The 142,828-nt window shown below is 46.4% G+C and overlaps 4 protein-coding genes across 7 annotated transcripts in view; 3 read left to right on the top strand and 1 right to left on the bottom strand.

Moving 5' to 3' along the window:
* Window positions 1-4,112, top strand: part of LOC142013263 (aquaporin-3) — a 15,877-nt gene extending 11,765 nt beyond the window's left edge. Inside the window, exons 5-6 of the mRNA XM_074994422.1 lie at window positions 700-917; window positions 1,662-4,112. Coding sequence (XP_074850523.1) covers window positions 700-917; window positions 1,662-1,830 — 387 coding nt within the window. The 3' untranslated portion in view covers window positions 1,831-4,112. The remainder of the gene's footprint in view (window positions 1-699; window positions 918-1,661) is intronic.
* Window positions 4,113-47,324: 43,212 nt separating this feature from the next.
* Window positions 47,325-93,127, top strand: LOC142013262 (aquaporin-7-like). Of its 4 annotated transcripts, XM_074994419.1 has the most exons (7): window positions 47,325-47,405; window positions 71,385-71,511; window positions 74,326-74,463; window positions 76,229-76,347; window positions 77,220-77,437; window positions 86,500-86,627; window positions 93,049-93,127. In XM_074994419.1, the coding sequence occupies exons 1-7, from the start codon at window positions 47,376-47,378 to the stop codon at window positions 93,075-93,077; spliced, it is 789 nt and encodes a 262-aa protein (XP_074850520.1). In that variant the 5' UTR covers window positions 47,325-47,375; the 3' UTR covers window positions 93,078-93,127. The 4 variants fall into 4 exon arrangements, with proteins under 4 accessions (XP_074850520.1, XP_074850519.1, XP_074850522.1 ...); XM_074994418.1 differs by lacking the exons at window positions 86,500-86,627; window positions 93,049-93,127 and adding an exon at window positions 78,753-79,058; XM_074994420.1 differs by lacking the exons at window positions 47,325-47,405; window positions 86,500-86,627; window positions 93,049-93,127 and adding exons at window positions 47,953-47,978; window positions 78,753-79,058.
* Window positions 81,499-104,816, bottom strand: TPGS2 (tubulin polyglutamylase complex subunit 2). The gene is made up of 7 exons (XM_074994417.1): window positions 104,671-104,816; window positions 98,035-98,114; window positions 90,331-90,418; window positions 88,734-88,865; window positions 86,706-86,819; window positions 84,053-84,213; window positions 81,499-82,067 (listed from the first exon to the last, which is right to left on the bottom strand). The coding sequence occupies exons 1-7, from the start codon at window positions 104,741-104,743 to the stop codon at window positions 81,825-81,827; spliced, it is 891 nt and encodes a 296-aa protein (XP_074850518.1). The 5' UTR covers window positions 104,744-104,816; the 3' UTR covers window positions 81,499-81,824.
* A 237-nt stretch (window positions 104,817-105,053) lies between these two features.
* Window positions 105,054-142,427, top strand: LOC142013947 (protein hinderin-like). The gene is made up of 5 exons (XM_074995968.1): window positions 105,054-105,196; window positions 108,383-108,418; window positions 110,552-110,691; window positions 123,794-123,888; window positions 142,289-142,427. The coding sequence occupies exons 1-5, from the start codon at window positions 105,145-105,147 to the stop codon at window positions 142,425-142,427; spliced, it is 462 nt and encodes a 153-aa protein (XP_074852069.1). The 5' UTR covers window positions 105,054-105,144.
* The last annotated feature ends 401 nt before the right edge of the window (window positions 142,428-142,828 follow it).

Below are 142,828 nucleotides of genomic sequence, written 5' to 3'. Positions count from 1 at the left end.
GCCAAATGTGGCCTTCACATGGAAATAGCCTAAATTTTGGCCAGGACACAAGGGCTAAGAGCACTACCCTAGTAAAAGTGACAGAGGAATCTTTAATGATCACAAGCAGGTGGAACCCTGGTTGTATGTCTCTCCAGAAAAATGGTGTCTTCCAACTCAGAGTGCCACCCAAGGTCATGTGCGGCATATACTACAGAAGGTATAGTCACATGAAGAGAGTCATGAAGATGGATTCCTGTAGCACATTGGTTCCCCTCTAACAGCCACCCCACACTGACCTCATTTAGCTTTGTGAGTGCCTGGCCTGAGCTGGTATCGCTGCAGGCTGATAGAGGACTAATTAATGCAGTATCTTGTGTCCTGCTGATGGTGCTAAGAATGCATCGTGATGCTCATAGGAAATCAAAGCTCTCTATTCCTGAGTAGCCTTGCTGAGAAAGAGATACACTCTGCTCCACATGTTTCTAGTCTTGCTAAGGGTGGGTTCTTTTCTGGACTTGTTCCCTATGCCATTGCCTTTGTAGCTTCTTTGGTGTTCCCTGCACCGCTGCCTAGTTAGTGGTGAGTTCGCATTCTTCACTGTCACTCCAGAGGATAAGTTCTAACCATGAAGCATTTAATCCAGTAGCCAGGTGACTTTGTTCGATGCCTGATGAAATGTCAAACCTCAACCAGATCTCTCCCTCCTTCTCCCACTAGTTCATCGGCACCGCGGCCTTGATTGTTTGCGTCTTGGCTATTGTGGATCCCTACAACAACCCTATCCCTCAGGGCCTAGAGGCGTTCACTGTTGGCTTCGTGGTCCTGGTCATTGGGACGTCCATGGGCTTCAACTCTGGATACGCCGTCAACCCTGCCAGGGACTTTGGGCCTCGTCTTTTCACTGCCCTGGCCGGCTGGGGCACGGAAGTGTTCACGTAAGTGTTTTCTCCAATGAGGAGCTTCCCTAGCTCTGGTGGGACCAAGGCACATGGTGGCTGAAAAAGGAATTCTGGAAGTGGCCATCAGAACGGGACCCCTAAGTGGTCTTTGCATCTCGAGGTGCCTTTGGGTCAGGTTAACAGTCCTAAAAGGCATCAATCTCCCTGGAGATTTCTGGGCAACGAGAAGCAGCAGGAGCAGAGCCCTTTCCATAGAGCAGAACTTCTGCCCTGGCATTGCTATCAAGTAGTAGGCCTAGCAATAAGAGTGGGAAGGGCAGCTGTTCCCTGGACATATTTTCTTTTGGAGACTTTCATGGCTCTTGCCAAATGGGGAAATAACAAAGCTGGGGGAAAGGCCTCTCCATACTGACATGGTGTGTGTATGCAGGGTGAGGCGGGGTGGGCAGGGTGCATGGACAACTCTCTAAAAGGCTGCATTCATGCTCCCTATTAGTCAAGCACTGGTCTCTGACAGGACGACTGCAGAGTCAAAGATAGTCCCAATGCCTCCAAAAAGTTCTTCGGGTCATCCAAGCTCAGGGGTGACAATTTTCAAAAGTACTTAGCAGATTTAGGCATGTGAGTCCCATTTTCAAAAGTGCCTCAGGCTCTTAGGAGCCTCCATCTGATTGAAAATCCTTGGGACTATTCTGAGATGACCAGAGTTGGGTTATTCTGGTTCCAAGTGCAGATGGCCAAGTGTGCATTCCTCACCTCTTGTTTTGGTGTGTCTTTCAGAACGGGCAAGCACTGGTGGTGGGTCCCGGTCCTGGCCCCTTTCCTTGGGGCAATTGCTGGAGTGTTGGTGTACCAGCTGATGATTGGCTGTCATGAAAAGCCGACTCCACCCTCCAATGAGGAGGAAAATGTCCAGCTGGCCAATGTGAAGCACAAGGAAAGGGTCTGAGAAAGGTGCTATCCCCGGCTGGCAGATACGGACACTTTTCAGTGTACTGCAGGAACCCAAGAAGAGAATGCAAAGGAGAACAATGATTCAAGAACAAGAGACTCTAATTCTTGAGATATTCTGACCTAGTTTCTTTGTACACCATGATGCATTTGTTTTAGAAATTTGCCCTTGACTCTTTGGCAAAGGCACCGTATAGTCTCATTTTGATAAGCAGGGGTGGGGGTGGGCAGTGCAGTCAAGTGGTTAAAGTGCAGCCCTGACAGAGGCAATTTGAGTTCTCTGTCCTTGCTTCTCCATTGGTAGGGTGGGAATGAGGTCCCAGATTTAAGTCTGCCTGCCAGCAGTTACACTCACATGAACCTTTACAGAGGGTATTGAGAGCAACGAACAAAACAATTGAAGTGCAGAAAAGAAGCAGTCAATGGCAGTCAGCTGTTGAACTCATTCCTGGTGTAACTCTATTGAAAGTCGGTGGTGTTACACAAGGGATGACCATGGCCCATTCTCTATCTGCGTCATTAATAGCATACCATTAAGAGTCATATTGATCAGGCTTTGACTAGGTGTAAAGGTATGAGAGAGAGAAAGCAATAATGCACTCGGCTTGAATTCTGTATTGGGCCAAAACGTTTACCTGCCCACTTTACCGGGATATCTGATCCTCAGCATTTCCCCCTCACTGTGTCATTGAAGACGATGTTTAGGAAAACACGGATCCAGAGGCTTATGCAGGAATCCAAGTTTTGTATATATTGTGCAAGTAATGGAGATGACGGTCATGTTTAATTGAAAATATGGTGCTTGATTCTTGGCGAGGTTGTATTTGTTCATGTAAATTTCACATTAACTTTATGCATATAATGCCAGGACAGGGAAGAGGTAATTCCAGTGTGACATAAGGGACCTGTCTGCTCAATGACTGGCTTTGCAATATCATAGAACCATAGAATCCTAGAAATGGAAGGGACCTGGGGAGGTCATAAAGTCCAGTCCCTGGCCCTGACTGCTGGACCAAGTACCACCAAGATCATCCCTGACAGATGCTTTATCATGTTGCATTTTTAAAGTAGGAAAGTCATGTTGGCTGAGAAGCTCCAATATGCATGTTATTAGAACAACTTTAACACCCTCAGCCCCATGGTGTCAAAGCATCTTAAGTCCTATGGTGCCAGGGTATTGGAGTATCTCTAAATATTCATGGCATCATGTTTTGAAATCAGCTTTGATACCCATAATACCACCTTGGCAGAGAATCTCTAGTTCCTGGGGTGCTGTGTTACTATACCATCTTTAACAGCAAACATGTCCAAAAATCTCTAGCTCCCACCATGCCATTTGATCTCCTTTTCTACCAGTGATGTCATGTTGTCAAAGAATATCTGGTCCGCACGGCACCATGTTATTAGAGACCCCTTTGATTCCTGTTCCTTTGAAGCATGAGTCCCTTTATATAAGTTTCTCCTGTCCCTGCATATTTACGGTATGTAAAATGTTGTATTCTTTCATGCTTTGCATGTGTGTCAATACTGAGATTGTAAAATGGGTCTTTCAGTTTTGTTCTATTTTATTTGTTTTTAAACTATTTCCAGTAAATGTTGACACTTGGCAAGTCATCTGTGACAGTAGCCTGCCTGTAAAGGTCTCTCAGCCCTTTTTTCCTTTGTAAAAGGAAAGGGTAATCTATTTATTGGGCAAAGTGGATGACTGAGGCCTTCTTGATGTATCCCCTTCCTTCTGAATTGTAATTTGCAGTGCTGAGATGAGGCTAGGCAAAGATAAGATGTGTGGGAGGGACCCACTGCGGAGGTAGAATCATCCCCCTAATCTTGTAAACACAAAAAACCCAAGAAGCCAGCCCCCTAGTGTGCAATGGGAATTGGTGCGCTGAAAGACATGGGAAAGCCACAGGCTGAGCTGAATCCATATAGGCTTTGAACACCCTTTAGAAATGAAAAAAAACAAAAACAAAAACAAAACAAAAACCCATCATCTAAGGATATCTCCCCATGTTCTTGCTTATAGCAGGGGATCAGTTAAAGCAGAGGAAATGAACAGAGCTTGCTTAGCTCAGATCATTTCAGTCTGATCTGGAAGAAATTAACCCTATTCTAGGGTCATACACAGATTCAACATCAAGAGAGGTCTGCTCCATATGCAACCAATATCTCTATTGGGGGCCCTGTAGGAATGACAGATGAGAGAGTGTTTTAGGCTGCTTAATATCTTAGAATCTTATCTGAGAACTATCACTAAACTAAAGAGGAAAAGGAAGTCGCAATGTTACAATCAGATGGCGCCTTGAGCAGCAGCTGACAATCCTACCAAGCTGTGGTCCTGTTTGCATTCATGTTGTGTACCTGAAAAAATTGTTGTGAAAGCTCTTCTTTCAGTCTGTGCCTTACTGCTAAAAACAGAGTCCTCCTTCCGTCTTTCCTATTTAAACGTCAAACCAATGAGTTCTCATGAGGATACCTCGTCAGCAGTTTGTTCACCTGTAAATGTCCTTAAGCTTTTTGTAATAAATTTATTTTGAAATAAGAACAAAATCTACTCTTTAAAGCACACTTTGCAACAGGCAGGGGAATTAACCATGGGCACAGACTGCCAATTTTTGTTGTGGATTTGCAATCATTTCAGGCTTAGTCAAGACTGGATGTCTTTCTTAAAGAGATGGTCTAGTTAAGAGTAGAATCCACCACTGAGATGTAGCTGCTTCTGGTGAGTAGCTCAGCAGCAGTTCCACTGCACACTGTGAAGCTGTACATCGGTTGATTTTAGGGGCTGGAAGTGACAAAGACTATTGCATCTAACTGAATCTGGGAGAAGAGCATGGGGGAGGTTCAGGGACACTGGTTGCAGCCATGTGGCCAAACCAGGAAGTCTGGGGCTTGATTATATGATCAGCTGTCCTCATGACCTTGACATTGTCTTAGGTTGTCTTCAAATCAATTCCAATCTGAAAACGATCCAGGAATCCACAAGCTCTCCCTCGGGGCAGGAGCACACATCTGAAATACTGAGCCAGGCCCAGTTTCTTGCAGCAGGTGTGGTCTGGCTTAGTACTTCCGATGTTACGCTCTCTTTAATGGGCTACCTGGTGTGTTTTCCTGAGCAGCGTCCAGCAGGCACATCCCCTGGGAGCACTTGCAGCGGCCAACAACAAATTGAAACATCGGCAGTGGAAACGTGCCCCGGAGGAGCTTTTTTAACAGGCGGCTGGACTCACAGGCATTGCAGCAGAGGGTCGTGCGGCTAAGCCAGACAGATACAGCGGTGACGGCACAGGTGATGCAGCTGGGCTGGTGGAGGACTGAAATCCTGGCAGATGGAGGCTAAAGTGATATCCACACCAGTGGTTCCCAGCCTGTTCACAGACACAGCACGCTTCTATGAGACAAACAATTCCTGGGCACACCCCACTTTTTTCAGCTGAATCCGTTGCTCAGAACGTCAATAGAGAGGTTTGCAGCAGAATAGTGCATACAACAAGCCAAACAAGGATCAAAGGCATTCGTGTTGCCAATCCATCACAGAATACACCGGCTTAGTGGACACAGACACATTTTCAAAATCTGCTCAATGCCACGCTAGGGACGTTGAGCAAAGCAGTAACCCCTGAAAGCAGCTCCCCACCCCACCAGCCTGTTGAAGCGAGGACTCGGCATTTAACCTGTGTCCCAGCTCCAACAGGCTCCATCCCTCCTTCTCCCACACCCCCTTGCCACAACAGGGACTGGGGTGGGCTCCCTGCCAGTTCGTTTGGGACAGGAAGCAGCATTTCAGCTGCCTCCCAGCATGAACGGTAGGTATCCTGTGGGGCATGGGAGAAGGGGGGAAACTGACCAACCCTGCGCCAGCTGGGACTCAGGCAGTTTTGCTATTTAGCCCCATCTGGCACCAGGCTGTCAATTTCCCTCTGCCTGGTTGTGCAAAGAGCCGCGGTGAGGGGAAATTGGTGAAATTTCATGGCAGACTTGGACACTTCTCACAGCACACAGGCGTGTTGCAGCAAACTGGCTGCAAGCCACTGATCTCCACTGCCAACAGCAAGGCCTGGTTTGCCCAACTCAGGCTTGTGCTAAGAGGCTAAAAAAATAGCCTAAACATCCCCGCTTGGGCTCTGAAACCCAGCGCAGTGGGTGGGGCTCAGATACCAAGCGGGAAGATTGCTATGTGTAGGCTGAACGCTGCTAGAGCGCTCAGTTGACCCAGCTCCTGAGACTTGCTGCCGCAAGGGGTTTGGGGAGTAGAATTGATGGCCCTGAAGTGGTTAGAGGGCCACAAGGTCCTTCTCTGCTGCCTGGTCCTGCTGCAGCTGCTCTCTGCCCTTAGGGTATGAGGAGCAAATCTAAGGAGAGGCAGGAAATATTTAGTTGGTTCGATGCTCACCGCTAACTGGGCGGTGAGCAAGTGATGTGTGAGGAGCCCTGGGGTGTGCAGGGCTGGTGAGGGGCTGGGATATGGAACTAAGGGCTTGTTGCCGCTCATAAATTATTTGGGATTCATTTGTGGCTTTTCAAGCTTTTCAGCCTTTTGGCTGTGCACATTTTTTCCCCGCTCCCCAAATTATCTGGCCTCTCATTCCACATTAGTTAAACCTCTCTGGGACTGCACTAACTCAAACGTGGAGCGAGGTATTCGGTTATAAGGTAGGTGGACCCGCAGACCCTTTTTGAATTAATTATTTGGCTTCAGACAGACCTCCCACTGCTATCCCACACTGCATTGGTCACTGCCTCTCTGTCCACCTTGCATGCCCTCTACTGCTCCAGGGTCATCTCGGCCAGTTCTCACCTCCCCATTTATATGTTGATGTATGACCAAGTGCACGCCACTACTACTGCAGCTTGCGGTGAGGGCACAGACCCAGGTCACATACCCATTACAGAACCTGTGTTCTGTACTTCCTTATCTTCCGGGGACAGGAGAGAGTCCAACCCTACCTTAACAACCCAGACTTATGTAAGAACATGAGAATGGCCATGCCACAGTCAGACTTAGCCCCATATCCTGCTTTCCGACAGTGGCCAATGACAGGGATGCATGAGGGCTAGCAGGGCCCATACATATACCGAGCAGATAAATTGTCCCACTTCAAAGGTCACCTCTGAGCACTCAGCCAGCAGGACTGAAGCAGTAGCTGGGTCCTATACTGGAGCATATATATATATATATATGTATATATATATATATATATAGAGAGAGAGAGAGAGAGAGAGAGAGAGAGAAACTGAGATGCAGCCACTTCTGGGGATTTCTGCTCCAGTATAGGACCCAGCTGATGCTCCAGTCCCGCTGGCTGACTGCTCAGAGGTGGCCTTTGAAGTGGGACAATTTACCTGCTCGGCAGGGAGGAGTTGGCAGGAGCCGGTGGGCAGCGTGGGGGGAAGGTGGGAGGGAAACAGTGGGGTGGCTGGGGGGATGGCAAGGGTTGTCTTCTCCTACTGTTGTTCTGTCCCCGCCTCCCCTTTGCCTGTGCCCAGCTCCTGCTCCCGACGAAGGGCTCTGCTGTCTGGCACCCAGCTGTAAATGCCATCTGGTTCTGGGTCCAACTCTGTCCCAGGCTCCTGTGTCTCTGTCGCATCTGGGCTGCAGTGTCCCCAGCTCTCTCTGGGTGCTGACCAACTCCAGAGCGCCCCCCGCCACAGACCAGCACGGCCAGCTCAGAAGATGCACAGCGCACAGGGTGGAAAAAGGGCTGCCTGCCCTGTGACCAGCTACTGCCCTAGGGACACCCCTGCAAAGCTTGTAGCTGGGGAAAGTTTGTTTCTCTGGCCTCAGCCCCCTAGGGTCCCAGGGTTGCAGCTCAGCAATGGTCAGGGAGGGAGGAAGCCCTGGATTCACTACCAAAGTCCCAGGCTGCAGTGACTTTACAGAGTCTCCTGGCCAGCCTGCTGGTACACTCTACCTTTTAGAGCACACCAGCAAGGTTTACTTAAGGTGGTTAGCGCACAACATGTCAGAGCTCTCTGCAATCATCTCGGCCTGTGGCTTGGCAGTGAATCCATTGCCTCCCATGCCATTAGACATTTCCAAGGCTTTGCCTCCTGCCCAGCTTCTCTAACCATTCCTGTGCATGTTCCACAGGAGCCATGGAGAATGGTACACTCTAAGTTTGCTGTGTTTGTCAGAGTGGTGAGGCTCACGCATGGGTGTGTGCTTGCTCAAAGCTCTCCCTAGAACAGCTACCACTGTGGAGAGCACAAGAGGTTGGCCAGCAGGAAGGGTAGGGCCTGAAGGACTTTGGTGTAGGGTGTATGGGAGAAACAGAATGAAGAATCCTGAGCAGTCATCCTGATACCTGGCAGTTGCTAAACATGCTTTAATTGCTGTCAGTTGCCATTAAGCTGGGGCAAGCAATAAAATCTGAGGAAACTGTTTCATGCCAAGAAGCCGGGGGCTGATTGTACAGTGAAAGATTTTTATCAGAGTATAAACATTTTATATGTACATATAAAAAAAAAGCCAGTTATAAATTCAAAGGTCATTGGCATAGAAGTAAGAAACTATAGAAAGAATTAATCATTTAAAAGAGCAATGCCGTTCTGCTCAAGATGCATCTGAGAGTCTCTGACAGGAGAGTGTTTCAAGACATAGTTGTGTTTATGGCCTACAGACAAAGATGTTAGCTTAAAAATATTGAATTAGTTTTTTTCTGGAAAATTGCACTGTGATCTTACCCTATTTCTTAGAATGCAGAACCTCAACACGCAAAACCCAGAGACAGAGAGTGACAAAAGAGGCTGCTCCCTGAAGCAGAGAGGCAGGGAGCTGACCATAGGCTGTCTGTAGGCTTACCCCTTAGGACACAGATTGCATGCTTCCCTACAGAATATTCTAGCCTGCAGGAAATCTCTTTACATTTTAAGCAACAGTATATTATTGTTACATAGTTTTCAATACATCACAGCAGTATCAAATTAGAAATAGAGAAGGATTAAAAAATACAACCAGGGAGTGTACTGCTTAGACTGTCCAGTCAATTGGGAGATTCAGCAAGACAGAGTAGCAGCCTGAAGAAAGAAAGAAAGAAAAGGAGAAGCTTTCCTATTTAAATACTCTGATGGCTAGGAAAGGATTTTAATTCTGCCTTAATTAAAATGTTTATTTTTAAATTAAATTAGTTTTTTCCAAAAGCATTCTTGGCACAAAGTGGCCCATTTCACATAAAGCAGTGTAGCTCTGCCGCTAGCAGTAAGGGCGCAGTGAGTAAGGTATACCGCAAACGGCTGGAGTAAATGGATGCTGTGATCAGCTTGTGTCAAATAAATTGGAAAATTGGGGCCCGAAAGGTACATGCTGCCTTACAAAACCCACACTCCTAACCTTTGCATGCTCTTTCGTGAAAGCCCCTAGTCACTCTGATGGGCCTAATAGCTTCAGATAGCCATATAGTTCTCGTATCGGTTAGGTACATGCCATGTTATCTGTGATTGCATGTAGGAACAGACACATGCCCTGCGCAGTGGGGGAATAGGCTCTCTGACACCCCTGACACATTACTGTATGAAATTTGTCAGATTCTAAAATCCAGTAAAACCGCTGCTCAGAAAAAGTGGCATAAACCCCGACCGGTGCAGCGAGGGATGTGGGCGATACGCTCCTTTTCAGAAAAGCATTCTGAGACCCAGCGATTATTTCCTCATTTGGTGATTTATCAGTTTTTTGGCAATCAACGCCATGACTGGGTAACTGCCTTGGCCTTTGTGTAAGACAAGTGAACCTGGGTTGTTGGCAGGAGGGAATCAACCTGCCACCTGGGGAGCTAAAGCCATGTGCCTCTCCTGCTTGAGCTGAAAGCCAGCTGCCTCTCAGGTCAGGCTGTAGAGCAGGGCCTTCGCTCTCCCTTATCAAAGGTCTCAGTGCCTCTGGAGTTCCGTACTTCCCTCAGCTGAGGAAGCTTGCGAGCTCCTGAGCCCTTCCAGCAGCTCATTGCAGATGAGCCCCTGTTTGTAACATCAACAGACCGGGACTGTTTGAAGGAGGAAAAGAACCCGCAACCGTAGGGACTAAGCCATGTGCGCTCCCTCATGAGCTAAAAGCTGCTGCCCCTCATCTGTGCAGAGCGAAGGTAACAGAGCACCTTTCCAAGTGGGTCGATTTCTATCGACCTCCTCGGCAGAGTGACCACGGGATAATTCAGACCCAGCGCTACATTGCTCTGGCCTGTGACAATGTCATGCTCTAAGCACTGTGGTTAGGTCGAACCAATCCGCAGTGTAGAGGTGGCCCAGTCACCCGAAGGGTTCTTCTGTCAGCATAGAAATGAGTTACCCGCATGGACAAAACCCCTCCTGTCAACACAGGCAGTGTGAACACCACGGCACTACAGAGGCACAACTGCAGTGGGTGGTGTAGCCCTGCCCTCAGGCTCCTAAATCACCAAAAGGAGCTGTAGAGCTGGCCCTGGGCTCAGAGGGCAGTGAGCAGAGCTTCCACAGTCACCTCTGCACCCGGGGCTGCAGGGACACGCCGTCCACTTGCCGCGGGTCCTGGGACAGGTTGGGAGGAGTCCTGGCTCCACACCCTGGAAGGGGCAGGGCCAAGGGTGGAAGGCAAGGGGCCTAGGGCAGTCGGCCCTCAGCACTGCCTGGACTGCAGCGCTGCCCCCTGCTCCCCAGCCATGCACAGCGGTGGAGCAGCGCTGCCGTGGCACTTCAAAGGGAACTGGGGCAACTGACCCCTTCAAAGGGGCCTGGCCACTTCTGGGAGCGGCCCAGAGCCAGGGCAGACAGCGGCCCTGCCTCAGCTTTGCTTCACTTGTAACAGCCCAGTCACCTTTCCACCGGCGGTGTCAGTCAAAAACCAGATGCCCGGCAGCCTGATTTGAGCACGCGGCCTCCGGGGAAGACGTCACAGACCTTACAAGTGTCCTGTGTTGTCTGTGGACCGAAGAGATTCATCTGATCTCTGCAACCAAAGAGTGTGTTATGCTTTATTTTCATCCCAATGGCGCCAAAACTGTGGCTCAGGCCCCCATCGTGCTGTGTGTAAGACCACTGAACAAGGGCTGTTTGACCCCACAACCTAGGGTGACTTGGCGATATGGCTCAGGGCTGTGAAAACGTTCGTGACCTGCGCAATGTAGTTCTGCTGAGCTAACACCCTCGCAGATGAAGCTAGGTCAGCAGAAGGCTCCTTGCACTCCGTGTAGCTGTTGTGCAGCCGTCATGCACAACGTGGTGCAAGGGAAGGAAAGCCCCGTCTAGCCTGTTACATAAAATTGTCCTGAAAGGCAACAGTGGGACATGCTGGATTGTTTAGGTTAAAGAACTGAGGAAGGGGGTCTGCCAGGTGCTTGGAAATGTCATGGGCTGGCCTGATGAGAAGCTGAATGAGCCTGGAAGTGGGAGGGAATCTTTACAGTTGCCTGTTCTTGGGATGACAGGGACAAGTGGCTTAAAAGAAAGGAGCCTTTTCTCTTTATGGCTGTCACCCCGTCATCTCCTGCAGCCCCAGCATCCATCATGACTCTGCCCTTTGTCATCATGACCGTGGACTGCATCCTGACCCTCATGGGCCATGGGCGAAGCTGATGCTTGGGGATGCAGGCTCCCCAGCCTGTGGGAGCATAGAAATGAGCTACCCGCATGGACAAATGAGTTACCCGCATACTCCACCCCTGCTTTGCATAGGCTCCGCTCTTCCTCACTGTCACTCTCTTCTTGTCCCTTCCCCTCTCTGCTCATCCATTCAAGCCAAATCCCTAAACCTAAGTGTAGTAAATGACATTTGGAAACAAACCCACTCTTCTAAAATTTCTTCTTAAAGAAAGTGGAGCATGTTTTCCACTGCATGGCAGATTGCGAAGGAAGACTGCACATGCAGAAGGCCCAGTCTTTAATTTAACTTAATTTAAAGCATTGCATTTGGGAATAATAATGCCAGTCACAGGCTGTTTGGTATACCCTGAAGTTTGTCAGAGGTGTATTTGCAAAAACTTTGTAGTAAGAGCAAATCAGTTATCCTGCAGAATACAACATCAAACATTATGGAACACGTGATGCAGCCCTCCTCTGCTTCACATTTTTCTTCATCAGTATTTCTAAGCTGATTTTATATCTTAAATATACTATTAAGCCTTCATAAAGTAATCATTCCAGATTACTACATATTTAAACTCACTGAAAAAAAAGACATTTTAAGTTCAGCAGTCGGAGTGGTTTACTGTGGTCATAATAAAGTTCTTGGCTTTTAGAAAAAGGGACCATTAATTTCTTTTGTGTGATTTTCCTAACAAGGTTAATGAAATTTCACCATATGTTTCCAAAGATTTTTGGCAAAAAGGGAACGTATCTCTTAGCAATGTACTGATTTTGGTGGAGGAGTCTCACGAAACTAGATCATCAAATAGTCAAAAGTAAAAGAGAAACTCTTTTATCCAGCTAACTGGAAGAAAGGGAATGTCGTCTCTTTTAGGGCCCTTTTCAATAGGGGAGTGAAAGGAGATTAGGGATGGATAGAAAGAACAGGAAGACTTTGGAAACAAGTTTTTGTACTATACTAATTAAAATTAAAATATGTATATTAGATAAGGTGGCTTTTGGAAGAATTTATTAAAAAGCTGAGCCTTAAATGTTTGCATTGTCATACATAAAGCTGAATACTCACATTTTGCATCTAAATAGCTATGCAAGAATTTTTTAGAGATGTGATTTTATAATCTTCAGCAACAAACTAATGAAATATTTCAAGCAAATTTTACACTAAGGTCCTGTAGACGTAGTAATGCACAACTGGTTTTGTCAGTAAATTCAGGGTTGGCATGTGCCCCTTAAATGGTTTCATTAGCACTTAATGGTTCTCTCACAGGTTCAGTGTTATGCTAATAGGTCCGGCAAGCTGCAAAGCTTTCCATGTTTAAGTCAATTGCTACTCTTTGGGAGACAGGTCATCAGTTTGCAACACCTTGGCTACATCTACACTAACATTCCTCTTTTGAAAGAGGCATGCAAATGAAGAGAATCGAAAATGCAAATGAGGCACAAATTTACATATCTGGCAACTCATTTGCATATTCTTCTTTTGGAAGAGCTTCTTTCAAAAGAGGAAAAGCAGTGTAGACGCACTTCTTTTGAAAGTAGTCCCCATCTTCGAAAAATCCCTTCTTCCTATTTTTTTTAGGAAAAAGGGTTCTTTTGAAGATGGGGATTACTTTAGAAAGAACCGCATCTACATTGCTTTTCTTCTTTCGAAAGAAGAATATGCAAACGAGGTGCCAGATATGTAAATCTGTGCCTCATTTGCATTTTTGATTTCCTTCCTTTGCATGCCTCTTTTGAAAGAGGAATGAGAGTGTAGATGTAGCCGTTGCTGTGGGAGGCTGCAGGAATGGACAAGGGATAGGAAGAAGGGAGATGCTGAGCACTAAGACCCATGCGGGGTACTATCTCCCTTTGCCTCTTAGACGTACCACCTGTCCTGAGGGTCCTAGCAAGTGACCTGCACCCCACAGTGCAGAGTAAGATGAAGTCTGTCCCACCCGGTTCTCGCCAATCTGACTGGGGAAAAAGTCCTCCCCAGCTCCAAACCTGGCAAATCAGTTGGACTCTGAGTGTAGGAAGAAGGTGCCCCAGCCAGGCCCTGAAGAAACAGGATTTGCTGTGTCCCCTCAAAGCTTCTGGCTGTGCGCCCCCATTCTGTGTCCTGTCCCAGGAAGGTGATAAACCCCGAGTGAAGAACATCAATTTCAATGGCTCTGACTTGCTCGGCACCAGCTGGGGCTCTAAGAAAAAGAAAAGCAAAAACACTCTCCTTTTCCCAGCTCCACAAATAGCAAATGGAAGCTACGTCATAGGCCAAACTTTTCATAAGCGACGTATGGTTTTTGGGCCCTTCAAATTTGAAGGCGGGGGTGGTGGCGGATATCAAATACGGGGCCCTGGCGGGCAGTGGACGTCAGCAGCAGCTGCAGGAGGTCCCTTCCTGTAGCCTCCCCAGCAATACCAGTGCCCACTGGAGCAGGAAAGGGGTGGGGCCAACAGCTTGCGGGAGTGTGTGCATGGGGCCCTGTGGCCCATTGAGTGTGTCGGGGGGGTTGCAACACTCACACCCCCACTGTGTATGGGCCTGCTGTGTTTGCCAGAAGCTGGGAATGAACGACAAGGAGAGGGGACATGATCACAGCTCTGAAGTACCTAAAAGACTGTTACAAGTAGGAGGGAGAAAAGTTATTCTGCTTAACCTCTGAGGCTAGAACAAGAAGCAATGGGCTTAAACTGCAGCAAGGGTGAGTGGTAGATTGGACATGGAAACACTTCCTCACTGTCAGGGTGGTTAAACACTGGAGTAAATTGCCTGGGGAGCTTGTGGAATCTCCATCACTGGAGATATTTAAGAGCGGGTTGGATAGACACCTGTCAGGGATGGTCTGGTTGGCACTGGGTCCTGCTATGAGGGCAGGGGACTGGATCTGATGCCCTCTCGAGTGATTACCCTCTAATCTTTTCCATCCATGTGCAGACATTTTTCTATCCATGTGCAGAATAAATGTTGTTATCTGCACCAAGGCAGGTGCCACAGTGCACCACCAGCAGAAACACAGCCCTCGCTGTGGGCTAATCAGCTGGGCGGCAGTTTAAGCTCTCCTGAGCAGCCACACAAGCATACTCTGTAGAGAGAATACTGTTCTCAAGGCTTCTTCTGGTTCTACAATTCTACGAACGGATCACTTGACGATTCCCTGTTCAGTTCGCTCCCTCTGGGGCACTGTCAGCGGACAGCACACTGAGCTAGATGGACCTTTGGTCTGACCCAGGGTGGCAGTTCTTATATTCTTGTGTAACCCTAATCCATGCCAAAGGGGAGGAGAACTGATATTTCAGAAATAGAGCTTTTAACCTGGCAGTTACCCTTTAAAACCAGGTACGCTCACGTACACGTACATTCGCGTATGTGTCTGCAAAACTGAGGAGAGGAGTGGGATCCCATCCTTTGGCTGGATTTTTCCAGTTCACATCCAGTTGAAACCATTGCTCATTTTCTTGTGCTCACATTGTTCCGCTCTTCAGGGGTGTTCTGTTGAAATGTTCCCAGCCTGCGCCTTTTTGCTAGGGTGTGTTAACAATGCACCTGGCAAGCTGAGGCAGCTCCCCCTGGCAAGCCAAAAGGAGTCTGCCTCTGGCAGATGAAGAAAATTCAGAAGACTGAAGGAAGGGGAAAGATCAAAGCAAGAGCACGAGGGCTGGTTTCTTTCAGTTCTGTGCACAAGATGTTAAGTAACCTCTTAAAGTAGTGATTCACCTCAGCTCCACCTCGGGAAAGAGCCGGGCTAGTTAAGTCTTGCAAACACGCCCTAGGCTGGAGTTGGGACAACAACATCTGCAGTCTTGTCAGGAGTGTATTTTGTGAGGGAAGACCCATCCTTTCGAGTGGGAAGGAAGGCTGAGCCTGGGTGGGTTGCAGGGGGGCACTGTGGGTTTTTGAAGCCACTGGGACAATGGCACAGAAGAAGCAAATGGTCTGGGTGTAACTGTAAGGTTTCATAGCAAGCACTGCATAAGATAGCGTTGCCTAGCAGGCAATTTCTGCGGGCAGAGGAGGCTACAGCCAGCTTCAGGCTTGGCATGTTGAGAGAAAGCACGAGAGAGCAAGCGAGCAGGAGAAAAACTCTTTATTCAATTACATTAATCAGTCAACCATTCCCTGTGGTGTCAGTAAGGAGTTGAGGATTAAGACCTGGCTGGGAAGCCAAGGACTCTTCAGCTCGTCTCAGATTCTCTGTTGCCTTTCTTCTCCTATTGGAGAGCAGTCACTCTCAGCGACCAGGCATGCGATCGTCTGCTTTATTTTTATATGGTCACCTTGGTACATTTTTCATAATAAGGCATAAGAAAGTTGGAGGCTTCTGAATAGGCTACAGTCCCTTTTGTCTCGTGGTGTCAGCCTCAATCTGACCTAGGTTGGTAGAGAGTGCTGAGGTGCCCCCTGCAAAAGGAGTCGGTGTATCTTAGCCTAGTTCATTGTAAACATCCGTCCACATTCCAAAAGAGCCACCTGGGACCCCTGCTAGTAGTTCCAGCCAAGGACTCAGTGATGGACACTGAACGTCCTTCTCAGCCTTTACAGGTTGTCATCTGGTGCTCAGGCAGCAGGTGTGCAGAGGGGATAACTTGTAGTGTCCCTACGCATGCAGTTGGATGGATATGTAGAGGGTTTTGGTTTCCTGGGCTGTCTGCCCAGCTCTGTCAGGAGCACAGCAGTGAGATGACAGCCCCATCTAAGAGCAACAGCTTATTTCCTGGCACAGGCCAAAAAGCAGGTCAGCACCTGTACTACTTCTGCCATTTCTTACCTGTTCTGTAAAGGCAGGTCCAAGTCAGTACACAAATACAGAACGTAGGCCCCGTACTATTCATGTAGCAACATGTGCGGCATAACAGCAGACACTGAAAGGCTTCAGCCGAAAGCCGTTGGATAGGTGCTGCAGGAGACAGACTGGTAGGTGGTCCTTCTAGTACTCATTGCACAGAGTTACCCCACTGTGTGTCCAGGTTCTCCTACGCCATTTGCTGATCTCTAAGAGTAGGTCTGCACAGCAAAGTTATTTTGAAATAACTATCATAGGATCTGTACAATGCAATGCTTATTAAAATGTGGTAAACCTCATTCTACAAGGAATAGCGTCGATTCTGAAATAGATATTCTGGAATAGGGGCTGTGTAGACTGGGATTAGGGTTATTTCGAAATAAACTATTCCTGAATATTTTATTCTGAACTAAAGCTGCTGTATAGACATAGTATTTTGGATCAGAGTCCCTAGAAGCAGTGCTTCCAGGGGCACTAATCCAAAATCGTCTCTATTGTGTGTGGACACACGATTTCAGAATAAGTTTTGCTTAATTTGGGGCTTCCCTGTAGAGTAAACCTGTTATTCTGGAACAGTTTATTTTGGAATAATAACGCTGTAATAAACTATTCTGGAATACTATTCTGGAATAACTCTGTAGCGTAGACATACCCTTGGAGTCCTCAGCATAGGGCTGGATGTTGGAGAAATAAGAGCAGCTTCTCTATTCACGGCCTTCTTCTGGCTGGCGTTTCTACACATGCCACTTTCTTCGAATAAATAATAAACAGCCCAAAATATGATAATGAGGCACGGATGCAAATTCCCCACGTCTCATTAGCATAAGGTCACCTGATTTGGAGTCCAGAAGATGTTCTTCCGGACTCCAAAACGCCATTTAGAAGAGCGGCCCCTGGGACGGTCTTCCAGAAGGAAGTCCTTCTTCCGGAGCCCCCTACTTCCTGAAAAGTTTTGGGAAGAAGGGGCCTCTGGAAGAAGGACTTCCTTCCAGAAGACCCCTGGGGCCCGCACTTCTAAGTGGTGTTCTGGAGTCTGGAAGAACATTTTCCGGACTCCAGATCAGGTGACCTTATGCTAATGAGATGTGGGGAATTTGCATCTGCACCTCATTAGCATATTTAGGGCTGTTTTTGTTAGAAACAGCCGCTGAGTCTAGCTGCAGAAAGAAAGGCCCAGTCACTGATCCAACTAACTGAGCTGGATTAGTAGCTAGTTCTCAGGTCTGGACATTTTGCTGGGTACTCCCTTGAAGACTAACCCACAAGTATTTAACATCCCATCCATATCTGGGATCTGCCAAAGTTGCTTGAGCTGGAATTTACTTTATTGGCTTCATGGCTTCCTACGGCTTTATTATAGTCAGGCAGGAGTGCCACCATAGTTATGGGTGAGACTTGCGTACTGTTTACTAGGTGGTTTTCCTAAGTGCTCTAAAATCTACATGCTTAGTCAGATTGGCTTGAAAACTATTTTGCCTTGGGGGTTTGGGATAGGGCTGTTAGCCCACATTTTAAAGTCATTACAAATAAAAAAGATATTCTCAAGATACAGCTCTCCTAAAAACCAGGCAATATAGTACACAGGGTTATGTGACCATATGCAATCTGTAGGTTCTCCATACATGGGTATGTCTCCCAGCAAGCGAGTCCATCTCTTACTAGACTTGGGCCACATCTGGCTAAGCGTGTGAACGTCTTGTCAAGAGGAATCCATGCTTCTTTTTTCACTGTCTGGTTTCCAAGACTAGCAAACCCTGTGAACCTATGGGGCTGTTATTTCAGCCCAAACTAAAGAATGAGGAAACAGAACAAGGTTGAATCTATGATGTACGACTGCATTTCTCCTTGGTTTTTCACCAATCCCACCTCTGGTGCTCTTGTGTTAGGTACTCAGAACAATTTTCAGTGACTAATGTAGCTCCTTTCCTCTCTACCCAAAGGGTGGGTGAGAAATAATTTATTTGATCGTTGTCTTCTCCAATCTTGCATAACCTCTGTATCTGGTTTCAAGGAGTGGTGAGGCTTTCTAGGAACAGGTTAGGGACAAGGAATGTGGATCTCATGCTCCCAATCCCTAACAGGTTGCACATGGGACTTCAACACTCATTTTGTTACACTTTTTGCATTTTTTCAGGCTTCGGCTCCCCTCCTGGAGTCAGGTAATAATTTTTGTTGTTAAAAGAGGGTCATAAGAACAGCCATACAGGGTCAGACCAAAGGTCCATCTAGCCCATTATCCTGTCTTCAGACAGTGGCCAATGCTAGGTGGTCCAGAAGGAACAAACAGAACAAATAATCACGAGGTGATCCATACCCTATTCCCCATTCCCAGCTTCTGACAAACAGAGGCGAGGGACACCATTAGACCTATCCTCCATGTATTTATCCAGTTCTATTTTGAACCCTGTTAACGTCCTGGTCTTCACATCCTCTGGCAAGGAGTTCCACAGGTTGACTGTACATTATGCGAAGACAAACTTCCTTTTGTTGGTGTTCAACCTGTTATCTATTAATTTCATTTGGTGGTCCCTAGTTCTTGTGTTATGGGAACAAGAGATAACTTTTCCTTATTTATTTTCTCAACATAGTCATGATTTTATAGACCTCTTTCATATCCCCTGTTAGTCTCCTCTTTTCTAAGATGAAAAGTTCCAGTCTTTTTAATCTCTCCTCATACGGCAACTCTTCGAAACCGCTAATCATTTTTGTTGCTCTTTTCTGAACGTTTTCCAATTCCAGCATTTTTTTTGAGACAAAGTGACCACATCTACATGTAGCATTCAAGATGTGGGTGTACCATAGGATTATATAGTGACAATAAAATATTATCTGTCCTATTCTCTATCCCTTTTTTAATGATTCTGTTTGCTTTTTCTGACTGGATGTTTTCAGAGAACTATTCACAATGACTCCAAGCTCTCGCTCTTGAGTGGTAATACCTAATTTAGTCCCCATCATTTTATGTGTAGAGTTGAGATTAGTTTTTCCAATGTGCATTATTCTACTTGTCAACATTACAATTCATCTGCCACCTTCTTGCCCAGTCACCTTGTTTTGTGAAAGCCTCTTGGAACTCTTCACAGTCTGCTTTGGACTTTACAATCCTGGGTAGTTTAGCTTCATCTGCAAATGTTGTCATGGTGCATTGATGTTTGTAAACCTGTGCTCCAGAGTGGTCTGTCATTGCTGCAGATCTGACGAAGGGGGTCTTTGCTTACCAAAGTTTATGCTCCAAAATATATCTGTTAGTCTATAAAATGCCACAGGGCTTCTCGTTGTTTTTCCAGATACAGACTAATTAGGGTACCTCTCTGATACTCTGCAGATCAGGCCACTTATCTGGATTTAAGTTGCCTGGTTTTTGGGCCCTCCAACTTTGAACACTCCTGCCCACAAAGTCACCCAGCAAGTGTGCATTCAGGTCAGGAACAGAAGCCAGCAGTACCTGATTCCCAGGGTTGTGCAAGACACACACGTATTCGCACTCACACTTTTCTGGCTGTGTCCATCTCGGGACATTGGGTGGAGTAAGTAGAAGCTTGTTGGGTGTTACTATACAGTGCAGGAGGATGTCACTGTCCTAAAGCACCTTGGCCCTGAAGAGGACCTCCCCCAGGGTTCTGTCCTGTGCTCTGGCTCTTTCCAACCTTCCGGCAGTGGAGGAATTTTGTAACTCTTTCCCCGAGCTAGCACTAGGTTTCACTCTGTCTGTTTGACAGCACTGCTCATGAGCCTGACAAGTTTCTGCAGGGGGCCCTTTAGCAAGAACCCCACCCCGTAGCAGACATAATTAAAGCTCATTTAAATTACTGCCTAATATACGGGAACAAAAACGGTAGCAAGGCATGAGCTCACCAGTGGGCTGGTGCCAAGAGCTGGCTCGCTTGCCCTGTGCTTTTCATTATAAGCTTGTCATGTGCTAGTGCTCCTTGTGGCATGTTGTCAAATGCCCTGTTGCCTCTGCTTGCTAAACATCCCCTCCATGGGGTGCTAATAAATACATTTGTGACTCATTAAGGTGCTTCAAGAAAGCTTGGGTTTTTTTTGTGAGGATAAGCGGATAAGCCCACAGGATAAGCAGGATCTACTGCTCTGTGGAACAGGCTCTGAAGGGCTGGGCACTCAGTAATGAGCTTTTGTTGGTGAGGTAAGTGGGGCATGGAGTCCCTCCAGTAGTCTTTGCTGCAGGCACCCCATCTGGAAGTGGGGGAACCCCAGCAGCCCCATGGGTGGGAGCCAGTTGGGGCGCAGAACCCCACTGACAGACCTGCAGCTGTGGGGACCTCTGCTGGAACTGTGGGGGGGAGGAAACCTGGCAGCCCTGGTGGGGAACCCTGTAGGAGTGGTGGGGAGCCCTCCTGGCAGTCAGACTAACCTCCCCTTGTCCCAGCAAATCCCCTTGTCTAGGACCACTCAAGTCCCAAGGGTGCTGGACAAAGGAGGCACTTGCACCATTGAAAACGAAAGGTCACAAGAGGCATTTTGTCCATCTGAGTCCATGAGATACATTTGTCCATCTCTGAGTTCATATCTCACTTTCCACAAAGCAAGGGAAGCCCCTGTCACACTGTGGATGTATATAAAAGCAGTATGATAGTTTGTGTTTTATCATCTAATCCTTTTCTAATGCTTCCCAATATTCTGTCAGCTGCTGTGAGGGCCACTGAACGTGGAATCACACAACTGGATCGCATGGTCCTCAAGCCCAGCCTCTGGCCCCCAGAGCAGGACCAAGCACCCTCTACATTGAGCTGATGTCTGCAATGATTGCGAGATCTCTTCCTTGAGTGCTAACAGCTAATTTAGACCCCATCATTTTGCATGCATGGTGAGGACTATACTTTGCCATGTGCATTACGTTGCATTTATCAACACTAAATTCCATCTGCCATTGTATTGTCCAATCACCCAGATTCGTGAACTCCTTCCGTAACTCTCTGCATTCAGCTTTGGACTTAACTAGGTGGAGTAATTTTGCATCATATGCAGATTTTGCCCCTTCTTTGCTACACCCTCTTCTTAGGTCATCACCTACAGCCCCCAGCTCAAACCACTGCAACGAATTATTAAAGACCTACAACCTATCCTTAATCAGGATGCCACAGTCCAGAAGGCCCTAGGTGACAGGCCTGTTCTCTCCTACAGACAACCTCCCAACCTTATAAGGATCCTCAAGAACAGCAACAGTCTATACCCCAGGAACACCAGTCCTGGAACCTTTCCCTGCAACAAAGCCCGCTGCCAGCTTTGTCCACATATCTTCTCTGGAAATACCATCACTGGACCTAACCAGGTTATTCACAGAATCACGGGCACTTTCTCATGCTCCTCTACTAACATCATATATGCCATCATGTGCCAACAATGCCCAGATACTTTGTATATTGGACAGACTTCTAACTCCCTAAGACAAAGGGTAAATGGGCACAAAACAGACATCAAAACACCGCAGATCCACAAACCAGTTAGTCAACATTTTAATGGAATGGGGCATTCTGTTAATGACTTAAGAGTATGTATGTTACTGAAAAAAAAATGTTGCACTGCTATTCAAAGAGAAGCAGCCGAGCTGTCTTTTATATTCATATTCGGTACATTAACACGTGGTTTGAACCGGGATGGGAACTTTCTGAGTCCCTATAGGGGCTCGTCTGCATACTTGGCTTAATCTAATTCTTCACCTTCCCCCCTCACCCCTCCACCCTCTGATTTGCTCACCTTGATCATTTTTTTCTGATTTGTCCTCCTTGATCACTGTTTTTGGTTCTCTGTGTCTTAAATATTGAGTCTGTTCTGGTCTGGCTATGGTCTGAAGAAGTGGGTCTGTCCCACAAAAGCTCACCTAATCAACTATTCTGCGCATCTTTAAAGTGCTACTTGACTGCTTTTTGTTTTGATAGTGTATAGACTAGCACGGCTCCCCCTCTGTTACCATTTATGAATAAGTTTAACTGTACTAGTCCCAATACAGGCTCCTGGAGCACACCACTAATGGCTGCTCTCCACTCGCACCATTTATTCCATTTGTTACCTGTCTTTTATGTGGAATCCCTGGCAATGTTCTCACATCATCCTTCACTTAATTTAATGACAAGCCCTTTGTTGCCTTAATCACCTAGCCTCTCTCCATTTATAAACAGACTCCCTGCCCCAAAGCTGGGAGCAGCACAAGCTCTGTCACAGGTAGGAGTGCACCTCTGGTTTGGACATGTATTTTAAGCAGACCTCGGGTATGAAATTCAGGGCTCAAACTTCAGGGGAGGCTAGAGGCCACCCGCCTTTCCTAAATGGCAGCCCTGCAGAGTGATGCAGAACCTGAAGAGCTCTGTTTCAGATTATTCCCCCCAGATGTATATTCCACATTGCATCCTGCCCCTAGTTCTCATTTTTCCAACTCCCTAGAAGTTTTCTGGTCTCCCCTGTACCTGCTAGTCTGCATCATTTATTCCTTGTCACTGGCTCACTTGCTCTGTGTGCTTATCATCACAATCAGAGATCACGAGCCCCTGTGTGCTACTGCTCCCTGTGGTGCATTGTCAAGCGTATCACCCCTGCTTGCTTTTACCTTCCTTGTCTTGATCATAAATGGATTAAAGAGGAAGGGCGTAATGCAGATTTCTGGAGGTGCATGGGTTACTTGTAATTGACTAGGGCGAGGCAGTCATGCTGCTCCGGGTGGGGGGAATCCCCCCGTACTAATTAATTTAACGGGAAACAGAGAATTAAACCAATCTGTATATCTAGAGTCCTGATCAGATAACTGTGACTTACTTCAGCAGGTTCCGTTGCAGGTTGTTATGAATTGCTCTCATATGCTTGTGGGCTATGCTACATTTCTCTGATTTAGCTCCAGTGATGTTTGATGTCTGATCAACTGCCCAGCGGTGGCTGAAAGTTTGCACCCAGCTCCTTGGCGTATTCGCCGAGCGATAAAAACAAATGCAAGCTGAGTGTATAGATCTCCCTAGGATAGGGCTGTCCTGAGCAGGGCCTGGGGCAACACCCCCCATCATGCCATAAGCTTGGGGCCCCAGGCAACCTCCCAATGGCTGCCCCTTCCCTGTTCCATTCCCTACCCTGCTCTCTGACCTTTCCCCAGACAGCAGCAGATGCAGGGCATCACTGACCCTCCCTTTCACCATGAGCAGCAGCTTGCTCCACTCAACCACATCCTCCCATGCCATGGATCCCTGCTTCTCTGCCAGCAGCTGGGAGCAGCGGCTGCTCTGCCCTGACAGCCTTCTGATGTACTGGAAGAAGTTATTCTTTTAGCTGGAATTGGTATCAGGGATCCCTGGGGTCTCTGCACATGGTAAGTGACCACCCAGAAGGGATTGCAGTCAAGGCCAGACAACAGGTGGTGGAGGAAAGGGATACCACACCCCAAGCAGAAGACTGGGCATAACAAGGAGAGTGAGGGTTCTGCCTACTGTCACGCCGCAGAACCAGAACTAGAAGTTAGTGCCTCTGAGTTTCAGAGCAGCACAACAACACCAGGGAGAATCATTCCTTGCCAAGTTCTTCTGCTCAGTTCAGGGCCCCAGCATCCCCCCCAGTGAGTAGGTTTCACTCTCAGGAGAGTTGTCCCAGCACCATGGATGTGCAAGAATTCCTGCATCTGCAGCTTAGCCGGCTGCGCTCAGCTCGCATCCCTGGCGTGTCCTTGTGCAAAGTGTTGTACAAGACATACCATAAGGTAGGATCCCTGCTCCAAAGGGCCAATGGAGTAACCCCAGATGAAGTTGCGAGTGTGGTGTAGGACAGAGGTCTCCTGGCAGCTGTGTGCCACCCAGGGGACTCCCTTATGCTTGGGGAATTCCCTGTGGGCAGCTGACTGCTCCTTCGCACTGCAGGAGCGAGGCAGGGGATGAAGACCCAGGCATTGTTAATTACCATCATGGCTGTAGTTTGACTTCCATATTGGGTGGGGAGGGGCGGTTCCAGTCAGGCCAACCTGGACTCCTGTGTGGGGAGGGGGAGGAAATTTCACACCTGCCTGAGGCCTGCAACTGTTGACCCCCAAACTACACCCGTGATTGTGGCTAAGATTTAGCACAGTGACGGTCAAGGAGACAGGCAGGGCATGTGGTATTTGCTGAAATGGACTACATGGGCCAACAGTCACTATCTGACATTAAACAGTGTTTAATCCTGGTTTGCAGATAGGTATACAGAGATCACTGCCTGCTTAGGGCAGGGGAGCAGACTTGATGACCTCCTGAGGTCCCTTCCGGTTCTATGAGATGTGTATCTCCATATATTTCGCTCCCTGGCAAACAACCCTTTCAATGTCTGTTTTCACCTTCTATTAGTGTGCAAGAAAAGAAGGAAACAGGGCTAAAGCCTTTGACCTGTGAAGTCAGGCTCTCATTTCAACAGCCTCCTTTCTTCCCTTTCCTGCTAGTTGGGCAGTCTCTGGAATGGAACAGCCTCCTGGTTTGACACTCATACCTGGTATCAGAGACGGTATTAATTTCCTGGGTGTGAGGGGGAGAGGGGAGAAATTAGTTCAAATAGGCTGGAGGGAGCTGTTGTTATATTCCCATCCCAGTTCATCCCACGTGGGGTTGGGGATTCATCTGGAGCTGGTAGAAGTGGTGATGTTGCTCGGGCCCCCCCTTTGGCCCAGTTTCTCAGGATATCTCTCAATATTAGGAGGAAGGCCTGGGGTCCCGGGGTGGGGGCGGAGGTGGGGTGAGGTGTGTGGAACAGCCATGCTGGGGAAGCTCACTCGAATAGCCAATTTTTTTTCCTCCTCAAAGTTTCTTTGTCTAAAGGCCTCATGAGGGGAGTGATGAGTGGAACAGCTCAGCCCTTTATTTCTTCCACCAGTTAGACCTGGTTTCTAATGCACCAAATTTGGTTCGTTAATTTCTAGACCCACAGTTTCTTGTTTCCCAGGCAAGATGTTAGCACTGTCCTTGGGTTATGGCACTTGGCCTTCTGGTTTGGACTCACTCGGGCTGTCACCCTTTCTCTACCAGTATTTGCTGTTTAGGTCATTGTGACATTTTATGAACCTTCACGTCCCTGGGCCTACCTCAACCCGCCTCTCCCCAGCCAAAGCCCTTCCACCCCAGCCCTACTGCAGAGCCTGCACTCTCAGCCACAGCTTTCACTCCCCTGAACCCCAACTCTCAGCCCTAGGTCTGCGCCCCCTGCCGCTCCCAGAACCCCTTGACCCCACTCCCACCACATGAATTTTATTATGTGCACCAATATTTAGGTGATGCGTCAACCATCACCTCCCTGTTACACCTCACCTCCACGTTGGTGCACGTAGCAAAATTCATTCCATTCAGTGAGGGGAAAAAACATTAGAGCTGAGCACTTGGGCAGCCATCCAAGAGAGATTCAAATGCCACCCAGATTAGCGGAGAGCTCACCGCTAGCAGTGCGTGTGCCCAGTGGTGGTGGGCAGCCGCACAATGCCTTGGCGTCCATGGTTGAAAAAAATTAGGGGAATGTTGCTCATGAGCCATTTTTAATGGGGTCATCCGGCTGGTGTTAAATTTGCTGTAGCCCAGGGCTGATGCCAAAGCGCAAGATCCACCAGTTGGGGGTCACAGCTGAACCAAGAGGGAGTCCAAGCTGGGCAGCAGGGCTCAGGTTACAGGCCCCCTGCTTGGGGCTGAAGCTCTCGAGGTTCATCTTTGTCCCCTGCCCCAGAGGGGTGGAGCTCAAGCTTTGCCCCTCCTATCCCCAGGTGGTGGGGCTTGGGCAGGTTCTGGCTTTGGTCATCAGAGGGAGTCATGGTGAAATGAAGGAGCTTGGGAAAAAAGGGCGGAATGGGGACGGGGCATGAGATGGGCCTAAAGAGGCCCTACCCTTCCACTCATGGTCTTGGGAGGCAGAGTGTGGCCTCACCAGGAGTACTTCTGTTGATTGTACTGTCTGCGTGGGGCACCGTGGGATGGCTCCTGAAAGCCAGTAACGGTCAGCATAAAATAACCGACACTGCATCAACCTAATTCCATGGACCGTGACTCTGTGCTGCTGGGAGAGGTGGATTTACAGAACTGGCATATACAGGAGCTTATGTTAGTAGGAGCTAAATTTAAATGAAGGTACATACACAGCTACATCAATGCAGTGTAGCTTATGTTGACCTACTCTTACAGCATGAGCCCCCCATGCAGCAAGTGCTAGGCTGACAGAGAAATTTGTCTGTTGACCTAGGAACTGCCTTGCAAAGAGGTGGCTGCCAATGCCAAAAGGAGAACCCTGTCCCTTTGGCCTATTCTGATGCACTCCAAGGACCCAGCTGCGCTGCTGTCATGTTTGAAGGGTAGACTTGAAGTGTAGACTTTGCTCAATGAAATGAGGCTTTTGCTCAGAGCTGAGTGCCCAGAATGCTCACTACCACTCTGCACATGTGCCCCAGCGACTGGAGGGAGAAGCACATGGCAGCACGAGGTCAGCCACGAGGGGCAGGGTGAGCCACGAGGTGAGCCACAAGGGGGCAGGAGCTGGGGCTGCGGCTGGGGCTGGGAATGCCTGGCTCTCAGAGAGGGGGAAGGCATTGAGCCACATAGATATATATTTATATAAAAATATACGTGGCTCTTTGCACTCTATCTACAGCTGTTTTGGCTCTGGTTGGCCACTCCTGAATTAATGTGTCACCAAGAATATGGACATATACATTTCCTAATGTAAGTGAAAACAAATCAAATGTATGGTATTTCTTTCAGACACCATTCATAGACAGATTTCTGGAGGTTTTTCTGTTACCCAAATGTCTCTGAAAAGTTAAAGGTGAGCAATAGATTGGAGTTAATTTGCATTGTGGTTCCGCATTTTAGAATGGTTGCAGTGAAGGCTCTTAACCTAATTATTTTTTTCTAGCTGCACCCAGATACGAGGTGTGATAAAGCTGCATGCATATGGGTATTCGCTCTCTTGCTCTCTTTCTCTCTAGTGAGGCAAGTAAATCCTTTTTCTGACATTAACAGAGCTACACAAAGATGATCCTACTTCATGCACTTTCTGTGCTAGGATTGTATCAATATCAAGTGCACCTTATTTTCTTTTTTGGGAAGAGCTCTTGGCAGTAATAGTTACAAATCATTAAGAGGAAGAAAGGGTCTGTCTGAAGCAAAGAAGGAAGGGAGGAAAAATGATGGAGATTTCACATGATATAGTATTGGTGGAGTTAATAGCTGGACCAGGGGCCAAATCCACCTGACACTTTTGAATGGGCAGGGAAATCCTTCTCGTTACTACCTCTTATCATTATTGCAGCAAGAAAAACATTCCTTTGCAGCCTGAATCTTGACTGGACCTTGACCAAGAAATTTGGACTCTGATAAGAATAATTGATTGCCCCCAGCACCCCTTCTTATAGATTAACAATCATTATATTTGAGTCCTTGTGTTTCTGATCAACCTTTATCATCAGAGGCTTGCAAGCAAGACACAAAGGGAGCATGGTGGGGGAGAACACCAGGTTTGGGCAGTTCTCTGATTACCCCAGCAAGTTTTAATTGAAATTAAAAATCAGCTTTTGCCTCTTATGGCTGCAAAGAAAAACCTGATGTGACGTGAAGTTGTGTCGGGTTACTGAGGCCTAGTCTACACTAGGGAATTAAGCTGGTATAACTACGTTGCTCCAGGGTGTGACGAATCCGTGCCCCGGAATGACGCAGTTAAGTTGACCTAACCCCTGCTGTCAGCAACTGTCCTAGATGAAATTGTCCCATCGACTGAGCTACTGCAACTTGCCAGAGTATAGGACTTCCTCTTTCCCTCTGCTGTTCTTGTTAATGTAATTAATACACTGCAGGCTGCACTGAGGGCCAGCTGCTTTCTTCTGCCCTTGGCCCTGTCTTCCCAGGAGCCCAAAGCTGGGCTCCGCCCTCCACGTTGCCCAGTGGCCTAAAGAGACTGTTAGCTCTGCTTGTCGGGAGTCTCCCCTATTGGGGTGTGATCTCCCAGAAGCTACTGCAGTCAGTCTGGGAGATTTTAGGCTGCTAAATGTCTGAGGCACAGAGGGGCTAAGACATATCTGGCTCCTAGGCACAAGAGTTCCTCCACGTGTTGCCTGCAGCCTGAACGCTGATTCTGCAGCTCCCCATTGACTGGAACCTGTGGCCAATGGGAGCGACGGGAGTGCTGCTTGCCTAGCTTGTGGAGCTGTTTGGCTGCTCCTTAGCCTAGGAGTTGTCCACCTCTGGGAGCTGCCCGGGATAAATGCCACCTGCCAGAGCCTGTGCCCCTTCCTAACCCAACTTCCTGCTCCAAATATGGTAACCTTGTTATAGGGGCACCAAAGAGGGAGTACAAGTGCCCCTTTGGGTGTGTTCTGTCAGGGGAATACATTGATACTCCAGCAACTCATGGATTCAGCATGTTTCCAGATTTGATAACATCTTGGATTAAAAGCAACTCTCCTATCTGTGCAAGCATTTTTTATTCTTAAGCGTATCTCCTGCACATTCATGCATAGCGTAGTATTTCTGTACGTCACATCACTGGCCATAGATCTCTATCCACTGTTTCTAACTTTGACCGTACTCTGCCTTCAGCCATCCCACCGTGGCTTGCGATCTTATCAGGTTTCAAAAGCTCAGCAGGGCTGGTCATGCCTGACTGGTGCTTGCATGGGAAACCTCACGCAACACTGCGGGTGCTATAGCAAATGAAGCTAGAGATGCTGGAGGGGGCAGCCTTCCTTTCGGGTGAGTGATGGACCAATGCCATGTCTTAGGGATTAGTTAATACTTAAACCCAATGCTAAGAGCCTGGGTAAGAAGCAAGAGGAAATTCTCCGTGACAAGAAGGACTTTGATGGATCTGGCATCACTGCATCCCATAGGGGTGGTTCACATGATCTGAATGTTAAAATCACTGGTTACAGCGTGGAGAGGAAGACAGAGTGAGCGAAAGTAGGGTGGCATTCCACATTGGACATCGGCAGCCGTTTGAGAACTATTGATAACCCAGGACCACAATATCTCATCTTAGAAATGTAGGTTGGAAGGGAGCTGGAGAGGCTATCGCATTCAGCCCTCAGTGTGAAATAGGACCGAATAAACCTAGACCATGCTTGGAAGGTGTTTGTCTAATTTGTTCATAAAACCTCCATAGGAAGCTATTCCCGAGTTTAACCACCTTTAGCGTTCCAAAGAGCTTCCTAATATCTAACCACCTCAATCTCCCTGGCTGCAGATTAACCCTGTTATCAATTGTCTTGCCTTCAGTGGGCACAGAGGACAGTTGATCACTGTCATAACATATTTGAAAACTTTTCCCAAGTCCTTTCCTTCCCCAGTTCTCTTTGGCCAGGATCCTGCTCAGGTCTCTGTTGGCACCTACACCTGACGTTTGGTGTACATGCCTTGCTTCCGGTAGCATTGTTCCAGATGGAGCTGGAAGGACGAGCACAAAGGGATAAGCAGAGCATGCACAGGGATTGCACAGGAGGCCACATGCACTCCTTCCGCTAGCATTGGCCTTCCCTCTGTAATGCTTCTGTGGGCCTTCTCTGGAGCTGCACAGCCTGAGAGCAATGCACACTTCCTAGCTTGTGCTACTCCTAGGCTGCGCCACTCTGGGGTGGGGAGGCGGGGCCTGCCCTGCATGCACTGGAAGTGGTGGGCGGGGCAGGGGTGGCCATGGGAGGGGCATGGGCAGGGAAGGGGTTGAGAAGGACATGTGGCCAGTGCCCCTCTTAGAATCGCCTCTGAGATCCCTGGAGCATCGTGTAGCTGAGCCAGGGTGCACTCTCAGGGTCATAGACCATTGCTGTCTGGCTCAGGTGGCTCAGACGCTGCTCTCTCGCTCACAGAAGTTGGTTCACTACAAGTGGAGGTGACTTGTGCCGTGATTCCGGGGAAGGGCACTGGTCATTTGCCCTGCCCATGCTCCACCTCCTCCCGCCCGTGTCCCACCCATGCCCCTTCCCGCCTGCTCTGCCTCCCACTTCCCACGGAATCACCGCACTGCTTCTGGTGAGGGCGGAGCAATCTCTTCCCCTCCCCCAGAGCAGTGCGAATTAAGACTTACATGATTCAATACAGGACTTAGCTTAGCGGGAAGATTGTTCATGGTAGACCCATAATTCTAGGTGTTTAAAGGGGTTTGGCAGATTCCTTGGTAACACTGTCTGCCTCGGCTATGCCTCCCCTCCCCGACAAGGAGCAGCAGCGGGCACTCCAATGCATCATCCTGCACAAAGAAATCAGCCAATTTTAAAATGGCATTGATGCTGTGCCTGGCCTAGCCTGGCCCTCCCGTCGCAAGCCAGAGAGCAGCTCATTCAGTTGTGCTGTCCCTCTAGGGAGCACTGTAACAGGGCCCTCGATGTTCTCAGCGTGGGGCAAAACCACACATCCTCCCTCTGAGGATGTACAGGAGGCCTTGTTTTACAAACACCAGTGCTCAGTTTGAGTGACACGAGAGCACAGAGATCCGGATAACACACACCGTGAATGAGACACATGCAGCCTCCTGTAAACTCTCTCAGATTAGGTCCTTTGTACAACACGGCCCTGTGTTCTCTAATTGGTGGCAGAGCAAGAGCTCTCTGAGGTCTTATCAGGAGATCGACACTGCAGAGATCGATCCCTTGGGGCCGTGTGTGTCAATTCAAGGGGCTCTTAAAGGCTCAACAAATCAACCACTGATTGTGCTCCCTTTGATGCTGGTACTGCACAGGAGCACGAAGAGTAAGGGAGAAACTCTCCTGTTGACCCCTTGCAGCAGGAATGCTGTGGTAACTTAAACTAAGGTACATGGACTCCAATGACACTATTCATGTAGCGGAGTTGTGCACCTTAGTTTGACATCCCCTCCCAGTGTAGACTGAGTTTAACTTAATTTCTCAAGCCACAATAGCAGGTGTTAAGGGAGAGCAAATGTCCTTGGAAGGAGAGCAAGGATCTTCTTCTGTATCAAAGCAGAGCCTCGTGGGTAAAATCAGAACCTAATAAAAGGTATTAGCATTCTCTACCCCTTGGCACCCAGTGTAGAAGTTCCTTAGTTTGACACTGGGGACCAGAGAGGGTGATGAATGGCTGGTCAAAGCCAACATTTCATGTGGACTCCTGTTTATCCAGAAGGGTTGGAGTTTTAATTTAGCTAGAGGGAGAAATTAAATTGTGCAAGCACTTGAGCAGCAGAGGGAAACAGCACCACAGGAGAAGTGAGATAATGGCCAATTTCTGATGCTGAAGATGTAGGATATCCATGAGGGCACTCTATAAAGATGAGCACAGCCACCACTCTGCACATCTGGATCCAAACTACCCTGTGGGCAGAGGTTTCCCAGATCCACAACTTTCTGTGCAGGTCCACCCTGAGCCCCTGAGAAGAGTACTGCCTGCAGGTCTACTAACACCACTTTCTGAAGCTCTCAGGCTTACCTGCAAGTCTCCCATCCAACCATTGGCAGGGCCAACACTGCTTAGCATCTCAAATCTCATCTGACCCTAGAGTTCCAAGGTTATACTTCTGAGGGGGTAGCAAAGGATGACAAAAACTTACTGTGAGACCTCCTGCTGTCACCATTTTAACGTCAACTACATTGGGGTGCCCCTTGGAAGAATTGCTCAGCTTCCTGGGGAACGACAGGAGGTAGATAGAAATACTAGGAATGAAGTGCTGTCTAACCCCATTACAGCTGTTTACCAAGTGTGCCAGGAGGTCAGTGATGCTTTGGTGCAGGGGCAGTTGAGATGAAAGCAGAATAGGAAGATTCACTGAAGAGAAGTGGAGTAAGAGGTTTCCAGTCATAGATGACCCTAGGCCCGTTATTAGCACTCTTAAACAGCTTCACAAGCCAAATCAGCTCCAGAGTTTCCTATCGCTGCTGAACAAAGGCTAAGAATAATTGTGTAATTTAAGCTCCTCCCTCCCACAGTTTCCTGCTGTGCTGTAAAAATATTTTTCCCCCAGAACAAAAAGAGCATGGGGCCAATAAACAGGCCAAAGAAGGATGGGGAGGACAGGGAGCTGCTGTTGATGGTAGTCTTTTCTTAATGGAGCTATTTAAGAATCGAGCCTGCTTTTTTGGAGAACATTGGGGGAATTGACAGCTGAGCAAAGAACAGGAGTCAGAGAGGGAGAAGTAATAAAAACTGGAATCAAACCCAGGACACCATTTCATCCTCTCTTAAGATTCAATTTGTTCATGGCTTACAAAGGGCTAATTCAGTGGAACCCCGATTATCTGACCTAAACAGGACTGAAGGATGGTCATATAACGGAAATGTTGGGTAATACGAAACACTAATGAAAAAACAGGTACAAATATCTATAAACTCAGTTTATTACTAATTCCAATGAAAACACAATACAATCATTCTTAAAAATTCTTATATTCATCGTGTCGGATAACATGGAATGCCAGATAATTGAAGGTTGGGTAATCAGGGTTCTCCTGTACATGATTAGTAAATGCTGCAAGTAGGTTAACTCCTCTATGAAGCCTCTAGGGGTTCCATGCCAGTCCCAAGCCTGGATGGAGGAGGAGAGTTGGTCAGATGAGTGACAAGACACTGACTGTGAAACAACAATACGAATGAAATCTGACACCAATACAACTAACTGATAAAAGATGCTGGCTCAGATGTCTCCCGGATAAACAAGGTCCACGACACCAATCGAGCAATTAGGGTTGGGTCGATGAGTTGGCTACCGAAAGAAAATGACAGCTAGCACATATACTATCAGTTGGACACCTATTCGGGAATATTTGCTGAATGAATAACAAATGGCAAATCAAGACCCTGGTATTCGGCATAACGGATGGGATGGTTTGAATAGGAGAGGCAGACCCCACAGAGAATGGGTAGATGATATAGTAGATTGGTGCACAGCTAGTCTACAGAAACTAAGCCACTCTGCACTGGACAGGGAAAGACGGAAGGAAATAGTGAGAGAGGCTTCAGACACCAACGGGCACTGAGCCCATGGTTGTTTATGGTGATGGTGATTGTGATGATGATGATGATGCTATCAGGTTGCAGCCATGAGCAGTACGTGTGACAGGTGGAAAAGGTTGGAGATTTTCTAAGCAACGGCCATAAGTAGGGCTGGTTAAAAATTTGGAATGAACTATTTTAACGTCAAAAATTAGGTTTTCCTCAAAATGAGCATTGTGTATTGCAGGGGAGGGTCAGTTTTGTAGACTTTTCTGTCAGAAAAATTCAAACTGAGTATTTTATTTTGCATTTGAACTGTGGCAGTTCCCCACGGGAGCTGAAGTTCCAAAACCTTTATGCCCCCATTCTCCTGTCTAAACTGTTTTTTTCTGGTTGGACCACATCTCCCATGATGCACTGCGGGTTCTCTGTGCCACGGAGCAGTTGTGGAGTGTTATGAGGCTCCCGTAATATTTACGAGGCTTCTCATTTCAGTGCAGCCTGAGCACCTTGCAAATAGTGTATCGCAACAAGGAGTTAGGAGAGATCGCAAGCAATAAACAGCTGCAGACAATATGCTGCCATTGTAATATGCTTCCCCACTACCCCAGAATTCCCAGCCCTTGTCAGAGAGGCTTTCCAGTTGCACAAGAGCCTTTTTTGCTCAGTTAATTCAGTAAAAAACCAGTCCAGAGCTGGACTGATTTCACAGGGAACATATGTAATTATCCTGTGCGTTACCCCAGGCTGCAGATGTTCCCTCTCACGGACCATTTAAATTCACAGATATGTCAGGCGAGCAAAAATGTGCAAAACAGATGAGATAAAGGGCTAGGGAATTTGGACAAATCAAGGGCTGAATTCAGACTCTTATAGCCAGACCGGGGTGTGCTAAGTGCAGTTCAGTGGCTAAGGGAAGGAGGTAAACCTATGTAAAGCAATGGCCAGCAAAGGACTAGCAAGGAGTTCTAGCAGGAGCATGTGCAACAGCTGTCTTTATTACTACTTTATGTAAGGGAAGAGTGTGTTTGTCCCCAGTGCTGTCTTTCCAATCTAACGGCTGTGTAGTTGGGTGTGGAGCCCTGGACACACCCACCAAACCCTGGGACCTTATCATGTGCTTGCTTCAATAGCAGTCTGCCATGTGCTAGGACTTTCAGCAGCAGCCTGCTGCAATTGGGGTGAGGGTGCTGGGAAAGGGGCTTGTTGCATCTCATTTGGGCAACCAGAATTAAACCTGAGTTGAAGAAAAGTTCTCAGCAAGCGTTGCTTGTCTGGCTTACTTGCCTGTTGCGTGTGGCCCAAAGGCAGTCTTACACCCAGCCTTCCACAGGTTGGCTCTGGGTGTGAGAGTGACAGAGGTGCTTGTGGGGCGCATGGCGTTCGGGGCTCACAAGGCTGTGGGCAGAGCAGTTGTGTCAGCTGCAGGAGGTGTTGCTGTGTGCTGTGGGTGCTGGATGCAGGGTTGCACACAGGGGCCGGGCCCTATGGTTGGGCTGAGATCCATGTGGGAAGGAGGTAGGCCCAGACCGGTGCATATTTGTTATCTAGCTAGAGGGGGCTTCTGGAGGCTGAGTGTGTTGCCCGTACCCATGGCTCTCTGCATCCCTTCATAAACTCGTGTAGGCCAACCTCCTAACTTCCTATTTCATGGGAAGGCTGCAACTCCCCCATTCCCTACCTCATTCAAAGGCCTTGTGTCCCCCCTCCCCCTCTCCATTGTGCCTCCTTTCCCTGGTCTCTCTTCTCACCATTCGCCCCTCTGCCATATGCCAGGGGCTCTGAGTGCGGTGCCAGACCCCCATCTCCCTCTTGGCACCTGTTCTATCTTTCCCTCCCATGGCAGCAGCTCTGTGTAGTTCCCTGCACCCATTTCCCCCTCTGCCACAAGGCAGCAGCTCTGTGTATCCCCTCTTGTGTCTCCCTCCCCCCTACCATTGCCCATCATTCTCCCTCTGTGCCAGTGGCTTTGTGCGGTCTCCCTTCCCCACATACCAGATTTCACCATCCCAGGGGCTCTGTGTGTGGCCCATCAGAGGCTGTGCCAACAGCCTTTTCCTCATCCCCAAGGCAAGGGGACAGTGCTGAACCCAATTTACCTCACAGTAAAATGAAAGGGCCTGGCCTGCAGTGTTTTTACCTCAGGATAACACACGTCTTAGTGACCTCAACACAAAATGCTGCTCCCTTCAGCAGGGAGAAGAAGATGTTGTAGCCACAGGGAGCTTGTCAACTCTGCTAGTGCCCAGCAACTCTCTGCGAGTCTCTGGCTTGACTGCCTGTTTCTCTCCTGGTTTGTTTCCCTGCCCACTGAAAGCCCCAGAGACTGCAGCATCCAGTTGCTGCTTTGGGAAGTCCCCTGTTTAATTACCCCGGAAGGCCAGGAGACTCATGTCAGGTGAGTCCAGCTAGCTCACAGCTGTACCAAATAGCCCCTGGCTGCACCAATCCAGTCCGGGGGAGTTTTGCCTGAGTAAGTCAGGGGTACATTCTGTAGGAGAGAGCCTCTCCGTTGTGCAGGGAGCTGTCAACTGAACTGTGTGGTGGGAAATGAGATACATCACCTGCAGGTTAATTGCCACTGTTAAGAGGAGCTGTTTTGGGGATAGTCTCAGCACAAGCCCTCTTGATCTTGGGACATCTCACAATACAAGAGGCATCATGGTCTTGTGAAAATGGTGCTGGAGTGAGTCTCTGCTGATGAGCTGCAGTGTGACTTAGACCAGGATAGAGGATAGGAGCAGGGAATGGGGGTAGCCCAGGCCCATCCTCTATTTTGGGCTCCAGGGACCCTGTGGTAGCAGCTGCCTGCAATGTCTCAAGTCTGTTTCTTGGCAGTGATGATTCCCTGGGCCACTTCCCCCCAGCGGTCCCCAGCACCTTCTTATTGCAAGCTCATCCCTCTAACACTTGCTTGCACTTGCTCCACTCACAGACTCTCCACAGCTCCTTATCTCCTCCACTCCTCACCTTGCAATGAGCCAGCAGAGGAGAGGCCTTTTCATAACCAGTCTCATCGGGTTCTTTATTGGCACCAGCTGTCCTGATTAACCTGGCTCCCTTGAGTCTACCAGCCTCTTAATTGGCCCTAGGTTGATTGGCCGGATTGATTCTAGCAGGTTCCTGCTGGTTCTGGATCAGCCCATCTGGTTCTGGATCAGCCTTTGCTAGTTTATTCTGGGAACAGGGACCTATTTAATCTAGGGCTAATAATATCTCCCTTCTGTCACTTGTTTGTAGCCCTTTTGCCTGACCCTGTCACAATGTATATGCACAAACTCACTTAATAGAGTCCAAAACTCCATCAGGGCACCGAGCACTACTGAAATGCAGATGCTAAACAACAATAATTTAATCTCACTCTAGTAGCAAATTGTTTAATGTTAAGTTATTTTGTCTACTTTATCTTAACATCACTTTGTCTTTTGTCTCACCTCCGCCCCCATGTGTCTGTTTGCAAAAGGCCTATATCCTAGACCTGAGACAATTTACAGAGGTAATCAAATTGCTGAAGTGTCAGCAGGAGTATTTGAACTGGATATCACCCAGTACAGAACCTCTGTTGAAGTGATTGGCAAGGGTTGTGATCACTTCAGTCCCAAATGCCTTTTTTTTTTTGCCATTTACATAATTATGAAAAACATCGAAGTTGGATGTGAGTTCAAGAGTTTTCTTATTAGACAGTAGGTATTTTTTTCTGGATTCTTGAAGGCTTTTGATACGTACTTCACATAGTCTGAGTGTGTCAGACTGCATGGATCATCTCATGTCAGATAGCTGTAGTGGATGGCCACGTTAAGGTAATACACACGCAACATATTTTCTTAATTCTAGGAGCAATTCTGCCACTTCTTGTAAATGCATGTGGGAAATAATCAGAAAACATATGCAGCATTTTGGTGCAGCAGATATGGTCCGTGTAAAAGAGCAAAGAGTTCCATCATATTTATTTTAATCTCATGTAATGGTGTACTAGAACAGAGTTGTTGAAATTGTACACAAAGAGATGAATTAGCTCTCATTTAGAATATATATATACAGCTATGACTCAACCAGGATAGAATAATTCCACTGTTGTTTTTCTTAATCCAATTTTATATGACTCATTCAATGTGACTGTCTTTGATACCTTGCACTGTGGTAAAGTTTCCTCCCGACCCACCATAGATCTCACTTGTCTAAAGAATTTCGTTGCTCTAAAATGCAATCAAATAGGTGGAAATATTGAAGGGCATGGTCCAGAAAATTGAGAATAAAAATCTACCCTGTTTTAAAAGGAATTTAGTGATTGACCTGCTATCTTAATAAATAGCACTCCCATTTTTTTCTGCTCTAGTCTGGTGCTTGTATTGTGTTCATCACCATGGCATCCGAGTGCCTTTCAGCAGCGCATTAAGCAACTTGACTAACATTCGTCCTGTGTTCTCTCATCTCCTCCCTAGTGGGAGAAGTGTGTGCAGGGGAAAGCTTGCTCGTAGTATTATTTTTATAATTCTGTTTATTCATACAAACACATTGCTGTATACTTAGGTTTGAGAAGACCAGGTCAAAGAAATAGGCCTTGCACTTAAGAGTGGAAGATGGTGAGATTTGGGATGTACCTAGCTCATTCTACAGTCTGGGCAGGCTCCCAAATAAAGCTCTATCACTTGCATATCTGAGCAAATCTCATTGTTATGTAGCAAACTCTTATTGTTGAAAGTTGCATTGTGCCCTGAGCAACAAAGTTGTTGACTGTGCTCGTCATCCTAGTGTTCAGGTGATCTTTCTGACATGTGGGGTATAGGCCATTAAAGGCCCTGAAGATAAGGACTGAGACCTTGAAATTGATTCAGTATTATATGGGAAACAGTTGTAGAGAATGGAGAAAGTGTGGTGTTTTTACAATAGCCAGTACTGTGGAGAGGTGATGCAGCATTATGTACCAGTCTGAGTTTCTAAATGATGAAGGCTTCATGCTGAGGTACACCACAAGGATCATCTCACTTTGAAAGTCATAGTATGAAACCAGCCAAGAGGTGATGAAGGTCCAAGATGGGACAGAGTCTCCTGGCCAATCAGAGATGACAGCAGCACCCACATGTAATACTTTCTGGGGCTTAGTGTCAGTGAGAAAACCAAGCAATTTCTTAAGATATGGACTGAAGTGATCAGTGGTAGATACTTGCCCTCAGCCAAAGGACATTGTGCCATCGGGGCAAGCTTTTTAAAATGCTTTCCTTTGCCCACCAGAGTAACCTTCATCTTGCCCAGGTTCATCTTCTGCCAGCTGGTCTTCATCTGTGAGGTGACCTTGTCCAACCGGTAGTTTCTGGTAGTCAACAATGAGGTTCAGGAAGCTTCGCAGAGGTCCAGGAGGCTGACCATGGATATCTTCCCTCAATCCACTGACAGGAGAAGACCACCCTTTCCGTTTCAGTTTGCATACCCTGGCCTGAATCCAGATTGTGCTGGTATTGGACATTCATTTCAATTAGATGATTTTGAAGTTTGCCCTTGGGTAGCTTCTGTGTCAGCATGCTCAGGAAGAGGAGATTTGCCAATGGAAAATAGCTGGCTAGAACCAATATATCTCGGGCTGGTTTCTTTGGGAGTTTTGGTCAGAGTACTGTATGTTTTAAATGAGGAAGAGAAGAGTCTTTCCCTCAAAGCAGCATTGACTATTTTGGTCCGGAGTAGCAGCAGTTGTTCATGATTTCTACAAGCTGGAAGGAGAATGGTTAGAGTCAGAGATTTTGTGCGAACATTCTTTTATGTTGTTTATAACATCTCAATGAGTGAATATACTGAACTTTGATGATGCAGGTGGGTTATTGGTTGGTGAGTGCAGATGGGGCAGATCCACACTGTTGGGAATCCTTCCTGAACATGTGTGATGTTTTCAGCGAAGTAGGATAATAGTTCTTTGCAAGGCTTGGTACTTGGTTCCAAGGCAGGCTGAAGACACTCAGGATTGAGTAAGTGATTTGCCATTCTGGATATCCTAAACACAGTGAGGCCATTTACTAATGAGAAGGTTTCAGATATCTACAGAGGTATGCAAAAAGTACCTCTGTCCTGACTCTGCATATTTATTCAGAACATACAGCTGAGGTCATCAGAGTTCATTAAACTTCTCCAGTAACATAGAAGCTGTGCATATATACATGTGTTTGTGCATGCATAATTAAGCACCCCACCAGCTCTGATTTTAGGGAAATAGAGGTCTTTCTATCCATGCTCCAGAGCACCTCTGATCATATGCACAGAAGGTTTTCTTCAGTGCCATGTCTTGAACCCTCACTTAAGAGTTGAAGAGAATAGGAACATAGAATAGAGAAAAGACAAAACTTATTTTTGGTAAATTAGAGGCATGTTGATCATCCTTCTTTTTTCCCCCTGCACTGTAAGGAGTGTAAGAGAAGGGGACTGATACTGAAATAGAACAGGATCTCTGATACTATGGCTTCCACATGGAGGAGCATTTGCTCAGTCTTCTCACTGAATGCTATGCCTCCATGGTGCAGTATTGGAATGATGCCTACTCTTCTCTTTTGCATGCGTCTCACGTCCTAAGAAACAAGGACAGCAGATCCATCTTCCTAGCAATGGTCAGCTGTGCAGGGAGGATGCAGCCCAAGACTTGTTTGTTTCTGATAGTCGCTTGCATCATTTTTTCTGTGGCTCACTTTCACACCAGGTAGGATGGGGCCCAGAATGCGCTGGGAGTAAAATCATCATGTGTGCTTCATAAAGCCCAGAATGGTCATTGATGCTCCAGGTAAGGTAGCGGGGAAACTACTCATTGTGCACCTTCCTGGAAAACTCTACTTAGTTTTATGTTTTAGAGTGGACAGGGAGAGGATGGAATAGGATTCACATCTAGATACGGAAACAGTGGAATGAGGAAGGGTTGAACTGGCCTTTGGAGAGGTTGGATCAAATTGTAAGTCCTTGCTCTAGAGAAGAAGAGTTTGTTGACTTGAGCCTTAAGCTCAGACAACCACAGGATGAAAATACACAGGAGGGAAGCTTGCTTAGCTTGTCCACTAAATCTGAAAGTCTAGAGGATGAAGCTACATGTCTTTGGAGACTCCCCTGATTTGATTGCAGTGTTAGAGGAAGAACTGAATATTCACTGACGTGGGATGAGATTTTTGTGTTTCTGTAGTTGTCCTTGTGCCCATCAAGGTTCTGTGCTTCTTCAGCACCACCATCATTTCAGGTGGCTGGCGGGAAGCAGGTGTGCCTATTTCAGAGGACAAATCCTCTGAATGAAAGCTATACCGGTCAGTGAAGCCTTAGATCTATACAGAAGATTCTCTTTCGCTGAGGTGCTTGAACGCCTGCTGTGCTTCTCCTTAGCAACTGTTAGGGCTTTTCTTAACAGGTTGAGCTGGGTTTTTGTTTTCTCCCACAAGGCTGGAGGTGTCTCCAGTGGTCTGCAGGTGGTGTCCTCATCTGCATCATCTTCATTCCATGGTCTCTTGGGACACTGTGAGATGAATGTTGGGTCCCCCTTATGTCTTTTCCTTTAGCTATCCATGCTTAAAGGTCTGCTTCTCTGCCAGGATGGTGATGTACTCTCACCAGTTCTGGGGGGCCCTGTTGTGGTGGTGTTGTCTGACTGCTCTTTTTCCTGACTTCATGCTACTGTCCATCCTTCACCTGTGTACATAGACAGATGGACCTCCTGCATTTTATCCACAGCCTCTGATTTAGAAAAGACCCATTTTTTTTCTTCTTAAGGAGGTTATTCTGCAGTAACAAAGACATCCTGTACCTCAGCCAGGTGCAGCTGTCAGTTCTGTATCACTGATAATATCTCAGAACAAGTGGGCTCTCCTCCCATCCTGCAGTTTAATGATGCCTTGGTAAATACACAGATAAATTCCCTCCTCCCACCCTTGACTCTATTCCTTTTCTGTATAATTACAGTTTATTTAATATGTCATGTGACATTAGCCAGAGCACTCCCCTCTGTAATTCTGTTTAAATGCCAGACTACAGCTAAGGTAAATTAAGTGGAAATGCCCATCAGCGACACAAGGCTCAGAACGACACAACATATAATATGTGCCTGGACTAGAAAATGCCCAAACTTTGACCAGCTAAAGTTTCCTTTGGCTATATCTGAGGAGCTTGGAGCCCACACCTGATTAGCACAAAAGGGAGCACAATGGAAATGGAACCCACAGACCTACCAGGGTGGGTCACTGTCCCATGGAGTGGCACCTAGGCCACTTACAGAGATAAAGAATGAGGCTCCTCTACAGCCTTAGCTGAGCACCACCTGGCTTTAGTTCAACCTGTAGAGGCACCTGCATTAAACCCCAGAGACCCCACATTTGAGCCTCCCTGTCAGCAGTTGCATAAGCCCCAAGAGAGGAACAAAATGCTGCTTGATCTGGAGGAATGTCCACTGGACACTATACCCCATCCCCCACAAAAAGAAGCAGCAGGATCAAAGTGAAGCATTTCATGGTTGAATCTGTAGTCTTGACTGTACCTGTATATTAAGACCAGAGCAACTGCTGGCTGTGCTTTAATCACCAAGAATCTATATTATACAGAGAATACAGAAGAGAATCCTGGACAAGCCCCCCACTTGTAATCATTGACAGGCAGAACCAAATATGGGACCTCTGGAGCTTAGTGCATGAGGAAACTCTGCCTAAGTGCCACTACATGGGTCATAAGCTTTTGTGGGCAAAGATGCTTGGTCAGATGCATGAATGGGGCCTCCAGAGGAGGGTCTACATTTATAAATTTAAGTATAAATTGTCTTGCATAAATTTAAATATAAATTTATAAATGTATAAATTTAGACCGTCCTCTGGAACCCTCACTCATGCATCTGATGAAGCGGGCCTTTGCCCACAAAAGCTTATGCTCCAAAATATCTGTGAGTCTAGAACAGCAATTCCCAAAGTTTTCGAGACGGGTACCCATTTTGACAATTCAGGAAGACTTTGTGATGCAAGACAATTCAAAACCAGCGGGCGGGGTGAGGATCTCCCCTAGGAAAAACACACTCCCCTCCAGCTTAAAGCACTCTCAGTCCCCTTGGCCCCCATCCCCAGGCTAAAACCCCTCTCAGCACTCCCATGCCCCCACCTATCTCACATGAGTTCCACGTGCTGCCACTGCTGTCCCCCGCTGAGCCACTGCTACCTCCTCCTCTGTGCGGCTCTCCCCAGCCTTCATACTCCCTTCCCCCACCTGCAGCATGGGCAATTCCCTGCCCTGCTGTGCTGAAATGGGACTCCATTTAATTGGTTTAATGGCTGGATCCCTCCTGCTGGCCGATAAAGCAGTTAAATTGAGTTTCATTTCAGCAGGGCAGGGACTGGGAGCTGGAAGACTGAGTGGCAGTAGAGCCACAAATGGCTCCTTTAAGAGCCACATGAAGCTTGGAGCCGCCCAGCCAGCGACCCTTACCAAATCTAATGGCAACCCATGTTTGGGTCCCGACCCATAGGTTGGGAATCCCTGGTCTAGAAGGTGCCACACGACTTCTTGTTGTTTTTGAAGATACAGAGTACCCCTCTGATACCTGGGTCAGTGAATTACACCCAGTAGGTGTGTGGGTTACACCTATAACACATGTAACAATGTAAATCATTATCCTTACAGAACCGTCAGGCTATAATTAGTTCGGATCCCCATTTTAACAGACCTCACATAGTAAGAGAAAATCCTTGTCTGTGGCCTTTAACCCAGCGGAGGATCCTTCCTTCCATCTTAAGGAAGCAGATAAAAGTTTATAAGTATGTGTGAAAATCCAATAAGGTTGTAGAACTTGTGACAGCTACTCCTTCATTACGCAATGTCTCAGGCATCTGAGCGTAAACATTTATATTTGTATCTGTCTGTCTAGCTGCTCTGTGTGTATGGGCACAGACACACATATGCATAAAGTAGAGAGGAAAACAATACGCACCAAGCACACAAACTTGCTGACTACGCTTATTCAAAGAAACATTAGCAAAGCAACTTGATTCTGCCTCACTGATGGATGCAGTATTCTCACCTGTCTGGCTTCAATAGACTTTCTTGCTTTTGTGTCCAGACACAATCTGGTTCGTCTCTTGGCGACAGCATGCTTTGTCATGTGGCCTTTTGCTGGTAAACAGCTGTAACAGAATACCAAGAAAGGCCATTTCTTGTTTAAACGATATCAATAAATGAGTGGAGGGAGTGGATTTTCCAAGGCAAATGGGTGTGGCAAGGAGTTTTTCAGGTCAAGACTTAGTAGACCAGCATTTGCATGTGAGCTTGGCGTTGAACTATGCCTATAAATACACTCAGCTGGCTGCCCTGGAGATGGAGATGCATAACATTCTCCTCTGGGTATTTGGGCCAAGTGTCTCAGCACTGGGAACATGGGTGGGACATCTGTCGTTCCAGATCTACCATCGTGAAAAGCATGTCCCTTAATGTGTTAATGGGCTTTATGAAGTGTTATTTTGTGGAACCCAGGTAGCTGATAGATGTGCCCAGTCCCAGAAATAATGTCATATTTGCTTAGATACAAAGTTTATTCACAGGTGCTGCAGCATCAGCAGCACCTATCGATGAAAACTCACAAATCTGGGGAGTCAGATCCTGACCCGAGCTGTGCCAGAATTAAGCCCAGACCTCCTGACACACAGTCCCATGCCTTCACCACTAGAATCATTCTGTAAGTTTGTTACTCTTCTCCCATAAAATACATTTTAAAAAGAAGTGGACTGTTAGACAACAAAAGAGCACTCTGGGCTTGGAAAACTCTTATCTTTAAGCATATCCTGATAATTGTCTCACCAAGGTGAGAACAGAGGAAGTCAGACCTGTTGCAAATCTACAGCTCCTTTATTCACCTACCAGCCAGACTTTAAAAGAGATCTTATTAATGAGTTAGGATAAACCATCAGCATGAAAATTTCAGAGCTGTCATGTTATGCACATATCTGCTGGTCATCTTCAGGGCTGATACAGATGCTGGAAGCTGTGCAATTTTTCTGTATCACATAATATTTAAAGTATCGGAGGGGTAGCCGTGTTAGTCTGGATCTGTAACAGCAACGAAGGGTCCTGTGGCACCTTATAGACTAACAGAAAAGTTTTGAGCATGAGCTTTCGTGAGCACAGTCTGTGCTCACGAAAGCTCATGCTCAAAACTTTTCTGTTAGTCTATAAGGTGCCACAGGACCCTTCGTTGCTATAATATTTAAAGTTACTGGGAATTCAATTTGAAAAAATCATAAAGCTCCCAAAAGAACATATGACATTAGGAGAGGCTGAGGGAACTGGGTTTGTTTAGTCTACAGAAGAGAAGAGTGAGGGGGCATTTGGTAGCAGCCTTCAGCTAGGTTTCAAGAGGATAGTGAGAAGCTATTCTCAGTGGTAGCAGATGACAGAACATGGAGTAATGGTCTCAAGTTGCAGTGAGGGAGGTCTAGGTTGGATATTAAGAGAAACTATTTCAGTAGGAGGGTGGTGAAGCACTGGAATATGTTACCTAGGTGGTGGAATCTCCACATGGAGAGGTTTTTAAGTCCTGGCTTAAGTTCTGCAGTAATGGGGATTAATGGTGACAGGCTAGCTCACGTTTGACAGATGCTGTTTGATTAGTTAGGAAAACGTGGCATTTGTCTAAACTTCTTGGGATAAATGTCTGAATCCCTGATGAATGCACTGCAGCCAGGTACTCCACAACTTCTCTGTACAACATCAGTGGTAATTTCTGCATTTGTCTTTGGGAACTCTTGGCATCCCTTCCTCTCCCATGATAGTAAGAGCTGTACTCATTAAATGGCTTCCCGTTGCAATTCTCATTAAAGCCCTAGGAAGAGAAAGACTTTCTCCCACCGAGGTCCATCTCCAATCCCCACTGTTCTTGGTTTCTCCATTTCTTCTTTTTCAACCACCATCCTGCTTTCTAATCTCCAACATTATCATTGCATCCTTTCTAATCTTGGTTAAAGTATCTCCTGGCTAGTTTGGTGTGCGCTTCCTGGCTGATAGTCTTGTATGGATAGGTGACCGAACTTGACTAGGAGTATCACCTGAGCAAGGCAATTTTGAACTAAATTAACATTCTTTGATGATTTGGTAACTTCAGAATTGTTTGGCTGAACTACTGAGAGCAGTCACATCATTAAAACTAATGGGAAGTCAATCAGGCTCTGTATTTAAAGATCCATAGTTCCATGCTGTTTAAAAGCCATCATGTGCCCAGACCAGACCAGAATTTGGATGAAATGTTATCTTTATAATGAGAATGTGAAAAGACCTTGAATTAATTGAACTGACTAATTATTTCTCAAAAATTGGTACATCCCATGTTGAGTTCAGTGCAGATCTCAGCCCTGATCTAACTAGGAGGTGGAGGAGGCTTGCTATTGTCTCAGTTCCTTGCAAAACTCTCTCAACCTTCTGCTTCTCAGTGAGTGATGCTGGGGACACTTTGGAGATTCCAGCTCCTTTTTGCTGAGCCCCAGTGTGTGCATCTACTTCTCTTGGCTCACTGCACAAGTCTGCGTGTTTTATCAGCAAGAACATTTTTCTGGACTTCTAGCAATGATCAGCATCTTGAGCTGTGAGTAGTGCTGCTGTTGCATTCTCCCAGACCCTCCAGCCATCCGCAGATAGGAGCTTTTCTAAGTCAGGAAACTGGTGTTTGAAATGCTCCAAACAAGCAACCCTCAGAAAGGAATTTCCAATAACCTATTTTAATAAAGTGGGGAGAAGTGAGGCAAGGAGAATAATTTCTCTGGGTGGGAGTGGAGCTGACAGCATATATTTAATGTACTCAAAACCCCATTAAGCAACAGTTAATCATTTACACAGACGGTGCAACTATAACATATGGTTGTTGAACAAGGAATACAGGTGTCCCTTTAAGGGGTTTTTCTGTACATGGAATACATTGATACTTCCAGTGACCCCCTCATTCAGCATTTTTCCAGCCCTGATAACATCTTGAGTTCAAAGCCATTCTGGGTACACTTTTTTAATCCTTACACCTATTATGAGCGTTACCATATAAAAAAAGAGGACACCCCTGAGAGGGAGTGTATGTGTATCTACCAATTCACCTTGTATTAATGTGTTACTCTCTCTGTTGCCAGTCTCTCGATAACGAGTAGGATGTCTTCAAGTCCCCCTCCTATTTGTGAGTCTGTTGATGGCTGACCAGCCTGATTCTGAAACCACAGGTCTTATCACAGAAGGGGCAGGTGTCGGAAACTGTTGAAGGGGCACAGGGTACAGTTTGTGTTACTCTTTTCTCCTCCTCTGCTTCTCCTCTTCTGCACTGCGGTGGGACCTCTTAAACTGTGCCACTCCACACAGATTGCTGCTCTCCACTGGGGATGGTCCTGGGCAAATGCTCTCCCAAGTGTTCTTGGGCCCCCATAGTTCCTCACAGGAGCTGAGATTCCAGGCCTATAAAAGCATGAGCCAGCCGCTTTAAAGAGTAAGGGGCTCCCCGTTCCAAGATGAGGCACCTCCTAAAGAACAGGTGGTTAAGGGGGCAGCAGAGGAGGTGGTGAGAGAGGGCCCTCCACAGGTTGAAAGCCCAGCTGTTAGTTGGCTCCGGGGAAGCGGGAGGGCAGGGAGTTGGGAAAGGAGAATGTAGCCCAGCTGTGTATGTGGGGAGTGGTGTCCATGGATGGGAAGAGAAGAGCTGAGTTGCTTGGATGGAACCACACTAGGACCATTGTGCCGCTGGAGTCTCTTAATGGGAGGGAAGCGGCAGTTGTGACTCTAGGGAGCTGGACAGGAGGAGGCTTGCTGGGAAAGGCTCTCCACAGAAATCAGAAGTGCGGTAGAGCTGATCGAGCTCTCTGGCTCTGAGGTAACTGGGGGCAGGGAGGGAACCAGGAACGATAACGTCTGGGCTGAGGCTGAGATTGTAAAGCAAAGAGGGCAGGGTTTGGACCTGAAAAGGCTGCAGTTGTAGATTGTATTTCCCAGAGATTTAATAAACTGGGTAACAGGAAGGGGAGCTAAGCTAAAGTAGTCACACGATACTAGAACTGGAAGGGACCTTGAGAGGTCATCAATGTGTTAGTGGGAGGTCCAGGTGGGGGTGGCTGGCAGGGTGCCTGCATGGACATGCTTTACTGCATGGTGCTGTGCCCTAGGATGGGGCTCTGCCCTAGGGCCCTTCATGCTTATATTCCTTTATGAGCTGGACTGTATATCCCATGATGCACTGTGGTGTCTCCCTGGGGCTGAGCTGCTGCCTCTCCCAGCTTCCAGGGAAGCCTTTGCAACTGCACACCTATGGTATTGCTTTGCTCACCCAATTTTTTCAAAGAGAATGCCAGGGCTGGACTGACTGCACAGAGCACAAGAATAACTCTCATCTGTGTTGCTCCAGGCTGCAAACATTCCCTCTCATGGGCCATTTGAGATCACGGCTGCTTCAGGTGAGCAAGCACATGTCAGGCAGATCAAATTAAGGACTCAATGATTTGGACAATGATGGGCTAAATTCAGGCTCCGCCAGCCAAAGGGGGTGTGCAGGGAGCTGTTAGGGGAAGGAAATCTATGTAAGACTGTAGCAGGCAAAGGGCCAGCAGGGGATGCTGGTGGCTGGTAGGAGCATGTTCAAGAGTTGCCCTTGTGAATATCTTTACAAAGACGGAGGTGCACTCCCCCTCCCACCAGTGTTGGCCCCTGTGTACTCAGGATCGGGTGTAGTGTGGTTTGGGGCCTTGCATATGCCTATCAGCCCAGAGGCTTGACTGTGTTTCTGCTGCAATGGTTGTTTCTCCTGTGGGTTAGTGAATTATCTGCAGCCTGCTGTGCTGGATGTAAGGGGGAAAAGCTTTTGCTGCACCCTTTTCCCCTCCCATTGCATCCCATCTAGGCAAGCACCATTAAACCCCAAGTCTAAAAAAGAATCTCAGCTGATGCTCTGGCCTGCCCATCAGTGAGTGTTTGAGGAAACTTGTACTAAAGAGGACGGGGTACTCGAACACCTGGGTAAAAGAAGCCACGTAAGTACCTCGAATGGATCAGCATTGCTCCAGCATGGCTGGATAGGGGCTGAATCAGAAGCAGTTCAGTTATGCCACCAGGTGGGCAAAGAGGGCTTGTTGGCTCTCCAAAGGTGTGTCTTCTTCTGAAGAGTCTCTTGGTCTTCTGAGGCTTCTCCTGTGACTTGTTTTCCCACCAGCCTATCAACTGAAATCCTGGAGATGCTGCTCTGTCTTGCTGGTGCATTGGGAAATCCCCAAAGCCATCGGCCAGAGAGTCCAGGCAACTTGTGTCTCGTGACTCCAAACCCAACTCTGGTATGTGTGTGGAGGGAAATTCTCACCAATCCATTCCTGTAGGAGTTTTGCCTGAGTAAGTCCTGGGGGACAGCACCTTGCATGTGCTGTGCAGGTAGCTTATAGCTGGGCTCTACAGTGTAAATGCCCATATGCATCTGGTAGGTTAATTGCTGATGGAGGTAAGGGATGTTCATGGGCTACCGTCAGCACAAGACACCCTCCTTTCTGTTTTGATCCCCTTTTGTCTTGGGACATCTAGACATACGAGCCATGTTCCCGCTAATCTTTTCCACCCATGTGTGGATTTTTTTACATCTATGTGCAGAATAAATTTTGTTATGTGCACTGAGGCAGTTGCAAATGTGCACCACCAGAAGAAACACAACCAATCTGCTAATCAGCTCGGGGACATTGTTCTCTCTTTTGTGCAGCAGTATAAGTGTACAATTTACAGGGAACACTGTGTATGAGGGGCAGCATGGCCCAGTGGAAAGGGACCTAGAGTGGGACTCAGGACATGTGAGCTTTGTTCCTAATTCTGCTGGTGTATGACCCTGATCACGTCACTTCCCTGCTCTGTGCCTCAGTTTCCCCTCCCCTTGTGTCTCTTGTGTATTTAGCTTGTAAGCTCTTTAGACAGAGAATGACTGACGTGTATGGAACCAGAGCAATGGGGGGCCCTGATCCGATCTGGGGTTCTAAATGTTACTGTAATATGAAGGATGACAATTTGATCCAAAAGAGCATTCCAGACTGCAACCACTGGTCCATTGATAAGTTCTCTCAGCAGCTTTGTCCTCCAGTGTCAGAGAGGTAGCTGAGTTTGTCTGTATCTTCAAAAACAGCAAGAAGTCCTACGGCACCTTATAGATTAACGGATATTTTGGAGCATAAGCTTTCATGGGCAAAGACCTTCTTCATCAGATGCAGCTGAGGTAGCAGGTCTTTGCCCACGAAAGCTGATGCTCTAAAATATGCGGTAGTCTATAAGGCGCCACAGGACTTCTTGTTGTTTTTGTCCTCCAGCATAACTTTCCCCTGAGTATGTCTCTGACTTTGTTTTGCAGACCTAGGCTTGTGGTCCGTTTGGTGAGAAATCAATGGTGTAGTCAGATTGCTTGGACTATAAATAGGAGTATTAGAACTGAGTGGTGCCTGCCACATAGCCTCTATAGGAATGATCACCAAGGTTTGTGGTCCTTTCCCATCCACAGAGGTCCTGCCCAACAGCGTTACTGTGGAAAGCGTTAAGTTAGATAAAAGTCGGAGAGCTTCCATCTCGGTGTGTGTTCTGGATTTATGAAGGCTTTTGTTCAGTGTTCCCTTGAATTTTTTCCATCTGTGGGCAGAATCAATTTTATTATACGCACCAAGGTCTGGGTGGCCGTCCAAGTGATCAGCTTATGGGGAACACTGATTTGGATACTTAATCACAATCTTCCTAGCGTCTATGCCAGCCGTTCCCAACCTTTTTGAGATGGCAACTCATCTTGACAATTCAGGAAGACTTTGTGACCCACGGCAATTCAAAACCATCTGGCGGGAGAGGTTCTCCCTGGGAAAAAAAAAATTATAAAACTTGATTTGCCCCCACATCCCTGCTGTCCCTTGCAGCCCCAAACTGCCCCCCCACCCCCAAGCTTAGGACCCCTTATAGCCCCAAAACACCCCTCTACCTACCTCACATGAGCACTGCTGCCTCCCCTTCACTGTTCCTTCTCCTGGCCACCACCGCTTCTTCTCTGGAGATCCTCCCATCCCGGTTACTCTCTTCCCCCGACTACAGCACAGGCAGTTCTCTGACCTGCCACTCTGAAACGGGACTCAGTTTAATTGGTTTAATGGCAGGGTGCCTTCTGCCAGCCGTTCAAGCAATTAAATTGAATTCCATTTCAGCACAGCAGGGCAGGGACTGGGAGCCAGAGGAGTGAACAGCGGCAGCGGCGGGAGCTGCAAGTGGCTTCTTAAACAGCCACGTGCAGCTCGGAGCCACCCACCTGATGATCTTTAGAGAGTGTAATGGTGACCCATGTTTGGGTCCTGAACCATAGGCTGGGAATAGGCTGTGCAGACAACATCTATGGTGCCTGGGGATGCAGGCAGGACATAGTAATGCATGTTAGTGTGGAGTAAATATTTGGAAAGGTTTCCTGTTATATTTGCAATCCAGCTTTTCAGCCTGGCTCCATGCTGCAGCCCTGCTTAGCAATTTTTATGATATTCCCACGGTGCAGCTGCCTGAGCTGATTTCGCTTTTAAATGCTTCAGGTGTTACTGTGACATGGAGATTTTGCCATACTAGGTTCAATGCTGCCACCTTATGAAACTGAAAATGGTGAACAGAATCAGAACATGAATCCATTTTGGTGTGCTGGAAATGAACATATAAAAAGTATAAGACAGCCATGTACTTATTTTAAGACCTCTTCTCACCTAAACGATCTTTTAAAAAAACCCTCTTCTGTAATGTAAATCACATGCAAATTTCCCCTCTAAAGAGCCTTTCACCAGGTAGTCTCAGAATGCTTTAAAAGTTGGATCTCCCAGCTCCCTGGCTCTCCTGTGAGGCTGGGCAGTCTTGCTCTTCCCATTTTACAGATGGGGATACTGAGAAATATGAAGCTTCAGGTGATTTGCTCAAGAACATACAGGATCTGGTGCAATGGAGTTTGACTCCCTGCTGGGAGCCCTGGTCTCAGTCTGCATCCTAAACTTGACAAGAATATATCAGTAGCTGCTTCCACAGGGATCACACGTCCCTTCACAAACAGCTGTCCCCTCCCCACCCACATTTCAAAATAGCTCTCACCATTCCTGAGTTGGGGGATCTTAGGGTAATGCCTTGTTCAGGGTCCCAGAGGTAATTGGTGAGAGAACAGAGTGTCAGACCCATGTCTTCTGACTTCACCCCCAAGCCATCTAGCAACTGAAGAGAATTGTTATTAATTATGGCATTTTTCTGCTCCTGTGACCCAGTATATTGTTCACATGGATCAAATAGCTGGGGGGCCCTCCCCCCAGCTCCCCACCACAGCCCTGGTGTCAAGAGTTTTCTGGCAGTGTATGACCTGTTTTCTTATGCTCTAGCTGCTGTAAAATCAGCAACCGGTGCTGTTGAGAGACTCTTTATTTGTAATTATCCCTCTTTCACTGCCAGGCCACGGCTGAGATAAAATGAGAGGCAGTGCTCAACACATGGGATAAGGGCAGAAATGTCACCCAGGTGCATCTAGTGTGACACGGCCAGTTTTTGCCCTGCTGAGGGTTGCTTTCAAATTTAGCTACGACAGATCAGGAAAGGGATCTTGGAGTTATAGTGGATAGTTCTCTGAAGACATCCACGCAGTGTGCAGCGGCAGTTAGTAAGGCAAATAGGATGTTAGGAATTATTAAAAAAGGGATCGATAATAAGACAAAAGATATCATACTTCCCCTATATAAAACTATGGTACGCCCACATCTCGAGTACTGCGTGCAGATGTGGTCTCCTCACCTCAAAAAAGATATATTGGCATTAGAAAAGGTTCAGAAAAGGGCGACTAAGATGATTAGGGGCTTGGAAAGGGTCCCATATGGGGAGAGGCTAGAGAGACTGGGACTTTTCAGTTTGGAAAAGAGGCGATTGAGGGGCGATATGATAGAGGTATATAAAATCATGAATGGTGTGGAGAAAGTGAATATAGAAAAATTATTTACCTTTTCCCATAATACAAGAACTAGGGGACACCAAATGAAATTGATGGGTAGTAGGTTCAAAACTAATAAAAGGAAATTTTTCTTCACACAGCGCACAGTCAACCTGTGGAACTCCTTGCCCGAGGAGGCTGTGAAGGCCAGGACTCTATTAGGGTTTAAAAAAGAGCTTGATAAATTTTTGCAGGTCAGGTCCATAAATGGCTATTAGCCAGGGATAAAGTATGGTGCCCTAGCCTTCATAACAAGGGCAGGAGATGGATGGCAGGAGATAAATCACTTGTCTTCTGTTCTCCTTCTCTGGGGCACCTGGCATTGGCCACCGTCGGCAGATGGGATGCTGGGCTTGATGGACCTTTGGTCTGACCCAGTATGGCCATTCTTATGTTCTTATGTTCTTATGTTCTTATGCTTTGGCCATGTCACAGGAGCTTGGAGGCTGCAAGTGAGAGTCACATTCTGCTCCAGGTTACATGGCCCCGGAGAGGAACAAAGTGTTCGATCGGGAGGAATGGGCATGGGAGCAGCAGGAGCATTTCTTGGTGGGATCTGTAGTCCCAGCTGGCTGCATTAGTGCGTGGAAGTGAAGCCAGCCATGGCTTTAACCACCCACAGTCTGTTACCTGTATGATTATCTATTACTGTAGCCTCGCAGAACCCTAGGGATGTTGGGATTGTTCTGTCGCTATTGTAGCCCACCAAGGCTCCAGCTGGATCTGAGTGCCATTCAGTCAGGTGCTATTCCTGGGCCCTGCCCCCTAAGAGCTGCTGTTCCCTTTTTTACTGAGGAGGATGTGGGCCAGGAATCGAGTCCAGTGCTCTGAAGTCTCCAAACACTAAGTTCAGACCAAGGGTGGCCTGGTGATTTAGAGCGACCACACAGCCTGTTTGGCTGACATGGCCTGTCCTGGCCAGCCCGACTTTTCTTCCCCAAAGGAAGTATTTGTCTGACTTCTGTAGCTGAGTTGAGCAGTTGTCAAAGTGTGTGGGAGTGGGGGGGCTAGGGACCTACAACAGCACTGGGGGCAGGGGGCCATTGAGCAAGTGGCTGGGCTGTCCTGTTTTCTTCTCTGGAAGTATGGTCACCATGTCTTCATCCCTAAGGAACAACATGAGAGTCCATAGTTCTGCATGAAAATCCCCTACGGCTGGAATTTACAACCCTAAGGTGGGTCCTTTGTCATTAAGGGCCGAGAGAGTTGACAGGGTGAAGACCATAGCAGGGCTTTTGGTGTGGTTCAAGTTCTGAGCTTTGGTTCCCTTCATCCTCGCCCACACCCCTCAGAGTTTCCAGAAAAATGTTGCACTGTAAGGAAGTCTGAGAACCTCTTTCCTTAGGCTATTGCACCAGTTACTCCTTCGCCTCAGTGAGTGCGTGTATGGACACGCAGGCACCCGCATAAAGTGAAAGGAAAGCTCTGCCGGGCTTTACATGTTCCCACTTAGTCATTTAAAGACAAGGAATCAAACCAAAGCAAATTTTTCCAGAGCAGTTACAGCGGAGGACCATCAATGAGACAAGTGATCAAATTATAAATTTGATCTAAAACAAACTAGTTTGTTAAGTGGCAGGGGTGCCACTTGTTTGGGGGATGGGGGGGAATGCATGATGTAAATTTGGGCCCCCTCTCCTCTCACTGCTCATCTCTGGAATATTACTGCTTAGCTAACATTATTTTAGCCCATTTCCTCAGTGTATTAAAAGTGGTTTAAATAAGTTTGCATAGATTTAGTTGTGCCTAGTATTCAAAACACCTGAATGATGACAGTCCAAAAAAGTGATTAAGGATATGGAATGTCTGCCATGTGAGGAGAGATTAATAAGAGTGGGACTTTTTAGCCTGGAGAAAAGACGATTAAGGGGGGATATGATAGAGGTATATATAATCATGACTGGTGCGGAGAAAATAGATAAGGAATTGTTATTTACTCCTTCTCACTACACAAGAACTAGGGGTCACCAAACAAAAGTAATAGGCAGCAGGTTTAAAACAAACAAAAGGAAATATTTTTTCACACAACACACAGTTAACCTGTGGAACTCCTTTCCAGAGAATGTCGTGAAGATCAAGTCTATAGCAAGAGTTTAAAAAAGAACTAGATACATTCATGGGGGATACGTCCATCAATGGCTATTAGCCAAGATGGGCATGGACGGTGTCCCTAGCCTCTGTTTGCAAGAGGCTGCAAATGGGAGACAGGAAATTGATCCCTTGATGACTCCCTCAAAACAAAAAGGCAGTTCAGTAGCACTTTAAAGACTAACAAAATAATTTATTAAGTGTTGAGGTTTAGCGTGACAGGCTCACTTCTTCAGACCATAGCCATACCAGAACGTTCTGTTCACTCCCTCTGGGGCACCAGGCATTGGCCGCTGTTGGAAGACAGGATACTGGGCTTGATGGCCTGTGGTCGGACCCAGTATGGCTGTTCTTATGTTCTCATGTCCAGAGCAGTGTTCCCTGTACTCTGAGCACTTGAACAGCTGCCCAGGAGAGCTTCAGGTGCTGCCCAGCTGATTAGCAGAACACCAACAGCCAGGCACTGGAGGCATCATGTGTTTCTCTTAGTGGTGTACATCTGTACATGTTTTGGTGCATGTAACGTTTATTCCACCCAGGAATGGGAAAAAAAATAGAGGGAACACCGATCCACAGTGCCGGGGCTTCCAGCATACTTGAGTGATATCCCAGGTACGTAGTGGAGGCAAGATCTGCAACTTTCAGTCCTTGCTGGTTTTAAATCATGTAATTTTCTGTAAGCTTTGTTTTGTAGCAGCTGCTTGGTCTATATTAAGAATTATAAGTTAGGAAGAAATTGTTTAGTGATAGTGTAAGTTTGTCAGAAATCCTGGCTGCTCCTTTGCAAAATAAATCGCTTTCTCGGAAGTGAGTTTTCATTGTTGTGAGTGAGGAAAGAGTGGCTGCCTGGGTTCAAACCACGTGCTTGAACTTGTGTCAAACCATGTGTCAAACTTGAATATGAATGACAGTTCTGAGCATTGCAACTTTCACAACTGTTTACAGAGGGAATGCTCAGAACTGTCATTTATATTCAAATTTGACACATTAACATGTGGTTTGAACCGGGACAACACTTACCTGGCCCGTTATAAGGACCCTTTTCCATACTTTGTTTTATCTGACTCTTAACTTCCCCCCACCACACCCTCCTCCTGCCGCCCCTCTGCTCTTCTGATTTGCCAGCCTTGATAACAATTTTTCTGATTTGTCAGCCTTGATAACAATTTTTGGACCTCTGTGCTTTATATATTGAGCCTGTTCTGGTCTGGCTATGCTCTGAAGAAGTGGGTCTGTCCCACGAAAGCTCGTCACCTAATAAATTATTTTGTTAGTCTTTAAAGTGCTACTTGACTGCTTTTTTGTTTTGATAGACTACAGACTAACACAGCTATCTCAGAGCTGCATTTGACTCCATCAGCCAAGGATTGAACAGAGGATGGGAGTGGTTGGCCCATTACAAAAGCAGTTTTTCCTCTCATGATGTTCGCTACTCCACAGTAGCAACTGACAATGGGCCACATCCCCCCGACTGAACTGACTTGATTTCTTCTGTCTTGATGTTCACAACCCCACCTGTAGGGGAACACTTCAATCTCCCTGGCCACTCAGTAACAGATTTAAAAGTAGCAGTCCTACAACAAAAATTTGCAAAAATAAAATGCAGAGGGAGATTTCAGAGACGCATTTGACTCTGTCAACCAAGGCTTGAACCAGAGACTGGGAGTGGCTGACCCATTATAAAAGCAGTTTCTCCTCTCTAGATGTTCACACCTCCACATTAACTGTCGATAATGGGCCACATCCACCCTGACTGTATAGACCTTGTCAGCTCTGGCCCTTCCCTTGACTGAAACTCCCTCTTTAAACCCACCTCTGAAAACCCCTCAGTCATGCATCTGATGAAGCGGGTCTTTGCCCACAAAAGCTCATGCTCCAAAATATCTGTTAGTCTATAAGGTGCCACAGGACTTCTTGTTGTTTTTGTATAGGCAAGGTGTTTTAAAGATTCTGAAGGACCTCGCTTTCTGCTCTTGGACTGCCAGAGTGTGGGAGGATCCCTCACGAGGCCTGATCCAGGCAAGCTGAGGGCTGGCTCCAGGCTGTGGGTTCCCCACCCCATCTTACGGGCATTGTCATATTGCATCGCCCTCGTGTGGAGCTGCGGGCAGGTGGGTGGAGAGGTGCAACATGACAGTACCTGTATGGAGTGGGCTGTGGGGCGCTCAGGGCATAGGAGTTGGGAGTGGTGATCAGGAATAAGAACAGGGGGCTTGGGGGCGCTCAGGGCAGGGGATGTAGAAGAGAGTGTGGGAGAGGCAAGCCCAGGGGAGGGGCAGAGGGCTGCAGCCATCTAGACCAGCTCTCTGCTGCTGCCCAGACCAGGTCGCTGGTGCTGTTGAACTTCTAGGGAGTGAGGTAAAGTACTCAGCTTGAAATTTCCTCTGCCCCTCCCTGGGAAGCCTGGAGCGAGGGGCTGGAGCATATGCTGTGCACTTTGCCCTCACTCCCTGAGAGTCAGGAAGAGCCCTCGGGTTCTGGGGACTTGTGGCCGCAGCCCGTTCCACTGCAGGGGTCTAGGTATTGGGAACCCCAGCTGGGGGATGGGGGCCCACACCTCTAGCTGGCCCTGTTCACCTTCAGGAGAGCTCTGGGAGAAGCTGCATGCATGGCATGTCTTGTATGCCCTCTAGTTGCGCCCCTGTTCAGTGGGCATTCTGATAACCTTACACTGCACTTATATTCCTATCATATGATGTGTTCGGGGTTGACCAGTCCCTGAATGGGAAGGATGGATGTGATCCTTGATGGTGGATGGGGACAGACAACATTAGCATGCTACCCTTCCCCTAACTTTTATTAATAATGCTCCTTAATTAACATCCAAGCCCCCTTTTACCATATCCATATTTTGGCTGCCATAATTAAATGTTTTCTCTTTCCTCACTGGCTATTGAAGCATCGTCTGAATTAACGTCTGTGCAAAGACAACGACCTCAGTCCAGGGAGCATTTTCCAAAACACCAGTGCATTGAATAAAATGCTAAGGCCAAAACGCAACTTGTAGTTATGCCCAAACTTATCACAAACTTGCCTCTGAATTGTCTTACTTTTATTTTACTAAGCTCAGCTTGAATATGATCAAGTCTGTTTTGAGGAAATAGAGTTTTTTGGGCCTCTTACATTGTTACATAACAAGCTGTAGACCACACCACAAGGTATTCAGATAAACTTGTTACAGCCAACTGGTTCTGCCTCGGTCATGTCCAGATGCAGACTAGTTAATCTCTGGGTGAGGGTGGCTCTGTCATGCAACCTGGTGCTGGGAAAGTGCTGCAACAGAAGCTCTGGAACAGCGGTCCCTTGTTTTGATTACCCCAAGAGCGGGATTTTCAAAGGGAGTGCATTTTCCTAGACCAATAGCCCAATGCCTGTTGCAGCAAGTTTTCATTGCTGGACTTGCAAGAATGGCATTTTAGATTGGATTATTCTGTGTTTGTACATGAATCTGACATTCAGATACCCAAGTAAATGCGCTTAACTGGCTGCTTGGGAGATGGAGCCCAAATCCATGTATAATATAGCAGGTTTCTCTGGACACAGCTGAGAAACTGGGGCAAACTGTGTAAAACAGGGTTACTTACAGCCCAAGACTGGGGTCCTCCACTATATGGCACCAAACCAGTCACACAGGGCACTTCTGTTGCCACTCTGACCTGCAAGAAGTCACACAAGCAATTCCCTGAGACACTCCAGCTTCCCTTGTGCCACACCCAGTATTCCTCCTTACACAGATGAGAGGTTATGAAAACCAATCTCACCTCATCCACAAAGGTTTGGGACCAGCCACATTCCCTGATCAATACATACTTAGCTCTTACCCGAAAGAGCACGCTGTGCTAATCCTTTAGAATCTAACATCTAAAGCATTGCCAGCAACCACCATCATGGCTGCTAAGGGTGGCATGCAAGCCTATTTTTATCTGCACAGGAGGCAGAAGCTCAGCCTCACATTTCCTCCTCTGTCATGAAGCTGGGAGCTTGCTCAAAGTCATGCCTCTATGGATTAACAAAAGACCAGCTAATGCTACCAACCACCATCTAAACTGTAAAGCTTGGCATCTTTATTTTTTTATTAAAGAAACTGTTGTAAGTAGGACTATTAGTGACTTTAAAAAGTACCACCAGCACTCAGACCACTACACAGAGGTCAAAAGGTCAAATTTGGCACTCTGCCTCCGAAAGTTTGCTGACCCTGATGTAAACGAAGAATAGGGTGAGAGTAAAATTGTTAACACATTCAAATTATATACATGAATTATGAAGTTCTTGGTGCAGGCTTGCAACAGATGGACTAGGCTGCTGTGTTAAAAGGTCTCTGGAATATATGCTTTTTAGGATGGATTAGCAATCCTTCCAGGTTCAGTTCATAGCAGAGATGTTTCTGAAGTGATGAGCTGGATTGAAGACCTAAGACAAGATGGGGGAACTTCAGGATCCCCTTCATGCTCTTGCCCATGTGGAGGGAATTCCATTGTTCCTGCCTGTGTAGAAACACATCTGAAGTGGAGCCTGTCACATGAGCAGGTCACCTGTCTATGTTGTTTTATGGGCTTTCAGCCATTGCCAATCTTCTGGGCTATACGTCTGTGGCCAAATTCCTTAGATGTGGATTGGAACTGATTACTGCTTTACCTGGCTAGGACTTCTTTCACAGGAGGTTGCCATGCCTCCTATTGTGGTCTCTCAGAAACCAAAATTTCAACTAGAAGCACAGGGCCAATACTTACAACTCCACATATAAAAATGTTACAAACATACCAGCAGCATAAACAGATTCAGTGAATCACCAGCTTTCATTAGACACCTCACTTGGCCCACTTGGCAGAAGTTCTGCTGCAATCCTGGGGTGGTGATTGCAAGAATGTTCTCATGTTCACTTTAAAATCCAGTAGCATCACAGAATGTGTAAAGAATGTGCCAACTGGAACTCAATGCTGCTGAAGGCTGGGAGGAATGTATCTCCCAGAGATCATTAGCATGAGAATGCAAAGGTGTGCATACGTGATACCTTGCAAACAAAGCCTGATGGGTAGCAAGGAAGCAATGAGGTTTTGTCTATTGTAAACACTGTTGTAAAATCACAATTTATGCTAACACTCAGTATAAGAATTGTGAAATCTCACCAATGCTGCAAGTTGTTGTGGGGGGTGAGAGAGACAGGGCAGGTCATCATAACTGCATAAGACATGGATTACACAGGGCTCCCCTGGTTTAAAGTATTGGAAGACAGAAGGGGAGAGGTGTGGGTTGAGCTAGGTAGTTGGGTGGTTTTTCTGCTGAAGCCTTGGCTATATAGCTATAAGCCTGATTTGATTAGTTCTTTCCACCTGTTAAAAAGTAGGAGCTGGATGCTAGTGTTTGTATGTTGTATGAGTCTGTACTTTAGTAGATGTTATGAGCTGACATCACAGAGGGTGTATCTATGCTTGCACTCCTCTTTTGAAAGGGTTATGCAAATGAGGTATAAATTTGCATATTTGGCACTTCATTTGTATATTCTAATTTCAAAAGAAGAAAGCCAGTGTAGATACTGCTCTTTCAAAAGTAAACCTGTGTTTGAAGAAGCCTTCTTCCCTTTATTTAAAGGGAAGAAGGATTCTTTTGGAGATGGGGTTTACTTTCAAAAGAGTAGCATCTACACTGGCTTTCTTCTTTCAAAAGAAGCTCTTTTGAAACAAGAATATGCAAATGAGGTGTCAAATATGCAAATTTATACATAATTTGCATACCTATTTCAAAAGAGGAATGCAAGTGTAGACGTACCCAGGGTGGCAGCTAAGGTCACTAAGAGCTGAAATCACAGGGTTTTGCCTCAGACCAAACCCACAGCAGTGTGACCAGCAGCCAGACGGCAGGAGGAGCAGTGGCGGATGGACAGCGCGACTAGCAGCCGCCAGTAGGAGCAAGCGGAATGCTGGACCAGCGCAAAGGTGGCATTGTCTCAGGTTCCATGAGGGACTGCATCAGAGTGAGGTGTCAGTGCCTGCATGGACTGGACCCAGTTGTAAGTGGGGCATTTGAATTGGGGGTGTGGAGAAAGTTGGGTGTGGGAACTGGTTGTTTACAGTATTGGACTGGTGAGCCTAAGAGGCCAAGGTCATTGCTCAATGCATTTGAGCTGGGACAGTTACTTGAGGATTGGTTATGAACTCTGGGTGTGGTATTTTCCCAAACTTATGCTAATTGGCCTTTCTGCCTCTTTTATTAAAAGTTCTTTCTATACTCAGAGTCTGTGCTTGCGAGTGGGGAAGCATTGCCTCTCTGAGGCGCCTGGGGTGTGTGAAGTTCCCTGGCTACTAGGTGGGGGCTTGAGCCGGTTCTGTGTGAGATGGATAAAAAGGAACCCCTAGATATTGAACCTGGCCCCAGTTGCTGCCAACTCCGGGCAGAAGGGTTACACGTGCGAATACATTACATTCGTTTCTGGATCTCTATGGGCAAAGTACTATGAGGCTAGGGGGTTGTGTGCAATTGCTTTCAGGATCTGCCATCATGCAAGCCCTGCTTGTTAATGGATGGACATGCTCTCCATTTTAATGTGCAGCTGTATAGAGCCCAGATAACTGATTAGACCCACACCCAGAACAGATGGAGTATTGTCTAAGTTCATAGAGTGGCAGTGCTGCTTTGTGTATCTCTGGAAACTAATAGACCAGCGGGAGGCGGTGCAGGTTCTGACTTCAGGTATGCCAGAATGCTATTCAGTTCTCTTGAGTTGCAGTCCAGAACCTTAACCATGAGACCCACCCAGTAAATTTGCCAGTCTTCTTAAAAAAATTTACTGATCAAAGGAAAGCTTTCAGATAACAAAATATCTTGGCTTTTGAAGCACCTGGCCTTCAGTGATAATCTGAGAGGTGACTCATCTTGAACAGATAGAGTGTGTAGTTTATGGTAAAAACAAGATAAGTGAAAGCTGTTGCAATTTGATAGTTCCCCTGTGCTCTCCAGAGCAGAGGATCTGGAGTCATGCAACATGTTTTCTCTTGTCATTTGCCATATACTTGCAATAAAATGCTGTGAGATTAGATACAGCAAATGAGGTTTTGAAAACATAACTGATTCTGCAATGACAAGGATTAATGGTGACAGGACAGCTCAGATTTGACTAATGCTGTTTGATTGATAGAAAAACACAGCGTTTAAATGCCTGGCTGTCTGAATCCTGAAGCATGCATAGCAGCCAAGGTATTTCAGCTGCTGTAGTGTTTCTGTACAATGTCAAAGTAGTTTTCGCATTTACCTCCAGGGAACTGTTGGCATATCTCTCCCTGATGACACAAGGTGCAATTCTCATACATCTCCCGTCGCCAGTCCTTCCTCTAGGAAGAGACCGATTTGCTCCCCAAAGGGCCTTCTGGGATCCCCTGTTCCCAGCCGCTGTTTCTGGTTCCCATCTTTCCCCCACCAGTGTGCTTTCTAGTTTCCACATTGTCATCACAACACTTTCTATTCCACTGGCTTGGAGGGGACTCTCTTTCCATGCCACTCCTTAACTGGTTAGAGGGGGTGACGATAACCAATAGGAGGAACAGTTACACCAACCTTCTGTACTTCATAACAGGGAGTGCGAGACTATGTCTAGGCTGCGTCTATACTAGAGATACATTCGAATTTAATGCCTTTAGTTTGATATTAAAACGTTACTGTCTTCACTGTAAATTCCATTATCTCTATTTAGGGACCACTGATATCTATGGGATAGTATCATCTTGGACCCAGTCTGGTGAAGGTTCCTCGTCAGGTTTAACTCATCGTCTGGGTCTACACTAGGATTCCCGACAGAACCGCTGTTGACAGAAGGGCCGTGTCTACACTAGCCCAAAACTTTGAAATGGCCATTTCGAAGTTTACTAATGAAGCACTGAAATACATATTCAGTGCCTCATTAGAATGCTGGCAGCCACGGCACTTCAAAATTGCCACGGCTCGCTGCCGCACGGCTCATCCAGACGGGGGTCCTTTTCGAAAGGACCCCAGCAACTTCGAAATCCCCTTATTTATAACAGCAGATAGGAATAAGGGGCTTTTGAAGTTGCTGGGGTCCTTTTGAAAAGGACCCCTGTCTGGACGAGCCATGTGGGTTGGGTGTCGGGGGGCTGGGTGTGGGTGTGGGGGTCAGGAGTTGGAATGGGGTGTCAGTGTTTGGGTCTGGAGAGGCTGGGTTTTGATGATGTCCAGATCTGGCAGGCGGAGCGTTGGTAGGGGGAATCTGGGGATATCAGGGTCTAGGAGTATGGCCAAACTCGGTCAGACCATAGCTTGTCAGTTTAAGATCTGGCAATTCTGCCTAGCCTCGGAGGTGCTGAGTGACTGCCTCAGAAAGCTGACCTGCTGACTGGGGCCTACACCGGGGCCCAAAGCAGTTTGTGTTTGATGGGGTGAGTCAGGTTTATAGAAGCTTTAATCTACTGCTCTGTCCATGCAGCTCACTGGCCAGTGGAGTTGGAACAGTTTCTGGAGTGAGGGTACTGAATTGCACCTCCTCTTACACCTGTCCACACCCATCACTATCCCCTACAGCTGGGGCCAATAGCCGGCCAGGACCCCAGGGCCAGCTGCCAACACCCCAGGTGGCAGAGGCCTGGACCTGGGATGCCCCAAACCTGGAGGTGCTTCATCGCTGCCTCCAGACCCCACTTCTCACACCTGCATCACTGTGTGCAAGACAGGTGTTGCTGCCTGTACAATGGGCTGCACCCTGCCTGGCAAAACCCATTTTTCAAACCCAAATTAACTTTCTTTGCCATTCATTTTGACCCTCAAGTCCTAGGCAGGAGAGCAAGAGAGTTTGTACTGACGTTTGTGGAGCAGGCCTTGGCATCCTTCCCTTGTCTTCTACTTCCACCACACTCCTGCTGCCCCTCGTGTTAAGGTGAGACAGGACTCTCTTAGGATGACGGGGGAGGCTGTTTTCTCCTGCAGCCTCAGCACCTGCCCCAAGGTCAGGGCACATGAATCCCATCTCCCTAAGCCCTGCTTATCTCCTCATGCTGTGAAGCCATATTGTCTGTGTGTGGAGAGGTGAGTTTTATGCTGCCAAACAACACAGGCTAGGTACTCTTGGGGCATCAACCCTGAACACGGGAGGTCATTGTGACTGTGACTGGGTGGGGCATATCTTCTGCCAGTTCTCCCCCACCGGGAGATGTATTCTTGACTTCAGCAAGCCCAAGAGCAAGCCCAAACTGAGCACATCTACTAACATACAAAGCTTTGTGGGCATCCGCAGCAGCGGTCCTCAAGGTGCAAGTACAATGTGATGGCTAGCTGGGCCCTGAGATGTCCTGTAGTCAGCACACTGTATTGTGACTGGTGGAGGAGCTTTCCCGGCAGGCTTTTGGTGGCTAGCCAGACCATGCTGTTTTTTCTCAGGTATGTGTGTGCACTTAACTTGAGGCACCAAGGGTTGAATATTCTGCCTTAACTCCTCTTTGCTGCCTTTTCTTTCTTTGCAAACTGGAGGAAATACGGTTTGACCTCTTTTTGAAGGATGTCTTGAAATCCCCAAATGAAAAGTGAGAGAAAACTGCAAGGTTTTATTATTGTGATCTAGAAAGTAACACTCTGGATACTGAGGGGGAAGAACAGGGCTTGAGGTACAGAATACCCACAATTCACAGAGAACTGATTGTGCAACACATGTGGTGGGCACTCAGGTAAGATCGTTTTAGATATCATGTCACGATTTCCTTGCCCCGGCACGAGTCCACAAGACGCTATGGTCACTGTGAAGTTCTGCTCTTGGCTACATCAGGTTAAATCTCTAGTGCCTTGTGACAGGGTGCAACCAACCCTGCACTGGACAGGCTCATTGGGTGGACAAGGCCCCACTCCCAAGGCCCTGCTGGCCATGCGCAAGCTGCAACTCTAGTATAAAGGCCAGAGAAGCTGGTCAGTTGGGGCTGGCCACCAGCATGGAAGGAGCTCTTGCCCTAACCTAGGAGCCACACCCGAGGTGCAGCAGCTAGAGCCTGAGGGAGCAGCAGCCTGAACCCAAGCAATGTCCTGCGCAGCTGAAGAGGGGTAGGAGGTAGCCCAGGGCAGGGAGCCAGGAGGCTGCCCTGGGGAGCTCGGTGTTTTGTGGAGGGATTCCCTGTTGAGCTGGTGGTTGGGGGTACACCCACCACCAACAGGGTCCTGGCCAGCGGCCCAGAGGAGTATATGGGCCCAGGCCCTCCTACTCCCACCCCTGTGACCCCAAGAAAGGAGGAGCATGAACCATTATATGGACTAGGCCATGGGGCTGGACTGTGGAAGCGACTAGGTTACTGGGCCGGACTGCCCTCAGAGAGGGTGTTATCGTCTGCGCCGCAGGGCCGGACTGCCCCAGAGGCTGGGCTGTAGACTAAGCTGCCGAGGACAACTGGTGAGAGGAGGGTTTATGAGGTGTAACCCCTCAGAAAAGACTTGGGGCTGGAGGCCCCCACACATACCTCCACCAAAGTTGCAAATACTTGAGATAAACTGTGAGATGAAATTAACAGAGAGGGAGCCGTGCTAATCTATAGACTATCCAAACAAAAAAAGCAGTCCAGTAGCACTTTAAAGACTAACAAAATAATTTATGAGGTGACGAGCTTTCGTGGGACAGACCCACTTCTTCAGACCATAGCCATACCAGAACAGACTGCTTCTTTGTTTTTTGAGAGGAAAAAAGGAGCAGAATTTGTCTGCAGAGTGAAGATCCTTTGGGAGCTACAAGGGAATTTATAGTCACTTACGTCTCAGTAAATATGACAAGCGCTAAGAGATCTCTAATGCTCACCAATGTCCAGGACCACAGTTTTACATCTTATCTGAGAGACAGTACATGCAGAAACTTGCAGCTTCCATTACACACTGGAGCATTGTTTCCTGGAAATGTTTGCGTTGCATAGATTTCAAATATGTGGAGCTGGCTTCTGTTGTGAAGGGAACCTCGCAGGGGGTTGGCAGGGATTCAGTGGCAGTATGGTAATTAAATGGTCATTAAGAACTCAGGCAGCTTGGGAACGTATTACATATTTGGCTAAATAGTATAATGAGATTAATAAACTCTCTCCAAAGACAAGGATTTCCCTCAGTCTCTAAAAACTTCTCTCTCTGCTTTGTCTAAAGATTATCTTGTGTCTACGAAGTTGTTTCCCTAGTCTTGTCCTGGCTGGTGGGGATCCTATGTGGTGAGGTATTTTATTGGTCTGTGTAGTTGGTTTAAATTTAACACGTATTGAAACAAATGGATCTAGGAAGATATCAGACTAGCAGAAAGAGAACTGCCACATTGCAGAAAGTACAGGGAGGAGGAAGACGAGAAAGCTGGGAGGTGGGGAACCAGACTGAGGAGAAAAGAGTCTTAAAGGTGCTGAATTTCAATGACAACCAAGAATTGTGCTTGACAGCGGCCTGCAGGTATGTGGAGGATCTCAAGGTGGCAGTCTATCCATGACTGGTAGAGCCCTCTTGCTGCTGGGCGTACTCAGACAACTTGTTTTAAAGGAAAAGGTCACTCAGATTAGAAAAGTATCAGAGGGGTAGCCGTGTTAGTCTGGATCTGTAACAGCAACGAAGGGTCTGATCATCTGATGAAGTGAGTCTGTGCTCACGAAAGCTCATGCTCAAAACTTTTCTGTTAGTCTATAAGGTGCCACAGGACCCTTCGCTGCTGTTTCAGATTAGAAAAAAAATTGTATCCAATACAGAAGCATAAGGCTTCAGGTTGCATCTGCATGTTATTTGCTGGGTAACTTGGACATGTTTATTTCACTGTTTCACCTTTGAATCTGGGATTAATTTAGAATTTTTTTTTAAATATTCATCCCAGGCAGGTGTCTGATGTGCAAAATGTGTGCCGAAGTGAGAGGATCCTTGTGGGGCTCGTTGCATACCTCTGAGGCTGACAAACCAGAGGGGAACAGTGTCTGTAAGAACTTGGGGGAGTCAAATGTGGGAAGACCCCAAACTGGAAGGGCTCCTGGTGTCACCCTGTAAAGTGTAACTAGGCTGGTGAGAGCTACCATGCGACCTTATGCTTGTGGGCAGGGTGTTGGTGTCAGGGAAGTGTACCCTGGCTGCATAGTACAAAGGTTTCCTAAATCACAGGGCAGGTGGTGACAGATCTTCTTGTTGGTCAGGATGGACCCCGAAAGCCACATCTGTGCTGTGCAGTAACATCACATATGGAACGTTGGATGCATCAGCTGCAATGACATCGTGTGACACAGTGGAGAGGTAACAGAGCCTCTTTATGGGGCATGTGTGGGACTGCACTTGTAATTCTGTGATCTTTCTGGGCCCCCTGGCAACAACAGAACACTGCCACATTGCAGAAAGTGCAGAGAGGAGGAAGACGAGAAAGCCAGGAGCTGGGGAACCAGACTGAGGAGAAAGGGTCTTAAAGGTGTTGAATTTTAATGACAACCAAGAATTGTGCTTGAGAGTGGCCTGAAGGTATGTGGAGGGTGAACATGACAAATAGTTGTAAAGATGTACATGGATATTACTGGAAGCAGTGGGATCACATTAAGAAAAGGAAAGTTCAGGCTGAATATGAGGCAAACTTCTCCTGAGAGAGATCGATGAAGCTGGGGAATCATCTTCAGACAGATTGTGCAAGCCCCATCAGCTGAATTTTTTCAGTCTTGCACTGGCAAGAGATGGGGACTAGCTAATGGGCATATTCCATCTCCTGATGTTGGGATTCTGTGGTGCGAGTGTGTGGTTACTTTTATGTTGTTCTTGTTGACTACTCCAGCCATGTGTTTGTATTATACCTTCTAAACCCTTAGCCTATTTAAATGCAAGGTGCCCACACTTATTCTTTCTGAGGCTGCCCCACAACACACTATAAAAACTGTAGGATCCAGTGAGAATTGGGGGATAGTTCCTGGCTCCTGACTTCCGCTGTTGGCTTTGTGTAAGTTATGGAGCTATGGTGCTCAGGGCTTCAGCCATTGAGATGTGGGGCTGGTCTCCAGGGCCTGGAGGTCAGCAGGGCAAGGCTAGGGCTTCAGTCGCAGGCTGGAAGAGCTCTAGGTGGGTGGACCCTGAAACCAGTTTGTGGCCTCTGGACCACTGATTTAAACCACAAGGTCACTCACAGTCAACTATCTTTAGCTAAAAGGTGTTATTCAAACCCACAAACCTAGGTGTGGGTCACTGTCCCACGTAGTGGCACCTAGGCCTCTTACAGAGAGAAACAAATGAGCCTTAGCTGAGAGCCGGTGGCTTTGAGCTCAAATTGTAGGGGCTCCTTCATTACGCTCCAGAGGTTCCAGGTCGGACTCTGCCTGTGGGCTGTTACGTTATCCTATGAGAACAACCTCGCTCATGGAAGACGACGTCAGTGTTTTACATGAGTTAGTTTTTACAGGACCATGGGCGGGGGGTTGGAGTTACATGGATCGATGGCAGTGTACAGAGAGCTCTGACTGCACACGCGTGGATGGCACTTACAGAGCCGCATAAACATGGCATTAAGGAAAAGGCAGACAGACTCAGGGACTCAAAGCATTAAGGAGGAGTCCTAGAACCATAGAATCCTAGGGCGGGAAGGGACCTCAGAAGGTCATTGAGTCCAGCCCCCTGCCCAAAGCAGGATCAACCCAACTAAATCATCCCAGCCAGGACTTTGTCCGGCTCTTCCTGGCGCTAGGAGTGCAGTGGCAGGCAGACCAGGCTGCAGGACCGAACCACCTGCAGCCAAACTTGAGAGTCCGCTGCTCCTGAAAGCCTCCTCATCGGCAGTGCTGTGCAGAGTTGGGGGAGGAGGCTAGTGGCAGAGTGTCCCCCTTTCCCTGTGATGCACCCGCTCTCTGCAGAGCTGGAGTGAGGAGGTGGGGTTTACCTGTCTCTGCAGCAGCCTCTGGCACTTGCTTCCCCAACACACACGATCTCTCTCATTCTCTCCCATGCACTCCACCACCACTTTTATGAACTTCTGGTATTACTGTTCAGCAGTGTCAGTTTGGTCGTCATACTGTGTGCCTCTTTAAAAAGTAATTTCAGATGTGCTGCTGTTACTGAATACTGTGTCTTCTGAAGGAATTTGGTTTAAATTGTAGGATTTTTTTGTTAAATCAGTTCTCCCCGTTGCAATCCAGTTCTGAACATTGTCGTGCACTTAAAGGAGGTGATTTAATCGTTGTCAGTGTATCAAGCAACGATGATGAGCTCCATGAAGACGGAATTATTTTTTAAAAAATGAAAAAAAACCTGAAAGCAGAAAATAATAAATCTAGAAATTCACAATCATAAAATGGATTTCCTGGGACCTGAGACGTAGAGAAGGAGATGAAGTCAAGAGGATGTTTATGATAGTTTCATATTGGTTCAAAAGGAAGAGCCCCAGCTATGGAATTATTCAAACATTCTCCTGTAGAAACATCCTCTGAATTGAAATATTATACAGTAGCAAATCTCTGGCCACTTGATTTTCCACAAAGGTCACTTTTCTGCATACCAGAGACACCTGCAACTCCAAAGAGACAGAAGCGGCAGAGCTAGCCTCTTGCACCAACAGCACAGAAGCCAAGGGAAAATCCTCATGAGCTGGTTTCGGTACAGAGCCTACGACACACTCTTGAGTACTCCCAATTCCATCCATTAAAGGGCAGTGGCACTTCCATATGAACCTGATTGTTGTCATACAAAACACTGATAATATGAAGTGTTTATTGGCTTGTGCCTTGTGTAAAAGAATGAAGAATTAGTGAGGTTCCAGGAATGCAGCCAGGATGTTTATAGTTCCATCTCCATGGGCACGCACTCTTAATTGAGACATGCCAGGTTTGTTGTGTCTCAGAGCTAAAATGCAAATCTGTATCATATTCATTAACTTCATAATTGCCCTGATAGTCCCCAATGCAAAAACAAAAAGTTAAAAAAAAAAAAAAAAAGCAGAAGAGTGAGAGGACTTTTGAGCTCATGGTTCCTTCATTGGTTTGTTTCTCTTTAACCAAATGAGCTGAGCTGCGAGAGAGAGAAGGGAAGGCGAAGTTTCAAAGGGTAACTCAGTTCTGTGCAATGAGATCTGCTCTTGCAACAGGGACACTGCAGGCTGTGAACCGAAGACAGAAAGCAAAATGCTGGAGAAAATTAAGAAAGCGCTCACCATTAAAAACAGAACTGTCAGAGAGGGGCTGGCAGAGGCCTTGGCAACATTCCTCCTGATGGTAAGGGACGCCTTTTGTAAAAGTACGCGCGTGGCTGAGCTGTACATTTCTCTAGTGGACGTCAGGTTCACCCGTGTGCTGCTCTCATTCTGTATCCCCTTCAGTGCCTGTAGCTTTGGCAGGTCATTAATGGTTAACTTAAAGTTGTGGTTATCATATCTGGTAGCTTTGTATGAGTCTTGAGGGTCTATGAGAATGCCCCAAGGTAAAAGAGACCAGACAGAAGGTTACAGAGGCAGAGATCAGGACAGAAGGGAGCAACCTGGGGGATGAAATAACCGTTCTAATTCTATTCTGTGAAAGAATAACAAACATATACTAAATTGGGTGAGCAAAAATTTTACACTGAGCTCCACTTTTCATCTCTGCAGTTAGCAGGGGTCCTTCTACCTGAGTAATGTAATCCAAACTGATGGACAGTTCAGTTATTTTCATAAAAAAACAAACAAAAAAACCCTTTTGGCATATGTAAGAAAATAAGTCTGTAGAATGTAGAAGTGTTGGTCTGTAAATGGGAATACACAGACATAAATACAGTAACATATTTCAGCATTTTTAATCAGATGGATGAGCCTGAGACCCAGCAGCCGATCATGCTGAGCCCTCCTTAAGAAATGTCACGCTTCCCCGAGGGGGCCTAGTCCCCCGCTTTGCTCACCTCTGTTCTAAATAACACCAAGCAGCAGCTAATTGGTAACAAGAAGCCTGTTATGCTACGGTAACAAGCAGTCCTGTGGCACCTTAGAGACTAACAAATTGATTAGGTCCATATGGTTTTGTGGGTAAAGCCCACTTCATCAGAAGGAAAATGGAGAGAAAAATCAAAATCCAGGGTTTATATAGCGAGGAGGAGGTGGTGGTGATGGTGATGGTGATCTGTCTGTAGCAGGACCAATTAATGGAGCAAATGAAAGTAGGATGTGTCTCATTCCTGTGAGTTTCAAAGGTGGGGAAATTGCCTGTGTAATGCATAAGATAGTTAGGCTCTCTAGTCAGGTCAACGTTAAAGGTGTCAAATTTGCAAATGAATTCCATTTCAGGCATTGCCCTCTGCAATCTGGTGGAAAAATTCTTTTCTAGAGGAATGGCCACTTTTAAATCCATTGTTGACTATCCAGGGAGGTTAAGGTCATCAAGGGGGCATCTCTGCTGACTCTGCACATATGATGCAGGTTGGCATTGTTATCGCCAGGCCTGCAGACAGGTGGGGTGATTGTGCTGGGGCCCAACAGTTCTACAGCAGCATTGTCGTCTAGAGCTTCAGGCCCTCTAAAGCACTGCCAGAGCACCACCAATGTGTGTGCTGGGTGGCTCTGAGGGCTGCCTGGGTAGGGCAGGGGAGGCATGCACATGGCATGGTGCACTCTGAGCAGCACCAAGGGCTGGCTGCCCCAGACCTTCCCTCTCCACCCAAGGCCACACCACTTCCAGGAGCATAGAGCCCCCTCTGCCACTTTGCCCAGCAAAAGCTGTTGGCCCCTCTGACTACACTCATTTTACAGATGGGTAGAGTGGCAAAGAAGTGAAGCACAAGGATCGAAGCACAGAACTGGGGAAACAACCTCTCACCTTCTAATCTCACCTCATACAATTACCACTTTTTAAAATCTTCCCTGTAAAATGGGAACAATAATCCTTACCCATCTCCCAGGCTTGTTGAGGGTTAATTGACATTTGCAAAAACCTACTTCTGGCAGTAGAACACATTGATTGTAATAAAAGCAAACTGAGAATACGTCTGTGGTTGCAACAGCTGCTCAAATTTTGACTCCGGATCACACAATCTCCCCTCTTATTGATGTGATCATGCCTGGCTTTGGTGTGACTTCCCGCACACAGTGATTGACCATAGAAACAGGTACAGGTCTGAGCCCTCCTGTTTCTCAGCTAGATTTCTGCCTAAAGAGGGACAAAACATCTTTCCATCTGTGTATTTCAAGGTCTCCTACCAGGGAATGGCCTGAGTTTCCCAGGCATGCATTGCCAATAAATGCAAAAATATGGCTATTATTATTTTGTACAGGCTTTGCTCTGTGTTTGGTGCTTGGGCTTCCTGCTGACTTACCTTTGGGAAAGAAGATGCTCTGAAATGAGCTGGCAAGGCGAGGTGATGGATTTTTAGGGGGTGGGGACCTCTCAGCTGTGCTGCTGTAGCTCTGGCCAAAGGTGTGACACAGAACTCTTTTTCTCTGCCTTAGTTCTTTGGTATAGGTGGAGTGGCCCAGGTGACATTAGGAAAACAAAAGTTTGGCGAGTATCTGAGCATCAACTTGGCATTTGGAATTGGTGTCACTATGGGGATTCATGCAGCTGGCAGCATCTCCGGTGAGTAGGGCAGCAGTGAAGTGTGCTAGTACCAGGATTGTGGTGGTGCATTCCCTGTCATAGGCCACTCTCCAGCCCAGGAGGCAGTGGCAGATTCCCATAGGGACACTGGATATAGCCTACTGGGTGGCATGCAGGAAGCTCAATGGAGTCTTCTATAAGGGAGCCAGAGGTACAGCTGAGTGTGTGAGTTGCTTCCTTACTCTGCTAGGGGCCTGATCCTGCATAGCACTCAGCATCTGCCACTCTGGGGCACGCACGGGGGATGCTCAGTACTCCTTCCAAAAGGAACTGGTGCTTTGCTCTCCAAGTAGCGCAGGCCAAAGCACATTGAACGAGTGGCTGCAGGGAGGGCCTTGCCACACACCTGGGAACTGAGACGTTGAAAAGCGGGAATATTGAGGGGAGGAGGTTCCATGCCTGTAGAGGCTGCATGGAGCAAGGAGGCCCTGTGCTGGACTCTATCCATGGATCCATCCCACTTCTGCTCAGATGGGCCTGTGCCTCTCCTGCATCTGTCCAGGGTCTGGGATCCCTTTGTCTAGAGATGGTCCCACATGTTCATTCCATGGTGGTGCTGGAGGGTGTGGGGCAAACCCCACTCCCAACAGGAGCATTTGGAGAAAACCAGGGGCCAGGTCTACACTAGGAGACACATAAGCAAACCCACAGATTCTCTAGCTGTCTCCATGCCCAAACCACCAGCCCTCTTATGCAGGTGACAGTTTATGAAAACCTATTTCACCAAATCCACACAGATTCTTCCAGCCCTGAGAGGGACCAGCCACAGTCCCAGGTCAATATATACTTAGACTTTACCCACCACAGCATGCTGCGCCAATCCTTTAGAATCTAAAATCCAAAGGGTTATTAAGAAAGAAAGAAAGTAAGCATAGGGTGAGAAAGAAACATTGTTATAGTGGTTAAATTACATACAGCCGTCAAAATGATTAAGATAGCAGCTAGTATCATCGGCTGTCTCTGAAAATACATCCTCTGAGGGATGGATCCCCAGTCTAGGCAGGCTTAGTTCATGAGGACTGAAAGACAAAGATGGCCACTGCCTGGGTCATCTGCCATTTGGAGGGAATCTTTCTCCTCCTCAGCAGGTACTCAGTGGAGGATCACCTGATCAGGTTGCCTTCTGGGGCGTTCTGCCATTGACTGCCTAGTTAGACAGCACTTCTCAGTCAAAGTTTGAGTCTCTGTTCCTTTGTTCAATCCATGTCGCCTGACTGGGAGGTGACCACACCTTCCACTGTGAATCCCAGCACTAAAACATTTCTTCTACAGCCATAGAGCCAATATCTGTGACTTCACATACACAAATGGCACAGATAGACAAGTAGCATAATCAGATTCAGTGAATCACCACTTTTCGTTAGACACTTCGCTTGGCCCGCTTGGCACAAGATTTGGTGCAAACTTAATACAGTGGTTACAGAGCTGGTTTTCATGTTTAATTAAAATACCCAATAATGTCCCAGAGACTCAAATCTAGCTATGAGACTCGCGTAGCTGGAGTCGATGTATCTAAAACCGATTTTTGCTGCCATCCCTGCAGCAGGAAGTCAATGGGAGAGTTTCTTCTGTTGACTTCCTTTCCTCCTCATGACTGCCAAGAGTACCATGGTCAACAGCAGTGCCATGACAGCTTGATTTAGCGCGTTCCCACTAGGTGCACTAAATCAAACTCCAGAAGATCCCAGGAGTGTAGACATACCCAGAGTTTCTCTCCCGTGGTGAGACACCGTCCTACTCCACAGTGATTGGAAACCACACAACGCGTCCATGTTGCCCAGTTTAAAATGCTTCCAGGAGTTTCAAGTGACACCCTCCCACCCTAGCAGGCAGTCCCTGGAGAAACATAGGGATGTAATAGAGAGACAGACAAATCAAGTTACAGCTCAGATGCAGATCATCATGTAGAATAGTAACAGAGAGATAGTTATGTTAGTCTATAGTCTATCAAAACAAAAAGGCTGTTCAGTAGCACTTTAAAGACAGACAAAATAAATTTTTAGGTGGTGAGCTTTCGTGGGACAGACTCACTTCTTCAGGCCATAGCCCTGCCATGGCACTTTACTGACTAGCGAATTTATTAGGTCATGAGCTTTTGTGGGGAAAACCTGAAGAAATGGATTTTCCTACTAAAGCTCATGACCTAATATATTTGTTAGTCTCCAAGGTGCCACAGGACTGCTCATTCTGTATAGAGGCTCGGGGCACAGATGTTACCCACTGCAAAGTCAGAGCTCTTATCACCTATTCTATAAAGAGTAGTGCCAGTGAGATACAATAGCTAATGACTTATGAGTCAGACGCACGCTCAGGTACCTATGGGGGATGGTGGTTTAGGGCAATAATATCACATCTGCCTCATGGTTGGCCACTCCTCCCTTTCTTCTCTAACCTGTGCATTCAACTGCACTGACAGAAGAGACTGGGGCCCACAGTGACAGGATATTCAAGGAAATCCTTGGTCATAAGATCACCAAAGGAGGGATTTTTGTTTGTGAGTTTTTAAGGTTTGATGGGTAACAGAGAGTTCCAGAGTTGGTGGGGGGCGGGGGTAGGGAAGGTGTGTTGGAAATGAAAGGGAAATCTGCTCAGGTCATGGGAGGCCTTGTCTAGAGTGGACAGATGTGTCTGAATTCTTAGACATTGGTACTGTAGGAGACAAGGGTCCTGGGTTCTAGTCCACCAATGAGGGGGCTTCAGAACAGTGGCACTAATATAGATGTATTATTTATAAAGCAGAAGTAATATGTGTGCATGAGAGAGAATTTATATGTATGTATGCTTTTTAAACAGGTGCTCACATGAATGCTGCCATCACTGTCACACACTGTGTCCTGGGAAATCTTCCCTGGAGAAAGCTGCCAGCTTACATCATTGGCCAGTTCCTGGGCTCCTTTTTGGCCTCATCCTTAATGTATTGCATGTATTATGGTATGGCGGAATTTCCAGCACTGTGGTAATTGCTGGGAATGGGTTGATTCACCTCTGGCAGGCTCCTGACAAGCTATGGGCTTTGTGCTGTGATCAGAAGGCCAGTTGAGTTCTCAGCTGGGAATGCCTGCGCGCAGCTTCTGGACAGCTAGATTCTGGAACCATTAATTTGCTCCTCTGCTACCTCGTCTACTGAGTCTTGAGCAAGAAGCCCATCCTTGGCTAGCCACGTGGGGCATGTCTACATTGCAGTGTAAGCCCAGGGGTGGTGGAACGTGAGTTAGCATGTCCTGTGTCTGTTAACCTAGGGGTTGAGCAGCTAAATTCATCTGTAACCCCAAGGGAGTGATAACCCTAGGAGCTAATCTGCATTTCCAGCATTTGCACTGGATGATATGACCGTGAGTCTGTTCACCCATGTTCCAGACTTCCTCCCCAAACGTGGCTGCTCTAACCCTTTGTTCGTGGTGCAACATGGGAAAACGTTTGACTGGGCAAAGAACAAAGAAAGTGAGACTGTGGGATACTTTTGGTGGACTCCCAGAGCATGAGTCCAATGGCGCTGTTTATACACTGCAAAGCAATAGGAGCTGGAACCTTGAATCTCATCTTGACTCATGCTCAGCCCCTCCACCCCGGTTGTGGGACTCTGGCATAGTGTGCTTTGTGTGTAGGTAAAAGGAGTGTTAGGCATGACCTCAAACCCTGGACTTACACTGCGGTGAAGCCATCCTTTCTAGCTCACCACCAATATACTCCTGGGAAGCCAGTGCATTTGCTGGAGAGCAAGTGTTAATGTAGTCCCATTGCATAAAGCTGCCCTGGGGTCAGGCGGCTGCATTCGGAGCCAGCTGATGCTTTCAGAGGTCTCGAAATGCCACCGCAAACACAGAACGTTGCAGGCCGGTGGGCTATGAATCCCAAAGGCTGGGGTTATTGTGGTGAGCTCTGGTTCCCTAAGGGAGGGGTGCAGACTTAGCATCGCAGGCAGGTGCATGTAGTCTGCTTTTAAAAGCTCCTGAGCAGCTGCAGCTGCTGTTGATCTCCACTGGGACTGGTATGTGTTTCACTGCCAGCAATTCCCAGGGGCCAAGGGGCGCTAGGAGCCACCTCTAGCATGTCTGAAAAGGCTGCGGGGGAGCAGAGAAGGAGCCGCTGTTCTTCCCAAGTGGCCTCAGTGCTTTCCTTAGCAATGCCTGCAAAGTCCACATCCACGCCCCTGCCTGTCCGAGAGCCTGTGGCCATAATAAAACTCCTCTGGGCAAAGTCTTAGGAGAAAAGAGATCAATGAACTCACTCACTTTCCTGGAATAAGAGTAGTGGCTTGGCTGTGTCTTTCTCCCTCCTCCCGTCTGCCTGGTGTCTGTCCTGAGGGCGGGCAGGGTGTGAGCATCTTGCTCTGCTTGCCTGAGCAGCAGCTGATGCATCTGGCCTCCAGGAGGGATGGCCCATGGAGTGTAACCCCTCTCCAGTGGCAGCCAGAGCAGCCCGCTGTCCCCCTGGAACTCTCCCCAGTAGTGGCCACAGCAGCTACTGGCCTCCTGGGTCTCCTCTCCCCACTCCCACCTCCCTTTGCTTCTTGCAGTGCTTCTCCCCCAAGAGTCAATGTAAGTCATGGACAGGGCACAGTTGGTGATTTTTTTTTTGTTTTTAGTCCATGACTTTTCTAAAAGTGCCCAATTAAATCTCACGGCCTTACTCAGCCCCGCACTGTGAGGGGCCCAGGGCGGGCCAGCCTTAACCCCTGACTTCCCCTTTCTCCTAGATGCGCTGTGTGATTTTACGGGCGGAAATTTCTACGTGACCGGACTTAATGGCACAGCTGGGATCTTTGCCACCTATCCTGCTCCGTATATGACTCTGCTGGGGGGATTTGTAGATGAGGTCAGTGCCCAGAACTTCTGCGTGTGGAGCACAGCTGCGCTCATGGGTCCCTGGTGTGGTGACGAGGTGCTTCCACAGGTTTAATGCAAAGAATAGTTATTATTCAGCAGCAATAGCATCGTCAGATTCCTCAACTGCCCTGGAGAGTGTACAGTGGAGGATGTTTGGCTGCGGCACAAAGGACTGGTTTTAAAGGTGACCAGCTGCAGGCCTGTGGCTTAACAGGCAGGTGGGCTCACATAACCAGAGTGCAGAGGAGGGTGGCTGGAGCCTCAGGCTACATCTACACCAGTGGTTCCCAATCTAGAGTCCATGGACCCCTGGGGGGTCTGCCAGGGGATTGCAGGGGGTCCATGAAAAATATAAAAGACAAATAAAAATGGTCCTAGGAAATAAGTTGTAACTAAATTGCAAAGCTGCAATCAATTGGTATTTTTAAATTAAGTATCTTCCGATAATGTTGTTAGTTGCTGTCCAAAAATCTATGTTGTGGTTTCCTTTTTAATTTAATGTAGTGTACATAGCAGCTAGAATAGCTTTGATGGGGGTCCATGAATGCTTTGGGGGTCTGAATGGGGGGGGTCTATGAGTGGTTTGGGGGGCGGTTGGGGGGGCCGCTCGCTACATTATAGTGAGGATCCATGCTTCGCGATCAATCTGCTGGCAGTTGATTTAGCTGGTCTAGCTAATCAGGGGTAAGGCCGGCCAAGCAGCCGCTGTAGGTCACTTGTCATGATGAGGCTGCCCAGAGATGAGCTTTGCTTCAGGCCTGATTCCTGCCTCTGGGCTCTGTTCCTGCCCATGGCCCAGTGACTCCTCCTGGCCTTGACATGTGCTTCTCTACTGACCTTTCCTTTCTCCCAATCCCACAGTTCCTTGCCACAATGGTGCTTATGCTGTGCATTCTTGCCATCTTTGACAAGAAAAACTCTGGAGCCCTACAGGGTACTGAGGCGATTGTCACTGGGCTCCTGGTGATAGCGATTGGCATGACGATGGGATTAAACACTGGCTATGCAATAAACCCCTCCAGGGACCTGCCTCCAAGGATCTTTACAGCCATGGCAGGCTGGGGACTTGAAGTCTTTAGGTAGGTCATCTTCTTTCCTTTTACTTTGTACATACCACAAATGCACGACCTGAAATATGTATTAGCACAAGATACAATCTATTGCCCCTCATTTAAAAGCTCTTCAAGGGAGACACTAATCTTTGACAGCAACGAAGGGTCCTGTGGCACCTTATCTATAAGGTGCCACAGGACCCTTCATTGCTGTTGCAGATCCAGACTAACACGGCTACCCCTCCGATACTAATCTTGGCTAGTTGGAATCTGAGTGCACAGGTTGGTTCCCTGCTCCAGTGAGAATGCTGCTCCTTTGTATGTCCCAAATAGCCATCCTGCAGTCAGCGTGGCTGGCACTGAAAACAGGTCCAATTTTGGCAGCTCTGTTTAGCGTATTTTAAAATAGTAGCTCAGATTGAGCCATCATCTAATCCAATCCCATTTCAACAGCACTGGGATGGACTTGTAGCAGATGTGGACACAGGCAAATGCCAGTCACAATAAGATTAAATTACATACCCACTTGGTTTCAATGTACGGCAGCTTGCAAATTGTGATTTCCATTATAGCAAAGGACTTCAATCTGGGTGCTACTCAGAGGTGGAAAAAGTACCCAGAAAAGTTACTTGAGTAAAAGTACAGCTGCTTTGGGGAAAATGTAATTAAGTAAAAGTGCAAAAGTATCACATCTTCAATTGTATTCAACTATCCAGAAGTATACTTGGGTCTCCATAGGGCAGCTGTTTTCACTTCTGGATACTTGAGTACAATCAAGATGTGATACCATTTCACTTTTACTCAAGTAGTCTTCCAGATGGACAAGCAGACTTTTACTTAATTACCCCCCATCCCCCCGCAAGCAGCTGTACTTTTACTCAAATAACTTTTTGGGTACTTTTCCCACCTCTGGTTCTACTTCTTATGCTGAAATAGGTTTCCTGTGTCATCTGGGGAAAGGTATTTACCTTCTCTCTGTGTAATCCCATCTGGAAACTATTAGGAATACTTTTCTGCCTCAGATACTATTTTGAGCTTTCTTCATCTAGTGTCTGATCCAAAGGCCATTGAAATCCAGGAAAATCTTTCCACCGATTTTTGGATCAAGCCCTCAAAGTCTTTGAGATTCTTAGACAGAAAGCTCTATAATCATGCAAAATAAAACCATAGTGCACCTCCCTGCAGAACGAGTGCTTTCTGTGGGGAAGAATAACTGTGCAAGAATAGAATGCAACTCTGGCTCAAAGACAAAACTTCGCCTACCTAGGGAGAAATATGGCAGCAAAAGAAATGTTTCGGTCAAATCTGATTCACCTAAGACTTGTTCTGTCTTTTCTTTTAGGGCTGGCAATTACTGGTGGTGGGTCCCAATTGTAGCTCCAACACTGGGAAGTCTGGCTGGTGCCTTAGTCTACAAACTTGCAATTGACTTTCATAACCAGGCTGCCCTGGAAGGCAGAGATGAAAAAGGAAAGGGTAAATTGCAGACTGCTCCTGTCTAACGGCTCAGCGTTCCTGGCACAAAGCTGAAAAAGGAAAGTTTGATCCACCACATGACTTCATCACTGGATCTGATTTCATGCCACTAATTAAAGAACACTTGATAAGTGACTCAGTAATAGCCAAGGGACATCAGTTGTCCCGTCATTATTTTTACTCGCGTGATCTGGAGGTATTAAAATGAAGGGTGGGTTTTAAAAGTCTGTGCAACTCAGTCAGACTAGCTGGGCTTTCTGGAGGGCAGAACAGTGTGGAGTTGGGGGGACAGAAGTGGCTCTGTCTTAAAATTTTAATGGAAATGTAAGTTTCTTAACTTTTTTTTTTCTGTATGGAAATAATACACCAAATCAATCACTCAGATGGAAAAAAACAAAACAAAACCAACCCCCCCAACAAACAAACCCAAGTCAGGTGACTCTACACAGGCAATTCTCTCGTGTCCTAGATGCAAAATTCTCTAGCTCAGATCAGAAGAGGAATCAGTGAGCAGCTCACTGACTGTCCTCTTGTGTAACCCTACTACACAGAACATACAGGGACTCGTGGAAGACTGTCACCCACCCTCAGAGCCACGGCAGTTGGGGCAAAAAGGGCTGGAGCGTGGACCAAGAACCGTAAAACTCCAGATGCAGCTGGGGGAGGATTTCGTTAGGACAGGAGTCACAGGAAACAGCCTGAAGGGGGTCCCTGCGAGGCAGCCGACCTACTAGTGTAAAAGGCATGCTAAGGACGGGGCCAAGGAGGAGAGGAACTTGTTAGGACTTGGCAGCAGCACTGCAGAGATGCTGAGTGCGTTGTCATCCACAGGGCAGCCCAGGGCTGCCTCAGTTATAATGGGGTATAGGGAGCTACCTAAGACGGGGATCATCTTAAAGTCATTTTAGCCCACACCCCTATGGCAATCCAGTCCAGGCTGTGCCTCTCAGAGGCCCAGCACAGATTCTTGTCGTGAGTTTTGTGCGTGTGCTCTTTGAAGGACTTGGTGTGCTTCAAACCCCAGCCCTGTTGAAGGAAAATATTATAATCTTTATGAAAATGCTTACACAGGGCTTAATACTTCCCAGTGCTGTACCCATACAACACTTTGTGCAGCAGCTTGGGATTAGACAGGTATGCAGTCCCTTTAGCAGTGAGACACCTGCCTTGTAAATGATCATTGCTGGTGTCGAGGTGGTGCCCTTGAAAAGTGGCTGGGTTCCATTTGGTCACAAACTGGCCATCAAGGTTGTTCTTGCTCAGAGCGATTCTTGTTTAGAACACGGGTGGCTGGGCTGCACTGTGTTAGTACAGTGGTTCGGACACATTTAGCCATGGAATGACCCACAACTGCATTGTGTCTTGTCTTGCTGCTCATCCCAGGTCCAAATTGGTGCAGGGGGTGGGTCCCAAAATGCATAGGCTTGCTGCCACTGTCACCTCTCTCACCCTGCTGAGGGGGCACAGACCACCTGCAATAGCTTCCTCTGCTCCAGCAACACAGCCCTAGTCCTTGCCTGGTATTGGGGGTGTAGCCCCAACATGCACACATTGCAGAATGACCACGTCCCACGCACGCCCTGCAGCAGCAGTTCTTGTCCTGTGGGGCTGTGGCCAGCTCCTAGACCCATGGACACAAGATGCTACTGTAGGATAAGGGTGGTGCAGGCTTATTCTCCAACCCACCCACTTATCCCCTGGGGAACCCCTCTGCAGCAAGCTCCTGATCTGTCTGCAAACTTTTTGAGACCCAGCGGTGGGCTCGGACCTACAATTTGGGAACCTCGATGGGAGGAGGCTTTTATAGAGCCTGATCCTGAGAAGCCTGACACTGGAAGTTGTTGAGCATGCCTAGTGAGATTTGCATGAGTCAGTGAGCCGCTTAGCACCTAGCACAGACCCCACATTGTTCCCAGACAGACTGTTAACCTGGAGCCAGGGAACTTCTGAGGAGAGCAGCTCAGGACCATGAAAAAGGGATGTTTTTAAGAGGGCTTGCTGAGGTGCTGCTGGACGTACATCAGTGTTTCACAGCACTGTCCTTGGCTAGTCTGCCTGGTTATCATGTGAGGTGACTTGGTACCTTTGCACTGCTCTGGCCATGGACAGCTCTTGCACGGATGGCACAATGTCAGGTATGGTTTTGAGCATGCAAAGGTCATTTTGGCTTAGAGACCTGAAGACAGACACTAAAGGGATGGGATACACCCAGTCAGAACTGGAAAAGATGGCCTAGGAGAGGGGACACTGGCGAATGGTCATCAATGGCCTATGCTCCAAGATGTAGGAGTGGAAGAGGCTGCAATCAATCAAAGGTCCCTTTTTTAACATGCAGTCTGCATAAATAGTTCAGAGCCTGAGCCAGGGCTGAACACTGAATGGGATTTGGGGGTGGGGGTAAGCATGAAGCCCTCACATATCACTGGGCCATGCATGAGGACCAGTCCTACTCTGTCAAAGTCCAGAGGAGCATTGCCACCCACTTCAGTGGATTTGACCCTGCACTCATTACATGCCATGATAACATCTTTCTTCTAAAAGGACAAGGGAGAAATATTTATTGGTGCATGTAGGTTGTATTTAATAAGAAGCATATGATAATGATGGAGATTTAATTTACTTTATTTCATTGCTGTACTTTATCAGCAGTAACATACTCCACCCAGCTCGGTGGCTTCAGTGGCCTTTTGATCCACACTCACAAGTATTTGCCCATCACAACAGAAAGGAATTCACCACCGTCTCTCCAGGACCTGCAGCTTTTTGGGTCTCCAGCTTTATCTCCCATTAATCAAATCGTGGTTTATGTCATGCAAATGTTGCAACACAGTTTGGACTGGGAAGTCTCTTCATGCAGGAGAAGTGGTTTGATCTGAACTTCAGAGACACCCCACCCCGGTGGGGTTTTAACAACCTGGCATGAAACTGCTTTCCAGAGTCAGGTTTGTGGGTCTCGTTTCTTCAGGGAGCCCCCAGAGAGCGAAGAGGGCTTGGAGGAGGTTGTGCTTGCATGACTTTTCTGAGAGCTTGCTGGCTGGGATGGCAATTTCTTTTTGATCACAGGAGTTTTGATCTTGCTTTTAAAGACCTTGTTGGGGTCCAGTTTATTCACAAAGGAGTCAGCTTCTTCTGAGAGCAAAGCTGTATTGATGGTGATGGGTTTGTACATGCTAAACCATTGCTGAAGAAAGCAGATTGTGGGGAAGGAGGACAGGGGGAGAGGGGAGGAAGAGAAATCACACATTACAGACTTGGAGAGAAACGCTGAGAATCAAGCTTGGAGCATTTTAAACATGCTGCTGTTAGACGCCTGTGTCAGTTTGGGTGTCAGTTCACAGGGTTTTATGCAATGAGCTTTATAGCAGAGATGGTTTGTAGCTACAGAATGAGAATTGCAATAAAAGTATCCCAAGGTACAGGGATGTCTGGATTGAGGCCAGAAGTGAAGCCTGATTCTCCTAGTTTTCTGTAGCTGTAACTCAACAAACATTAGGGTGTTTTACTCCTGGTTTATACCAATACAAGAAAGGGAAAATTTATTTGGATTCTGACAAGCAGCAAGTGATTAGTAATACTTTGATATTTAACTTGCCAAAAAAAGGTTGTTAGAATTGCTAGGCTGCTCATGTGAAATAAAAAGCCCCCAATGCTCATCTAACAGCACAGGTTTAGTTGTGCAAACCTACACTCAGACCTTGGGTTCACTTTTCTTCTGACTGGTCTGATGAGCGTAGATCACCATCTGCATTATACTGTAGCCACCAGGAAGTTCCATCCCGCAATTCACATTCCTGTCTTCTACTTTTCTGCTCTCTACGTTTTCTACTACAGTCAGCTAGCTCATGAAGCCAGGAAAGGGTTACCAGGCTCAACCCTGCCTCAAAACATTCTCATGCCAGTGCACAGCACAATGCGACCCAAGATAAACAGAGGGTCAATACCCACACGACCGGGGTGGTAGATCTATGTACTGTGTAAGGGGAAGATCTGCAATATCTCCTCCTGAGAGCCCTTTCCAAACACTAAGTCAGCGGGACATAATCTAAATTAGGAGGAAATTTATCGGTTGGGGAATCATTTTGCACAAGGGTTAATGAATACATACAATAGTGTGTTGGGAAAAGCGATTGCTAGAGGATAATGAGTACAGCCTGGATCAATCAACTGGGTTTTATTTAGAGCACAGCATGCAGTGGAAGAAATTTAAATGCAGGGGGCCTAATCAGCCCTCCCTAGGCTGAAACTTGCTCTTGGCTTCAGAGAGCAGTTTCACGTGCCTAGCATCAGGGAATGTCATTTGGCTGGTGGCACAGCTGCAAACTCTGTGATGAAACAAGCAGCCCTGATCAACTTCATGTGACAGGGAGCAAAGGTCCTGCCAACACGCATGGAGACAGCATGGGTCAGCGCACAGCTGGAAAGGGTGTTGTCTCCCACGGGTGCAGAGGGTGGAGTAAAGAGCCAGGTTGTGACTTAGCTGAGTAAGAAATTCAGAGGAAAGGCAGGAGGCTATAAAAGCCATGACGTGGCAGTAAGAAGGGAACAGCAGTGAGAACAGGCTAGAATCAGATGGTGCCTTTATGCCAGGCCTGGTCAAGGAACAACATGTAACCAACACCACTCCTGGAATAACTCTGGGAGATATTGCGACTCTTGCTCCCCACAGGCATAATTTCTTAGAAAGGCAGGGGAGTGCTTTGCTACAGCCTTTTGCAAGGTGTGGTATGTTCCAGGCTTGCATATGGTAAGATCTGCTACCCAGTGTGCAAGGGGACCTTCCTACCTGCTTGCTCTCAGCAGCTGGGGAGGGGAAAGCAGAACAGGGAATGGGGATTCAGCCCTTGCCTTTCCACCATTCCCAGAGTTGTGATCTGGGTTGGTTTTATGTGTAGGTGGTCTTATCCCACCCTTATCCCCCTGCATAGCTACAGATGGGGAGAGCTTAATAAGCATAACAATAGCAGCAGTACCATGGTGTGGCTGCTAGAAAGCCCAGTGCCAGCTCACCCTCCTGATCTAATATACACCACTTACTGCCCACTCTGATGCCCTGCAGAAGATAACCTTGCTTGCTGAGAGCCTTTGCTTGTTGCTGTGGCAGGTGGCTCTGCTCACCACTCTTGAGGAAACTTGCATTCAGACTCGCTGCAGAGTCTGCTCTCCTACCTTAGCCTGGGGGCTGACGCCATAGCTGGTGAAGGCATACTGCCATTGGGGGAGGCCCAGGTGAGTGATCAGCAGGCGATAGTAGGCTGTGAAGGTGTCAGTGAGGAAATGCCAGTACAGAGCTCTGTCCAGAAACCAGATCTCAGTGTCTGGGGTGACAACTGGAATTGAAACAAAGGAACTTAAATTGTAGCGTTGTTTTGAAGCTCCTAAATGAAGTCATCTGCAGATAAGCTGTGATGTTGTGATACTTCTGACATTGTAAAGGATAACTCTTCCAGAGGGGCATGGCTCAGATCCAATGTTTTCTAAGGTAGCATGGTCTCGTGGTTATAGTTTGGGACCCAAAAGTCCTGACTTCTAGCTTCCATTCCCAGCTCTGCTACTGACTCGGTGTGTGCAAATTAACTAGTTCCTGTGCCTGTTTTCCTATATGCAACATGTGTATCGCTGAGCATAGCCTGAGTTTGGAAGGGACTTCACAATGGTTCCTTTGAACTGCTGACAAAATCCTGCTTTGCAGGGAATTTTCTCCCTCTTCTGATCAATACTACCTTGCTAGAGGCAACAGCCTCCAAAGAGTGTAAAATCTGAATGATGCAGTATCAGGTTAGCGGTGTGACTCCAGATTGCTTTCTTAGCCATTTCACTGGTGTAAACCTCCCTAGCACCACTGGGTCTTTATGCCTGTCTCCTGCCTGCATCCGTTTCCTCTCATTGCTAGGTGTAGGGATCACTCCCAGCCAGTCCTTGGTTGGATTGCTCAGTTCTACTCCTAAATCTGAAGAAGAGGGTCTTTCCCACAAAAGCTCATTACCAAATAAATTAAATTGATAGTCTTTAAGGTGCTACAGGACTGCTTGCAAAGATACAAATTAAACCAGCTATCTCTCTGTGACTACTTTCACGTCTGCATCCTCGAAATCAGAGAGCGGTTTCTGTCCTGGGCACACATGCTAAACTTCCAACAACAGTCACCACTTGACAACGGTGGGTGTTTTTATTAGGAACAGGTATATTAATAGAGTGGCATGTGAGTGAGAAAGACACACACCAAGGTTAAACAGAGACACATCAGATGACTACCGCTAAGTGATCCGTGTACTTTACTGTTCCCCTAAGGGCACCACCCTACACCTTGGCTCCAGGATAAAGTCTCAGTCCTATAACTTGGAAGTATGGCTGGTGTTTGGAACCCTTCCAGGGGTGTGTGACAGGTGGTATCTCCACTACACCCCACTGGTGGCAGCATGTTATGTACAGGTGGAACCTCTCTAATCCAGAACTCTCTTGTCCAGCAAACTCCATAATCTGGCTTGGTTTTATATCCAGTTTCCTGTAATCCCATAGAGTTTGTTTACAGCTACCAGTCCTGGCTCTCAGTGTTCTGTGCTGTTAATTAGCTGTCATTTACCCCTACACGTCTTTTAAGAGCTCAGGGAGCAGTGGAAGTGTTGGTAATGTGCTAGACAATATTGACCTCCCGTGGTCTGGCAAATTCTCTCATCTGGGACCAGTCAGGTCCTGAGGGTACCAGATGAAAGAGGTGTCAAGTATCAGAGGGGTAGCTGTGTTAGTCTGGATTTGGAAAAGCAACGAGGGGTCCTGTGGCACCTTATAGACTAACAGAAATGAAACTAACAGATGAAAGAGGTTCAACCTGTACTTGTAGGTAAACATTGCTGTGACAAGCAAGCTGTATCCATATGCGGTACATAGCTCTGGTAGGAGAAGACTGTCGGATAAAGCATCAGCAGCTCCCTGCGGCTGGCGCCTTTCGCTGCTGTGAAGGAAGGGTTACGGCAGAGTAGGGTGGGGCGAAAGGCTGCCTCCCCCTGTCTAGAGGGGTAAAGTTCCAGTAGCAGGGGGGTGGGGGCAGTGGGACATTACTCAGCTGAAACCCACAGTGCATGGCTCGGGTGAGGAGAAAGGGGGCAGGGAGTGTACTTGAATTCACATCCACACTCTGCAGGCATGTCTATATGCCACTTGTTCAATCTGTGCCCCACTGACTCCACTGCGTTTTATACCTATGCAAGGAGGTACCTGCTGCTGGAAGAAGTGTGCAGTGCAGACACCTCAGCAGAGAGTTCTTTTCTAGCCCAGCTCACATCTCTCTTGCTCTTTGGTGAGGCCTTGGTTAACTTTTCCTGACAGGCCTGTTGCAAGGTCATTTCTAAACAGCTTTGCGGGTCACTGCAGCAAAGCACAGGGTCTGAATCCAATTCAATGGCTTCAACTTCTCAGTGTTCTCCCCGCTGTCTGTCAGAAATGCTGTGGCCCTTCCCAGCGAACGTCCTTCATTTGGCTTTTGTTTAACCCCATTTCCACATGTGAGGCACTTTACACATTGGAGGTGCCTTACTGAACCCTTACGGCTATTCACGTGCATAAGCGTTTGCAGGATCAGCATGCTAGTGTGGAACCTTTCCCCTCTGTGTATGTAGAAACAGCACTAAAGTTACAACGTGGGCTCATCTGTTCAATACCAAGGGGGAAATCCTGACTCCAGTGAAGTTACCAGGAATTCTGGCATCTGAAATCAATGGAGCCAAGAGTTCCTTCACAATGGCAGGTAAGTTCAGAAGAGTAAGAGATATGCAGATGCAACCATTTATCGGGCTTGATTAACTGTGGTCTTTTTAGTCTTTACCTGGTTTAGTATGCTTATAAACGAGGCAAACTTTCCCATTTCCATTGCATGAATCTAATTCGAATAGCAGGCTACGAGAGTCAAAGTGAGGTTTTTCTGGCTGGTCTTCATTACCTTTAAAAAGAAACAAAATCGCCTTACGGTCTGACTTCACTGAACAGGGGGCCAAATCTGCAAATAAGCCTGACAGAGCCATGGCTGTATATTCCACTGGTAGAGCTGATATGCACCAGGGCCTCACCTGCATGGCCACACACCCAATGCGAGCACTGAAGTTTGGAGCAGAAGGACCCAAACTGTTCCAATGTAGTTGTTGCACGCACAAACTTATGCCCATGGAACAGATATAGGTGCCATAGATTCATAGGGCTGGAAGGGACCTCAGGAGGTCATATAGTCCAGCTCCTTGCTTCAAGCAGGATCAACCCCCACTAAGTCATCCCAGCCAAGACCTTGTCAAACCGGGACTTAAAAACCTTGAGGGATGGAGAAAGTGCCATAGTAGAGGCGTGTTTGAACAGCTGGCCCATAATTTGGCTTGGAAGGATTCACTTTTAATTAGCAAATTAAGTTGTTAATTTTTTTACAAGAAATCAAAAGATTGCCAATTTAAAATGTAGAGAGAGAAAGTTCAAAACAATTGAATGAAAAGGTACCATAAGCAGGTTTTTCATTTTTATGACAATTACTGTTTTAGTTCTGCTCGTCTATAGACATCTCTGGATACCCCTCAAAGATGCTTACACATAAATGCACCTGAAGTTCATAGAACTTGGATGTTCAGCAACCTTATTGCTGATCTACATAACCCTTGTCAGAAGCTAGGGCTTAACATTGTTTAATATCAGATAGATTAAATAGTAATACACATGTATTGAAGCCTTACAAAACCAGCTTATATGGCGGTAAGAGCTCAGCTGCATCATTTTAGAATGGCAGTTTTAAAATCCTCTTTCATATTATTCATCATGTTGTGAATACTATTCGTTATGCAACAACCACAAACCCATTCCAAAAGCAATTAATGGTTATGGTTGTCATGACTCAGTCTCATAAGTAAATTAGGGTCAGTCAACACAAATACACCCTCTAGGAAGGAAAATGGAATTATTCCTGCAACAAAAGAAAACAGACATAAACTGATAGACTCTACCATAGAAGAGCAAGTGATTTTGGGTCCCCACTAAAGTCAAAGGGAGAACTCCTTTTGAGACATGATCTGCTCTCGCATGTGCCATGCAAAGTCAGCAGAGTTGCATGTGGGTAAAGAAGAGCAGAACTTGGCCTATCTGATTTCAATAGCAAGAGGATCAGGATTATAGGAGGACTAGGGCAAAGATTTCTAATGGCTAAAAGACAGGATTCCCTGACAAGCCAAGGAAGAGCTACAGAAATCAAATAGCAATTTGTACATTTATCATTTTTCTGCACAGTCAGCATGATACTATGTTCTGCTGATTTCACTTGTTGCACCCTGTTAGCCTGCAAAATGTTAGGGGAGGGGAATGTCTCTCTTTATTTGCCAAATGCCTAACACCTCCGGATGCATTTTCTCCTCCTGCCTCTTGTTTCCGTACCTGCTTTCCACTGATGCTGCCAGCTCTGAAGAGCTGCATTCAAAGTCAGTGCATCCGGTGGGCTTGTTCACCTCAGTGGCAATCATTGCCCATGGTAGTTGATATTATAGGGTAATGTACATGCTTCTTCCAAGCTGAATGAAAAGAGGAGGCCCAAACTAACAATTGCAGGCAGGGAAAAACATAGCCAGGGGAGCAGTTTGGTTGTGAAAGGTGTGTAGACAATGTTGGCGGGGAGGTGGAGTTAATGGTCCCAGGTGGACCCTAAGTAACCAGACCATTCCTTCTCTGGAGCAGCACACAGTGACGTCTGACCTCTCTACCTGTGCTAGCAAAGTGCAGCTTGGCCTGTCATGCAGAAATGCAGCTTATTCCTATACAGCAGAATGAAGGAGGGAAAGCACGTTCCGAGACTGGGTGTGCCATCCCATCTGCCAACAAGAGGACCTACCTTCCTCATCTGTATCATCTTCCAAGTCTGCGAGGGTTGGGGCACTGGGTAGAGCGTATGCTGATGATCCGCCAAGGCGACTTAGCTTAGAGATGCTGTTAATCACCATGGAGCCCAGTGGCATGGGGTTATCTGTAGAGCACAGTGACAAGAGTGATCATTAATACACCCCAGTGACAGGACAGCCGAAGTGATCGTTTCTTTTTTGTTCAAGCCCCGATGTATTCTGTGAACAATGAGGAGAAATGGGCATTGCAGCAGGCCTGGAAGTTTGACGGCTGTCGGCTCTGGTGAGAACAACTCATAGAGATCGCCGAGTCAGCAGCTGCCTCTTGTTTCTTCTGAGGAAACGCTAGCTTAAGCCCTAGTACTGACTGCTACTGTAGCAGTCCGGAAGGGAGCAAGGGAAAGCGTCAGTCAGCTGATGAAGCGTTAAACCTATTCAGGGCTCTATGGGTCACCACATTTTGAATTCCCATTTGAACCAACCCGCAGGTGCTGTGGATTGGTGTCAGGTGCTCTTCATGTGAAACTCCATTTCACAAGGAGATGAGCACATTCTGCAGGTACCCACTGACGCTAGCTGTCTCCAGCGGGAATGCCTTGCAACAATCACACTTTGAGGTGGCAAAGGCCTGGACAGTGGTGGCCAGGGGCCTACTTTGAGTGAAAGAGTCTCCCTGTTCCTGCCAGATACAGGTGGAAGAAAGAGGAACCAGTTCAGCTATCACTTATACTGGAGTAACTCCACTGAACTCAACAGAGTTAAACTGGCATGAGATCAGAATGAGGCCCAGAATCTGTACCTGCTAGCATGGAAGTCTGGGGTAACACTTCCTCCACAGTCAAAGCGACAAGGATCAGGACCTTCATTTAAATGTTGTTCATTGTTAAAGTTCCCCACTATTACAATGGTAGCAAGGGCTCTACGTTCCTGGGCACAGCTACTGCCTGTTGTATGACCTTGGCAAAGTTCTTTGACCACCTCCTGCCTCTGTAAAGTCAGATGGAAATCTGAAGAGTGTGAAAAGTAGGAAGCCAACTGACAAGCAGGTGTTCCCTCTGAGCTCAGTAAGTACCAGAGAAAAATTGCAGGCTGAACTCAAACTTGCATGCTGATCCATTTGATGGTGGATTTAGGCAGTACATACTGGCATGTAAGTAATGATAAATAGACGAGGTTCAAGCAAGCACTCTGCACAAAAAGATCCCATGTGGAAATGCTGCATGTTCACGGATCATAGGCTTAAGCCTGAAGTAACATGCACAGAAAGTCAGGTTGTTCATCCTTTATCAATGGGGCTTTCCTTGTGTTGGCTTTTGATTCCACAAAATACTTTGGACTTTTGTTAATTAACAGGCAATTTTCTACATCAGTGAGCGAACTATCCAAAAATAGCTGGCTAAAGGGCACAGTGGTTATTCTTCCATTCAAAATTATGTCACTCCTACAGCACAGATGAAACTAAATGGAGGGGTCTGTTATGCAGTGATCAAATGGAGAGGAAGGGACTGTACTGCTGCAGGGATGCACAGAAAGAATGGAAATTTTACCCTAAAGGATTTTAAGCTAAAGGAAAGGAACAGGGAGACTTACCATCGATCTTCACACTCCAAGTCATGTGGAAGCCATCACTCATTAGGTAGAAATTCTTTAAATCCTCTGGCAGCACACAGGAGTTTTTCTGTAATCACAAATGCCCCCGAACATTATCAGAAGAAAGAGATAGATAGAGTGTGCTTTGATCCAGATAACTGACTCACTGTTGAGAAAGGAACATTTACCACCAAAGATCTTACTGAGTCCCAACACAATTCAAATCACACAACTGGAGAGAGGCTTTCAAGTTTCCTGGATTTGTTGCCCAACGCAGGTTAGTTATTTGATCTAAAGGCACCTTTGGGAAAACTTCATGTCACTGGTTTATCAATTTAGCTATCGGTAGCAACAGGAATATTGTAAGAGAGTTCCATGATTTTCGTATCAGCGGCACCTTGTGTAACGAATTCACTCTCTATACTCACAGACTCCAAGCCATTGGCTAATCCACACGCAGCTTCCAGCAAAAACAAGAACTCCTGTGGCACCTAATAGACTAACAAAACAGTTAACCTCTTCCATTTAATCTACAGGACCTGCAGTATTAAGACTTCTGTCTTCCATGGACTTTCAGTCTCTAAAGTGGGATAGGCAGACAAGCAGATCTGATGTGCCATCCAACAGTGTACCTATCTACATGGAGGGCCCAATCCTGCAAACACTTACTGCCAACCTTAGTGCTTATTACCACGAGAAGCTCTACTGACTTCAGTGAGACTATGCCCCACGCAGGCACTGTGCTCTGTGGAAACGGTGGGTGGGACTCTTGGACAGTAAATTCCACATACATTTTAATACCTAATACTAAGTGCATGACATGACTTTGAAAACCAGAAAAGATTCACAACAGGCACTGGTTTAAACAAGCCAAGGAAAGATGCTGCATGAATCATAGAATGCTAGGACTGGAAGGGATCGTTTCTCCAATTTCTCTAGATCATTTTGAATTTTGTCCCTATCCTCCAAAGCAGTTGCAAACCCTCCTAGCTTGGTATCATCTGCAAACTTAATAAGTGTACTGTCTATGTCAATATCTAAACCGTTGAAGATATTGAACAGAACTGGTCCCAATACAGACCCCTGCGGAACCCCACTTGTTATACCTTTCCAGAAGGATTGAGAACTATTAATAAACTACTCTCTGAGTATCGTTATCCAGCCAGTTTTGCACCCACCTTATAGTAGCCCCATCTAAGTTGTATTTGCCTAGTTTATTGATAAGAATATTATGAGAGAGACAGTATCAAATGCCTCACTAAAATCTAGGTATACCACATCCACCGCTTCTCCCTTATCCACAAGGCTCATTATCCTATCAAAGAAAGCTATCAGATTAGTTTGACATGATTTGTTTTTTGCAAATCCATGCTGGCTGTTCCCTATCAGCTTACCACCTTCCAAGTGTTTGCACATGATTTCCTTAATTACTTGTTCCATTATTTTTCCTGGCACAGAAGCTAAACTGACCCATCTGTAGTTTCCTGAGTTGTTCTTATTCCCCTTACCATCACCCCGCCCTGCATACCTACTGATATCCGGCACCCACTTGCTATGCCACTACTTGTCCAGCAGCTCAGGTCCCCTGGGCAGTGCCAGCATCCCCACCATGGTTCAGCTTGACAGCACCACTCACCAGCCCTTCTAAGATGTCTTGCTGCTGCAGGTACAGAGGAAGATACACATAACACACAGCTAGCAGATTGTGGGTCAGGTGCACATTGACTCTGGCAGATGTGGAACAGACGTGAGACTCAAGTACTGCAGCTGGTCAGCATCAGTGTTGGCTCTGAGCACCAGTGAGGACTGGACTAATGCCACAGGTCACAAGGCAGGGCCCACTTCAAAGGGTTGGCTATAAACATCCAGAAAGAGTACTTTTATAGCCCAGCCCCCGTATGTCCACAGCTATGCCGTTAATGATGAACTCTCTCCAATCTGTAGGTGGCCTTCATCCATTGCTCCCCATGGCAACTGCTACTGTGGCCCATATATTCTTGGTTTTGCTGCATGTTATTATTATCTGCAACACCATACAATTTGTTGCTATGTTATCATTTACATGTCATACCATTATCAGGTACTTTCTCATGTGCTCGGGGTTTAACTGATTGCCATATGTGGGCTGGGAAGGTATTCTGGCAGTGATCTGGGGGTATTTTTGCAGAGTGTATGTGTGACTCGCTTGCCAGGATTATCTGAGTGTGTCTCACTTATCATTTCCCTGCTACTGTGGGATCCGCTGGCACTGGTGCAGCCCAGTCCTTCCTAATTTCTTCCTGTTGCACATAAGGTCTAATCTCCCACGGGCTGCAGTGCTGCCTTGGTCTTGGTTTGGTTGTTGGGTTTAGTGTGTGGGTGCTGGGTGTGGCCAATGACTTGTGACACACAGATGTTCAGATTGGATGATCTGGTGGTTCCTTTTGCCCTCAAACTATCACCAATTTGGTCCCTGGCAGGGTGGCTCTTCCAAAACCTCCTGAAAATGTCTCCCTAGGCAGCGGGTGCAAAAGGGAAGACATCTTTGTGTTGAGAAGGACTTGTCTGTTACGTGATGAGAGAGGTGAATGAATACTGCTGGGCAAAGTTGCTCAATGCTAGTTCTAGTAGAAGACTAAACCATACACATAAGCTTTAAATTTTCCAAATGCCTGTAACAGATGTGCCTCTGTTTTGCAGGCTCTTTTCAAAGCTAAATATTTGTCATTTCACATGCAGCTTCATGGATTCTAACTTCACAAGTCTAGTTGCAAGAGCCAGGGTGTGGAGTAAAACAATGAAGGAAGCTGCATGAGAGGAGATGATTGATGTGTTGTGAAGCTTAACAGAATACAAGTATTTACATGCCGTATACCGTCACATTTTTAAAAAAAACTATTTAATCATGTAATTATGTTGTTTTATTAATAAACTTTCACATATGAACAGCTTCATTGACGTCAGTGGCGTTATTCTCCTGAGAGAGACAAGAATCAGGCCTCTACTGATAAAAGGTCTATTTGCGGATGGGGATAAGAGGTGAGTGCACAGTTCTGCTGCCCTGAGACCTCCTTTTTCAGGAGGTACATTAAACCCTCAATTTTACGCATCCTGATATAACTGACTTTGGACATAACGGACGCTGTCTGCCAGCCCCGCTACTCCCCCTAAATAAATGCCGGAGATACACCACAGCCACCGCCAGGGCTGGAGGAGCTGCGAGAGTAGCTGGGCTTGCCAGGGCCACTGGAGCCAGAGGAGCTGCATGGGGGGCGCAGGAGCTCTTCTCCCCCAGCCCCTTGTGTGTGGAGCATGTCGACACCTGGCCACTGCTGCCTGAAATGGTGTTCAACAGCAGCCATGGTGTTGGAGGATGCTGCCTGCTGGCAGGCTAGGGGTGGCCATGCTTTATCTTCATTTGGTTGGCTCAGAGCTGAGGGCTGGTGGAGTGGCAGTGCTGAGAGGTGCAGGAGGTGGAAGGACCGAGGGGCCGGCATTCAGCTCCTCTGCTGCTAATCAGAGAGGGACGGGGGTGTGAGGGGAAGAACAGGGCAGGAGGGGTGAAGGGAAGAGGTGGGGCAGAGGACAGGGTGAGTGATGGGCTGGGAAGGTCAGTGCATCATCATACAGTATAATAATTTGTACGTAACGGACTTTCGGCATTAACGGACATGCCTTCCCCTCATTAGTCCGTTAAATAGAGGGTTTACTGTATATCAATTAGCATCTGTGTTTCCAGTCACATTCTCTCTCTTTTTACCTTCACTTGAGAAACTTCCTCAGCTAACTCACATTCATTGCCTTCTCCATTGGATGGGTCTAAAGACAATCATGGAAGTTGCTATGCTAGAGCAGAACATGGTGCGATTCAGGATCCTGGATATATTGTTCAGTGTTTTCCATGAGGGTGGAAGAAGGCTGGCTAATCTGTCAAGCTACCTTCAGTCACAAGGGGTTACAATTTCAAACAACTGTCTTAAAACAAAAAAGTGAGATAAAATTATAAGCCCAGAATGGCTTACTTCAGCCAGGTGCGTGCACCCTGCTCAGCTAGTGCTTTCTACAATTGAACTCATCAGCACCATAAATGATAAAACCAAGATGCCCAATATCTGATCTGATGTGGCCGCTATATCACAAAATTACCTAGAAAGAACATGTTTGATGCTTATGTCTTCGTACAGTGGTGAGGAACTCTATCAGCTGACAAAGTTAGAGTGCTCAGCTTGTGCTGGTCCTTGTATTCCCACATACAACAGAAGGCTTTACAAATGACAGTTAACTCAAATAGCAACATAGCCCCTTATTAGGCACAATCATATGAAAGTTAACAGAAATTAAATCGATAGGGCACAACAGACAGTACTCTAAACATAGAAAGGCACAGAGCTCACTCCATGTGAGACCTGAGTGAGGGGAAGAGAAGATAGATGCCATATTTGTATGGCTCCCAAACACTGGAGATGGGCATAGGCCAATCTGTCTCTCCACATAATTTACTATGGCTTGAGGGCTGGTCTAAGCCAGCTGCTGAAGTCTCCAGAAACAGGTCTAGCAGCTGGGAATATCACCAGTTTCAGAGATGTTTCAGGTCACACCCCCATGTCTGCTCTTCATAGGGGAAATTCTCAGGCAGGTGTGTTTGATGGCTTTACACATCCTTTGCACCAGAGGAGCAGCATACCTGTGCTGCAGCAGGCCCCAGTCCAGGCATATTAAAAACATTGCTTATAAATAACAGGGATAGCATTGTGTATCTGATTTTATTAGAAGATTATAAAATCTTATAGAATAGGGTGCACTGGGGAACTACCTTCTTTCTTCATGGCTTTTGACTCCATGTGCTTCTCAGGACTCACTAAGCACGTCCTCGGCTGTGTCCCTTTCTGAGGGATTAGGTACTGCCCTGTGTGCTTACCCTGCTTTGTAGTCTGGCATGGATTCACTGCTCTGTCTCTCCTCATCTCTCTTTGGGGCGCTATACATCCCTGGGGCAGTCCAGAGAGATTAGTTCTTGTGCTCCCCAGAGGGCAAGATGTTCCCAGTTCTTAGGTAGCTCTCCTGGTCCGCTCCCCTCCCGCTGCCCTATCCCTTTCCCTCGTCACCCATTCCCCCACTCCCCTGACTCCAGTGGGTATGGGGCTCTGACTGAGTGGGCTCATATTCGAGGTCTCTGCTGTTTTAGTGACCTATGAGTCAAAAAAGAATTGACCAACTTCCTGCAAGATTTGCAGAAAACAATCCTTGCTGTTTGGAATGCGGTTACATTTCAGGACAAAGCATCTTTCTTGGCCTACAGTGGGAGTTAAAGCAACGGATTGTAATGTAATCTGATTGTAAGTTTACTATAGATCAAATATTAAAGTCTGAATCAACTGTTTTCACTCCATTAAATTGGTAAACAGTGTCACCTAGTGGTTGTGACAATAAAATAAGAGGTATAATATGCCTAAAAACGTTTACTTGCATTCGTGTAATTAAGAGCAATGAGACTGGAAAAGACGAGAACTGAAAGTTCATCCCTAAGGGGGATGACTGCTGAGTGCTACCTGTGTGGCATGAAGAACTCTTAACTCCCACCGAGGACTATAAGGCTATGTCTACGTAGCAGCATTATTTCGAAATAAGCTATTCAGGAAGAGATTTTCTGGAAGAACTTATTTCAAAATAACACTGCTACGCACAAAATGCAATTTGAAATAGATGAGCGCTATTTCGAAATACAGCATCCAGATGCAACAGAACCTGTTTTCTTATTTCAAAAGAACCCCTATTCCCTGTGTATATGGCCCCTATTTTGAAATAGGAGCTATTCCTCGTACAATGAGGTTTGCAAATTTGGAAATAAGCTGGCGATAGCAGTTATGTCAGGCAGATGCTCGCAAAGTTATTTTGAAATAACGGCCGTTATTTCAAAATAACTTTGTTGTGTAGACCTACTCTAAGGGAATTCAGTGCACTGGCTACCTTGTGAGATCTCAGTACTTATTCCACAAGATCAAACCTACAGCTTATTTGTATTCCCTCACAAAAGGACATCTGTTAATTTTGAATGAAAGGAGGTAGGTTTCAGATCCCCTGCAGAGCAATTGGTAAAAAGCAAGGAAAATAAAGAAACAAAGCCTTCAATGCCCCATATATACTTCACTCCAGAAAACATCTTCCTAACCTCACCTACCTGCTTTTCACCACCCACAGCCCACACTCATCAACTACCAGCCTGACAATTCAAAATCCAGCTTTACTTGTAATTATGATTGCTGGTTACAGGGTCATGCATATGGATGATTAATAAGGATTTTAGGGTTGACATGGCTTCTTTAAGTTATATGATCTGTAGCTCTGTCCTGGCTTCCTTACTGATGGGTATAAGTAAGTGGGTTGTGGTTTTATATTGCAAATGATGACTATGAGAGATTTTTATCTGTAATGCTTAGGGACAGATAGGTGGAAGGGTAGCCCACAGGTAAATAGGGTTGCTACGTTTATGTAGATATGATGGAAATGAAATCTGCCTGCATTTTGATCCTGGGAAATTGTGCCCCACTCAATACATGCAGAACCCATGTCCCCCCACTTATTTTTTTTCCTCCACAGAATACATATTTTGCCACCCGTGAGCTGCAGTTTTGCCTTTCACCCACTGGGCCTGCTCTGATGCCAGAGCAGATGCCAAAAGGGAGGGTAAGAGACTGCATTCCTCACAGTGCGCTCCCATGGGGCCAAGGGTAGAAGCAAGGGGATGGCCTGCCTGTTCCATACTTCTCCCACCCACACCCAACAACCCTGTAGGTTCACTCCCAGGCTCCAGCCCAGCAATTACTTCTCTCCCCCTCAGTTCCTCCATTACCCTTTACAACTCCAAGCCAATACACTGCTTTCAAGCGGTGTGGGAAATACGTTTCTGTCATGTGGTTTGCATGAATTATCACTCAAAGTTCTGTATTAATATGCCTAGTAAAGAATCTATTTGTCAAAGAACATTTCCTGAATCTTTTTTATCATCTGTATTGTTATAAACACACTTGTTGGCAGGCATTTTGAAACAAATTACCAAAATAATTGAAATTGGTGTGATTATATTTTGTTATTTTGACCAACAAAATATACAGAATTTGAAAATGTGGCATGCAGAATTTTCAACTTTTGGCCAGAGAATTCCCCCAGGAGTAGCATGAGGGTGTGGGTATGAAGGCTGGTTACTGGTTCTCCAAGATGACTGAGGCAATATGGGGATATTAGTAGGTAGAAACTGGGTGGTTGAGGTTGAGAAAGGTGTGTAGATGGGTACACAGAATGACTTGATTGCATGACAAGTCTCCCTCTTTAATGGCCGTAAGGAACTTGATTTTACATCTCATCTGAAAGAGGAGCAACACAGTCGCCCCCTACTCTCATGATGCAGCTCAGTTTCAGGGCTGATGCAGAAGCGTGACAGTCACTTACTGAATCACTGTCTCTACTCTCAGCTGAACTTGAGTCTCCCTTTAGACTCCTATCAGTGGCCTTCTCCTCTTGTGAGACCCAATAACACTGCAATTACAGGTTGCATGAACGGAAGCTAGAGTACCAGCTGAAAAGGAGACAGCACTGCTCCAATTTGTGTCATAGACCTCAGGGAGTCTCTCTTACCTGTGGGCTGAGCTGTGTGTGAAATGTGCCAGTTCTGTTCAGTGTCCTGTACCCACACATAGCTTGTTCCAGTGCTATAATGAAACCACTCACCTGCTCCCAGGAAATAACAGAATGCCGTTCAGCTGGCTCTTTTTCCACAAATGTCACTTCGGTGACTCCTGGAGAAGCTTCTGTAAAACAAAAAGTAGAACATGAGCACAGCTGACGTGACAGCAGCAAGCGCTATGTTCTCTCTGGCTTTGCAAGCTAAGCAGAGTCAGGCCTCATGTGAAGTTAAAGGGGAGACCTCTAATGCATATGGGGAGTAGGTGGTGCTCTTGTCTCAGTATTGAACTGATGCCCTGGCATTAGCAGGCCTGGTGCTGCTGAAGATCCCATCCTTTGCCTAAGACCTATTAAAATCAAGGGATCAGGAGCTTGATTCAAAGGACCTCATGGAAATTTCCATAAAAGCACAGGTTTAGCCCTGGTGTCCTGGCCAAACTGCAGGAGTCAGATAATTATATTTGGCCTCTCTAAATGTGCCATGTAGTATCAGTTGGAGAAAGTATTTTTTGTTTGACTAGAGATGTTGTGCAGTGCTGCCACAACGTGTTAAATTTGCCCAGAGATAGATACAATTCAGTGGTTAAGTGATTCGCTTAAGGGTTAAGTCAGTGAAAGTCAGGCTCACGATCTGCAAGAGGTTCTTTAACGTGTCTCCCTCAGTTCTTTGCAGCTCACAATAAGTTATTAACCAATCATGTTGCTTTTACTATGTTATTAATTAATTGTAGTTAACAAAATACTCATCTCTGGTCAGTTGTTTTGCTGGGAGAATAAAACATAAATGTGAAAACAAAATATTTTCTGTGTTATAATATTTAAATACGAATATATTGTAAATGAAACAATGAATTCACATTATTGGGGTCTCTTTTAGGTAACGTAGATCACTTATTTGATTATTGAACCTGTGAGGTCTGAATATCACTGACTGAAGCGATCCTTTTATGAATGTTGGATCTGTTCCTGCAAACAGATCTGCATGAACAGACCATTATTCCTCTCTGGAATTCCAGTGGAATACAGGCTAGTCTACTTTCAGCAGCAAGTCCAGAATGTATAACAAACGATAGGGCTTCCTTGGACAGAAGGGAAGAGTATAAAATCAAGACATGCTATCTGCTGTGAGACTGTAACACCTTTTTGCTTGCATGTGTTCACATTATTATTTTAATTAATTTTTATTATTCATTCAAAGCTGACAGAAATCCATGAAAAGATTCCCATTGATTTCAGTTGATTTGGATCAGGTCTAAAAAGACTGCTTACATGCTGCAAGAATTAAAAACACTGGTAAACTGTCACTTTACAGTGTTTTAACAACTGGCTGTGGTATGAAGGGAATAAATACTGACTCCCAGAGCAGTCTCATTGTAATCATTTTATGAGAACACACAGTGCAGTGCACTAGACAGGAAAGGTGCCAAACAGCTCTGGTCATACTTTTTTCTCCAGAACCGAGCTTTGTTTTCTAATCTAACCGGTGGGCCTCCCAGAGTTTTCCAAGCAGATTGACAGTGGCAGTCAGTATATGGAAGTTTGACCTCCATCTGGAGTCACTAGTCAGAAGAGTTTGCACCACATTTCCTGAGGCTTTCAACATATATACAGCAGTAAGCCTGATCTGAAGTAGCATATTCCATATTCATGGATCTATTTTGGACATGAACATTAACTTATGGAAAAAAGATGCATAAACTATAGACCTAATCCTGAAGGTGTTTTTTTTTTTTTTGAGAGAGGAGTAAATTCTCTTTGTCGTGTTTGGAAACCACTGAAGTTAATCTTCTCTGGCTGATGCGGGACTGCTGCCTTCAGAAGACTTTCTGTCCCTTTGCCCAATTCTATTTCAAATAGTCCAGGGGTGAGAAATTAATTTGTCCTCTAAATGAGGACTCTAGCCTTCAGTAAAAGGCACCTATGATCTGACAAACCTTTTCCATCTTGAAATCCTGCATGTCTTGCAAAAAGTTCAGATAGTACTAACCAAATCATTTTTTTTATGTTCAAAGAAAACAGCGGGGACATTTAATTCATCTTGCACAAAGGCATAACTGGGATGGTGGAAGATTTAATATTGTATCAGTGACAGGAAGATGTAAGGAAATGAAAGAACTGCAAGCTTTAAAGTGGTCTGTACCAAATCCGAGATCAAAAGGAAGAGAAACTGTATCTTAAAAGCCTCAACGTTATATTAGAAATATCCTGTGAGTAAATGGAAGATCACACTTAACAGACATGCACAAGAATGGATGGGAGCTGCATTAAATATGGAGAAGAAATAGAAATCTGCCATGGACACCTTCTCAGAATCCACATGGAAACAATCAAGAGGCCAAGTTATGCTAATGATATGGATAAAGCTGAATGAATTCAGGCAGAGACATTTCCCATTTAAATATTCTGAATCAGATCACAATTGTCTCATCCATCTGTTTAGTACCTTTCACCTGGAAGGTTCCCAAACTGCTTTACAAACTTGATAAGAGAAACTTGATTCAACCGTCTGAGCAAAAACTTGGGAGTTGGGAATTCCCGCATTATAAGTTATAAATCTTGGTCTGTTACGAATTCCCCTTCTGGCCTTTGTCAAGTCATAAGTTTTCAGTAAAATGGGGTGAACAATGGAGTTCTTTCCTGATGGGGTCTTGCAAAGATTAGAGTATGGTTTGGTGTTGAAAAATGACTGTAAAAACTACATCAAGGGTTCTGCCTTTGCCTTATTCTCAAATCAAGCATGTTTAGTTTACAAACAAGAAAACGGAAAATTCTGTTAGATTCTTTCCGCCAGCCTTCAAAATGGAATCTAGGCTTGGCGAATGCATCAAGGGTCTTCTTTCCCAAGTCTCACCAACAGTGTATAGTTTCTGCTGGTTAAATTAGGCCCAGAGTGATAGGTGTGAAACTCCACTGTCCTCAAATTATCACCCTTGTAACACTTGTGAAAACACAATCTTCAGCAGGTTGGCACAGATGTTTGAGCTTAGTAAGCAGTTTTGTCCAGGACACTCAAAAAGGAAGAGGATTTGTAAAATGGGGACCACAGCATTTACCTGTGTAAGCTCCTGCACACAATAAGGAGCGAAAGCTTTAAAAGGAGCATGCCCAGTTTTAAGGAACTGTAACCATCTTCCACACATTAAAATGTTCCACTAACTCATATGATTTAAAAGGCTCATTGCTGCTTTTGTGTCCTTTCATGAAGAATAATGTCTATGATTTCTATGAGCCCTTCAGAGGAAGAAGGCAAACTAAAAGAATAAGACTCGTTTTACGAGTCCCAACCCTGAAACAAGGAATCTTCAGAATCCAGGTACAGTTTGGATGGATAGATAAAACAGATAACAGATAAACTCCCAAACTCCCAAAAAGAAAATAGGACTGCCTTTTTAAATTGTTCCACTTTTCGTGGTTACCAAAGGCACCACATTAACATCTTGAAATGTAGACTCGGGTAAGTAGCCTTACATTGTGTGACAGTGAGGATTCTGTTGCAAAATAAGCATGGGTCTGAATTTAAAGCTTCATTGCTATTGTGCATGAATTCTCTAGTATTACTCCATCTTTTTTTGCACTGTTGATTAAGCTAAATCTCACAAAGACACTCTTGGTAGGGGATAAGAGTGCCACATGGGGACTTAGTGTAGAATAGCTGTTCTGCAATAGCTTTTCTGGGCTATTTCCACATGTAGACAAGCTCTAAGGCACGGAAAGATTAAAAGCCTTGCTTGGAGTCAGTCAATGGCAGAGCTGGGATCAGACCCCAGAAATGAATTCTTGCTAGTGTTGAAGTAGAAGTGAATTTGCCATTGACTGCAAGGAGCGCAGAATTTCATCGAAGGTGTCTAGTGCTAATGACTACACATATTGGCATGGCTGCTGAGATAACTGTCATGTGAAATCCTATGAATAGGGTAGCTGGTTGAAATCCTCTAGGTTAAACTGTACAGATGGTTGCAGAGATGACGGTAGTGGCTTTTTCTGGTTCTGAAGTTGGCGTGAATCCTGAGAGCCAAGCTTCATGAACTTTAAAGGGACACATCATATGGTAAGATTTTGTATGATTGAGCCCTAGGAACTTGATCCTTTGGCTTGCTGAGTGTGCTAAACTTCCACTGAGTTTCAAGGGGAATTGCTAGTACAGGTTGAAACTCTGAAATCTGGCATACTCTCATCCAACAACATCTCTTGTCTGCAGGACCACGGATCTTGCAGGACAAGAGAGTCCCAGGGCTGGGAGGAGGACGGGCCAGCCAGACCAGCGGTAGGAGCCCAGAGCAGGACAGCCACAACTGGTCTGGCAGCAAGCTGGGAGCCAGCAACAGCCAGAGAGCCTGGGCTGGTAAGCTGGCAGCCCAGGCTCATGGTGGCTCATCTTTGGGGACAGGTGGAAAGCCACAGACCCAGGAAGCCCCTGGCTGAGGATCATCAGCTCATCCCCAGGGTTGGGCGGAAAGCTGTGGTTGGGGCTAGGCAGGAAGCTGTGGCCCTGGGAAGTTGTGGCTGGGGAAGGGTGGCTGGGGGTGGGAGCAGGCAGCTGAGGAACTCATGGGGGGATGAGGAGGTCGGGACGCTGTGGGTGACAGTGGGGAGGCGAGCCTAGGAGCAAGGGCTGAGGCCAGTAGCAGGGGCAGAATTGACACCCCTGGTCCAGGACCACTCAGGTCTGGAGGATGCCAGACTAGGGAAGCTGAACCTGCACTCAGCACTATTCAAAAATCAGACATGAAACCATATGACAAAGAAAAACGACTGGAGGAGTGAGCATACTTAACAGACGGGAGAGTTACTACAACAGTTACTCATGAGAAATATATAACAGTGTCATGTGTATCTATCTCATGTAAGTTAATGAGCAAACCAACTCATCTAAGCTTGGTTCCATGCACTGTGTCCAGCACTGCTAAACTCAAGCTTTCAAAAATCATGAGATTTTAAACCCACCATATTTAAAATAGATTCATTTCTTACTCCCTACCCTGCACCTTCTGCTTCCATACCGTTAGGTGGCCCCTGGGTCACATTTTTCAGTACTTCACTGCAAGCATGAGAACTAGGAATTATTTTTTTAAATAAAAGCTCACATGCTCACACAATTTTATGATTTTAGGAAGTGGAACCTTAAGAAAATGCTACAAAATATCACAACAATAAAATGACAATGGTTTGCAGCACCATGAGTCTTCCTATGCACCATGTATTGTATATCCAGTTAGTCAGCTGGTATTGTCTGTGCCTGAGGTATTTGTAGCTCTTCCAACGCTACATTTCAGGGGTAGGCACAAATATAGCTACATGACTGGACCTCTCATACAGCACCTGTGGCTCTGTCCAGACATGGAATTCATAGGGTCTAAGGCCAGAAGAGGACTTCTCTGAACTGATTCCTACTTGAACTAGAGTAAACAGCTTTTATAAAACCCAGTCTTGATTTAAAGATTTCCAGTGATGGACAGCAAATGGATCCTTTGCATCAAATGGCAAGACCTGGGCACAAAGGAGCTTTGGAACAAAGCAGGACAAGAATCAGTTGATGTTCAAATCAACAGAAGAAAGTGGGGATGGCTAGGCCACACTCTGAGGAAACTATTGTCCAGCATAGTCTGCCAAGCTCCCACAGGGATCCCTCAAGAAAAACACAAAAGAGGAAGACCTCGGACAATGTGGAGAAGATCTACTGAGACTGAAGGACAACAACTGGGGTACTTCTGGGATCAGCCAGAAGTTTTGTCCTGAGACAGAGTGAAGGGGAGAAGACTTGTAGATGACCTATGCTCCACCCGGAGTACAAGGGTTTAAGTCAAGTAAGTCAGTGATGGACGGCCTATTGAAACTCCACTCAGTAAATTATTCCTGTGGCTAGTTAGTCTTCCTGCTAAAAGATTACTTTTTTCCGAGCCTACGTTAGTCTAGCTTCCACTTCTGGTGTTTGATCATGTTGCACGCCTCTCTGCTAGACAACTAAATATTTCTTTCTCACAAAGGGAACGAATAAACTGTGAGCCAGTCATACGTTAAAGAGAGGGTTAAGCTAAATAGGTTGACCTGATTCTCTTGCTATAAGGCACGTTTTCCAGTCACAATCATTTTCACGGCTCTTCCCTGCACTGTTTCCAGTTTATCACCATCCTGCTTGAACAATGGGCACCAGAACTGGACACCGCCCTCCAGCAAAGATATAATAACTTTGCTACTCCACTTGGAGATCCCCCTCTTTTTCACCCCGAATGGTATCAGCTCCTATGACCACAGCCTCACGTTGGGAGCTCACCATCAGGTAATTAAATAAGAACAAGAATGGCACTTATTGCCATCACTCTTGGGTTTAAAACATCATGAATGGAAATCAACATTCGCTCTTCAGGGCGTTGCTTGCCCTGTGTCTGGGCCCCACATCCCACCCCATGTCCCAGCTGAGTCTGCCTAGGGAGCATATCAGAAGAGGCACTGGGGGTATGTAAGGCTGGCAGGGGTGATGTGCCCAGGTGTATCACTGCCGAGGAATGGCTGGCAGCCTGCGAGTCCCCCTTCCCCCAATGCCCAGGTAGTTCCTACCTTGGCAGGCTATTGAATGCAACCACTGCTTCCATGCCAATGTACCAAAGCAGTTTCCATGCCAACACACCTGACTAGGGCCGTTTCCATGTCAACGCGTCGCCCCCGCCAACTCTAGGCTCTCACCTAATATCCGGATGACCCCCAGGGTGAGCTTGTCCAGAGAGGGCTTGAGGCTGCTGTAGGGTTTGTCCTCCATCCTCGGCACATCCTTTCCCCAGCTCAACACCTTAGACAGCTGTGCGTATGGCAGAGGGGTGGGGAGAGGGTATTACGCTGATTTTGTCCCCCTTCGGGCCCTGTAGAGAAGCGTGCGCCGCGGAGAACTCCGGGAGCTGTAGTTTCCTTCGTAGGGGCGGGCGGGCCGTTGGGAGAGGTGCCTCATGGGATTTGGAGTTCGCTCCGAGCTGCTTTCCCTGAGACAGAAGGTAGGGAGAAATACAGCTCCCAGAATGCACCGCTCTTCCTCTGACCTGCACAGATCCGCCGGTGCCTTGGCTTCTCTCGGCTGTAGCGGAGCCTGGCTGGTGTCGGGGAGCCAATGGGCTGCGAGCGCTGGGGGGGCGCCGGGGGTACTCTGGGAGTGGCGGTTGTTTCAAGATGGCGGATGTGGCCGCTGGGCCCGGAGGAGCCGTTTACTGGAGCAGGGACAGTATCCTTCGCGAGTCGCTTAGGCCGCAGCGGGCTGGGACCATGGCCCTGGGGGCAGAGCAGAGGCCAGGCCGGGCCGAGCCCAGCCCAGCCCCTTGGAGAGGGTGCTGAGCCCGGCGCGGGGGCATGAGCGTTGAGTCCGGGGGTGACATGGGACTTTGGGGGAGGGGTGAGCCCGGGAGAGATATGGGTAGAGGGGGCTGAGCCCGGGAGGGACATGGGGGTTGGAGGGAGGGGGTTGAGCCCGTGGGAGACCTGAGGAGTTCGGGGCTGAATCTGTAGGGTGGTCCAATGGATAAGGCATTAGCTTATCCTGTGGCGGGAGGGGAGGGGGCCACTGGGTTGGATTCTCTGCTGTACTGCAACATCCTGGGTAACTTTGGGTAAGTTGCTTAGCTTCCCTGTCTCTTTCCCATCCGTAAAGTGGGGATAACACCTGTGTGTGTGTGTAAGTAAAAGTGCTCAGGCGCTGTGCTGATGAGCGTCATATAAGTACCTGAGAAAACAGTCAGAGTCTGAGGGCCGCTCTGCACACGGCACACACAGATTGTGTGTGTTTGTGTGAAAAGACCCAGGGACTGTTTCACCTCATGAGGAGGAAATACAGGGATTGAGCCTGTCTCAGCCTGTCACATGTATGGTTGGAAATGGAGGATTATTTCAGCCTTGGGAGGCAGAGGGGAGGGCGCATATTTGTGCATTATCTCAGTGGGAAGTTGTACAAACTGTTCTGGGGATGTTTGGTAGGGTACACATAGACTGGGAAGTGTCTCAGCTTGGAAGAAAGGTCCTTTGTAACGCAGTCAGTGGCCCTTGAGGCTGGTTATGCTGGCTCCTGTACCACGCTTAGTGTCACAGAACTGCCACTTCACAGAAATGTTAGTTGTTGCTGTCACATTATTATTTTAGTCAAAGCTTTACAAGGTGGGGCAAAAAGGTGTCCTGTGGGCATCTTGATCCCGGCAAAGGCTTCTTGGATCAAGGTTGTGCATGAGGAAAGCCATGTCTTGTCTCCCCTGTGGGCCACCTCATTCAGCATGTGCAGTTGGCTCAGTTTTATGCCGTTCTCAGCAAGTTGCCAGTGTTATTGTTTTAGCAGAGTTTGAGATTATTTTTTTAGCTGTGTCAGTCTGAGAATATTAGAGAGATGAGGTGGGTGGGGTAATACCAACTTCTGTTGATGTGGGAGACAAGCTTTTGACATACACAGAGCTCTTCCTCAGTGACTGGGAAAGCTACTGAAGAGTTTAGACACCCTTGAAATACACTGTTGACTGTGTCGACAGTTGGAGCGCTGTCTCATTCTCCTTGTGAGAATGAGGCTGATCTTGTTCAAAGCAAAGGCGGCTTCTTTTTGTTTTCTTGGTTTTTGTATGTTTGTCCATTTGTGTTGGTCTAATGGACACTGCAGTTCTCTGTTGTATAGGCACAGCATAACTAATAGGTTCACACAGACTTCCTCATGCACTGCCTTTATTTCTCTGGGCCTCTAGAGACAAGCTCTAGTTGTTCATAAGGAGTTCAGTTTCCCTTATTGCTCTGCCAGAGCCTGTGGCTTTTGGTGCCTGTTGTGTTAGTGGCAGTTCTGTACTGTGCACAGTTGTCTGGGTAGATACTGGAGTCGTACTTCCTGTATTTGTGCTAAGTATTGCTTGGGTGATGACTACTGATAAATGCTACTGAAACTGTTTGAATTGAGCTTGCTATGTGGAGGTGAAAGCTCCTCTCATTGCTAATATCACTAGCCTTGCATTGCCTCAGTAAATGAAGCTTGTTAAAGGGACACAGTCAAACTTGTGTTTGATCTACTACTTGTGTTTTCTCAGATAAGTTTTGAATAAGACCTTAAGACAAATAGAAATGTTTTAGGAGTGTCTTTTTTTAAACAGACACAACTGAGAACAGTTGCTTGTAAACATTACCCTGTGGTATTTGAGACCCAAACACTGCAGCCAGAAGAACCTTGAAGTGAGACAACTGAGCAATTGATGTGATTGAGTTTCATTGTCCATGACAAGAGAAATGTGAAAAAGTAAACAGTATTAATTGTGACATGAGTTGGACTTTTGCAATTCTTTCAGTCTAATGTGTGGTTAATAATTTGGGTTGCAAACAATCATCTTCTGCTCACTGACACTGCCTCTTTAGAGACAAGATTTGTGAGGTAATGCTTTTTACTGACCCAGGACAAGCTTTTGCACTAACAGAGAACTTAAACATGACCTGAAGAAAAGTTCTATGTAAACTTAAAAGCTTGTCTTTCTCACTCACAGAAGTTGGTGTAATGAGTCTCTTTAAAATCCTGGAACTGATAAGGCTACAACACAAGTTGCCTGCCTTCTCTTTAAATAAGAGACTCAAAGGTCATATCTGCTTTGAATTCTGCTTTTCTTTTTGTGGTTTTATTTGTAGACTAATTTCTGTGGGGCATGATTTTGGCTCTGTAGCACTACTTTAGTACAGATATGTTGCCCAGGGCCATATGCCTTTAGAGGGCTAGACATAGTAAATTTTATTTGTGACAACCAGTTATTTGGACATATCTGAAGTAACGTTCTTCACAGATAACTGTCTCAAACCAAAATTACTGTCTTCTGCCTAAGCAAATACATAAAAAATCCCCAACCCTTATCTGTCCTTTGAGGAATGGTCAGCTGAGAATGATCAACTTCCTTTTAGCTTCATGAGCTTAGTCACAAACCTTGTGCACTATGTAGTCTGTTGTGGTATGTGGTTTGTCGTCAGTATGACTACATACATAAGTCTCAGTAGTTTGCTTTCCCTGTCTGTCTCAACAGATTCCTTATATAGTGTTAACATAGGCTAATTCAAATAAATATTTTGTTGCTTCATTACCTTAATACAAGGAGTTGTAACGGGGGCTGATTCCATGAATCCATCAGGATGATCTTTACTTAGATGAAAGCTGGTACATATGCACAGAATACAGCTGGTTATAAGTGTCTTCTTTCAAAGTCTGCATTCATGTTTTATTCTGCGCAAATTTATCCTACATTCAGTGCTTTCTAAATGGTGGAGAATCATAAAGGGCATCAGGTGAACAATCTTTTTTTTTTCCTTTTGCAACACACAGATTTAAAGATGCATTTTCATATTTCTTTTTTTATAGATCTCAATTTGGACTTTTTCTTTTTGATTTGTTTTTCTTTAACAAAATCGAATACAGTTTCTGATGAAGAACAGCCAGTGGTGTATGTGCCAGGTATAATCTCTTTAATAGTTGTAAATGATACTTTGCCCTGTGAAACTTTGCCATGATTTTTGCGTTGTGTATTTTTCAATTGCCCATGAGACATAGAACCAGCACAAGCTTTAATTTCCTGTTTGTGCTGAGACAGGAAAGATTATAGTAATGGATTTATGGCCCACTGCTTATACAGGTGTACAATAGAAGATTACTTGTTTTAGGAGGCTATCATAGCAGTACAGCACATTTCTGTCTGATCTGTGGTTTTAGATTGAATCATAATTGTGTCACTGTTAAAGATTTGAACATCTCCAATGCTGTTGTGAGGGTTGTGATTACGTCAAGTCAATGTAAATCGAACATATAGTAAAGTATGGAACTTTTCTACATTTAGTTTAGATGGTGATATTAGTTGTCTCTCACAGAGTTAATAATCATATTAACTGGTTGTGAACACAAAGCCATAAAATGCACATAACAATGTTATGTACTCGCATCCTAAAAATATACATGTAACAAATAATATGGCTAAGATATGTATGTGTTTGCAGAATTGGGCTTCACGCTACATCGAGAAACCATGTGATTTAGGTTTGGACCAGCACAGTTGACTTTTCCTCTTCTCCCTCCCCCCGCCCCCCGCCCCGCAGAAGCCTGTCAAGACAGAGCCTATGGTATAGCTGAGTTAAAAATGGTTGCTGACTGTGATTGTATTTAGTATCTTTCAAACCCAATGATGACAGGGTCTTACAGTCCATGACCTCGAAAGGAAAGCTTATGATTTAGTATAGCTTTCTGGATTTACAGTGGAAATAATATCTAATATGAACTAAAAAAATCTGATAACTCTTGCAACCCTGTCCCCAGGAAATATGAATGGTGGAGGATGGAGAAAGTGTCTAAAGAAATGTTCTTTTTTAATTACTGATTCACTTTTGAAATACAAACAATAAAGATATTAAGTTTGCTTATGTAAGATTAAATGAGAAATATTAAAATTTCCTGGTACTTCTAATCAGTGACCAAAACGTTGATAAATAGACCTCTAAAGAGAGACCGACATTGTACTATAAAACTGCTTTGTCTTGGTTAAAACTGTCCGAGTTTATCAGGTACTCCCTGTCAGTGGAGCTGAAGTAATGTTAGCAATGGTTTTCGTAGACCTGGGTTGAGTTCTTCAGTTTCCTACAGGCTTCCTTTGTGGCCCTGTGAAAGTCATTTAGCCTCTCTGTGCCTTGGTTCTTCATCTTTTAAGTGGGATTAATGGGAATTCTCTACCCCTGAGGGGTGTTGTGATAATAAGAACATTAATGATTGTGAAGCATTTGGGATGTTCTGATGTAAATCGCCAAGCTAATAGCCCAGTTGATGGTGTTACCATGTATTTGACATGAGGAGCAAACTGCATTATTTGTGGTCAGAAATATACAGCAATAGTGTGTGTGTGTGTGTGTGTGTGTGTGTGTGTGTGTGTGTGTGTGTGTAAACTTGGCTACATTCATTTTTTATCTTTTTTGGGTAATATAAATTTATATTTCAAATAATTTTTAATTTGTATTGATTTTTAAATTTTCACAGTTGTGAGTAAGCATGGAGGGTCAGGCATTATTTAAGGACAGATGATGGGATTCAATAAGAGTTTTATAACCATTAAAATACAGATTGGCGTGATCACATGTCAAAATATACAATATGAGTGTACTTCAGTCAAACTGTGAGTTCTTAAGGTGAATGTTTTTTACTTTTTCAACCTATATGTTTTGATTATTGCCAATGGAAATACTTTTTGTTCAATCCCATCCAAGTGTAAATATGTGTAAATGAATTGTTATAATGTGTCATGTAAATGACGTTAGACTTATTTAGGGGATTAATTAGTTTTTTTTATGATGGTATCGCAGAACAACCTTTGGTTTACGCTTTTATTTTTTTAACTGAACATGTGTTTTGCAGTGGACCTCAGTCATAAGACAGAACTTGCAGGTGTGTCCGAGTCCATGTTTTGAGAGCATTTGCAGAGTTTATTTGTAAGCCAGTGCTGTCCATCTCTCTTTAGGCTCAGTCCATGTTGTGTAAATATTTTGTGTGGGAGGCTTGTAAGAGTAAACTGAGAATCTCCTCTAAAAGCCTGTTTGTTTCCTTCTATAGGAGTTTCTTCAGAAGGAAACTTAAGAACAAGACATGTGTTGAAAGGCCGAAAAAGTGAAGCTAAGCTGAAGGTGCCAGGAGCTGCTGCTTCTGTTTCCATGGATCCCATAAAAAGCACAAGAGAACCAACAGGGCAGCAGGTCAGTTAGCTTGAACTTGTCATATTCCAAAGAGTTCAGACAGACAGTTGAAAAATGGCTCCTAATTATTGGCTTATTAACTTTTAAAAGTTGCTGATAATCATTACTTGTCACTGACTTTTATCCTATTGCAAATTTCTGTGATGGCTTGCTGGCAGCAATAGAGATGAAGTTCCTCCCTAGTGGGGCCTACAGACTAAACAGAGGGCAAAGACTAAAACTGTTAAACATGTATTATTGTTTGCGTATAGTTCTGTATGCGGTAGATCTTTGGTTAGCTGTGAAATAAGCTACAAAACACCCAGGAGACATGAGAGCAACAAGGGACCCAATCTAGTCAACTGGTGTCACTTCTTAAGTAGTATCTTTTTCACTTAAAATAGGAAATGAGAAGTTTAAATATCTGCTAGTTCATCTACTCTATTTCGCTGACGATAGATTATTCCCTACAGTGAATTTCAAGACAACTTGTAAAGCAGTGTGATTTCCCTGGGAGGCCTATTGCATAGTCTAATACAGATTGATCCTCTCTCATCTGGCAACCTCAGGTGCCAGACGAGAGAATTTGCCAGACAGGAAGTCAGTATTTTCTCGCACATAACCAGCAATTCCACTGCTTACTGGGTTCTTAGACAGGTAGGGGTAAATTACAGCTAAATAACAGCACAGAACACTGAGAGCCAGGACTGGTGGCTGTAAACAAACTTTATGGGACCATGGGAAACTTGGCCACACCCATGATAAGTGGTCATCCAGCTAACAAGAGTCATGCTGGATTATGGAGTTTACTGGAGAGAGAATTCCAGATTAGAAAGGTTCAACCTATAGATCTCGCCATTCAGAACTCTATGGTGAGATGTGTTAACCTGTAGAACATTGATCATGGACATTTAAATGAGTAATTCTGTTTAGTGCCTCCGTTATCAGTCACCACCATCCTCTGTATCCCTTAGGTCTGGGGTCCAGCCACCACATTTTACTCTTCACACCGAGGGTGAGCAAACTACAGCCCAAGGGCTGCATCCAGCCCATCAGGGCTTTTAGTTTGGTCCTTAGGTTGCCAGTCCAGTGGCACAGAGGGTCTAAGGCAGGCTTTCTTCCTGCCCTGGCCCTATGCCACTCCTGGAAGTGGCTGGCACATCCCTGCTGCCTGAGGTGGGGCAGAAAGTCTCTGTGCCCTTTGCTGGCAGGTGCCATCCCCTCAGCTGCCATTAGCCTGGAATGGGAAACTGTGGCCAGTGGAAGTGCAGATCTGTGTCTGCAGGTGACAGCAGTATGCAGAGTCCCCTGCCCCCCTCCCCCTCGCTGCTTCCAGGAGTGCCATGGGATCGGGGCAGGGGTGGAGCCTGCCTTAGTGCTGCTTTGCCATGGACTGGCACCTGCCCGAAGTAGGCTGCCCCAGTCAGGAGCCCATACCCTGAATGTCCTCTTGCATGCCTGTTCTGATCTCATTACTCCATTTCCTTCTGTACCCCAACACCCTACCCTAAGTACCCTCCTACACCCCAGTCTCTGCCCTGAGTCCCCTCATACACCCCCGCCCATGCATCCCACTGCCTTCCCTCAGTTTTACATTCATGCTCTGCCATACAGTTTCCTCCTCAGATGTGGCCCTTGGGCTAAAAGTTTGCCTACTACTGCTCTACACCAGTACATTCAGGCAATATCTATAAAGAGTCAGCAATATTTCTGAGGGGGAGTGCTGAAATTTGACCTTTTGACCTCCTAGGTATGGTCCAAGAGCCTGTGATACTTTTTAAAGTCACTAATAGTCCTACTTACAACAGCTTCATTAATAAATAAATGAAGATTCAGAGCTATACCATTTATGTGCTGGTTGGTGGTATTAGCTGGTCTTCTGTTGATCCACAGCTTTGGGCAAGCTCCTGGATGAATGTGGGGAGGAGAGCAGGGCTGAACTCCTGCCTTGATTGTCAGAGAAAATTGGCTTGCATGTCTTTCCTGGCACCCGTGCTAGGGGTTGCTGACCCCGATCTAGATCTTGTTGCTTCTTCCTGTCCAATATCCTGATAAACACACAAGGCAAGCTTGTTCTCCAAATCCCTCCTTAATACTCTCCACTGCTATGTTTCTAGAAGATTGCTTGACAGCGGTTAGGTAGCTGCTGTGCTCTGGCCACTGTGTCTTGCATTCTTTGTGGGTCTCACCAGAGGTTTGTCTTTCACCCTGTGCTTAGATTGTGAATTATGTGGGGTGGGATTGTATTTGTGCTGTGTTTGCACAGCTCAATGGACAGTGTGGCCTTGAGCCCGCCTCCGAGTGAGGCTTCTAGGCATTACCACAATGTAAATAATAAAGTAGTATGGAAACTAGATCATAATCTTTTTTACAATGGGCTCTCTTGTTGTCTTGCCTTAAAGAATCCTTATGGAGACTTAACAGTTCAGCCCTACCCTTTCCATGAGAGAGGAAAAAGAAATCGCATGATATTTTACTTGCTATGTTCAGTTGAAGGTTTGCAAGGTTTCCTTGCTCCTAGAGTCATGATGGCCCGTGCCCATTGTACTAGGGGTACTAAGTATGTGCTTTGAATAAAGAGCTGACCTGTATATTTTGATAGATTTCACAGGTATAGGTAGGTAGAGGTGAGATAACAGAATACTGCATTGAAGAAAATGGATTTTATTCCCATCTAATGTGAATCCCAGCAGAGCTGAGTTGGTCTTTCATCATTCACATAGCAGATCTGAGCACCGTGTGGATTGTGGGCCTTGTTTGGATAAGACACAAAAAAACAAGGTTTTGCCAACTCCTCCTAGACACTGTGGTGCTATTAGTATCTTTTGTAAATCAGGATTTGCCCTATCCAAAATTCTTCCTCCTTGTCCCATTGGTCATCAACCTCTGCACAGCATCCAATCTCAGTGCAAATTGTGATGATTTGTGGGCACTCTTTGTGAAGGGCTTTGGGGATGAATGATGCTGTATAATTGCAAAATACCAGTATAAGGCCATCTTCTGCCCTGACTGATGCAGTGGGGTTGGACAAGATGTGAACCAGGTAGAACTTGGACTGTTGTTTCATTTGGTCATGGAAGCAATGGTCTTCTTACTGTCTTTTAACAATGTAGTTGCAAGGTTAAGAATTCCAGGCTTTGCACCACTTGTCAGTAGCTGTAGACTCCAAATGCATAAAGAGAAGCTTGTCTGGCTGCTTTTTCATCTCCTAAATCCATTTGTGTTGTTGCAAGCATTGCAGTTTGTGGGCTTGGGGGGATGTCTTGAGGCGCTGTGTGATGCTGTGGAATAATCAGATCAAAAGAACTCTCTGCTTCCAGCCATTTGTCATTCTTCATGACTCTGAAAATGTCTGAATTACCCAGTTGCTCATTTTCTGATGCAGTTAAGGCAGATAGCCTCTCAAGGGCCCCCTAAACCTTCGAGGGTTGGGATAGGTGGCATTGACACTCTTTAATCTAGTGTTAAAAGTTTAAGCCAGATTCTAGGCTTAATATCTCCGTGACTGTAGCTGCAGAATGTGTGTGAGGTGGGGAATGTGAACTCAAACATCTACTTGAAAAAGCGCTGGTGAAATTGAACATTTTTAAATTGCAGCCTGAAACTCAATGTTTCCGAAGGAAATATATTTAAATAAAAATAAAAAAGCTTTCAATGAAAGCAGTTTTAAAACTTGGGGTGTGGAATAACATAACTCTTCATGAGATCGTCGTTGGCCTTTCTTTTCAAAACCTACTTATAAGAGTCGTGTTAACTTTTGAACACTGTTTTGAAACAATCTGCTGAGGATTGAAGGACATGTTTTCTCCTTGTTGTGTATACTCAACTCCTGTTATTGCTTATAGGAAGGAAGAGAAAGTATGAAGCAAACAATCTATGCTTCAACAGTTATTCTTTATTGTACTGCTGATTAAATTTGCCCAAATTAAATTGTACGGTCTTTGTGGACAGGATTAAGTCCGTGGTACACTTAATAACACTTTATAGTTAGTTCATAGATGCATAGCTTCCAAGGCCAGAAAGCATTGTGATCAGCTAGTCTGCCCTGTGTTGCAGAGACTGTAGAACTTGCCCAGAATAATTCCTGTTGAATGAGAGCAGAACTTTTCAGTAAAAACAGCCAATCTTGATTTAAAAATTTCCATGATGGAGAATCCAACATGACTAGTGGTAAATTATTCCCATGGTTAAATCATGTTGAGGATTCATGCTTGTAATATCATAAAAATGATGTCAAGTTAGTCAGACAGGATCTTTATTAAAAATAAATCCATGTTGATCAGCATTAATTATATTATTCTCCTTTAGGTCTTTATTAATCTAGTCCTGTTTCAGCCATGTATTACACTTTGAAGATCGGTGTTAGAATAGCAGACCTGTACTTTCCTGAGTCATCCCATTTATCCTTTTGAAATATTGGAACAACAGTCACTTTCTTCTTGTCTTCTGCAAATTCCCCAGTGCTTGAAGAAGTACTGAAAATCAACATGAACAGTCCATTCAACAACTCAGGCAGCTCTTTTAAAACTCTTGTATATGAGTTATCTGGGCCTCCAGGTTTAAAATTGTCTAACTTTAGTAGCTGCTGTTTAACATCCACTTGAGATCCTGTTAGAATGTAAAGAATGTTATGTGGTATGACTGCATCATCTAATAGGGCTTAGGACTCTCCAATTTTCTACTCAAACACACAGAGAGTTGCAGGTATTACTACATACATGTAAAGATATAGTATGCTGAAAACATGTTCTTGAGTATTTACTGTTACTTCCACTTAGTTTGATTTGTGTTACCACCATGAAATTCTGGGAGCAAGTAATTTTGATTGACAGTTAAAACGATCTGCACTTCTTCTTTTGATCATTTTCTGTTCCATATAGGTTCTTATATTAAGCTCATCACTATAGCATGAGAGTGCCTGGCACAGGTCTTAAAAAACTTAATCACTAGCTATATAAAGTTGTTCTTTTCCTGAGTTAGGCTAGTCTTGGAGTGAAAGAACCCAGGGAAATGTGCACAATTCTGTGTAAATTTGGCAAAATTCAAATTTTTATTATTTTTATAATTTTGCCAGATATGGTCTCCTTTTAATCACATATTTAAATTTTTGCTACAGATTGAACCTCTCTAGTCTGGCGCACACTCATCCAGCAACATCTGTAATCCGACTTGATTTTAGTTTGCTGGATGACCATTTACCATGGATGTGGCCAGCTTTCCTGTGATCCCATGAAGTCTGTGTACAGCCACCAGTACTGGCTCTCTGCGTTCTATACCATTATTTATCTGAAATTTACCTCTAAATATCTTCTAAGAGCCCAGTAAGCTGTGGAAGTTACGGTAATGCTGCTACATAGTGTCAACTTATTTTTCGAGTGTTTGCTCATGTACATTCCAGTTTGGGTGTGTGCTGAGTGCATGCCCAGTTGCCGGAAGTTTTTTGCCCTAGCCGGTAGCTTTAGGGTTGTTGCGGCGCCCCTTGGAGTGGCGCCTGTATGGCCACCCATATATGCACCACTTGCTCCGCCCCCCACTCAGTTCCTTCTCGCCTCGCTGTCGGTTGCTGGAGCTTAACTCTTGTTGAGAGTTCGCTGGTAGCTTTTGTTCTTTTAATTAGTTGTAAATAGTTTAGATCATTATCTTTGTAGGAAAATAGTGCCTTTAGCACTTAGTAAGCCAAGGTGGGTCTTTAAGCCCCTTGGCGCCAGGTGATACCTGGCTCTCTGGGGTTTCAAAACTGTTCTAAAGGTGGCAAATGTATGCCCAAAAGTGACCCGCATAAAGCCTGTCTGGGCTGCCTCGGTGAGACTTATCTCCAAGAGCGCTGCTCTGTCTGCAAGGCCTTCAAAACCAGGACTCTAAAAGATAGAGCTCAAAGACTGAAAGTTCTCCTGATGGAGTCAGCCTTGCGCCTGGACGGTTCCTTTGGCGGGAACGCAGAGCGCCGCATCTTCGGTGCAGAGCGCTCCGGCACCATTGGTGCTGGCAGACGGCTCCTGGCGCTGAGAACAGGACTCGGTGCCTAGCACCTCCCAGCACCATAAGAACCTGTCCCCGGTGCCGTGTAAGAAGGGACGGGACCAGGGGCATTCCCAAGAAAGAAGAGGGCAAAGACAGGCATTGGGAGAGTCCTCCAGATTGCACCGTGAGCGAGGTCATGAAGTGCGGGTGTCAACTCCAGCGAGAGGCAGGAGCCTGCGCTCTCCCAGGCTGCCCTCGACGCCGGAGGCCTTTAGTGCTGCACAAGGCCTCCTGCAATTTACGGTGCCACTACAAATGCCATATCGGGAGCCTTCATCACCCTTGCTCCAGACACCGGGTTGGGCTTCAGGGACCCCGGCACGGTTCCCGATGCTGGTGGGATCCCAACAAACGATTGGCACCGTGCAAACAGGACAGAGCCTGCAGGAACCAACGAGAGGTACGGGACCCTCGGCACCGCCATGGTCATCGGCGTCAGGGTCTGCGTTGGTATCAGACTCCCTTCACTCCAGCTCGGTGCAGAGTGAGAGTACAAGGTCATCCCGACGCAGCAGGCACTGGCACCACTCCTGACACTCCCTAGAAGGAGAGTGGCAAAAGCCCCATAAGGGGGCACTGCAATGGCCCTTCTGGACCCCATGGGCGATCCACGAGGACCCAGGGCAAGATGGAGGACTCCTGTTCAGGGTGCTGGGCATTCCCCAGGTGCCGAGATCGGTGCTGACAGCATCTCTGGGAGCTCCGCCGAAGGAGCAGCTGGAGTTGGCGGCACTGGCACTGTCGTCGGTGTCGACATCGGCACCAGGACAGTTAGAAGCGACCTAGGCATGAGCGCCACCCGTACAGGCACCGGGAGCTGTGGTGCAATGGGCACCGGTGCTGACAGAACTGGTGCCGTCCCAGATGCAGAGTGGCCCTGTCTTCATGGCACCATACCAGGGACCACTAGGGGGCCCTCCACCCCAGGCACCGAGCACGGCACCATAGACTGTGGTGCCGGGGACTCAAGTAGCAGTGCTGGAATCCTCACACCAGCGGGCTTGGAGGGCATACTGACCTCCATCTTTGTCTTCTCCAGATGAGGCATGAGCTGGATCCTCCACATCCCCCATACGGGAGGATGGAGGTGCGTACCAGCAACTATTGAGGGGGGTTGCCCAGAGTCTGGGGGTACAGGCGGAACAGGTCAGGGATGAAGTAGACCCTGTCACAAGCATCCTCTCTACCTCTGGACCATCCAGGGTGGCACTGCCCATTATAAAGACAATTGCCAACACAGCCAAGACAGTGTGGCAAACCCCGGCCTCAGCCTTGCCCATGACTAGGAAAAACGAACACTGGTGCTTTGTCCAGGCACAGGGAAATGAACATCTGTTCACCCATCCTCCCTCAACTCCCTTGTTGTGGATGCAGTGAACAATGGGTAGAGACGGGGTTAGCCACCGGCTAACACGGGGGTTTCAAGGGCCCTCCCCCAAGAACAAAGGCACCAAAAGACTGGACCTGTATGGTAGAAAAGTTTACTCCACAGGTGGTCTACAGTTGAGAATCACTAACCAGCATGCCATGGTTAGCAGGTATACGTACAGTACGGCCAGCTCCATGGACCGTTTCGCTGAACTGCTCCCACCGGACGCCAAGACAGAATTTACGGCCCTGGGAGTGGAGCAGAGGCTCATATCCAGAGCAGCACTGCAGGCTGTCCTAGATGCAGCCACTAGGGTCATGGTCTCGGGTATTGCCATGAGACGGGGAGCATGGCTTCAGGTCACGGGACTCCCAGAAGAGGTGCAGCAGTCCATTCAAGACCTCCCTTTTGAAGGTCCCTCCTTATTTTCAGTGAAAACTGATAAGAGACTTCATAGCATGAAGGACTCTCGGTCCACGCTACGCTCACTGGGTTGATACACACCGGCGACCCAGAGAAGACAGTTTAACCCTAGGCCCCAGTTCAGGCAGTTCCCCCAGCAGCAACAGGATGGGAACAGGAGAAGGGGCTGCCATAATAGGAGGAGTCAGGGTCGCCAGTTACAGGACCCAGGGCTACCCTAAAACCCCTCCTGGGCCCAGACACCAGTTTTGACGGAGCAGTCGTGAGTGATGCACTGTCCACTCCCATAGTTCCAGCCCAGGGTTTATTTTCACATTGCCTATCCCCATTCTACCATTCATGGTGCAGCATAACTTTGGACCAGTGGGTCCTCAGCATGGTAGGAAAGGGATATGCTATCCAATTTTCTTCTTACCCCCCTTCACAACCCTCTTCCCTGTCCCTCTTCAGGGACCCTTCTCACGAGATAGTTCTCAGACAGGAGGTAGGAATCCTCCTCCAAAAGGGGGCTATAGAGGAAGTTCCCTAGGAATTCCGGGGACAGAGATTCTATTCCCGCTATTTCCTAATCCTGAAAGCGAAAGGGGGGCTGAGGCCAATCTTGGACATATGAAATCTGAACAAATTTGTAAAAAAAAAAAAAAAAGTTTCGTATGATATCTCTGGGCATAATTATCCCAGTGCTGGAACGAGGGGACAGGTTTGCCACTCTCGACTTACAAGACGCCTATTTCCATATGGCAGTTTATCCACCTCACAGGAGGTTCCTCAGATTTGTGCTAGGGAAGGACCATTATCCATTCACAGTCCTTCTGTTCGGACTCTCCTCAGCCCCTAGAGTCTTTACCAAATGTATGTCAGTAGTGGCAGCCTTCCTACGTAGGTGGGGTGTGCATCTGCTCCCTTACCTAGATGACTGGCTGATCGGGGTCGATCACAAGGACGGGGTTGAAACATGTACAGCTAATATGAGCAATGTTTGACAGGTCAGGCCCCCTAGTAAACAAGGCGAAGTCTGTGCTAGCCCTGACTCAAGTCATGGAGTTCGTGGGTTCACGTCTAGATGCAGAGCAAACCAGAGCATTTCTGCCACACAGCAGGGTCCAAGCGATGGCATCCTGCATGCAAGTCCTAATAAGGTTCTCAACCACGTCACTCCTGTGTCTAGAGGCCCTCATGCTTTGGGATTTCTGCATCCAGCACCGGATTCTCCTGAGGGTATTCTACCTGCCTGGGACTCTCAACTTTCTGGCAGACCACCTCAGCAGGTCCTTCATGGACCACGAGTGATCATTACACACACAAGTACTGAATTCAGTTTTCCAGAGGTGGGGACATCCCCAGGTAGACCTCTTCCCCAGCCATCTCAATGCGAAGTGCAGGATGTTCTGCTCTTACCAGAACTGAAGTCCAGGCTCTTGGGCAGATGCCTTCAGCATCCATTGGTCGGGCCCATTGCTGTACGCCTTTCCACCAATACTGCTCATCCACCGAAAGCTGTTGAAAATTTGGTCAGACCAAGCGTCAGCTATCCTGGTGGCCCAGGCCTGGGCTCAACAACATTGGTACTCAGCCCTCTTGGAGATGTCCACTCACGCCCAGAGATGCTTCCGCTGCGCCAGACCTGCTGACACAGGAAGAAGGGAGACTGCAGCACCCCGATCTCCAAGCGCTTCATCTCACAGCATGGAGGCTCCATGGCTGAGACCGGTTGAGCTGGCCTGCTCCGAACCTGTCAGGGAAGTGTTGCTGAACAGCAGGAAACCCTCTACAAGGGTAGCAAATGTAGCCAAATGGAAAAGATTTACCATTTAGGCCACCGAAAAATGGGATGTCCCTGGGAGAGGCCCCAGTACCAAGTGTCCTAGATTACTTGCTGGCTCTGAGCCAGACGAGGCTGTCAGTGTATTCCCTAAAGGTACACCTGGCAGCCATTTCGGCATTTCACCCAGGGGACAGGAGGTCCTTGGTCTTCTCAGACCTGGTGGTAAAAAGGCATATGAAGGGAATGGAGAGAGTTAAACCACAGGTTTGGGCTCCCCTGCCAACGTGGGACCTTTTAATTTGGTTTTGTCTAAGCTGATGGCTCCCCCTTTTGAACCTCTCGCCTCTTGTTCTATGTTGTTCCTTACCTACAAGGTGGCATTCCTGGTGGCCATTACCTCAGCCAGAAGGGTGTCAGAGCTAAGGGCCCTGAAGGTGGACCCAATTTATACGGTGTTCCACACAGACAAGGTTAGACTAAGACCCCACCCGGTGTTTCTGCCTAAAGTGGTCTCCCCTTTTCATATTAACCAAGACATCACCTTACCGGTGTTTTACCCAAAGCCCCGTGCCTCGCCTAGGGATCAGAGTCTACACACCGTGGATGTCCGGAGGGCACTGCCCTTCTATATGGACAGGACCAAACCCTTCCGGAAGTCACAGCAGCTGTTCGTTGCAGTGGCAGACAGGATGAAGGGGCATCTAGTCTCCTCTCAGCAGATCTCCTCGTGGATGGTAGCCTGTGTCAGAGTGTGTTACAAACTGGCGGGGGTTCCCCCTCCGCCAATCAGGGCACACTCCACAAGGGTATAGGCGTCCTCTGTGATGTTCTTGGCCAAAGTCCCTATCCAGGACATCTGCAGAGCAGCCACTTGGTCCTCCAGTCACACATGCGCAACGCGTTACGCAGCACGCATGGGGAGACGCTGCAGTGGGCAGGGCTGTCCTGCACACCTTTCGGGGTTCCGACCCCGCCTCCTAGACATTGGTTTGCATTCACCCAAATTGGAATGCACATGAGCAATCACTCGAAGAAGAAAAGACATTTACCTGTTGCATAACTGGTGTTCTTCGAGATGTGTTGCTCATGTCCATTCCAAAACCCTTCCGCCTTCCCCTCTGTCGGAGTAACCGGCAAGAAGGAACTGAGCTGGGGGCGGGGCAGGTGGTGCATATATGGGTGGCCATACGGGCATCACTCCAGGGGGCGCCGCACCGACCGAAAGGCTACCGGCTAAGGCAAAAAGCTTCTGGCAACAGGGCATGCACTCGGCGCACACCCAAATTGGAATGGACATGAGCAACACATCTTGAAGAACACCAGTTACAGAACAGGTAACTGTCTTTTCCCATGATCTGGCAAATTCTCTCACTGGGCAGCAGTTATGTGCTCAGGGTGCTGGACTACATGATACGTGCTTGTAATATCATAAAAATGATATTAAAATGTTCACTTGCGGAAAATTATGTATAGGCCAGACAATTACTTAATGTCAGCGGTTTCTGAGAATCAGGAAGTTTAGTTTTGTAATTGTTAAAACACAAAGGCTATGTCTATACTAGCCCCAAACTTCGAAATGGCCATGTAAATGGCCATTTCGAAGTTTACTAATGAAGCACTGAAATACATATTCAGCGCCTCATTAGCATGCGGGCGGCCGCGGCACTTTGAAATTGACGCGGCTCGTCCCGATGGGGCTCCTTTTCGAAAGGACCCCGCCTACTTCGAAGTCCCCTTATTCCCATCTGCTCGCAGATGGGAATAAGGGGACTTCGAAGTAGGCGGGGTCCTTTCGAAAAGGAGCCCCATCGGGACGAGCCGCGTCAATTTCAAAGTGCCGCGGCCGCCCGCATGCTAATGAGGCGCTGAATATGTATTTCAGAGCTTCATTAGTAAACTTCGAAATGGCCATTTACATGGCCATTTCGAAGTTTGGGGCTAGTGTAGACACGGCCAAAGTGACAACTTCATATGGGCCGTGTATACACTAGTGAAGTTAGGCATGACTTCGGAGTAGCCAGCAGAGAGGTTACACGCATTTTCCCTTTATTTTGAAGTTAACTTTAAAGTAGGGAACTCAACTTTGAAGTCCTTAGTTCTTTCCTGGGCATGGAGTAGTGCCCTACTTCGAAGTTTAACTTCGAAGTCGTGTGTGTGTAGATGCTCAACTTCAAAGTTGCTTACTTTGACGTAAGCAACTTTAAAGGTATTTTTGTAGTGTAATGCAGCCCATATGTCTGTATACAAAGCTGATATCCTAAAATCAAACAGTAAGTTCTCAAACAATGTTTTTTCTTACCTTTTTGCCAGTTTTGATTAACAATGCAAATATATTTCTTTGGTTTGTATGTGCATAGTGAAATTAAGGCTTACCAATAATAATTGAATCTTCATGAATTTCTCTGTGTTAACAATAGCAAAGATACTGGAAGAACTGGCATTTTAACTATAAACTAGTTATGCATGCCCTCTGGTGGACATCGGTACCAAATGCATCCTTTTTCTTTTGATCAAATATCAAAGTTAACTGGCTCAGAAATACGAAAAGAGAGCATTAGATTAAATTTAAAAAATATTTGTGTGGTGCAGGATTGTCAGTGATTGAGAAGCAGTTGAGGAAAGTGTAGCTTCTAAATACAATAAAAAAGAACTAACACGCTAGTGTGGAAGGGGCAACTCATTTTAGTTTGTTTGTAAACAAAGAAAATGCAATGAAGCTAATGAGATACCTGCCTTGTTATCACTCTATATCTTGCATTCCTGTTGCTCTCCCTCTGACTTCTGTGTTTAGCCATGCAATGAGTTCCTGATTTTGATTAGTCAGTATGGGTCCAATCACAATATAAACATAATCCTAGACTTCTAGGCCATAAGGGACCATTTTGATTCTCTAGTTGAATCTACTGCATAACATAAGCCAGAGAACTTCACTCAGCAAACTCTGCATTGCACCCAGTAACCTGATGTTGAATTAGAGCAGCAGTGGGCTACCAAGATTAGTGAGTGGCATGTGCCCCTTCTTTGTCTTAGTGGGGAGCCTGTGGCCCACTTGGGTTCCACCTGCAGCCTGTGCAACCCATCTGTCCCTTTCCCCCACACCTCTTGTGCACTGGAGCCCCACACTTTCTACTCTTCCTTCACCCTCCCAGAGCTTTCAGACTGCCATGAATTTGCTGATTTGCACTCCATCCCCACTCCTTCCTGCCCTCCCAGAGCTTGAATAGCTGTAACTAGCCCTACTGTGTGTTAAACACACGGGGGAGGGGATCAGATGGTCTGCGCAGGCCTGCAGGTTAAACTCCAATGGTCTGCAAGTTGCCCACCACTGAATTAGAGCATGTCTTTGTAGAAGAATCCACCACAATTTGTGATAACATTTTCCCCTGATTGATTACTCTTAAAGTTAAAAATGAGCACCAAGCTTCCAGTCTGAGTTTATCTAGTATCAGTTTCTGACCATTACACCTTGTAATGCTTTCAGTAGTTTCAGAAATACTTGTTCTGTAAGAACTATTGCATGTTAAAATGCAGATTTTACTTTTCAGGTGATTAATGATGGAGGACCGAAGAGTGCTTCTTTAAAGGATTTATGTCCCGAGGACAAGAGACGCATTGCAAACTTAATTAAAGAACTTGCCAGGTGAGAATAAGCTTCACCTGAAAATGCTTTGTGTTTAGGGAGAGTCATTCTTTGAATTAATGCCAGACATCTTAGAACTACCTTATGAAATTGCTCATGTCTATTTAATGACGCAGAAGGTGATTGTTCTGGATGAAAGAGACATGAGCAAACAGGTGATCAGTAATGCAGTAGTGATCCCTTACTTCTCTGACCCCTCCCCAAAAAGGTGACAGAGATATTAGGTCCCTATCCTGCACTTTGGAGAACTGTGGTCATGCAGAGATAGTTATGGGATCATGGCCGTAGTTGCAGCAAGACGTCTTGCATGTGAAACAAAATGCTGAATTCCTTCAGTTTATTTCCTTTGTTTTTTGAAGCCACAATCTTTGCTGGTATGAAACTGCAGTGCTCATCTGCCAGAGGAGGAAGTTTTAAAACAGAATGACCATTTAGAGGTAGTTTTGTGGTCTTTTGATCAGATTAAGTATAAACATGTTCATCTGTGGTATGCTTTTTTGCATGTGTAGTCCCAACAAAGGTTTTAGTTTTGTCTCCATGGAAGTCTTTTCTGCACTTCGTATTTCTGAAACAAATGCAATAAGTTTTTAAACTTTGGAAGGGAGTGATTCGTAAGGTTTTTTAAAAACACCAGCCCAGTCACTGATGTGTTTGAAAAGGGTCCCTGAGTAGTGAGTTTACATTTGAGTTACTGTTCCTGGCTATCCCATGTTTTTCTGAGCTCCTTATGTTCTTAGAAATTCTTGGTGGAACAGTTCCTTCAGTGCTGCAGTATGTTGGGGCTCTGTTTTTGCAGTGCTTCGGTGGCCCTAGAGAATGGAGAAGTGATAGGATGAAACTGAGATTAGGCCAGGGTTTTACAAGACCCCAGCTGTGTGTCATGGACCAAGTATTTTGCCCTTATAGTCTGGTGGGGGAAAGTGGAAAGAGGAAATGAGAGAAAACAAAATAAGAGGGCATCAGAAAACAGGGAGGGGAAGAGAGTACTTTTGGGTTGGAGGATGTACTTATTTTTTCAGTTTCCTGTCTGAATCTGATTAATAGGAAAAAGAAATAGCAATCTGTCTCTGCCTCTTACACATTTTCAGTCCCTCTTGTGTGAAAAGGATTGAGGTCTTCTCTGCACACAGAGCTGAAAAATGAAATGGAAATAACCTAATGAGTCATCTTTTAGTTTCCATTTTAAAAGAGAGCACATTTTGCAATGTTACGTTACCCTGAAATTTAGGATGTCTTTTTTTTTTTTCCCCATGTATTAAAGGCACTTGGTGTTGATCGCCAGCATTGCATACTTAGAAACTTTACAAGTTTCATTGAGTACCCGTTTTTTTGCTTTTGATGGTAAAACAAACAAAAACAGATGTTTTTGTGCTCTGTCAGCGCTCTAGTGCAACGTATGTGTTTTTACTGCCCCTAGCACTGCTGCGCCCAGAGCCATCCCATCCATAGGATAGTTCAGGGCAATTGGTCCTGCCCTTCTGTTTCAGGGGCATGCAGAAATGTGGGGCAAAGAGTGGCCTATGGGATTAGCAGGGGTGTCACAGGTAGAAGGGGTCAGGCTTGCCTCTGCTCTGAGCAGTGGTGGGAAGCAGAGCAACCTGCCCTAGCCCACTCCTCTGGCTTGCAGCATTCCTTTGGGGAAGGAGGGAAACTGAAAGGGAAGAGGTGGATGAGGGGAGCTGGGGTGGGATGTAGCAGAGCAGAGGCAGGAAGTGGTGGGATGAGAGTTGTCCCCTAACTTGCACCTTAATCTGATTGAGCCAGAAGCTACTACCACAACACTGATATTTAAGAAGAATATTGAGCGGCTCATAATCACTTTACCAGGTGTTTAGCATGTGTGTGCTCAGTGGAAAGGTCTGTTGCTAGTGAATTCTAGGTACTTGATGTTCCCTAGGAAGCTTATTTTTTCTCAGATGATAATATCAATGGTTAATATAGAAAAGAATGTCACTTTATAATGGGGAAAGTCAGGCTCTAATTAAACAGTGTAAGAAGTCCTCGGATTTTATCCCCTCCACTAAGATTTGAGATTAAAACACATACTGCATGTGTTGCTGACTATGCATAAGTTATCTGACTTCAAAAAAGTGTACCGTTTTTCAACACAGTCGTCATTGTAGGGCATGCGTGCTTCTGGAAATCCTAGTTAATGCTAATCTGATGTTTGCACTGTCAAAAGACTTCATAATAGTGCTCACTCTTTTTTTAATTTAAAAAACAAAACAAAACTCTTTTGAAAATTTATCTAGGAATCCGCTCTTTACCTGATTGTCTCAGTTGCGTGTTCTTATAGGGTTGCTAGAATTTCTTCCCCACGATGTGCTGTTTTTTATTTTTCTTTTTCATTTTCTTTTTTCCTTAGAGAACTTTGTAAAATTTTCTTGCATTTTTCCAGATGAAAGGTTGTGTTAAGAAAAAAGTCATATTTTAGCCAAATTGTTTTTGTCCTTACAAATTCCAAAAAATTCTTCTCAGCACTTTTTAAAAATAGATTTCAAAATACTTTGCAATAGCAAAAGCCAGCTTCATTAGCCTTACTTTTCTAGGTAGAAAACTGAGGCACAAAGATGAAGTGATGTCATCCAGTAGATTGGAATCATGGATTGGAAATGGTTTGGTCAATAACTTCCGATCAGAAGGAATATTGTCTCAATTTATTTTCATCATCCATGGGAACATTTTACCATCTAATAATTTTATCAATTTTTGCTATAAAGTAAAACCCTTTTTTATGCGATTTTGACTTGCATGTTACTTGGATTAACGCGAGTTGAAATTGTGGGGTGGCTCCCCTCCCCAGGTGGCTCCCGGCTCCCCTCCTCTTGTGGGAGCCAGGAAACAGGTGGCAGCCTGGCTCCCAGCTCCCCTCCTTGCAGGAACTGTGAAACTGACCAGTGCTGCTGCGCTGGTTAGTTTCCTCACTCCAGGAGCAGTGGGGAGCTTGGGAGCCAGGTGGAAGCCTGGTTTCTGGCTCCTAGCCAGTTCTGGGAGCCAGGAAACTGACCAGTTCAGTAGCGCTAGTCAGTTTCTTAGCTTCCGCAAGGAGGGGAGAGTGATCCTGATTCCCAGCTCCCAGCCAGTCCTGGGAGCGAGGTAACTGACCAGCATAGCAGTGCTGGTCAGTTTCCCGGTTCCCCCGACTTGCATGAAATTCAACTTACACATTGTTGCTCGGGAACACAACCTCCATGTAAGTCAGGAGTTTCCTTTACAATCATTTAGTAAATGTCCAACTCTTTATTTTTAACTATTAGATGTTTTAGGATGTCTAAGGCTGTAATGAAGAACAGATTGGACTGTAGCCTCCTTAAAAATGCTCAAATGTTGTAACTTTTCTGGATGCTGGTCCTAATGTTTAATGTAACAAGGATATAATCTAATAACAAAAAACACTCTAACTTTGTGACTCAAAATGCACTTTTCCCAACTGAATTCCAGTGCATTAACTCATTTAAATATGGGATTATTTTACAGTCTCAGATGCTCTAATTTTTCCCTGAGGATAGTTTGATATTTCTGGCTGTCATTTCTCTGTGAAGAAAAATAGAAAGTGCAGCAACATTAATTTTGAAAGGTAAAATAAGTGGAACACATTTATTTTATATTTAGTTCTTTTATTTTTAAACCTAATCATATTTTTATTGGATGTAATTACAAGTCCTTTGCAAGACTGATAGGAAAGTTAAAATCCAACTCCTCTCACCTCATTCACTTAAAAAAAATCCTCCATAATTTGATATTTCATAGAAACAAAAGAACCTGCAAAATAGTGAACGATTTCCAGATAGATTTTGCAGTTAAACCCCATATTTTATTTGGCCAGAGAGGAACTTCGTAGGTCTTGAATCTGCCACACTGTGCACATGGAAATGTCATATTAGCTGAGAATAAATACTATATGTTTATCACAGGATCATGGATGGAAATTGTTTGGTCAATAACTTCCCATCTCAGTACAAACTGAAGGAAGGGATAAGGGCCTGGCCATGCTTAAGTCAGTGTGTCAAGTGATGCAAGTGCCTAGAATTCCACTCAAGATTGCCTATAAAAGCTCAAGTTATTAGCTCATCACGGCTACGTCTACACGTGCACGCTACATCGAAATAGTCTATTTCGATGAATAACGTCTACACATCCTCCAGGGCTGGCAGCGTCGACGTTCAACTTCGACGTTGGGCAGCACCACATCGAAATAGGCGCTGCGAGAGAATGTTTACACGCCAAAGTAGCACACATCGAAATAAGGGTGCCAGGAACAGCTGCAGACAGGGTCACAGGGCAGACTCAACAGCAAGCCACTCCCTTAAAGGGCCCCTCCCAGACACAGTTGCACTAAACAACACAAGATCCACAGAGCCGACAACTGGTTGCAGACCCTGTGCATGCAGCATGGATCCCCAGCTGCGGCAGCAGCAGCCAGAAGCCCTGGGCTAAGGGCTGCTGCACACGATGACCATAGAGCCCCGCAGGGGCTGGAGAGAGAGCGTCTCTCAACCCCTCAGCTGATGGCCGCCATGGCGGACCCCACTATTTCGATGGTGCGGGACGCAGATCGTCTACATGTGCCCTACTTCGACGTTCAACTTCAAAGTAGGGCGCTATTCCCATCCCCTCATGGGGTTAGCAACTTCGACGTCTCGCCACCTAACGTCGATTTCAACTTCGAAATAGCGCCCAACACGTATAGACGTGACGGGCGCTATTTCGAAGTTGGCGCCGCTACTTCGAAGTAGCGTGCATGTGTAGACATGGCCCACATTGGATATCTTGTCTTTTCTGCAATGGTTTATAACTGGTGGAGCACCTGGAGGTTGTCTTAATCTCTTCACCCTTTTTTGTGTGTGTGTGTGTGTGTGTGTGTGAGAGAGAGAGAGAGAGAGAGAGAGAGAGAGAGAGAGTGTGTTCCTGATTCTGCTGAATATTAGCTAATACACTAAAGCATGGAAGAGGATTATCTTTACTTTAGTTTGACTAAATTCTAATGTCGTTAGCTGTAATATTATCTTAGCTTTGGAAGAAATCCAGCTACAGTATTTGACTCTGACCTGTGCTGCAGGCAATTTCAAGAGCTGACTGCACACTAGGCATTAGGGACCTGATGAAATTGAATTTTACGACTGGGTTGAAAGAAGGAACTCAATCAGATCTCTTCTAATCCTCTTTTTGAGGCTACGTAATTACAGTTTTTGCACTCTTCCGCAACTTGTAAATCCCAGTTACCTTTGTCTTTCTCTGAACCTATCAAAACTTTTTTTGTATCTTAAGTTGAAGGGATGTGAACTAGACTGGATGTTCCAAATGAAACTGGTCCATTTCTATGCCACCATTTTCTGTACTTTGAGTCTTTAAAATGCATCCTCTTCAACTAGAGAATTTGGAAGGACTTATCATACCGCCACACACAGTGACTGATGCATTTAAAATATTAGAGAGGTAGCTGTGTTAGTCTGTATCTGCAAAAACAATGAGAAGTCTTGTGGCACCTTGTAGACTAACAGATTTTTTGGAGCATAAGATTTCGTCGTTAGAGACCCACTTTGTCAGATGCATGTGGTGGAGATTCCAGAGGGAAGTCTAAATATACAGGCTCATGAAAAGAAGGGAGTACCAATCAAGAGGAAGGCCAGAGTTGATCAGATCAGTTCACTCGGGGAGGATGTGGCCCACTTCCAGCAGCTGATGTGGAGGTGTGAACACTGAGAGGAGAAACTGCTTTTGCAGTTGGCCAGCCATTCCCAGTCTTTGTTCAGTCCTTGACTGGGGGTGTCAAATTTGCAAATGAATGACAGCTCTGCAGGTTCTCTTTAGAGTCTGTTTTTGAATATTTTTTTGCAGGATGGGTACTTTTAAATCCTGGTACTGAGCGTCCAGGGAGATTGAGGTGTTCTCCTACAGGTTTTTGTATGTTACCGTTCCTGATATCTGATTTGTGTCCATTTATTCTTTTATGTGGAGACTGCATTTTGGCCAATGTATATAGCAGAGGGGCATTGCTGGTGTATGGTGGCATATATTTCATTAGTAGATGTTCAGGTGAATGGGCCCCTGATGGTGTGGTTGATGTGGTTAGGTCCTGTGATGATGTCCCTGATGTAGATATATGGTCAGAGTTGGCACTGACGTTTGTTGTAGGGATTGGCTCCAGAGTTTCTGTGATGTATTTTATAGTTGCTGGTGAGAATTTATTTCAGGTTGGTGGGTTGTCGGTAGGCAAGGACTGGCCTTCCTTCCAAGGTCTGTGAGAGTGAAGGATCATTAGACAGGATGGGCTGTAGATCAGGGATGATGCTCTGGAGAGGTTTTAGCTGGGGACTGTAGATGATAGCCATGGATATGCTGTTATTTTCCTTGTTGGGCCTGTCTTGTAGCAGATGGTTTCTGGTTACACATCTGGCTCTGTCAGTCTGTTTCCTCACTTCCTCAGGTGGGTATTGTAGTTTTAAGAAAGCTTGGTAAAGGTCTTGTAGGTGTTTGTCTCTGTCTGAGGGATTGGAACAAATGCAGTTGTACCTTAGCGCTTGGCTGTAGTGGATTATATGGTATGCCCGGATGGAAGCTGGAAGCATGCTGGTAAGCATGGTGGTCCAGGGATTTCCGGTAAAGAGTGGTGTTTATGTGACCATCACTTATTTGCACTGTAGTGTCCAGGAAGTGGATCTCTTGCATGGACTGGTCCACGCTGAGGTTGATGGTGGGGCAGAAACTGTTGAAATCACATTGGAACTCTTGAAGAGCCTCCTTCTGGTGGGTCCAGATGAAGGTGATGTCATAAATGTGGCGCAAGTAGAGGAGCGGTGCTAGGGAATGAGAGCTGAGAAAGCGTTGTTCCAGGTCAGCCATAAAAACGTTGGCATTCTGTGGGGCCATGTGGATGCCCATAGCAGTGCCACTGATTTGCAGGTATAAATTGTCCTCTAATCTGAAATAATTGTGGGTGAGGACAAAGTCACAGAGCTCTGCCACCAGTTATGCCTCGGCATCATCAGGAATACTGTTCCTAACAGCTTGACATCCATCTTCATGTGTAAAGAGTCTCTGCATCCATGTTGTCCAGGATGGTGTTTTCAGGAAGGTCACCAATGTATTGTAGTTTCCTCAGGAAGTTGGTTGTGTTTTGAAGATAGCTGGGGAGTGCTGGTAGCCTAGGTCTGAGTAGAGAGTCCACATATCCAGACCATCCTGTAGTGAGGGTGCCAATTCCTGAGATGGTGAGGCATCCGGGCTTTCCAGGTTTATGGCTCTGGGTAGTAGATAGAATAAACCTGGTTAGTGCTCTAGGAGTGTGCTCTAGATTTGTTGCTGTTCTTTTGTAGGGAGAGTCTCGAGCAGGTGGTGTAGTTTCTTTTGTAGTCCCCTGCGGGATCAGAGGACAGTGGCTTGTAGAATGTGGTATCGGAGACTTGCCTGGCAGCCGCCTTTTTGCAGTCTGCCCTATTCAAGATTACAACAACACCTCCCTTTGTCAGCCTCTTTGTTTATAATTGCAGAATTGTTTATGAGGCTGTGGATGGCATCGCATTCTGCATGGCTGAGGTTATTGGGCAAGTGATGCTGCTTTTCCACAATTTGTCTGTGAATGGTGGTGGAAGCACTTGATGTATAGGTCCAGGTGTCATTTTGTCCGTCGGGGGAGTCCATATGGAATTCTTCTTGTACTGTAGGGGGCGGGTATCTGTGGTTCAGTGCGCTGTTCAACATTCCCGCAGAAATGTGTATGTTTGTGGGTGTGGTGAGACAAAATGCGAGTCCCCAAGATGGGCCAACTCTTCTACTGGGCTGAGTGTGTAGTTGGATAGATTGACAGTGTTGCTGGGTGAGTTAAGGGTACAGCCATTGTGGCCCCATGTGGCAAGTAGGAGTTTAGACAGTTTACAGTCCTTTTTCCCCTGTAGACATTTAAAAGGTTTTGCAGGCAATGTGTAGCTTTTTCATGTTCCCAGTGGGGCTCTGCTTGGACGATGCCTTGGACAATTTCAGAGCAAGGGTTAGTCAAGTCCAAGTTACCAGAGCACTTTGTGTACTGAGCAGAGTAAGTGGGATCTGATCATTGGGTGGCTGTCCCATGGAGGTTTCAAAAACACCCAGAAGTTCCTGCATACTCGGGCAGCTATCTCTGGCGTACTGATGTGTGTATAAATCAGAAAGAACAAGTTAAACCATTACTCTCCAAAGAGGACCGATTAGTCAGGGAGGATGTTCCTTGACCTTACATGGATGCAGGCTATCCTGTGTGCAGGCTTCCCCAGAGCAGTGATGGGCAGAGGGTAACACACAGTATCCACACACTCGCTCGTCAGTCACAGCTGTCTTAGCCTGGCTTCTTTGAGAGCAGCAGTTGGAGATATGATCAGCCAGGTGTCTGCCCCACACTGCATGCAGGACTTCCTAGGTACAGTTACAGAAGTGGCCATGCAACACACTCAGCCAAAACCTGGTATTTTAACTTCTGTGGGAATCTTGAGCACCCGCTGTCCTTTAGTGCCTGGCATAGTGGAAGGGGGGTTGTATTCTGTGAGGGCTCCCAGGGTGGACAGCTTCCATGAATAGAGAGCATCCTCCCTAGGAATATGATACTTGTGACATCAAACAGTAATTTACAACTGGGTTAGCAAAATTTGCTGATTCCTGTCTTTACCCTCACCCAAATTCTTTCTTTGTGCCCTCACAGTTTGTCCATGTAGTTTGTACAAGAGATTCACTTGTATTTTGGGTGAAGAGAAGGCTAAAATAAGATGCATGCTCTGCAGACTCATTCATTAGCAGTCCTACTTAGAGCACTGAAAGGAAAAATACCTCATCTTTCCATTTGCCTTCTACCAGTTGGCAGAGAGCATCCCTAGAAAATGGGGTCCTCACCCTTTATTAAATCTTCAGTTAAAGGCAGAACACGGGTATAGCAGTGACCCCAAATACAAGTTTCCAAAGGCCACTGGGCTAGCTCAAATTGAGACTGAGATGTCTGCATCTAACTGGTGGTAATATTATTGTGCACACCTGAAAAGGGTGAAGGAACATTTCGGTATGTTTGCATAGCATTGTCACAGAATACAGAACGCCCTTGTCTGACTAGGCCAATATAATAGTGTTCATGTCCTCCGTTGATGAGGGTGAAGGAGCTCTGAATGGAGAGTTTGCTGTGCCTGTGGGGTAGGGAATAGTTGTGCCCTGGAGCATCCTTGCTATTAGCCGTGGATGGAGTGATCCTTTATACATTTCTCTAATCCTATTTTTTTTTTCCCTATCCACAGCTCATCTGACAGGGCACATGACGAGGATGCCCTAGCATCACAGGGGGCATCTGCTTTGTTCTGCAGGGCTTCCAGGTGTTCTGCTGCCTTTTTCAGCTTGACTGCATAGACCTTTGCATTTATCCTTTTTCTTTCCACTATCTACCTCTTGAGCTAGAATTTATATGCAAATTTGACACCATCAGAACGAGTCTGAATAGGAACTGGGAATGGCTCGTTCCTTACAATAAGTATTTTTGACTTTAGGTGTTCTCACCTTCTTACCCATGTCCACCCTGATTGAATTAGCTTTGATGTAACCCTCCCATCTCTGTCTACCTACTTTTTTCTCTTTCACTTCATGCATCTGATGAAGTTGCAACTTACAAAGGCTTATGGTATAATAAAATTGCTAGCCTTTAAAGGTGTCACTGGACTGCTTGTTGTTTCTGAAAATGCTGAGTTTAGTTAGCATTTGATGCTATTTATTCAGGTCTTAGATGTGTTCCTGGATTGGAGACTCAGCAGCGAGTTAGCGGTGGATGTTGCTTTCAGGATAAAGAGAGCCTATTAAATCACCTGCAAAACTATTTTCCTTGGAGCCCCCTGTCTGCTTTTCATCCCCACTGTGCATGCTGGATCCTTCTCTGTCTCGTGCTGCTGCCCCAGCTGCTGTCCTGTTTTGTCCAGATGCTTAGATGGTCACTTTCAAAGCCAACCCTCTCCTTGAGACACTTATTTTCTTGAGGGCTCTGAGCTCTGGTCATCCCCTCAGGGAAGTGAACAAAATAGATGGTGGCTTTACTATTTTGCTTTAGATGGCACATCCTTTCCCCACCCCATCCCATTTGTTGTTTGTTTAGGTCTTGATTCTTTGTGCATCAATCTTTTCTGAAGAGTTAGACTTACCACAAGTGTAAGGTTTGGTACAGGTGGATCCCTTTGTAGGGTCAAATCCATGGGGCTGTAAGTGCTTCAAAGCAGGGATTTTGGGTAACATTTTCAAGAGAAATTTAGGGACTTACGTCCCATTGAAAGTCAGGGAATCAATGGCTCATAAATCACTTTTTGAAATAGAAAGCAGTCAAGTAGCACTTTAAAGACTAGCAAAATAATTTATTAGGTGAGCTTTCATGGGACAGACCCACTTCTTCAGACCATAGCCATATCAGAACAGACTCAATATTTAAGGCACAGAGAACCAAAAACAGTAATCAAGGAGGACAAATCAGGAAAAAAATGTTCAAGGTGAGCAAATCAGAGAGTGGAAGGGTTGGAGGGGGCAGGGGGAAGGTCAAGAATTAGATTAAGCCAAGTATGCAGACGAGCCCCTATAATGACTCAGAAAATTCCCACCCCGGTTCAAACCAAGTGTTAATGTGCTGAATTTGAATATAAAAGCTTGGCAGTTTCCCTTTGAATACTGGTGCATTATCTTCTGCTTACCATACGTAATTTCATCTCCCATTGTACTCTGCAGTTCTTCAGAAACTGGACTTGGAGTTTCTCTCAATTCTTTGTACAGTAAACTCTTTCATATCTGGCAGCCTTGGGACTGGAAGGTTGCTGTATATTCAAATATTCTAGTTAACAAAGAGCAGCTGGGGAGGCACATGTGGGGCTCAGGAGAGGCACAGGAAGCAGGGAGAGACAAAGCTGCAGAATCCCCAGCTGGGGCCAGGGGAATGCTGACAGCTCTGGAGCCAGGAAGTCTGCTGGGGATGAGTAGGGGGGAGGTGCTGACAGCTCCAGGGCCGGGGACACACTGGTGGGGTATAGTAGAGAGCCAGCAACTCTGTGGCCAGGAAGCCACCTGGGGCCAGGGGAGTGGCGGCAGTTCCAGGGTTAGGGACCCCACTGACTCCTCCATATTCTTCATGGAAGGGCAGTGCTGGCAACTCTGGGCTGAGGAGCCCACTGAGGTGTGGGGCGGCGCCAGCCACTTCAGGCTGGGGACCCCCACCAGGGCAGGGAAGCTCCCCAGGGAGCCAGTGGGGTGCGGGTGAGCCGGGAGAGCACTGGGCGTGGTGAACTGGTTGGGGCTAGGGCCGGGGAGCCGGCAGGGGTTGGGAAGCACCGGCTGCGCTGCTTGTGTGCCAGAAGCACCAGGGCTGGGAAGCTGGTTGGGGCCAGGGAGTGCTGGGCCCAGGGAGCCGGCAGGGGCTGGGAAGCACCGACTGCGCTGCATGCGTGCCAGAAGTGCCAGGGCTGGTGAGCTGGCTGTGGTGTGGAGGAGCACTGCCAGCACTGCGGGAGTGTTGGCATCTCTGGGGCTGGGGATCCTGCTGGGGAAACTGTCAGTGATGGCCGGGAGTCACTTCTGGTCAGTTTTGCTCTCAGAGTAAGTGACACGTTTGTGCCATTATCTGAGCATTCTGGTTGGTAGAATCCTGGATACAAGAGAGTTTACTGTACTCTCTCTAGCTGGAACAACTTTGTGTGATCGGCAAATTTTGTCATCTCCCTGTCGGTTCCATTGAGCCAAACCTGAGTGGCCCAGAGCTTGGAGCCGGGCCAGAAGCTGCTCCTGCCAGGTGAGTGCAGCAGCAGGCTCACTCGCTCTTAAAACTCCCAGCCCTTGCGATTCCCCTCCACACCAGGCTGGGTGAAACATGTTTGCTGAGGGCCCTGTGATTTGCTGAGAAACTTTCCCCAACACACTTGTGGGGAAACACTGATTTAGTGACATATTATGTGAAGATTTTCTTCTATTGATGGTGTACTGGAAATGTCTTCACTCTGGAATGCCCTTAGTAAAATACAAGTAGGACCTTAAGTAGTTGCCTGAAAAGTTACCTAGTCCGAGCTAAATTTAAAAGGTATCTTGAACAAAGTGGCTTTGTTTGCTTTGCCGATGGGTTTGAGTGTAAATTGCACAGAGATAGCAATTGTGGCAATAAACCTTGAAATTGTTTTATTCATTTTCCATCTTTGTTCTCTGTCAGTAATACAGTAATGCATTTTCTCATGTGAACAATGACAACGGCGTACCCAGAAGCCGTGCTTATTAGGAGGTAGGATGATAGACGTGTTGTTGCCCTCTGCAGGTTTGGCTGTCTTGACATCTTTAAGAAGAAAAGACTGATGAAAATCCTGTTTGAAAAAGCCACAAATTGAAGTATTATAGTTTGGCAGCAAAGTCCTTCTCAAAAACCTCTAAAAACCATCTGTTATTTCCAAGAAAGTCAGAAAAATAAGCAAATAATAATCTCACTGAGCCTTGTACAGGATGTGACACAAATCCAGCATAATTTTACACAGCATTTATATTCCTTTCCCTTGACTTGCTTTTGCTACCTCTTGTAATTGTCTTCTGTATCTTATGTGCCCTTCATAGACTGTCTTTTGCTTTGTGATACATAAGCATATACGACTATGCATCTTGTGACATCACTTACCACTCTGGCATTTAATGCACAAGATACTTGGCAATGTGCATCAAAGAGCATGACTGAGCTCCCTGTGTGTGCATTGCGCTGTGTGTTAAATACAAAGTGCAGTGCAGAACACAAACACAATGCAGACAATACAAATAGGAAAGCACAGAATTTAAAGATAAGCAAAGCTCGATAGATTTGGTCTGTTTTCTTTTTGGCCTTTACAGAATCATTCTTTTCAGTGCGTTTTCTGATGCTTTGTCCAATTTAAATACAAGTTGCACCTTCCTGGTCCAGCATGGTTGGGACCTGACAGGAGAATTTGCTGGACCAGGGCTGCCAGGTGGCCCCATGTGCCTGGCGATTGCTGCAGCCCTAGCCTTGTTCTCCCCAGTGCTGTGGTCCCAACGGGGCTTTCTGGGGCTGCCACAGGGCTCTAGGGCTACCTGGTGGCTCTGGCCTGCCCCATGGGGTTGGTAGGGGGCTTTGGCTCTGGGCCCTGCGGGGCAGGCAGGGGGCTCTGGCCTTGGCTGCTGGCCTCTGGCCTCGGCACAAGCCCTGTGAATTCTGGCTCCTGCCATGCTGCTGGACACCAGCCTGCAGATGCCAGCCCCAGCCCTGGGACTCTCTGGTCCTGTAATATCCATGGTTCTACCAGATCATGGATGTTGCTGGCTGAGAGTATCCCAGGTTTGAGAGGTGCAGCCTGTACTTCTGTCATAAATAAGCGTGGCCCGATGCTCAGATTAGCTGGCTCAGTATTTTTCCGGTGCAGCAGCATCCTTCCAATTAGGAGATGGCTGTCTTCCTTTATATGCCCCCTCTGCAAGTGCTGGCTTTTTTTTTTTTTTTTTTTTGTGTGTGTTCTGTTCCTTTTTTCATCTCCTTTTTTCCTGTCTCATTTGTTTGTGTGGCTGCTTGTCCTGTTTGTCTGTCATCTTCTTCCCTCTTGCCTTGTTCCTCTTCCTTGTTTCCTACTTGCTGAAAAACTGCGTGGTGCTTGGAATGCAGGTGTCTATTACCAGCTGCATGGAGCTAGGCCATGAGTACTGCTGCAGCTGAACTGAATGCTGTGGGTTCAGAGAGGAGCAGCTAATGCTGGAGAGGTGCAAAGGCCTCCTAAAGGTCTCCTCGTGTTCGCTGCTCCTGGAGCTAGTTGCACCAGAGCTGTCTTTGAGAGCTGGGTCATGTGGCTTTCTGTGCGTTGTTTTTGCACTGGCATGTGCATCCCCCACGTGAGCTAGTTTAAAGGTGTTCAGCGTAGAAAATTGGCACAGTCCCTTTGTTGAATTAAATGAATTCATACAGGATAGGAGTCCATCAATAGCCATTAGCCAGGATCACTGTAAGCTGCACAGCTGTGCACCTGTTCACGAGACATCCAAATGCCCCCCAGCTGATTTGCAGAGCTTACACAGCTAGGTGTTTTGTTTCTACTGGGGTGCACATTCACACATGCCTCAGTGCACATAACAAAAATTTTTCTGTACAGTCACACATGGATGCAAAAGATTAGAGAAACGTTGGGCAGTGATGGTATTTCTAGCTCCTCTGTTTGCCAGAAACTGGGATCGGTCATTTTTGTTGTTTGTTCTTTTTGGGGCACTTAACACTGACTGCTGTACGAAGACAGGATAGTGGGCTTAGACAGACGTTTGGTCTGACCCAGTATTGATATCCTCATATTGCTGCAATGGTTTGACAGCACAGTCACCTCTTGCTATGTATGATGTGATATAAAAACTAGACTCTGACAAAGGCTCACATCCCCCTGTCTGATCTGACTTGTTTTTTCCTCTTTTGATAAGTACTGTTGATACTGGGCCATTTCCACTTTTCTGAATAGACCTTGTCAGCTCTGGCCCTCCCTCTTACTGGGACCCTACTCTTTAAATACCCCTCTGAAACCCCACCCCCCCACTCATGCATCTGATGAAGCGGATCTTTGCCCACTAAAGCTTATGCTCCAAATATATCTGTTAGTCTATAAGGTGCCACAAGACTTCTTGTTGTTCTCAAAGCTACAGACTAACACGGCTACCTCTCTGATGCTTTTAAAGGTTAGCTCAGTGGCCTTAGATTGCTCAGCTGTCAAGGCAGCATATGTACAGGGTCAGATCATCCCATTTTGCTGTTATTTTCTGGTCTTGGGTTTGGAGAGCAAGGATTTGAGCTTTAGCATCAACCCTCTCAGGTAGCTGCTGCTTCTCTTGTACAATCTTTGAGAGTGGCGATGGTTTGAAGTCATGCAGGTATCTCCTGTCCCTGGCCTTCTGGCTCACCCTCATGCTAGATCTTCCTGTTTTGGAGGCAGTGACCCAACCGACATTTTTGTGGCTGCCTTCCATTATGTTGAAACTCCTTTACACCTCTGATGTTGCACCTCAATATTCTTCATGGAAGAAGGCATATTCCTATTCAAAAGCCTAACTCAAATATGCTGAGTGTGAAATATTGCATATAACCTATCATTGGAAAGCTTGTCTACTGTGTGTGTCTAGTCTATTTGGGCATATGTCATTTCTGTGTTTGAAGTTAGAAATTTGAAGCATAAACGTGTTTACTGATCTAGACCTGATAAGTGAGGGCTGTTAGTGGTACTTTGTGAGCTGATGCCCAGGTGCCAGCTAAAGGTCTGGTGGGGCAAAGGGGGTGATGCCGCACCAGCAGTTACGCTAAGCAGCCAGGGCAGGCTGGGTTCTTTGGTTTGCGTTTAGTTCGGGTACAGCAGCAAGAGGAAAATTACACTTAAAGGCTTTAACAATTACTTTTATTTATACAAAGATAAAAACAATTTAACTAAGACAAATGATTAAAGTACAACAATTGTGAATCTTTTTGTTTATAACTTTAGCAGCAGTTAATAGGAAAACCGCTGGCAGCGATTTTACAACAGAAGAGGCTGCTGCGAGTAAAAGGGGGTTTTAAACTGACCGCCCAATTTTATGAATAAAACCAAGATGGCCACCGAGTTTGAGTGACAGGATAATGATTTTTAGCAGTTTATAGCCAAAAACAGTTAGTGCCTGTGGTTTTTAAAGGGGAAACAACACAATTTAACTTAAGGAAAGTTTTAGACAAACTAGCTAGCTTAAACTAATACAAGTAATGTGTACACAAGAAAGGCACGTTGCAGGTGTGATTTTTTCACCTCTGCCTCTTTGACCTGGTGGGACCAGTGTCTTTCCCTCAATTCCTATAGGAAAGAAAAAGCAGTCAAGTAGCACTTTAAAGACTAGCAAAATGGTTTTTTAGGTGAGCTTTCGTGGGTCAGACCCACTTCTTCAGACCATAGCCAGACCAGAACAGACTCAATATTTTAGGCACAGAGAACCAAAAAGAGTAAGCAAGGAGGACAAATCAGAAAAAGATAATCAAGGTGAGCAAATCAGAGTGGAGGGGTGGGGGGACTGCCAAGAATTAGATTGAGCCACGTATGCAGACAAGCCCCTATAGTGACTCAGAAAGTTCCCATCACGATTTAAACCATGTGTTAATGTGCTGAATTTGAATATAAAAGCCAGCTCAGCTGTTTCTCTTTCCAAAACGGTGCGATAATTCCTTTTCAGTAACACACATACCTTTAGGTCATTGACAGCCTGGATTATTCTATTTACTTCCCAAAATCCACAGACCTGGAAACCCTGGATGCCCTATCATTTCAGGTATTGGCAACCTATTTTGTACACTGTACTTTCTCACTGAAGGTGAGAAAAGCTTACGCTGAACACAAAGGATCCCTGCCTTGGGCATAATACATATTAAGACATGAAACCAAACAATAGTGACTGGCTGCCTCAGATGCTGGGAGACCTCTGGTTACCACCTAAGATGACTGATGTTTCATTCGAGACTGAACAGGGGGAAGAATCTGGCCCAAGCTGGGAGACTGCCTAGCTTGTAAGAGAAGGTGTTTAGAGCTACTGTAAACCCTTGATTTAATGGAGTAATGGGGGGTGGGGTGTCCATTAAAGCCAAAAGACTGTTAAATTGGAGGGTTGACTGCCCACTCACCTTAGCCCCAGTCTCTCCCCCTCCACCCCCCCCAAATGCCTGCTACTCACCCCCACTGGAACCACCGTCCCTGGAGGAGCCACTAGGGTCCGCTGCCATGGTTGGTGCCCTGCTGCGAGTGGCATTCAAAGCCATGCCATGCCTGCAGGCCCTGCCATACCACATTGGCCAGCAAGGGCCCTGCCGCATGGGCAGCAAAAGCTGCACCAGAGCTGTGTGTGAGAGAGAGAGACAGCGAGAGAGAGAGAGAGAGAGACAGCAAGAACCCCGCCGTGGCCTGGAGGAGTTGCCGCTACCCCTGGAGCCACAATGTGCTCCTCCCGGCAGGGGTGGGGTGCAAACGCAATTGCTGTTTGCCCATGTGCATGCTCCACCCCTGGTTGGAGAAGCGCAAGGCAGCTCTGGTGGCGGCTCCTCCAGTCTGGGGTGGTAAGTCCCTGTCATTTTTTTGAGGGTGTAGGTGGCAATTTAGGATTTTACAGACCTCAGTTAAGCGGACTTCAGGAGCAGTGGGGTGGGGTGGAGGTGGGGCTGGCAGGCATCTGTTGTTCCTAAGGTCTGCTAAATTGGGATCAGTAAAACGGGTTTACTGTGCTGTTGGGGTAAGAAATCCCATGTAGCAAGTTTCTTGGGGTATTAAGCTTAGCTGGTGTGAGCTGCACCATCCTTACCCACAAACGAACTATGTGGCTGCATAGGGCACCAGAAGATTGGAACACCACTGGATCTTAACATTTACCCATCTGCCTCTTCCAATCCCTGTTCCGTTGTTCTGAGTCCTCTGGGAAGGATCTAGTTAACAGCATAAAAGCCCAGAGCTATTAGCAGCAGAACCTGTGAAAGAGGGATTCAGGTGGTAATGAAACCATTTAGCAGGCATGTACCATCCCTGGTCAGAGTCCTTTAATACAGTTAACTCAGAAACTAGTTTAAATTGGGTAGGAAACCTTTCTTGAATTGGGGGCCCCTGACCAGTGTTTCCTCCTATTCTTTCCATCCGGGCAGGATAAATTTTATGTGCATGGTGATGTGCAGATATACGCTGCTAGTAGAAACACTTGCTGGCGGCTGAGGGCGCTCAGCTAATCAGATGCATGTCACTGCTGCTTTGTTCTGTTCCAGGATGCTCACTGCTGGCCATGTGCTTGGGAACTGGGAGGGTGCTTTGGGATTTCTAGGTCAGAGAATAAAGCAGCCCTTACCTGCGAAGACTCCTGTAATTACTTTTATTTAATGCAGTGGAAAAACAAAGCACTCTGAATGAGGCATATCCTCTTTTTGTAAAAACTCTGTGGTGAAAAGATGTGCAAACAATGTGTACTTGTAAGATGAGCAATGGAAATATGTTCTTATACTCTTTTTCTCTTGGACCTTGATCCTACCACTTGACCTGTATGTGTAGGCTCCTTACTCTTGTATGGACCTCAGTATGGCTCCATTATGGTCATAAGGGTCAGTATGTACAGATCTAACTGCAGCTTTGGGTCTTTGCTTGGCAGTTCCTGTGCCACATTCCTTCCTGCCCCCTCACCCTACCTTTCTGCCAAGACTCACCTGCTTAAAAAGTTTTCTTGCACAAAGTCAAATGTATATTTCGCTTCTAAGTTGTGGTAAATTACCATGTGAAGGCATAAACTGGTTACTGGCAGATGAGGTGGAGTGGTTATAGACTGCATTTTCCTGGAAAGGATAGCCATCAGAAGTCATGCACTGTGTGGTCGTGGTCTTGTATATTATTTTGCTTTGACAGGGCTGTTGGTGTCCCTCTAATCCTTTCAGGGTAAGTGAGGAAAAGGAAGAGACAGAAGAGCGACTGAGAGCAGAACAGGAGTCATTTGAGAAGAAGATCAGGCAGCTAGAAGAGCAGAATGAACTTATCGTCAAGGAAAGGGAAGATATCCTTTTTAAAAAAAAATAAAAAGTGCTATGGGATTCACTGTCTGAAATAACAAATGAGCTGCAGAGAAATAATTGTTCTAATTTATAGCAGGCAATAAGTCTGTGTGCGCTGCCATTCAGAAGCAATCAGAGATGACTTGTCAGCGTGTGCTTCTGGTTCATTTGAGCTTGAAACTGCCATCCAGCTGTTCCTGTGATGTTATTTTGCTATGAAATAGATAGTTGTCAACTACAAATGACAATAAGGAGTTTATGCATTAAAATGTGTACAGACTTTTTTCACTTAATCCCATTACTTGGTTGTAATTGAGGTCTAAAGCTCCTTTCACATGGCTTACTGCTATTTTCAATGTCCAGAATCAGAATTTACACTGAAGATTTTATTTCAATGTCAACCGTGAGATCAGGGGTTGGCCAGCT

This window comes from Carettochelys insculpta, chromosome 5, assembly GCF_033958435.1.
Source record: "Carettochelys insculpta isolate YL-2023 chromosome 5, ASM3395843v1, whole genome shotgun sequence".
NCBI lineage: Eukaryota > Metazoa > Chordata > Testudines > Carettochelyidae > Carettochelys > Carettochelys insculpta.
This window is presented reverse-complemented; position numbering and strand designations above follow the sequence as displayed.

Bases quoted from the DNA above. Each gene is read 5' to 3' on its own strand.
- TPGS2 (XM_074994417.1), bottom strand. From the start codon at position 104,743: ATGGAGGACAAACCCTACAGCAGCCTCAAGCCCTCTCTGGACAAGCTC. The intron at 98,115-104,670 runs GTGAGAGCCTAG...TTTGTTTTACAG, and splicing joins GGGGGTCATCCGGATATTAG to AAGCTTCTCCAGGAGTCACC. The intron at 88,866-90,330 runs GTAAGTCTCCCT...TGTGCTCTACAG, and splicing joins TTGGAGTGTGAAGATCGATG to ATAACCCCATGCCACTGGGC.
- LOC142013947 (XM_074995968.1), top strand. From the start codon at position 105,145: ATGGCGGATGTGGCCGCTGGGCCCGGAGGAGCCGTTTACTGGAGCAGG. The intron at 110,692-123,793 runs GTCAGTTAGCTT...TTTACTTTTCAG, and splicing joins GAGAACCAACAGGGCAGCAG to GTGATTAATGATGGAGGACC. The intron at 123,889-142,288 runs GTGAGAATAAGC...TAATCCTTTCAG, and splicing joins TTAATTAAAGAACTTGCCAG to GGTAAGTGAGGAAAAGGAAG.
- LOC142013262 (XM_074994418.1), top strand. From the start codon at position 47,376: ATGGGCCATTTGAGATCACGGCTGCTTCAG. The intron at 47,406-71,384 runs GTGAGCAAGCAC...TCTCTGCCTTAG, and splicing joins TGAGATCACGGCTGCTTCAG to TTCTTTGGTATAGGTGGAGT. The intron at 76,348-77,219 runs GTCAGTGCCCAG...CCAATCCCACAG, and splicing joins TGGGGGGATTTGTAGATGAG to TTCCTTGCCACAATGGTGCT.